Source organism: Hyperolius riggenbachi, chromosome 7 (assembly GCF_040937935.1).
Source record: "Hyperolius riggenbachi isolate aHypRig1 chromosome 7, aHypRig1.pri, whole genome shotgun sequence".
Classification (NCBI taxonomy): domain Eukaryota; kingdom Metazoa; phylum Chordata; class Amphibia; order Anura; family Hyperoliidae; genus Hyperolius; species Hyperolius riggenbachi.
The window spans coordinates 184,424,826-184,569,004 of NC_090652.1; positions in this window are offsets into that span (position 1 = coordinate 184,424,826).

Here is a 144,179-nt window from a genome sequence, read left to right on the forward strand (position 1 = left end):
CTTCATAGTAGAAAATAATCTTATTTCTCAGCATCAACATGGGTTTACTAAAGACAGGTCCTGTTTGACTAACATGCTCAGCTTTTATGAGGTAGTGAATGCTAATATAGATATTGGGAATGCTGTAGATGTGATATACTTTGACTTTGCAAAGGCCTTCGACACTGTTCCCCACAAAAGTCTGGTGCAAAAGTTGAGGATGCAAGGACTGGGGAAGAGTCTGTGTTCATGGATAGGGAACTGGCTAATGGACAGAAAACAAAGAGTTGTGGTCAATGGATCGTACTCAAAATGGGAGACTGTTAGCAGTGGGGTCCCACAGGGGTCTGTTCTGGGTCCAGTGCTCTTCAATTTATTTATTAATGACCTAGTAGATGCAGTAGTGAGCAATGTTGCTATTTTTGCAGATGATACAAAATTGTGCAGAATCATCAACTCTCAGGAAGATAGTGTCATATTGCAACAGGATCTGGATAGGATGGCTATATGGGCACATACATGGCAGATGAAATTTAATGTTGACAAATGTAAGGTCATGCATTTTGGAAGTACTAATGGTCTAGCACCATACAAAATAAATGGGATACAGTTGGGGACATCAAACTTGGAGAAGGACTTAGGAGTACTCATTGATAACAAGTTAAATAATCGTACTCAATGCCAAGCAGCTGCAGCTAAAGCTAACAAAATTTTGGGATGCATTAAAAGGGAAATAAAAACTCGAGATGCTAGCATAATATTGCCCCTGTTTAACTCTCTAGTAAGGCCACATCTGGAATATGGAATTCAGTTCTGGGCACCACATTACAAAAAAGATATTGCAGTTTTAGAGCAGGTGCAGAGACGAGCAACAAAATTGATGAGTGGGATGGAAGGTCTCACTTATCGAGAAAGGTTAGATAAACTGGGTTTATTTAGTCTAGAGAAAAGACGCCTTAGAGGGGATCTAATTAACATGTATAAATACATCAGAGGGCAATATAATACCTTGGCGGATGAGCTTTTTGTCCCTAGGCCTTCTCAAAGGACTAGAGGACATGATCTGCGTATGGAGGAAAAATGTTTTAGCCATTTATTTAGGAAAGGGTTCTTTACAGTTAGAGTGATTAAGATGTGGAATGCATTGCCACAGGAAGTCGTTATGGCAAACTCTATACCTGCATTTAAAGGGGGCTTAGATGCTTTCCTTGCGTTGAAAGACATCCATGGCTACAATTACTAGGTAATGCCTAATGATGTTGATCCAGGGATTTTATCTGATTGCCATCTGGAGTCGGGAAGGAATTTTTCCCTTTAGGGGCTAATTGGACCATGCCTTGTAAGGGTTTTTTCGCCTTCCTCTGGATCAACAGGGATATGTGAGGGAGCAGGCTGGTGTTTTACCTTATACTGGTTGAACTCGATGGACGTATGTCTTTTTTCAACCAAAATAACTATGCAACTATGTAACTATGTAATGGTTTAACATAGAAAACTTACTGTTGGCTCTAGATTCTAATCTATCACTCCTATTTGCAAACGGATTTCACTGAAGCTGTAAATTGCATCCCAGAACATAGTTTAGGGGCCATTACCTCTTCAACTATAGTCATTTTTTTTTCGATTGCAAACGTAACCAGTTTTTCAATGGTGTAATGGTTTAACATAGAAAACATACCGTTGGCTCTAAATTCTAATCTATCACTCCGATTTGCAAACGGATTTCACTGAAGCTGTAACTTTCATCCCAGAACATAGTTTAGGGGCCATTACTTCTTCAACTATAGTCATTTTTCTTTCGATTGCAAACGTAACCAGTTTTTCAATGGTGTAATGGTTTAACATAGAAAACTTACCGTTGGCTCTAGATTCTAATCTATCACTCCTATTTGCAAAAGGATTTCACTGAAGCTGTAAATTACATCCCAGAACATAGTTTAGGAGCCATTACCTCTTCAGCTATAGTCATTTTTCTTTCGATTGCAAACGTAACCAGTTTTTCAATGGTGTAATGGTTTAAAATAGAAAACTTACCGTTGGCTCTAACTTCTAATCTATCACTCCGATTTGCAAACGGATTTCACTGAAGCTGTAACTTTCATCCCAGAACATAGTTTAGGGGCCATTACCTCTTCAACTATAGTCATTTTTCTTTCGATTGCAAACGTACCCAGTTTTTCAATGGTGTAATGGTTTAACATAGAAAACTTACCGTTGGCTCTAGATTCTAATCTATCACTCCTATTAGCAAAAGGATTTCACTGAAGCTGTAAATTGCATCCCAGAACATAGTTTAGGGGCCATTACCTCTTCAACTATAGTCATTTTTCTTTCGATTGCAAACGTAACCAGTATGTCAATGGTGTAATGGTTTAACATAGAAAACTTACCGTTGGCTCTAGATTCTAATCTATCACTCTGATTTGCAAACGGATTTCACTGAAGCTGTATCTTTCATCCCAGAACATAGTTTAGGGGCCATTACCTCTTCAACTATAGTCATTTTTCTTTCGATTGCAAACGTAACCAGTTTTTCAATGGTGTAATGGTTTAACATAGAAAACTTACCGTTGGCTCTAGATTCTAATCTATCACTCCGATTTCCAAACGGATTTCACTGAAGCTGTAACTTTCATCCCAGAACATAGTTTAGGGGCCATTACCTCTTCAACTATAGTCATTTTTCTTTCGATTGCAAACGTAACCAGTTTTTCAATGGTGTAATGTTTAACATAGAAAACTTACCGTTGGCTCTAAATTCTAATCTATCACTCCGATTTGCAAACGGATTTCACTGAAGCTGTATATTGCATCCCAGAACATAGATTAGGGGCCATTACCTCTTCAACTATAGTCATTTTTATTTCGATTGCAAACGTAACCAGTTTTTCAATGGTGTAATGGTTTAACATAGAAAACTTACCGTTGGCTCTAAATTCGAATCTATCACTCTGATTTGCAAACGGATTTCACTGAAGCTGTATCTTTCATCCCAGAAAATAGTTTAGGGGCCATTACCTCTTCAACTATAGTCATTTTTCTTTCGATTGCAAACGTAACCAGTTTTTCAATGGTGTAATGGTTTAACATAGAAAACTTACCGTTGGCTCTAGATTCTAATCTATCACTCCGATTTCCAAACGGATTTCACTGAAGCTGTAACTTTCATCCCAGAACATAGTTTAGGGGCCATTACCTCTTCAACTATAGTCATTTTTCTTTCGATTGCAAACGTAACCAGTTTTTCAATGGTGTAATGGTTTAACATAGAAAACTTACCGTTGGCTCTAGATTCTAATCTATCACTCCGATTTGCAAACGGATTTCACTGAAGCTGTAACTTTCATCCTAGAACATAGTTTAGGGGCCATTACTTCTTCAACTATAGTTATTTTTCTTTCGATTGCAAACGTAACCAGTTTTTCAATGGTGTAATGGTTTAACATAGAAAACTTACCGTTGGCTCTAGATTCTAATCTATCACTCCTATTTGCAAACGGATTTCACTGAAGCTGTAAATTGCATCCCAGAACATAGTTTAGGGGCCATTACCTCTTCAGCTATAGTCATTTTTCTTTCGATTGCAAACGTAACCAGTTTTTCAATGGTGTAATGGTTTAAAATAGAAAACTTACCGTTGGCTCTAACTTCTAATCTATCACTCCGATTTGCAAACGGATTTCACTGAAGCTGTAACTTTCATCCCAGAACATAGTTTAGGGGCCATTACCTCTTCAACTATAGTCATTTTTCTTTCGATTGCAAACGTACCCAGTTTTTCAATGGTGTAATGGTTTAACATAGAAAACTTACCGTTGGCTCTAGATTCTAATCTATCACTCCTATTAGCAAAAGGATTTCACTGAAGATGTAAATTGCATCCCAGAACATAGTTTAGGGGCCATTACCTCTTCAACTATAGTCATTTTTCTTTCGATTGCAAACGTAACCAGTATGTCAATGGTGTAATGGTTTAACATAGAAAACTTACCGTTGGCTCTAGATTCTAATCTATCACTCTGATTTGCAAACGGATTTCACTGAAGCTGTATCTTTCATCCCAGAACATAGTTTAGGGGCCATTACCTCTTCAACTATAGTCATTTTTCTTTCGATTGCAAACGTAACCAGTTTTTCAATGGTGTAATGGTTTAACATAGAAAACTTACCGTTGGCTCTAGATTCTAATCTATCACTCCGATTTCCAAACGGATTTCACTGAAGCTGTAACTTTCATCCCAGAACATAGTTTAGGGGCCATTACCTCTTCAACTATAGTCATTTTTCTTTCGATTGCAAACGTAACCAGTTTTTCAATGGTGTAATGGTTTAACATAGAAAACTTACCGTTGGCTCTAAATTCTAATCTATCACTCCGATTTGCAAACGGATTTCACTGAAGCTGTATATTGCATCCCAGAACATAGATTAGGGGCCATTACCTCTTCAACTATAGTCATTTTTCTTTCGATTGCAAACGTAACCAGTTTTTCAATGGTGTAATGGTTTAACATAGAAAACTTACCGTTGGCTCTAAATTCGAATCTATCACTCTGATTTGCAAACGGATTTCACTGAAGCTGTATCTTTCATCCCAGAAAATAGTTTAGGGGCCATTACCTCTTCAACTATAGTCATTTTTCTTTCGATTGCAAACGTAACCAGTTTTTCAATGGTGTAATGGTTTAACATAGAAAACTTACCGTTGGCTCTAGATTCTAATCTATCACTCCGATTTCCAAACGGATTTCACTGAAGCTGTAACTTTCATCCCAGAACATAGTTTAGGGGCCATTACCTCTTCAACTATAGTCATTTTTCTTTCGATTGCAAACGTAACCAGTTTTTCAATGGTGTAATGGTTTAACATAGAAAACTTACCGTTGGCTCTAAATTCTAATCTATCACTCCGATTTGCAAACGGATTTCACTGAAGCTGTATATTGCATCCCAGAACATAGATTAGGGGCCATTACCTCTTCAACTATAGTCATTTTTCTTTCGATTGCAAACGTAACCAGTTTTTCAATGGTGTAATGGTTTAACATAGAAAACTTACCGTTGGCTCTAAATTCGAATCTATCACTCCGATTTGCAAACGGATTTCACTGAAGCTGTAACTTTCATCCCAGAACATAGTTTAGGGGCCATTACCTCTTCAACTATAGTCATTTTTCTTTTGTTCCAAGGGTGTTTATTCAAAAATAATTCAGTTAACAAACGAGCCAAAATATCAAGAGTTCCCCACATGTGGGGAATATCTCACGGAACAAATAGTCATAGTCATATAAAACATTCCATACCACATTCAGATTGCTCCATACCACATTCAGATTGCTATTATCTACCGCCCGCCCGGTCCAGCCTCTACTTTCATTGATCACTTTTCAGCATGGCTTCTCCAGTTCCTCTCCACTGATATACCCTCTATCATCATTGGAGATTTTAATATACCCATCGATACTAATTGCCCTACTGCCACCAAACTGCTCTCTCTCACCTCCTCGTTTGACCTCGCCCAGTGGTCCTCCACTTCCACCCACAAAGACAGCCACACTCTTGACCTTGTCTTTACCCGCCTCTGTTCTATTTCAAGCTTTCATAACACTCCGCTTCCCCTCTCAGACCACAACCTTCTTACCTTCTCAATCAATTCTTCTCTACCGTCAACTCCTCCAACACTACACCATACAGTCACGCGCAGGAATTACCGCAACCTGGATTTCCCTGACTGAGGCCTTGCAACCTCTAAGTACCCTGTCTTCCTACACTGACCCTGAGGCAGCATCCAGTTACTTATTTAATGTAGTTTCCTCTGCCATGAATTCAGCCGTTCCACTCACCACCACCCGCCCCCGCCAAACTAACCGGCAGCCCTGGCTCACTGAACAAATCAAACAGCTGAAAAGGCACTCCAGGGTGGCAGAAAGATGCTGGAGAAAAAGCGCTGCTGTAGAAGACTTCAATCACTATAAACAAACTATGCAGGAGCTCAGGGATGCCCTCACTTCTGCTAAGCAGTCTTATTTCTCCTCGCTCATTTCCTCACAGTCCCACAACCCAAAACAATTGTTCAACACTTTTAACTCCCTACTTCGTCCCCCACCTCCTCCCCCTACCACATGTCTGTCAGCCGACAACTTTGCATCATACTTTACAAGCAAGATTGATGCAATACGTAATAGCTTCAACGTGCAACCATTTTTACCAGCACAGCCGAAACCTATAAATTCCTTCTGTCCGCCTGCACCCTCACCCACCACTAACTGCCTTCCCCCCGCTCCACAAGACCAGTCTCCCACTCTAACATCTTTCACCACACTAACTGAACAGTGTCTTTCCTCACTAATCTCCAAAGCGCATCTCACTACCTGTGCCCTGGACCCCATTCCCTCTCATCTAATCCCCCAGCTTTCCTCCTCCTTTAATCCCGCTCTAACAACTCTATTCAACCTTTCTATCTCCACTGGCACTTTTCCTTCCTTATTCAAACAAGCTATCATCACACCACTAATCAAAAAACCCTCTCTTGATCCAACTTCTCTATCCAACTACCGTCCTGTCTCGCTCCTCCCCTTTGCTTCTAAACTGCTGGAACGTCACATCCATTCAGAATTGTCTGCCTTTCTCTCTACCAACTCCTTACTTGACCCCTTTCAATCTGGATTCCGCACACACCATTCCACTGAAACTGCCCTCACGAAAGTTGCTAATGACCTACTGGTAGCTAAATCCAAAGGCCAGTTCTCCATTCTAATACTCCTTGACCTTTCCTCTGCCTTTGACACGGTTGATCATGCTCTGCTTCTGCAGACACTGTCATCTTTAGGAATCAAGGGACAAGCACATTCCTGGATCTCCTCTTATCTCTCTGGACGCACTTACACTGTCTCCTTCTCTAACACCAAGTCCTCTCCACACCCACTGTCTGTTGGTGTACCTCAAGGATCTGTTCTTGGGCCACTTCTTTTCTCAATCTACACCCGTGGCCTGGGACAACTAATTAACTCTTTTGGCTTCCAGTATCACCTCTATGCGGATGACACCCAAATCTATCTCTCAGCTCCTGACCTGTCCTCACTACTATCCAGAGTCCCCGACTGTCTACGTGCCATTTCTGCATTCATGTCCTCCCGCTTCCTCAAACTCAACATGACTAAAACGGAAATTGTGATTTTTCCACCATTGCTATCTACACCCCCACCAATTGCAACCATAACGGTAGACAACACCCCAATAACCTCAACCACTAAGGCCCGCTGCTTGGGGGTTATACTTGACTCAGAGCTCTCCTTTAAACCTCACATTGCCTCATTAACCACCACCTGCTATTTCCAGCTCAAAAATATATTCCGTATCCGTCCCTTCCTCACACAAGAGGCCACCAAAATGCTTGTTCATGCCTTAATCATCTCCCGCCTAGACTACTGCAACACCCTGCTCTGTGGCCTACCAAAAAACAGGCTAGCTCCTCTCCAATCCCTTCTAAACGCAGCGGCCCGCCTCATTCACCTTTCCACACGCTCTTCCGATGCAGCCCCACTGTGCCGTTCTCTCCACTGGTTACCCATTACCCAGAGGATCCAGTTCAAACTCCTGACTCTAACATACAAAGCCCTCCACGAGTTGTCTCCTCCATACATCTCCTCACTAATCTCAAGATATTGTCCCTCCCGCAACCTTCGCTCCTCCCAAGAAATTCTCCTGGCCTCTAAGCTGATCACCTCCTCTCATGCTCGCATCCAGGACTTTACACGAGCATCAGCCCTTATCTGGAACTCTCTTCCACAGCCTGTACGTCATGCTCCAAACCTGGACATCTTCAAACGCACTCTTAAAACACACCTTTTCAGACAAGCTTATAACATTCTATAGCCCTTTATTTACTTATTTGTCACAATGTAATCAGAGGCAAAGAATCACTGCCTCATCCATCCTCCACCCCCTTACCTAGTGTGTCCCCCACTACCCATTAGATTGTAAGCTCGCAAGGGCAGGGTCATCCTCCTAATGTTTACTGTCTTTGTAACAATATTTGTGCTGCTTGGAACTCTGCTGTATATTTGTTAGTTGTATCTATGTTCCCCTTGTCATCTTATTGTGCTTTGTAAAGCGCTGCGGAATATGTTGGCGCTATATAAATAAAAAATAATAATAATAATAAAACAGATGTTTGGCTTAAAAGCCTAAAACATAGAAAATTGCATACATGTAATACAAGAAAGTAACCAAAGCATCTTATCATTCTTGCTATAGGACATGGGGAGGAGAGGAAGTAGGAAAAGGTGGGGACAAAGGGGGGAAAAAGGTAGGGGATGAAAGGGTGGACCATGAGTGGGATTTCCACGTCATGCCAATGGTACACCCAGTGGGATGGGGAGGAGAGAGTGGGGTGGGGGGAGAAGAGGAGGGGGTAAGATAGGTCATAGGGGGTGGGGCGTGCACCGATCCAGCTTGTACCTTGATAGGCTTTCATGTTCAGAGCGAGCTATAAGAGACATAGAGTGTGAAAAATCTCACATGCTCAGCTGCCAGGATAGCATGTAGGTCGTTACCCAATGAGTATGTAGTCAGAGACCTGGGAGGTAAAGCTATCCTAGAAGGAGTGTAGGACCTATGCATTGTCCTGCCACTCAATCCATGGATCCCAGACTTTAAAGAAAATTTCAGTTGTATCAAAGATCTTAGCTCTAATGTGCTCAGAAGTCATGGTATCATTAAGGTTGCGAAACACTTCGTCCACTGACAGCTCATTTGATTTCCATTTGGAGGCCAGGTGTCTTCTAGCTTGTGAGAGTGCAAATTGAACCAATTTATGTGTGGCATATTTTACTGATTTAGGGCGGTTACCTAGTAAAATTACAGAGGGATCCATGTCAGATTGTATACCAGTGATTAGTTGAATTTTACTACAGATCCCTGACCAAAATGCATGTGCCTTAGGGCAAGCCCACCAGGTGTGCCATAAGGATCCAATCTGTCCGCAACTCCGGAAACAATATGGAAAGCACGATGAGTTAAAAAGGTGCAGTTTGGCGGGGGTAAGATGTATTCTGTGGAGTAATTTAAACGATGTCTCTATAGGCGAATAAAATAGGGAACCCTAAGTCAGTGATGTGCAACAATGGGTCCATTTGGATTCAGAGATCTCCATCCCGCCATCCCTCTCCCAATCAATCTGGGCTTTAAGCTTACCGTCAATCGTGGGGTAAGAAAGGATTGCATAAAGTTCTGAAATAAAGCCTCTATCCATGGGCCCATTCTTGCACCTGACCTCGAAGGGACAATATGTCAGGACTTCTCTTTTGGGGTCCAGAGTGGACAAATATTCAAATATTAGGTCCAACCTACCCAACTCTTCCTTGGGAACGTTATGGTTCTTGATAAACTGAATGGGGGTGGAAATTTTGAAAGAATGTAAAAATTTTCCCACTGTCTGGAATCCCTTGGTATACCACCATTTAAATTGGTTCATGGATTGGCCTGGTACAAAGTCTGGGTTGCGGAATATTTGGGTCATACACGAGGGTGTGGATTGTAACCGCATAACAAATCTAATTTTTGACCACAGACTGAACGAGTGGGCTGAGACTGGGGAGAGTTTCCTAATTCTGGCAATCGGGATCTTCTTGGCCCACATCAAACCTGCTAGGGATAGGGGAGACACTAGCTGTGATTCCACTTCCACCCAAAGTGGGGCTATCAATGGATTAGCGTTCACTGTTGCTAACTGAGCTATCTGGGCTGCTTTATAGTAGTTGAATAAGAGTGGAGCATTAAGTCCTCCAAGGTCTCTGGGCCTAGCTAACGTAAGTGTAAGGCTTGGTGGTGTAATCTCCACAGTCAGCATGCAACGCATGAGCTGACGTGGAGGAGGTACACACACTAGCACAAGGAAACAGGCTATCCCTAGTATAGTGGAGGGGAGGACTGACTCCAATAGGAGATTGTGGCGCACAGAGCTGGTGCAGATCCGACAGCCACAAACAATACTTTCGCTATAACGTCTCAGCGCAAAGTAGCGCTGAGTGCATAAACCAGAACTGAGGAGATCAGGACAGGTAGACAGAATGAACGCTTGCTTAACTAGCCACTACTTAGTGACAGCAAGCGTCCACAATAACACAGACTGGAATGAGGCAGCCAATGCGTTGCGGCGATGGCGTGCCTCACAAAGACAGGACAGGATAGTCAGGAAATAGCAGGATCAGGATAGATGAACGTAACACAGATACATATACAATAAGTATGTTTTCCTAGCGTATTACAATTACAGCTATCAATGAAACTATTTGTAACGTCTGACTAACATATGTATATATCGGCAATGAACCGATATATGACATAAGCAGGAACGCTGACTAGGACTGGAGTAATACAGGGAACAGGACTCAGAAGGATTCGCTATCTCTTCGCAGAGATGAACGCAATCCACAAACGGTAACAGAACAGATTTCAGAAGGATTCGTTATCTCTTCGCAGAGATGAACGCAATCCACAAACAGTAACAGAACAGGATTCAGAAGGATTCGTTATCTCTTCGCAGAGATGAACGCAATCCACAAACTGTAACAGGACAGGATTCAGAAGGATTCGTTATCTCCTCGCAGAGATGAACGCAATCCACAAACAGTAACAGGACAGGATTCAGAAGGATTCGTTATCTCCTCGCAGAGATGAACGCAATCCACGAACAGGACCAGGAGCAGGATACTAGCTCAGCACGGGTGCTCACGATACGCGCAAACTACCAAAACGTGCTGGAAAGCTGACTAACTGCACACAGGATATAAACAGTTCGTGTACGTATACATCAGCGACACTGATGTATCAACGTAACACGAATACAAGGAAAATAATAAACGTGCTGGTATGCATATATATGGGCAATGAACCAATATATGATGCAAAACCAGCAAAGTATCTTTTAGAACAAGAAACACGATTGGGGGCTGAAACGACAGCAAGACAGGCTTAAACTGAAGCTATGAAAACCCAAGGAAACCCTACAGGAAGCAGATCTTTATACTGAGGTCATCCAATGGGAGCAGACATGCAGATTCCCACACAGGTGAATGATAATCAGTCACAAGCTGACAGCAGGGAAAGGCCGACAAAGCTATGCAGCTTGCATGAAAAGAGATCAGAACTACCTGAGCTGCAGCACTACTACTTCCAGCAATGCCTGCTGCAGCAGCGATCATTACAGTAAGGTATTTTATTCTGGCCTTCCGCTTCCTCCATATAAACTTTTGTATCAACGTTTGTAGGTGTTGAACTGGGCCTTTCGTTACAGCTACGGGAATAGATCGAAATAAATACAGCAACCTAGGTAGGAGCGTCATCCTGACGGCTGATATCCGACCAAGCATGGACAAGGGATAGTCCTCCCAGCTCTCCAGATCATGAATCAATCTAGAGTACATAGGGGGATAATTTAATTTATAGAGGTTAGAGGGGTCCGCGGCTAGCTTGATGCCCAAGTATTGGATATATTGAGATTGAAATTGTAATCTGTATCTCTTGGCCAAAAGTGCCGCGTCTGTCTGGTCCATTTCTGAAATCATAAGTTCAGATTTTTCTAAATTTAAGCGGAACCCAGAGAAGGGCGAGAAATTTTCGATCTCCTCCAACAGCTTTGGGATCGAGTCGTGGGGCGAGGTGAGGGTCAAGAGGACATCGTCAGCAAATAGTGATGTTTTATATTCCCTGGACCCCACCCTCACCCCCACTATTTCAGGGTTCCGTCGGATCTTTTCTGCCAGGGGTTCCATCATTAACGCGAATAATCCCCGCGATAAGGGGCATCCCTGCCGCGTGCCCCTCTGGATTGAGAATGATCGCCTGGTAGTGGAGGGCATCTTCAGAGTGGCAGTAGGTCGTGAATATAATGCCGAGATGGCCTTCAAATAGTTTCCCTGCATCCCATATTTTTGGAGAACCGCCTCCATGTATGGCCATCGTATCAGGTCAAATGCCTTTTCCATATCAAGAGCCAAGATGGCCACACATGTGGCGGTCTGCTTACAATAATGTTGCAGGGTGACAATCTTACGAATGTTGTCTGGGGCTTGCCTTTTTGGCATAAAACCAACCTGGTCTCTGTGGATTAAAGCCGGCAGGATGTTATTAAGTCGCTCCGCCAGTATAGCCGTAAATAACTTATAATCTACCCCCAGAAGAGATATGGGGCGATAATTTTTGGGGAGTAATAAATCTCTTTGGGGCTTGGGTATCATCACAACTGCTGAGGACAGAAAGTCTGTGGGGGGTATATTTCCCTTCATCAAATGATTAAAACATTTTTGAAGGTGGGGGGATAAAAGGGTCTCGTACTTTTTATAGTATATGGGGGAAAAGCCATCGGGTCCAGGGGCTTTAGCCCTTTTAAGCTTCTTAATTGCCAGGTGGATTTCCTCCTGAGTTATATCAGCATTTAACATCTTAACTGTGTCCGCGGTCAGGGTCTTTTTAATAGTGGTGTCTAGAAAATTTTGTCTCCTCTGGGCATGGCTATTATCGTCTTTATCGCTATATAATTCCTTATAATAATCAGAGAATATTTCATATATTTTATCTGGGTTAGAAGTAATGTTTCCATCCTTGCCCCTAATTTTGAGGATTCAATTAACGGTCTGTTGGGCCCGAAGTTTGGCTGCTAGCCATCTTTTAGGTTTATTTAGCTGATCATATGAGGCAGCTGCAGTCCATCTAAGAGCCTTTTCTGTCTCTGAGTTGAGGAGGGCATCAGCCTGCAATTGCAAATCCTGGATTTGTTTTAGAAGGAATCTTGATGGCTGCAACATATTAACCATATGAAGCTTATGCAATTTGAATTCAATATCGGAGATAATCTTATTTCTATCTCTCTTGAATTTGGAGGCCGCCTGGATCAAATCTCCTCTCACTACCGTCTTATGCACAAGCCACACTGTCATCGGGGATGTGTCTCCAGTATCGTTTATACGAAAATATTCAGAGATCTTGTTCTCGATTCTATTACTAATATCTGGATTATACAAAAGGGCCTCATTCAGACGCCAGGGGGCTCTAGATGTTTTGGGGGTCAATGAATTTAGAGCTATAAGTAGTGGGTCGTGATCTGACCACGGACACAGCAGATTTCTGGCATAAATCAAGGAGGGAAGACTGGTAAGTGAAATAAGTATAAAATCAATCCTGGAGTATGAATTATGGGGGGCCGACATATATGTGTAGCCTCTTTGTTTGCCGTTGCTCTCCCTCCAGGAGTCCACCAAAGAGTGAAGCTTAAGAATTTTTTCAAAGAGAGCTTTAGCTCTTTTAGCCTCTGTTGGTCTTTGCGGGTGCATTCTGTCCAAATTATTGTTTGGGGTAATATTGAAATCTCCCGCCCAGACCAAGGTATCAAACTTTAAAGTTAGAAGAATATCCGATACTCCGGAGATAACCTCCACGGTCCGGTCAGGGGGGGCGTAAACGTTTGTAATGCAAAGTATTTTATTTTGATATTGACCAAGGAGAATACAATGTGTTCCCTCGGAATCAGTGAGACAGGAGCTTACCTCAAAAGGAAACGAATTCGCCAAAAGGATAACCACTCCTCTCTTTTTTTGGTGATAATTTGAACAGAAAGCTCTTTTGTATTTAGGATGAAAAAATTTAGGGTATGATTTATTAGTGAAGTGGGACTCCTGGAGGCATATCACGTCTGGGGAAGATCGGGCCAGTTCAACAAGTGCCTTCTTCCGTTTGTGGGGGGAGTTCAGGCCTCTTACATTGTGGGTAACAATGTTGCACGGTTTGTTGCTCATGGTGGAATAAATGGGAAGATTCTCATGAAGTGCTGAAGAGCTAAAAGAACAAATCTGACATGAATTCTTGTCTATTCTGAACATTCTAGGGAGGGGGTTGGTGTTGAAACACACCGCACCCCGTGTGTCATCTAGACCTATCGAGGGGGGGACAGCACAAGCGTGCAATGATGGTGGTTGGAGTCGGGCCCGCGCTAAAAGCGCCCGCCTAACTCCAGGCACCATCTAACAAGGGGGGAACAGCCACAGTGTATCATATCTGACTGCATAGATAGCTGATATGACTAACATCAATTATAACCACACGGATCCAAACACAGCGAACCCACAATATAAACCTTCCTATGCTAAGGACTAAAAAGTCCAGACATATTAACTAAATATCTAACCCAATGGCATATTAACAAGATAACTATAAGACAATCATGGGGCATCCAATGCATCTGGTAGAGGTAAAAGTACTGTGCAATGCACTCAGGTGCCTCTGTTCCCAAAGTCACAGCAGCCGGATGCTGCCCATTCTATAACAGATGTATGGTCTCTACTTTAGACTAGTATGAAGTTATAATCACGGCATCAGCCCAACATCATAAAGGGGCAATGCTGAAGTATTATGCCAGGCCTATTTCAGCCGGCCAGGTTAACTCCAAGCCTGGAGTAGTCCTTGAGTCTTAAAACTTCTTCCAGAAAACTGATGGTGTCTTCACGCCACCCACATCATAAAGGGTAATGGCGCCTGTAGAGGCCACACAAAACTAATGAGTCAATTTAGGAAATTGCTCATGATGACATGTCACCCGCATCATAAAGGGGATTGACATGTTTAGGACACCTGATAGGTGCTATAGACCACTATAGGTCATTCAAATGGAAACTCGAATCAGAGCATCAGGCCGCATCCATATCCAGCTGCCTCGGGCGAAATGAAGAGCCTCCAGCCGTGTTCCATACTCTTCGTGGTTTCCTAGAACGTTGGGTCTTGGGAGGTGGTTGGCCCGGCTTCGGAATGGTGAAAGGAATAGATGCCTCATTGAGGGCCTGAGCCGCCTCCTCCGGACGCTTGCAGTTGAATAGTTTGCCATTAATCTTGAAGGTCAGCAAGAAGGGGAAGCCCCATCGATATTTGATGGAATGCTGTTGCAGAGCCAGCGTGTACGGCCTCATTTCTCGCCGTCTAGCAATGGTAGCTGGTGCCAGGTCGGCATACAATTGGACTGAAGCCGGGACTCCTGGAAGTGCTGTAAGATCCCTTGCGGCCACCAGGATTTTGTCTCGTGCATCCTCTGAAGCCAGCTTGGCTATAATATCACGCGGAAGATCTGGGTTTCTTGGCTTAGTTAAAGCCCGATGGATCCGGATCACCCTCCAATGGGCAGGATCAACATGAGGGAGGAGAGTTGCGAAGAGGTTGTTAGCTATCGCTTCTGGGTCTTCAGAAGACTCAGGTAGTCCTCGAATCCTCACGTTTGCTCCTCGTGAGCATCCAGTCTATCGTCATGGTCGTCGAGCTGTTTTCTGTCTTGATTGATAGCTGTAACTAGGTCATCAGTTTGCTTCTCCAAGACATCAACTCTTTGCCCGATATCATTTATTTGCTGAGACAGCTCATCCACCGCTTTGCGTAGTTCCTCCTTAAAAATACGCCTCATTGTACGCATTAAGTCTTCTGCTGACATGCCCTGCAATGGCGTGGCTTGATGCGTATCGTCATGTGTACCACGCGTATTCTGAGGCGTACGCTCTCGTTCGATTGTACGCGTTCGGGCGTTCCATGCGTATGGCCTGGTGGGGTGTGTTGCGCATGCGCATGCGTATCGCACGCTTGGTGTTGCGTACCGGCATGTCCGCGATGCGTATTTTCACGTGTATTTTCCGCCATAGACTCCAATGGGGCATGCGTACTTTCATGCGTACTATGCGTAGCGGCATGCGTAAGTGGCGGTGGCGGCTGTGACGCAGCAAGTGCTGGATACAGCGATTTAGAGGACTGACCTGGCGGTGATCCTTGTGGGGGTCCAGGGTGCCGGTCCACAGTGTCGGCATGCTCATCTGTAGAGAGCATGGATGCCGCAGGAGGAAGCTGGGCGGCATGTTCAGACAAGGCCCTGTCGGCCATCTTGGAGAAATTTCTCTTGAAGCGAAGAGGAGAAAGCAGGGGTCTTGCTGATTTGCGGCTTCTCAAAGGATATTGTTGAGGGCTCCTGTACATTCCTGGGATCTTTAGCTGCGTTTTAAGGTATCACCCGTCCGGATCCGTGGGGTAGTTCTAATGCAATCTGGATATGAAGCAGGAGCTCACTGAAGGCACATCTTCTCCAGTAAGCGCCTCACTAGCGCCCCCGTCATTTTTCTTTCGATTGCAAACGTACCCAGTTTTTCAATGGTGTAATGGTTTAACATAGAAAACTTATCGTTGGCTCTAGATTCTAATCTATCACTCCGATTTGCAAACGGATTTCACTGAAGCTGTAACTTTCATCCCAGAACATAGTTTAGGGGCCATTACTTCTTCAACTATAGTCATTTTTCTTTCGATTGCAAACGTAACCAGTTTTTCAATGGTGTAATGGTTTAACATAGAAAACTTACCGTTGGCTCTAAATTCTAATCTATCACTCCGATTTGCAAACGGATTTCACTGAAGCTGTAACTTTCATCCCAGAACATAGTTTAGGGGCCATTACCTCTTCAACTATAGTCATTTTTCTTTCAATTGCAAACGTACCCAGTTTTTCAATGGTGTAATGGTTTAACATAGAAAACATACCGTTGGCTCTAGATTCTAATCTATCACTCCGATTTGCAAATGGATTTCACTGAAGCTGTAAATTGCATCCGAGAACATAGTTTAGAGGCCATTACCTCTTCAACTATAGTCATTTTTCTTTCGATTGCAAACGTACCCAGTTTTTCAATGGTGTAATGGTTTAACATAGAAAACTTACCGTTGGATCTAGATTCTAATCTATCACTCCGATTTGCAAACGGATTTCACTGAAGCTGTAACTTTCATCCCAGAACATAGTTTAGGGGCCATTACCTCTTCAACTATAGTCATTTTTCTTTCGATTGCAAACGTAACCAGTTTTTCAATGGTGTAATGGTTTAACATAGAAAACTTACCGTTGGCTCTAGATTGTAATCTATCACTCCTATTTGAAAAAGGATTTCACTGAAGCTGTAAATTACATCCCAGAACATAGTTTAGGGGCCATTACCTCTTCAACTATAGTCATTTTTCTTTCGATTGCAAACGTAACCAGTTTTTCAATGGTGTAATGGTTTAACATAGAAAACTTACCGTTGGCTCTAGATTCTAATCTATCATTCCGATTTGCAAACGGATTTCACTGAAGCTGTAAATTGCATCCCAGAACATAGTTTAGGGGCCATTACCTCTTCAACTATAGTCATTTTTCTTTCGATTGCAAACGTAACCAGTTTTCCAATGGTGTAATGGTTTAACATAGAAAACTTACCGTTGGCTCTAGATTCTAATCTATCACTCCGATTTGCAAACGGATTTCACTGAAGCTGTAACTTTCATCCCAGAACATAGTTTAGGGGCCATTACCTCTTCAACTATAGTCATTTTTCTTTCAATTGCAAACGTAACCAGTTTTTCAATGGTGTAATGGTTTAACATAGAAAACTTACCATTGGCTCTAAATTCGAATCTATCACCCCGATATGCAAACGAATTTCACTGAAGCTGTATATTGCATCCCAGAACATAGTTTAGGGGCCATTACCTCTTCAACTATAGTCATTTTTCTTTCGATTGCAAAACGTAACCAGTTTTTCAATGGTGTAATGGTTTAACATAGAAAACTTACCGTTGGCCCTAAATTCTAATCTATCACTCCTATTTGCAAACGGATTTCACTGAAGCTGTAACTTTCATCCCAGAACATAGTTTAGGGGCCATTACCTCTTCAACTATAGTCATTTTTCTTTCGATTGCAAACGTAACCAGTTTTTCAATGGTGTAATGGTTTAACATAGAAAACTTACCATTGGCTCTAGATTCTAATCTATCACTCCGATTTGCAAACGGATTTCACTGAAGCTGTAACTTTCATCCCAGAACATAGTTTAGGGGCCATTACCTCTTCAACTATAGTCATTTTTCTTTCGATTGCAAACGTAACCAGTTTTTCAATGGTGTAATGGTTTAACATAGAAAACTTACCGTTGGCTCTAGATTCTAATCTATCACTCCGATTTGCAAACGGATTTCACTGAAGCTGAAACTTTCATCTCAGAACATAGTTTAGGGGCCATTACCTCTTCAACTATAGTCATTTTTCTTTCAATTGCAAACGTAACCAGTTTTTCAATGGTGTAATGGTTTAACATAGAAAACTTACTGTTGGCTCTAGATTCTAATCTATCACTCCGATTTGCAAACGGATTTCACTGAAGCTGTAAATTGCATCCCAGAACATAGTTTAGGGGCCATTACCTCTTCAACTATAGTCATTTTTCTTTCGATTGCAAACGTAACCAGTGTTTCAATGGTGTAATGGTTTAACATAGAAAACTTACCGTTGGCTCTAAATTCTAATCTATCACTCCGATTTGTAAACGGATTTCACTGAAGCTGTAACTTTCATCCCAGAACATAGTTTAGGGGCCATTACCTCTTCAACTATAGTCATTTTTCTTGATGATGATGATGATGACCTAAAGGATTATGTCATGGACATCATTAAGGTCACCTGTCCCAACCCACCTAAAAATAAGCTCGTTGTAGATAGAGCCCACAGGCTACCCAAGCCAACCCACATCGCCAAGCACCTGCCCAGAGATGTCATCACTAGGATCCATTTCTTTCACGTAAAGGAAATGCTGCTGGGTGCCACTAGGAAAGGACAGAAGCTCTCTGACCCATATCAGAACTTGGCGTTATATCAGGATCTATCACAGGCTACTCTCTCAACTAGACGTGGATTCTCCCAGATCACTGCCACCTTAAGAAATAAGAAAATTGATTATTCATGGGGATTTCCTCCAAAGCTGATCATAAGAGACAGTGGAGAGACACACGTGATCAGAAACCCAAAAGAAGGACACGATCTCTTATCTAGATGGAACATCCCAATTTTTGTACCCAGAGACTCAGGTAAAGACAAACCTTATCGTCCACCTCTAATGCCTAAACCCTCTGCTATGGACACCTCTCTTCCTATTACACCGGATAAAGCAGCAACAAATGAGGCTTCAGGAAAGGATTGAAACTGGGTGATCAGCCAGATACTTTGTCCCCCTTACACTTGTTCTTTCCCCTTGGGACTGTTTTTTTCTCTCCCTACAGGTGGAAAGACCATTTGAGGTCCACATCGGTGGACCCTGTTGAATTGGTCACCTGAACTGAACTGTAATCTGACCAATCTGTTTTGCCTTTGTTTTCACTATTTGTGTTTCTACTATTCTTTCACCTACCTTTCCTTTCTTCTTTCTTTCTTCAGAGGTACTACTGGGAGGCAGAATCGGATGCCTTTCACTGTACTACTCCTATTGTTACTGCCATATAGGTTGATGTCCCGACTAATCTTGTTTCCCTTCACCAGAGCAGAGATAGAAGGTTTCATCAGAGATGCTTCAGAGCCTGTCTGCAGGAGTCCCATTTGGTGGTATGATACAGATGTGATGCAATATACATGGTATGATGGCTGAGGAATGTAATCTCCTCTCGGTTAATGTGAGAGGCCTCAACTCTTATAGGAAAAGATACCTCTTGCAGAAACTGATAAAGGAGCAGAAGGCAGATATAGTCTGTGTTCAAGAATCTCATTTAAACAAAAATGCAGCAAAAAAGTATAAATTATTTCAGTTTACTAACATATTTCACTCCACACTACAGAGTAATAAGAAAAAAGCTGGGGTTTTTATAGCAGTTAGGGACTCCTTGGGACTAGTGGTAAAAGACACATATGCGAGTGAGGATGGCAGAATGGTAATGCTAACTGGACAATTGAACTCCAAGGATTATACTTTTGTGAATCTTTATGCTCCCAACCAACATCAGACTAAATTTATTAATTCAAAATTCAAAAAAATAACAACTTTTAAGAAAGGATATCTATATATCTCTGGAGACCTGAACTCAATAACAGACCCACAGTTAGATTGTACTTCTAAATTAAGAACAAAGCATTCTATTCTACAACCAACTTTGATCAAAAATGAATTGTTCGACACTTGGAGATGCATTCACCCCAAGGAGAAACAGTTCACATTTTATTCAACCATTCATAAATCCTTCACTCGTATTGATCACTGTCTAACAGACCAATTATCCTTACCGCTGGTCTCAAAGATAGAAATTGGTACCAGAGTGTGGTCAGACCACTCACCTTTATCAGTAAAGTTTCATATCCAGAATTCAACCACACAACAGTATATTTGGAGACTTAACAAATATATCTTACATTCTGAACACACCTCCCCCTTAATCAAAAAAGAACTGACAGAATATTTCAAACTTAATGACACTGGAGACATTTCCAACTCTACTCTCTGGAATGCTCATAAAGCATTTATCAGAGGAGTTTTTATTAAGCTGAGTGCCATCCACAACAAAAAAGTTAAAGAACAAACCAATATCCTACTAGATAAAATTAAATCACTAGAGAAAGAAATTTATAATAGTCATAAGACAGAACTTATACCCCAACTAGAAGAAACCAGACAGACCCTAGCAGATAAAATGTACTATCAGTATGAAAAATGGCAAACCACATTAAAACAAAATTGGTACTATGATAATAACAGAGCAGGGAAGGCCAAGGCCCAAAAAATTAAGGGGAAAAGAATCCACCAGAGAATTATTAAAATCACACATCCCAAAACAAAAGTAGAAGTCCACCACCCCAAAGACATAGTAAATGCCCTAGCAGAGTATTATGAAGCCCTTTATAACCTTGAAAAAGATCCAAACACCCATACTCCATTATTGCAGGAAATTGATTCATATCTTGACAAAGTTAATCTCCCTTCTCTCACTGAATTTGAGCAAAAATATCTAGCTATCCCCTTCACAGAACAAGAAACGATAGTAGCAATAGGATCCCTTAAAAAAGATAAGGCCCCAGGACCAGATGGTTTTATTAATGATTATTTTAAGAAATTTATCTCAATATTAGCAACCCCCCTAACAAACATGTTTAATGAAGCAGTTACCAATGGTAGCTTCCCTAGAGAAACACTTTCTGCCCTAATAACAACAATCCCCAAAGAAGGTAAGGATCCCTCTGACCCCAGTAACTACAGGCCCATTTCCCTACTAAATACTGATATAAAAATATATGCCCGAGTAATAGCAAACAGGTTATCTCCCCTTATGCCCCAAATTATTCATCCGGATCAGGTAGGATTTACAAAAAATAGGTCAACTAGTGATGGCACTCGTAAGGTTTTGTCTCTGGTTCATAGAATTGGGCTCTGTCGGACGCCTACCCTCCTCGTCTCCTTAGACGCGGAGAAGGCGTTCGACAGAGTCAACTGGTTATATTTATCCAGGGCGCTCACTAAATTTGGCATCCCCAATTTTCTACACAGGGCTATTCTAGCCTTATACACTCACCCATCTGCAAGAGTACTATCCTCTGGCACATTATCTCTCTCCTTCGATATAAAGAATGGTACCCGTCAGGGTTGCCCCCTCTCACTCTTAATATTTAACTTAACGATTGAGCCACTTGCACAAAGAATTAGAGACAATTCACAAATTTTTGGTATTAAAAATAAACAATCCATACATAAAATGGGTTTATATGCAGATGATGTGATCCTTCTTCTCCAGAAACCACTTATATCACTGCCAAATGCTCAATTGGAGCTAGAAGAGTTCTCCAAAATCTCATATTATAAACTAAACAAGAAAAAGACAGTTATTCTTCCATGTTTTATCTCACAGAAAGACAGGGACACTTTAAAAAATTCTTGTGAATTTATACCCCATGGTTAAAAAAATTCAAAGAGAAATTGGAAGTCCTTGCAAAGGTAGAGTACTCTTGGCTGGGAAGGAATGCAGCCTTTAAAATGTTTATTCTTCCCCAACTTTTATATCTATTTAGAAATCTGCCCATAAAAGTCCCCCAAACCTTTTTCAACACCCTACAAAAAGTTCTCAATCAATTTATATTATTAAATAAAAAACCCAGATTTTCCAATAGAATACTAACATTGGGCATTGCCAACTTCGGTCTGGGAGTTCCTAACTTGGAATTTTACTATAAGGCCACAATATTGGATCACTCTAGAGCAATCTGGCTTGAGGATAATACAAAACAGTGGTTCTTAATTGAAGAAGATCAGCTCAGTTATGGAGATTACAAATTGTTTCTTGGAGCCAGACTGGCCTGGAAGGTTAGACAGACCATCCAGAACCCACTAACAATTAACACACTCAAAATCTGGAAAGAAATAACCGCCTTATGCAAAAAGGACATATTGTCCATAGAATCTAACACCCCCTTAATCACTCTCCAAACCTTAATAAATAATATAGATCTACAAGCCTGGACAGATTCTGGCATAAACTCCATAGAAGACCTTCTTGATAACTCGGACTTGAGACCATTCGAGTTTTTCACTCAGACCTATGGCCTTCCACTAACAGAACTCCCCACTTATAAGAAATTTAGTAAGTTTCACAAATATCACTCATACAGTCCAGTATCTTTGACCCCACATATTAGCAAAATTATTCATCCTCAGGGTTCACATTATAAAGGAACATCCGTTTTCTATAAAGCATTGCTAAATATGAAAGACTCCACTCCACAATGGCAATTGGATAGCTGGCAGGAATATCTTAAAACTGAGATTGACATGGAAGAATGGGAGAAGGTTTTGAGATCAACAAAGAAGTCTTCACACTGTGTAAGACACCATGAGGGTTTATTGAAGAGCATTTGGCAGTGGTATATGACACCTGAGAGGATCTCTAAATTCGATATGAAGGCATCCCCCCTGTGTTGGAGGGGCTGCAACTTGACGGGTACCATAGGGCATATCTTATGGGATTGTCCCAAATTGAAGAAACTCAGAACTGACATAGATATCTTCCTGGGACAACTACCTATGTCTATACATCCTATTCCCTCTGGTATGGCATTGTTGCATTTGGGAACCATGGATCTGCCACCCCAGGAGAGAGTGATTTATAATCACATCTTCATAACCACTTGGAATCAATTAGCTTTCAACTGGAAATCAAAAGTTATTCCAACAATTGGAGAAATTTTGCGAATTGTTGATTCAAATCTCATTGCAGAGAAATCCTGGGTAATTAGATGTGGAAACCTGGGTGCTTTCCTGGAGGTGGCTGCTCTATGGCCTGGTGCATACAAAGAGTCCAAACTAATGGAATTCTAGATTTTGGTTTCTTTGGTTTCTTTGGTAGAGGTACTCTCATGTGAAACTCGCATGTGTAGGTTCTGTGTGATAATGGGATCCTTGCAGGTAAGGCTCTGTTGCTTATCTTAACATAGGTAGATATCTCTCGCTCTGAAAACACATGTGGGACATTCTAACTGTACATAGTTTGGTTGGTAGTTTAGTTTTAGATGTAGTATATACAATAAAAGTAATTGATCTGACAGTTATTCATCCACAATTGGAGTCATATCAATCATTAGATAGGAATTTCTTTTCTTTTTATCTTATCTCGTTGGATTTACTGCAGCTCTGGTAGACTTATGAGGTTCCTCAGTTGAGGATCCGCTCCCTGGAATCTCAGAAGGGTGGTTAACTCCCCCATTTTCCAGGTTGAGAGGATCCTTGACGGATCTGTTAGATAGTCTTTCTACTGCTGGAGTTGTGGTTGAATTACAGTTATGCTAGGAAATACAAAATTCCAGCCTTAGTAGTATGAAAGTATTTTAAAGCATTACCTTGACAAAACAGTGATGAGTCATTTAAACGTGGTTACGTCAAAATTGAACATTTCTTTTTGACAAAATTAGGAAATATTAAACTCTCAACATAATAGGTCTTGATCTCCTAAAGAGAAGAATACAGATATCAAGAGATCTTTTCTGCTCTTATCTATCTGTAGGTCAAATATAGTATTAATTACCTTAAAATAATATACAGATTATTTAACAAGTTATTTTCTCATCAAATTTCTCATCATCTTTTTTTTTTTATTATTTTTCCTTTAGCTAAATTAGGTTAGAATACATCCACCATCTGGTTAGGAGTCTTCAACTTCAGGTATCTCATTTACTCCTTCATCTGGGTGTACTTAACTACACTCAGGTGGGGAATCCGTAAAATTAGACATGTGTCCGTACGGAAATGCAGTTTCCGCGATTGTATGCGGACTTCCGCGCTGGAACGCGGACTTCCGCATATAATTGTCTACTCAACTTGACACCTTATAATCTGCATTTAACTTTTTGTTACCACTTTTCATACTAGTCTCACACTAATAAGCTACATCTGTGTAATTTTATTTACCCTTTAACTAGATTTTTATTCTTTTCTGTTATACAAATCTCTGCAATACAGATATGTTTGTTAATCTTTATACTGTATTCATATTATGGAGCTGTACAAATATGACTACATAATCACTTTTACCTGTAATGTAATAATCTGTTATGTAAAACTCCAATAAAAATTACTGTACTTGGTTTAACATAAAAAACTTACCGTTGGTTCTAGATTCTAATCTATCACTCCGATTTGCAAACGGATTTCACTGAAGCTGTAACTTTCATCCCAGAACATAGTTTAGGGGACATTACCTCTTCAACTATAGTCATTTTTCTTTTGATTGCAAACGTAACCAGTTTTTCAATGGTGTAATGGTTTAACATAGGAAAACCTACTGTCGGCTCTAGATTCTAATCTATCACTCCGATTTGCAAATGGATTTCACTGAAGCTGTAAATTGCATCCCAGAACATAGTTTAGGGGCCATTACCTCTTCAACTATAGTCATTTTTCTTTTGTTTCAAGGGTTTTTATTGAAAATATAAGAAATACACAGATAACAAAAACAAAGTGACCCCACATATGGGGCAATGCAAGTGATAACATCAAAAGTGATACCATATAACAGTGTGGTCATTCTATCTAAAAATTACAGTACACAAAAACATGAGAATGACCGCATATCTATTATATCTTACTTGGGAAAGGAAATAAGGGGCGGAGAGACCAAGTAAAGGGGAGGGAAAAGGGGATGGGAAAGGGATTTTGGAAGGGTAAAGGATGATTCATGGGTGGACAAAGCCACATCATGCCAATGAATCAATCCTGTGGGATGGCAAGGATAACCAAGGAGAGAGGGACTACGGAAAATGAACGGTGAGAATAATGCTTAAGATCCTACTGTACCACTAATTTGCACTCCTATGAGGAAAGGAAACCACACCCAACCCAGGACACCAGACTTCACTCATAACACATATGGGATTTTCGTTGTCAGGGGAGCTAGAATGTATGAAGAGTATACCGCAGGCCTTGATTATCCTGATATAGGATCCATGGGTCCCATATTTTGAAAAAATGTTCAAGCCTATCAAATATCTTAGCTCTGATATGTTCCAAGAGCATTGTTTTATTTAAATCTCTAAACATATCATTCACAGACAGGAGGTTGTCTCCAATGGGAGGCAAGATGCCTTTTGGCTTGTGCCATCACACATTGGATAAGTTTATGGGTTGTATGCAACACTGACTCAGGTCTGTTCCCTAGGAGAGCTACAGATGGGTCCATAGAAAGTTGATTACCCAACATTAAGGACAGCTTATTCCAAATTGCCTTCCAATAATGTTGTGCAACTGGGCATTCACACCACACGTGCCATTGATGGCAATTTCTAAAGCAAAGATTAGATACATCAGGGTAGAATTTATGCAATCTAGAAGGTGTCAAGTATATTCTATGGAATAATGTTGTGCAACTGGGCATTCACACCACACGTGCCATTGATGGCAATTTCTAAAGCAAAGATTAGATACATCAGGGTAGAATTTATGCAATCTAGAAGGTGTCAAGTATATTCTATGGAATAATTTTAAAGACGTTTCAATTGATGAGAAAAACAAGGAGCCCCTCGTGAGAATTTAACAGCAATGGGCCCACCTGGCATCTGTCAGTGAGATATTGCAATCTCGTTCCCAACTTTCATGGACCTTGAGTTTAGATGTAATATTTGTGTTGCATATAGTCCCATAAAGATCTGAAATAAGTCCTCTGACCATGGCTTGGTTTTTGCACTTCACTTCAAATGGAGTATAGGTCAGTATCTCCTCCCCTCTATCCAGGGATTGGAGATATTTAAATATCAGTGCCATTTTGTCCAACTCTTCATACGGAACGTTATTGTCCTTGCTAAACTGCCTGGGTGAGGCAAGTTTGAAGTGGGACATACATTTGCCTAACGTAGTATAGCCCTTTGTGATCCACCATTTAAACTTCTGAGTGTGAAGACCCTGTGGGAAATCCGGATTTTTGAATATATTTGTCATACAGGAGATTGGTGACTGTAGGGTATGATAAAACCTTAATCTTGCCCACACCCCCAAGGAATGAGCTGCAACAGGGGCCTTTTTCCTTATGGTGTTGGTGTGGATGGACTTGGACCACATTAAGCCTGTGAGAGATGAAGGGCCAAGAAGCTCCGACTCTAACTCTACCCAACTGGGTACATTGAATTTTGAATTTGCTACAGCCAACTGTGCCAGTTGGGCCGCATAGTAGTAATTGACAAGGATCGGAGCGTTTAGGCCACCCATATCCCGTGGCCTCGCAAGAGTTGCATATTTGATGCGTGCTTTACGTTTCCTCCAGATAAACTGCTGAATTTGTTTCTATAGACGTCCCAATGCACCTTTTTTAACAGCAATAGGCAAAACTCTAAATAAATATAAAATACGTGGCAACAATGTCATCCTAACTGAGGTAACCCTTCCTAAAAGAGAAATCGGGTAATTATTCCATGTGTCCAGGTCATTAGATAATTTTCTTATTGTTGATGGATAGTTTTAGTCATACAATTTGGACGGGTCATTAGTCAAATTTATACCCAAATATTTAAGATACCTAGGTTGGTATTGCACACTGAGAGCGAGCCAAAGCTTGTCCCTCCTTCGTACTAGTGTTGGAAAGCATCAATTCTGATTTTTCTAGGTTAAGTTTAAAACCAGAGAAGAGGGAAAATCTATCTATCACTTTTAAAAGGGCTGGGATGGAGAGCTGGGGAGATGTTAGGGTCAGCAGGATGTCATCCGCAAACAGTGATAGTTTGTACTCACGAGAGCCAATAGTGACACCTTTTATATCAAGGGTTCTACGGATCATTTCAGCCAGGGGTTCAATCATCAAAGCAAAGATTGCTGGTGATAAAGGACACCCCTGCCTGGTCCCTCTCTGAATCGGGAATGACACCCTGCTGACCGCTGGCATTTTGAGAGAGGCCGTAGGAACTGAATAAAGAACTCTGATGGCATTAAGATAATTACCTTAGAAGCCATACTTCTGGAGAACCGCTATCATATATGGCCTTTTAATGAGATCGAAGGCCTTCTCCATGTCAAGAGCCAAAATAGCCAGACATGAGGAAGACCTATTTGAAAAGTGCGGTATATCTACTATTTTACGTATATTATCCGAGGCTTGTCGGAAAGGGATGAAACCCTTATGTACCAAGGCAGGTAAAATGTTATTAAGTCTTGCTGCCAGGATGGCCGTGAACAACTTGTAATCTACCCCTAAAAGGGATTTAGGGCGGTAACTTTTTGTTAATAAGGGGTCTCGTTGGGGTTTTGGGATCACTACAATTGAAGATGCTAAAAATTCTTGAGGGGGAGAGTGGCCTCTCATCATGGAGTTGAAAAATTTAAGTAGATGGGGGGCTAAGGTGTGCTCAAACTTCTTATAATATATTGCAGATAGACCATCAGGGCCTGGGGACTTTGCATTTTTTGTTTTTTTGATGGCCTCCCGTAGTTCCTCCATGGTGATATTTTGGTTTAACTGCGTCACAGTGATTGGGGATAAAGTTTTATGCAGTGTATGACTTAAAAATGTATTCCTATCTTCTGCTGCCTTGTCTGGGTGATCATCTTTATAAAATTGTTGGTAATATTTCAGAAAGGTTTCATAAATTTTATCAGGGTTAGATGTTACTTTACCTCTTGTGTCCTGTATCCTGATTATTCTATTTACTGACTGTTGAGTCCTCAACTTCTGTGCTAGCCACCTATTAGGCTTGTTTAATTGATCATATGCTTTAACATTAGTCCAACTAAGGGCCTGCTCACACTCGGAGTTCAAAATGGCCTCCAATTGTATATTTAAGTCCTGAATTTGCTTAACAAGATACCTTGAGGGTTTATTCTGATTTATATGGTGTAGTGTGGCGATCTTATGCTCCAAGTTGGAAATCACAATTCCTCTTTTTCTTTTGTGTTTAGCAGCTATTTTAATAAAATGACCTCTAACAACTGCCTTGTGGGGCATCCAACATATTGCAGGTGTGACTTCTGGTGTAGCATTGTCAGTAAAATAGTTATCCAGTACCTCATCATCCTGGCTACAGATCTCTGGGTTGTGAAAAAACTTTTCATTGAGCCTCCATGGAGCCCGTTGTGTTTTTGGCAATAGAGAGGTCATGGAGGTTAAAACAGGGTCATGATCCGACCAAGAGCATAGTAGGTGTCTTGAGTAAGCCATGCTGGAGGTGCATTGGGAGGATATTAGGATTGTAATAAATCACCTTTAGCTCCGGCACCAGCAACTCATCAGAGCTGCAACTCACAGCGACAGCAGACAGGAGATAGAGCGGAGACAGCCTTCTTCACCTTTCAAAGGGGTTTATTAAGCATCTTGTGTTACAGTTTGATTTCTTCAAAGTATAAATAGTCTTTCCTATGTCCTATGTACATCACATATATTTACAGCATACATACAGGAAGCTAGTATTCTAACTAGGAAGCATAGAGAGCCGGATAGCTGGAAAGTAGAGTGCCCCCCTTTTCCCTCCGTGCTCCCTCTTTATATGAACCAGAAAGAGTTAAATGTGACCTCACTGAGCCATCTATGATTGGTTCAGATCCCTTGTGATGTCAGGACACACACCTACTCGATTAATATTCAATAAGATATTATGCCCTAGTTGCAAGAATGTTGTTTTATAAATATGGCCCATGTTGATTGTTCCCGTAGTCCATTTGTCTGGGGCAGTGTAGGCCTAAGACCTTGGACTAGGAACATCTTCTCAGTATCTGCTTGTATCATTTGCTTCAAGCAGACACTGAGATGCTTCTGCCTGCATCACGAAAACCTCTATTTAAAGGTATATTCTGCGAACAAGCCTTTTACCTAAAACTCAGTCCAAATAACTGAGGCCTACTTAAATTATAACAATCCCCCCTAAAATGGCTTGATCCGCAGATCCCAGCTTCGGAACCCAGCAGTACCTGGTTTCTTTCCTTTGTTTCACTTTTCAATGCTCGTGCTCACACACCTTCTCTGCTCTAGACGGTTACCCCTTGAAGAGAGAGAGAGCACGACCTCTTGGTCTTCCTGTAACCAGGCTCTCTGGGGAGGCCCTACTTCTAAGTCCCTCTATACCACATGCTCAGCATTTGCGTCACTTGCGTATCACTCACAAACTTGCATGACCACAGAAAAGTGAAACTTGTGTGTTTGTTACTCAATGGAGCCGTGCCAGGTGCCTTCTAAAAGAGTGCCTTTATACAATCAGCTCCATCACAGGTACTACTAAACCTATACCCGTAACCCTGTATATCCCTTAATTTGAAAATATCGGTTCAGGAGATTGTTTATGAGGCACCAATCTCTGGACCAGGTTAATTTGTTTTACGTAATTTTAACACGCAACCTCACCTGGATAATGATGCCTAAAGTTGTCATCCCCATCCAGACGACCAGTGGGTGTAGAAAGAACTTTGGAACTGCAGAGGCCCAGTCCGAGTGTCCCTGGAACATCACCGGAAACCTTTTTCACCAGGTCAGACTGGAACTCACCTGATTATTTTTGTGTTCTACCTCGTGAAGATCACCGGGATCATGGTGAAATCTTACCTCTAACTTAGTGTACTGTCTGTTTAACCTTTGTAACAAAATGTGGTCGTCTTGGATCAAAACCTGTTCCCCTTCGTCCCATGTCATGTTCTCTTTCAGGACGGGAACTACCCATGAAACTTTGCACTTTAGAGTTCTCTTAACACTTTGAGAAATAACGTCATCCAACCTGGATGACTGGATCCATATGGGATCTCCGCTCACCCAATATGTTCCCCTTGGAAACTCCCCCTTATCGGAACACTTATGAGAATATACCTTGAATGTATCCTTAGACACTATGTTAAAAAACAAACCTTTCCTTCAGCCACCAGAACTATCGGTTGGGCTTCAGGGTGGATCTTTTGAATGGTAGCCTCGCATTCTGTGTTATTGAGCCAGCAGGCTTCTTCACTAAATTTGACTTGCCCCGGCCAACGCAGGTACTTCTGCAAGAATTGCCCGCATGAGGACAACTCTACTCGTTTCACCTCCCCGTCTAGCACCAAAAAAGGTTGACCTCTCAGGTCCTGGTGTAAGACATGTGTTGAGGTGGGAACTAAGGAAGTGGCGGTGCCTAAAGGAATGTTGCACCGTTTCCATTTGTTCACCCAAACATCTCGAAGCTGCCATGCAAAAGATCCTTCTCCAAAGAAATCGATATACCTCCCCTTGTCCAATCTCAGTTGCACAGGATCTTTAAGCATCTCCCTGACAAAATATGCCCCCAACTGTCCTGATTGGACCTCTTCCCCCCTTATGTCCTGAGGCACAATATGTACCTGAGGTCGGGAAGACTGTACTCTCTGCAATCTTTCAATTAAGAGTACCTCTTCACTTACCCAACTAGCATGAGGATAAGCGGCTGCATATGGACTGGGTAATATCGTCCCATGTTGTGACCCGTGTAATGTGAATGGGGTTCCCTGGGTTGGCTTTCCCTCCCCCGGGACCGCTCTCCCCACCCTCTTTGTCACCTGGAAATGTGGCTTGATCTCGATTTTTACTTCTTGTTTCGAGAACCACCAACCCTCGGCTTTCCAGCCTTTACGTGTGTATAGTTGTTTCAGAGGCACTCTCTGTTGGTAGCTCCAGAGTGTGATGTTGTCCCCTGCGTCTCTCTGGTATGAGAATTGACGCCTCCTGCTCGTTCCTCTCCAATCTGGAACCATCTAACTCTGCATAACCAAGACAAGGTACCCCTGAATCACACACTCCACCTTTTGCATGTACCCATTGTACTGCAATGTACCTTTTAACAACTCTTTGGATTGGTGCATCGATTCTGGGAGTGTGACATTCAATAGCAGATTTACACTGCCGTTCACGTCACCCTTCCAGCACACCTGACCCTTCAGACCTTTCACCCACATTGTGCCATGAAATTTGTTTTCTCCTGGCACAAGTGCTCTTTTCCTCCGTCCCTGCATGGTCCATCTGTGCCAAGCGGAGGGAGGTGTGAAAGGATTAGTACCTTTGTCACCCAACATTAACATGCTTGGGCCTTGCATTCTCATTAACCCCTTATTATACATGAGAATGTCCTCTCTTCGTTCTCCTAGGACGGAATGGCAACCTAGGATCACCATCAGCACGGTACTCTTCATTATAAAAGCACCACCTTGGGAAAGAAAAACATTAGCAATTTGCACTATGCTTTGCTCAGTCAGTTTTTTCAGACGTTTTCCGATATTAGGAATCTCGTGTTTTAGTCTCTTTCCAATTTCAGGAATCTCGTGTTTTAGTCTCTTTCCAATTTCAGGAATCTCGTGTTTCTCCAAACTTAGATTGGCATCTGGAACCTTTCGCTTATCCGACTGACATCTTCATCTTTGCTGCCAGCACTGCAGCTGTCTCAATTCCATATTGCCCAACTCCTTATCAAAACCTCTTGCGGTGTGTGGCCTCTGTACCAGAAACGAGCTCTGAGTCTCCCAGCAATCTTGGCCCAAGTTTTCCTCACAGGCGTCGGATGCGCTGAAGGTCCTAATGGGATCTGGCCAAACCCATTCTCTTGGACTGCCTTCCCCTATGTGTGGCGTACGTCCACTCCAATTAGGGCGCCCACATCGACCCTGCCGCTGGGATTTTCCCGACTCACTCCGCACAGAGCTTATCTCTGCTTGATAAGCTTTGCACTTCTCGTCTCTGGCCTCCGTAGTCCGCTCTTAACTCTTCCAGCTCAGCTCGCTCTGAGCTTCTCCTGTTCTCTTGTGCTTGCCTCACAGAGATCTAAGTCGCTGCTTCGAGAAGTCTCAATTAGACTGACTCTTGTGCCCACCTGGATCACCAATCAACGACCTGGGATTGGCCTAGGGTTTTCACGGCACCAACTGTAAAAAATCACCTTTAGCTCCGGCACCAGCAACTCATCAGAGCTGCAACTCACAGCGACAGCAGACAGGAGATAGAGCGGAGACAGCCTTCTTCACCTTTCAAAGGGGTTTATTAAGCATCTTGTGTTACAGTTTGATTTCTTCAAAGTATAAATAGTCTTTCCTATGTCCTATGTACATCACATATATTTACAGCATACATACAGGAAGCTAGTATTCTAACTAGGAAGCATAGAGAGCCGGATAGCTGGAAAGTAGAGTGCCCCCCTTTTCCCTCCGTGCTCCCTCTTTATATGAACCAGAAAGAGTTAAATGTGACCTCACTGAGCCATCTATGATTGGTTCAGATCCCTTGTGATGTCAGGACACACACCTACTCGATTAATATTCAATAAGATATTATGCCCTAGTTGCAAGAATGTTGTTTTATAAATATGGCCCATGTTGATTGTTCCCGTAGTCCATTTGTCTGGGGCAGTGTAGGCCTAAGACCTTGGACTAGGAACATCTTCTCAGTATCTGCTTGTATCATTTGCTTCAAGCAGACACTGAGATGCTTCTGCCTGCATCATGAAAACCTCTATTTAAAGGTATATTCTGCGAACAAGCCTTTTACCTAAAACTCAGTCCAAATAACTGAGGCCTACTTAAATTATAACAAGGATTAGGTTGATCTGCGAGTAAGAGTTGTGAGGGGCTGAATAAAATGAAAAGCCCTTCCTCCCTCCATTATATTCACACCATGTGTCCACAAGGGAATGTTGTTTTAATATGCCATCAAAATAGTCCCTGTTCTTTTTTGCTTCGGATGGCCGGGCTGGGATTGTCTTATCCAAGGTATCATTTGGAGCCAGATTAAAATCCCCTAGCTATATCAATGAATCATAGCTCAGTGTCAGCAGGATCTCAGAGATCTTGTTAATGGATGTGGTGACTAGGTTTGGTGGAGCATAGAGGTTAACTACACATAGAGTGCCATTTTGAAAATTTCCCAAGATGATATTATATGTTCCTTGATCGTCTGTAATCTGAGTGGTTAATTCAAATGGAAAGGAGTTAGACAAAAAGGTGGCGACTCCCCTTTGTTTTTTATGATAGTTGGACATAAACACTCTACTGTAGTTTTTGTGGAAAAATTTTGGGCATGAGCTCATGGAAAAATGGGTTTCTTGTATTGCTATAATATCGGGTAGGGACTGGGCAAAAAACTTTTTTGTGGAGAGTTAAATCCCCTGACGTTATGGGATATTACGTTAAACGATCTGGTAGCCATATTTCAAACAATTGAGCATAGTAGTGGATATTTCCGGTGTCCGAGGATGCAGACCTTTCCTCATTTCTTTTAAAATTACGCTTAGAAAGTGGTAAAAATACAATTTGTGGACCCTTCTCACCAGGTGGGTCCCTAAATCTCCCAAAATCTTAGAATAAATACTGAGTATAGTGAACTGCACAATGGTGCAAATACAATGCGAGCAAGAGAGTCCAGTACAAGATAGGCTCTCCAACTAGCATTTTGTATTGGGGAACAACTATAATTTTCCAGCCGGACCATAAAGGAAACAAAAAAACCTTTCACTGATAAGGGACTGGTAAAGGGGCACACTAACATAAGTATGATTTACGCAACAGGCCTATCTCATGGAAATCTATCAAAATAAAACAATTGTAGCTTTTCTTAGTTCCAAAGATGTTGCCTTCTAGGCTATCATTTCTCAAATGGTACAACAGTTATTTCACATGCAGTTATCTAATTAAAACATATATAATCAAACAAAGTATGAACTTCAATGTCGAGCCCAATGCTATCAAGTTCGTAGCATGGTAATCAAGGCATACCATACCTGATGGCATGTTCATCTGAATTGCAGTTTACAATGAGCCCAACATCATAAAGGGGCCTATTGTAGTGGAACATAAAGGTCAATTTTTTTAAAGGAGGGGATGGATATGCATCCCAAAAGCAATCCAATGTAAAAGTTGGGACCAACATAATAAAGTGGCCCATCATCCTTAGAACAATTCAGGCTCTAAATGGTAAAAGATCAGCCTCAGGTTCTGATTCAATGGAGCTTTACCCATCAAGTCGGGGGCCCCATTTCAATCGCAAGTGCTCTCGGACGGAACCTCGACCCTCTTGCAGTGTTCCATGTCTTAGAAAGCTTCTGGGATCTCTGCTCCTTCGGTGGTTGTTTCAGGGGGGAGGGCAGGATATACGGAATATCCACCTCAGTTAAAGCAGCTGGAGCCTCCTCCGGTGTCCTGCAGTTATAGAGTTTACCCCCAACCTTAAAAGAAAGAAGAAAGGGGAACCCCCATCTATACCTGATGGATTTCTTCTGAAGGGCCAGCGTATAAGGTCGCATATTTCTTCTCTTTGCGATAGTAGCTGGTGCCAAATCCGTGTAGAGTTGTACTGATGCGGGGATCCCTGGCAGATGATCCATATCTCGGGCCGCGAATAGTAGCTTGTCACGGAAATCCTCAGAGCTTTTCCACATTCTGAGTTCAGAATGGCCTCCAACTGTGTGTTTAAATCATATATTTGTTTGCTAAGGTATCTTGATGGATTGCTCTGATTCTAGGGATGGGACGAATCCACAATTTCTTCGAATCCGAATCCGAATCTAAAAAGGTTCTTGAATATCTCGAACCTTTCGAATCCCGAATCTAACGAATCCTGCACATAAGAATTGTGCGATCCATGGAATAGTTGCCCGCACTATAGGTAGCTAGGTAAAGGTGTCTTCAGTATGGCTAGCTAGGTATGGGTGCCTTCACTATAGGTTGCAAGGTATAGTGGCCTTCAGTATAGGCAGCCGGGTATAGTGGCCTTCAGTATAGGCAGCAGGGTATAGGGGCCTTCACTATAGGTTGCAAGGTATAGTGGCCTTCAGTATAGGCATCAGGGTATAGTGGCCTTCATTATAGGCAGCCGGGTATAGTGGCCTTCAGTATAGGCAGCAGGGTATAGCGGCCTTCACTATAGGTTGCAAGGTATAGTGGCCTTCAGTATAGGTAGCAGAGTATAGTGGCCTTCAGTATAGGCAGCAGGGTATAGGGGCCTTCAGTATAGGCAGCAGGGTATAGGGGCCTTCAGTATAGGCAGCAGGGTATAGGGGCCTTCAGTATAGGTAGCAGAGTATAGGGGGCTTCAGTATAGGCAGCAGGGTATAGGGGCCTTCAGTATAGGCAGCAGGGTATAGGGGCCTTTAGTATAGGTAGCAGAGTATAGGGAGCTTCAGTATAGGCAGCAGGGTATAGGGGCCTTCAGTATAGGCAGCAGGGTATAGGGGCCTTTAGTATAGGTAGCAGAGTATAGGGGCCTTCAGTATAGGTAGCAGGGTATAGGGGCCTTCAGTATAGGTAGCAGGGTATAGGGGCCTTCAGTATAGGTAGCAGGCTATGGGGGTGCTTCAGTATAGGTAACAGGCTATGGGGGGCTTCAGTATAGGTAGCAGGCTATGGGGGTGCTTCAGTATAGGTAACAGGCTATGGGGGGCTTCAGTATAGGTAGCAGGCTATGGGGGGGGGGCTTCAGTATAGGTAGCAGGCTATGGGGGGGCTTCAGTATAGGTAGCAGGCTATGGGGGGCTTCAGTATAGGTAGCAGGCTATGGGGGGCTTCAGTATAGGTAGCAGGCTATGGGGGGCTTCAGTATGGGGGGCTTCAGCATAGTTAGCAGGCTATGGGGGGCTTTAGTATAGGTAGCAGGCTATGGGGGGCTTCAGTATGGGGGGCTTCAGTATAGTTAGCAGGCTATGGGGGCTTTAGTATAGGTAACAGGCTATGGGGGCTTCAGTATAGGTAGCAGGCTATGGGGGGCTTCAGTATAGGTAGCAGGCTATGGGGGGCTTCAGTATGGGGGGCTTCAGCATAGTTAGCAGGCTATGGGGGGCTTTAGTATAGGTAGCAGGCTATGGGGGGCTTCAGTATAGATAGCAGGCTATGGGGGGCTTCAGTATGGGGGGCTTCAGCATAGTTAGCAGGCTATGGGGGGCTTTAGTATAGGTAGCAGGCTATGGGGGGCTTCAGTATAGATAGCAGGCTATGGGGGGCTTCAGTATAGGTAGCAGGCTATGGGGGGCTTCAGTATAGGTAGCAGGCTATGGGGGGCTTTAGTATAGGTAGCAGGCTATGGGGGGCTTCAGTATGGGGGGCTTCAGTATAGATAGCAGGCTATGGGGGGCTTCAGTATAGATAGCAGGCTATGGGGGGCTTCAGTATAGGTAGCAGGCTATGGGGGGCTTCAGTATGGGGGGCTTCAGCATAGTTAGCAGGCTATGGGGGGCTTTAGTATAGGTAGCAGGCTATGGGGGGCTTTAGTATAGATAGCAGGCTATGGGGGCTTTAGTATAGGTAGCAGGCTATGGGGGGCTTTAGTATAGGTAGCAGGCTATGGGGGGGCTTCAGTATGGGGGGCTTCAGTATAGATAGCAGGCTATGGGGGGCTTCAGTATAGGTAGCAGGCTATGGGGGGCTTCAGTATAGGTAGCAGGCTATGGGGGGCTTCAGTATGGGGGGCTTCAGCATAGTTAGCAGGCTATGGGGGGCTTTAGTATAGGTAGCAGGCTATGGGGGGCTTTAGTATAGGTAGCAGGCTATGGGGGGCTTCAGTATAGATAGCAGGCTATGGGGGGCTTCGTATGGGGGCTTCAGTATAGATAGCAGGCTATGGGGGCTTCGTATGGGTGGCACATATCCTCCTCCCTCCCCCCGCAGCCTCCTCCGCTCGTCCCCCTGCATACATAAGGAGAAGCAGCCTCTCACCTCCAGCATCAGCGTGGAGCCCGGAGCAGCAGCCTTCTCCCTTCACTTCCTAGTTCCCCCTAGTGGCCACCTGACCGGCTCTTACTGATGACGCGTAGTAAGAGCCGGTCACTAGGGGGAATAAGGAAGTGTGCAGGAGGTCTGCCGCTCCGGGCTCCACGCTGGAGGTGAGAGGCTGCTTCCTCTTATTTATGTGGCGGGCGAGCGGAGGCGGCTGCGGGGAGCGGGAGGAGGACAATTGCGAGCGGGGGAAGCGGCGGATGCGCGGCGATGCAGCGTCGGGATTCGGCGGATTCGGCGAACAGAAAATGGCATCGGGATTCGAGTCCACGAATCTCGAATATTTCCTAATATTCGAGGGATTCGTGGATTCGCCGGATTCGTCGTCCCACCCCTAAACATAATGCAGAGTGGCAATTTTGTGCTCCAAGTTTGCAATCGCAACTCCCCTCTCTCTTTTATGCTTAGATGCTATTTTAATAAAATGCCCTCTAATTACTGCTTTGTGGGCCATCCAGCATATCGCAGGAGTGACCTCTGGAGTAGTGTTGGGCGAACAGTGTTCGCCACTGTTCGGGGTTCTGCAGAACATCACCCTGTTCGGGTGATGTTCGAGTTCGGCCGAACACCTGGTGGTGTTCGGCCGAACTGTTCGCGTTCGTCCGAACGGCTCAATTCCTGGCCGAACCTGGCCGAACAGGGCCCTGTTCGGCCGAATACGGCCCCCCTATGGGGTCGCAGGCATAAGGGGGGAGCATGATCATCAAGATGGCGCCGTAAGGAGGTTGCCAGGGCACACAGGGCTCCGGCCTTTCTCCCTTGTCTCCCCCTTTCTCCCCGACAGCACTGCCACCTTCTGCGGGGATGGATCCCCGCTGCTTCCAGGGATCCAGGGATGTGGTGCTGTGCTTTTGGGACCCAGGGCACGCTGTGAGATCGGCTGTACGAGCCGGATCGGCGTGGCCAGAGGCCGCATGGCCACCCACATGGAGGGACTAGCGGGCGCCCCCCAGGATCGCCGCTCACCAGCATCGGGGTCGGTTGTGATCTCCTCTCCCACTACAAAGGCCCACCGCCGGCAGCCTTGCAGCTGGTCCCGGGCGGGAGCCGATCACTGCCCACGTGGAGCTGAGATCGCGCAGGATGGGCTGCGCTGTCCAACGGCCGCTTCTGGGGCAGCGTCACATCGTGGGCCTGATCGGCCGAAAGGTCACCACCCGCATGGCTGCTTCGCCCGGCTGCCTCACCACCTCTATCTGCGTGGTGTGATGCAGGAACCACAGGAGTGTGCGGCAGGCTACCATCGGCTGCCCGGGCTGCCGTGGGGACCGACTACAGGAGAGCACCACCAGCTCGCAGGCACTGCAGACCTGGGCGAGAGGAGGGACGCGCGCTGACTCCACCAGCTCGGCCTCCGCATTCCGCGGGATGTGAAGGAGACCACTGTCGGCTTCCTCCACCACTGTCCTGGTCTGCAGCAGGCTGCCTGCCAGCCGGGAAACATCAGAGCCGAACGCCGCTGTCCCTCACGCGACCACCACCCACGTGCTTGCCAGCCTGAGGTCATCGGAGACCGCGGGACCAGGCACTGCGGGGCTCTTTGCCGCTGAGGAGATGCCCTCCTCCCGATGCTGCTGCTCGCAGGAGTTCCCGCACCATCGTCGCTCCTGCACCGTCGGCAGCTGCCACCCACGTGGTCCGGACAAAGAGGGCTATTACCTCAGCATCGGGATCTCCGCCGTCGCCAGGGTTTGGAGCCAATGGAGCTCATTGCAGGGCAGATCACAAGGACTCTACTGCCCAGGTGAGCCACCCATGCTGGCTGCTCTCTCTGCCCTCTGGGCAAGCTGAACTTGCTGCCATTCCCTGCTCCACCACGCTGTTCCCTGCTCCACCAAATCGGCCCGGGCTGCATGGCCCTTTGCAAACATCAGCCTCATGGCAGGGCCCGTGCACCCACCAGCTCCATCTCGCATCACTGCGGCAAGCCAGCCAAACGGGACGCTTTCCAGCCACACCGCACTGCCCAAGGGGCCTCACTTTCATTGTTCTTCTTCCCTTTTCTCTCTCTAGCTATCCCCTCTCTCTTTCTCTATCCCCCCCAGCTTCCTCTCTACTTCCGTGGACAACGGTAGCACCTGTCTAGTTGGGAGCGTGTCGCTGTGTAGCGTCCAGTGCCGAAAATGGCAGCGCTCATATCAGCTCTCCGGCTGCTCCTCCAGTCCCTCTTTTTTTTCTGTTCTTGCTATCAGTGTATGTCTTGCTATGTTTGTATTACGTTAACTGTTTGTGTATGCTGTAATGCTCTCTGTTTTTGCTTTTATTGTTTATACGTATGTACCATGCTTAACTGTATACGACGCTCTGCTTAAGTGTATGCACAAACTGTAATGTTGTCCTATGTATGCTTGTCCCACGTCTACGTATGTACCATGCTTAACCGTGCTTTTCTTGTTTTCAACAACGACCCTGTATGTGCCAAAACCAATTCCGGGTACAATCCACCGTTGTACTTGGCGAAATAAATTCTGATACTGATTCTGATTCTGATGCCCCGATCGCGGGGGGGGGGGGGGGGGGTCGGAAATTCCCCCCACCCCCTCCGCTAGCGCTCCCCCCTCTGCCCGCTTCCCCATACAAAAATTTAAGCAAAGTACCTGTAATAGTGGATGGCCTGGCAGTGGCACTGTGGAGTGAGGAGGAGGAGTCCGGAGAGTGACGCGTTGAGGGAGGCCGGGCAGCGAGCGTGAGGTCAGAGAAAGGGCGGAAGTACCACAAGGGTACTACCGCTGAACCGCCCGCTGCCCAGCCTCCCTCAACGCGTCACTCTCCGGACTCCTCCTCCTCACTCCACAGTGCCACTATGGGGTCGCAGGCATGCTCCCCCCTTATGCCTGCGACCCCATAGGGCCCCCAAAAGCAGGATGTTCGGGAAGTTCGGGGTTCGGCCCGAACATGCCGAACATCTCGGCCATGTTCGGCGAACTTTCCCGAACCCGAACATCCAGGTGTTCGCCCATCACTACTCTGGAGTAGCATTGTCGGCAAAATAGTTATCCAAGGCCTTATCAATTTCCCCACATATCTCTGGATTGTGTAGGAAAGTCTCATTGAGTCTCCATGGGGCTCTCTGAGTCTTTGGTAATATAGAAGCCATGGATGTTAAAACTGGGTCATGATCCGACTAAGAGCATAATAGGTGTCTCGGGTAAGCCATGTTAGAGACACAATGAGAAGATATCAGAACCAAATCAATTCTGGAATATGAGTTGTGAGGTGCTGAGTAAAATGAATAACCCCTCCGTCCTCCATTATACTCCCTCCAGGAGTCCACCAAAGAATATTGTTTCAGTAAGTTATCAAAATAATCCTTATTTTTCCTAGCCTCAGATGGGCGGGCAGGGATTGTTTTATCAAGGGTATCATTGGGGGCAATATTAAAGTCTCCCAACCAAATCAATGAATCATACTTTAATGTTAGTAAAGTCTCAGAGATCTTATTAATGGTTGCATTGACCAAGTTTGGTGGGGCATATATATTAACTATACAAAGAACCCCATTTTGGAAACTTCCCAAGATGATGTTAAATGTTCCGTGGTCATCTACCAAATGGGTGGATACTTCTAAGGGAAAGGAGTTGGACAAAAAAGTGGCCACTCCTCTTTGTTTTTTATGATAATTAGACATAAAAACCCGAATATAGTTTTTGTGGAAGAATTTTGGACAGGATTTAATAGAAAAATGGGTTTCTTGTATAGCTAGGATATCAGGTTGGGATTGGGTATAATAAGTAAATGCCCTGCCTCGTTTTTGCGGGAAATTAAGTCCCCTGACATTATGGGACATTGTGTTAATTGGTCTGGTAGCCATATTCCTTTCAGTTGGCTATAGTATTGAATGGTCCCAGCGCCTGGGGGCGTAGGCTCTCCCTTCAAATTTTTTGTAGGTAGTTTCATGGGGTGGTAAAAAAGCATGTCGAGGACCCTTCTCACCAAGTGGGTCCAGAAAATTCTGAAGTAAATTAAATGAATTCTGAAGGAGATACGCTGCACAATGGTGCAGAATCAATGCAAGCTAGAGAACCCAAAAAAGGATAGGCTCTCCAACTGGCATTTTGTGTGGGGGAACAACTATGATTTCCAGTGCCAGATCATCTTTAAAATAATGCTAATGATGGACTGCTTAAAGGGCAAACTAGTGAACCCATTTTCAAAAATAAGCCTAGCACACAACATTCTATAAGGGTCCTGGCTTGCTCAATGTGATCATTAGTTTGTAATGGACTTAAAGAGGAACTCCAGTGAAAATAATGTAATAAAAAAGTGCTTAATTTTTACAATAATTATGTATAAATGATTTAGTCAGTGTTTGCTCATTGTAAAATCTTTCCTCTCCCAGATTCACATTCTGACATGTATTACATGGTGACATTGTTACTGTGGGCAGGTTATGTAGCTGTTTCTAGCTGTTCTGGCTGTTACAGACAGCTGTAAACAGCCATTTCCTGTCTGTGAACATTGTTACATTGTGGCAGTTTGCCCAGAGTACCGTGGTACTCAGAGCTTCTTGTGGGAGGGGTTTCACCACAATATCAGTCATACAGCGCCCCCTGATGGTCTGTTTGTGAAATGCAATAGATTTGTCATGTAAAAGGGGGTATCAGCTACTGATTGGGATAAAGTTAAATTCTTGGTCGGAGTTTCTCTTTAAGCCCCAAACCCGTATGTTTAATTCCAATGTTATCAGACAATGTCAGGAGAAATAAAACCGGCTTAACATCTATGCCATATATCTGTAATAATTGTCTCACAAGGTGCCTATGGGCCACCCATTAATAAACATATATAAGCAAGCCAAACATTATCCTAAGATTATAGGTAGCATCGTCAGTTTTATATAAAAAGATTAAACAACTCAAACAGTTCCAAACAATTGACTCTCCTTATCCAGAGTTATTTGTGGGCCCAAAATCATAAAGGGGTCCCTTTTATCCGGAAGTATAGCTCCATCAGTGGGTAAGCAAGTCAGAAAAAGTTGACAGCATTGTTAAAGCCACAAAGCAAAACAGTCAGTTCGTCTAATCAGGCGTTGGTAGTGGGCACAACATCATAAAGGGGCCCAATCTACATAAAAGTTATGTCTCCATCTTTAAACGAGCATATCCAGCCTATATAAGGATATTAGTGGGGCCAACATCATAAAGTGGCCCACCATGACCCAACAACAAGTTGCCCTCAGTAAGGCAAGGTCAGATAAAAGAGCAACACCTAGAATAAACATTCAAGTTGGGGGACCCATTTCTATGGCAAGTGCTCTCGGACGAAACCTGGATCCTCTAGCCGTGTTCCAAGTCTTGGCTGGTCTCTGGGACCTCTGGTCCTTAGGAGCCTGTGTTGAGGGAGAAGGCAGAGTGAACGGGATGTTTGCTTCGTTTAACGCTGCTGCTGCCTCTCCTGGGGTCTTGCAGTTGTAGAGTTTACCCCCAATTTTAAATGATAGAAGAAATGGGAATCCCCATCTATACCGGATGGTTTTCTTCTGAAGGGCCTGTGTATAAGGTTGCATATCTCTCCTTTTCGCAATGGTGGTTGGTGCCAAGTCAGCGTACAGCTGTACCGAAGCCAGGACCCCAGGCAGATGATCCATATCTCGGGCCGCCAAAAAATTCTTGTCGCGGAAATCCTCCGCTGACAATTTAGCAATGATGTCTCTCGGCAGGTCCGGATTACGAGGTTTAGCTATTGCCCTGTGGATTTGCACTATCCACAATGATGGCGCTTCTTCTGGGGGCAGGATGGCTTCTAACAGTTTGGTCGCAACCTCCTCAAAATCTGAACAAGATTCAGGCAGACCGCGTATGCGGATATTTGCCCGCCTGCTTCTGTTCTCTAAATCCTCAAGCTTGGCTTCATGGGCATCCAAGCGTTCATCATGTGCATCAATGACAGCTCTATCGTCGTTAAGTGCCCCCACAATCTCATCAGCTTGGGACTCTAGCGTATTCACCCTCTGGCCAATGTCCGCAATCTGTTGGGAAAGTTCCGCAACCGCTTCACGGAGTTCCGTACGGAACACTTGTTTCATTAGCGCTAACAGTTCATCCGCCAACATACCTGTTATAGCCAGCCCAGGAGCGGGTGTCGCTTGTGGGGATGTCAGCCGGGGAGGGTCCGGACTGTGTGGAGCATGTGTTTCCTCATGAAGGGACTGCTGATCCGGCGAGAGGAATGCGGGTGGCGGTGACGCGGATCCATGCTGGGCCTGGTCGGCCTTCTTAGAGAAGTTCCGTCTGAACTTGAGCGGTGAAAGTAAGGATCGCACAGTCACACGGCTTCTCAATGGGTATTGCCGAGGCGATCTGTGCATTGCTGGGGTGCTAAGCTTTCAGGCGAAGTGGTTCATGCCCCCATCAGTCTTCTAAAAATAGCACGATCTGGTTGGAAAGCAGGAGCTCACAGGGAACACGTCTTCTCTCTGCAGCGCCTCATTAGCGCCCCCGTCATTTTTCTTTCAATTGCAAACGTAACTAGTTTTTCAATGGTGTATTGGTTTAACATAGAAAACATACTGTTGGCTCTAGATTCTAATCTATCACTCCGATTTGCAAACGGATTTCACTGAAGCTGTAAATTGCATCCCAGAACATAGTTTAGGGGCCATTACCTCTTCAACTATAGTCATTTTTCTTTCGATTGCAAACGTAACCAGTTTTTCAATGGTGTATTGGCTTAACATAGGAAAACCTACAGTCGGCTCTAGATTCTAATCTATCACTCCGATTTGCAAACGGATTTCACTGAAGCTGTAAATTGCATCCCAGGCCAGAACATAGTTTAGGGGCCATTACCTCTTCAGCTATAGTCATTTTTCTTTCAATTGCAAACGTAACCAGTTTTTTCAATGGTGTATTGGCTTAACATAGGAAAACCTACTGTCGGCTCTAGATTCTAATCTATCACTCCGATTTGCAAACAGATTTCACTGAAGCTGTAAATTGCATCCCAGAACATAGTTTAGGGGCCATTACCTCTTCAACTATAGTCATTTTTTCTTTCAATTGCAAACGTAACCAGTTTTTCAATGGTGTATTGGCTTAACATAGGAAAACCTACTGTCGGCTCTAGATTCTAATCTATCACTCCGATTTGCAAACGGATTTCACTGAAGCTGTAAATTGCATCCCAGAACATAGTTTAGGGGCCATTACCTCTTCAAATATAGTCATTTTTCTTTCAATTGCAAACGTAACCAGTTTTTTCAATGGTGTATTGGTTTAACATAGAAAACTTACTGTTGGCTCTAGATTCTAATCTATCACTCTGATTTGCAAACGGATTTCACTGAAGCTGTAAATTGCATCCAGAACATAGTTTAGGGCATTACCTCTTCAACTATAGTCATTTTTCTTTCGTTTCAAGGGTGTTTATTGGCTGTAAGAAACAAGGTCACAGAGATTGCATACTTGAAATAACATAACTTCCCCCATAGGGGAGTGCTCATTATAGCTTCATGGAACAAGATTATACAGGCATATGAAATCTAAATAAAATCGTGAACTTATTACCCTACTGCCTAATTCCTAGCATAATGATTAAGCTGATGAAGAACATAAAAGGCTCAATTTTTCCTAAATTTTTATACAAAGAAAGAGAAAGGAAGTGAAGAAAAATAGAGAAGAAGAAAAGGAAAGGAGAGGCAGGGAAAAGGAGGGAAGGTACCAGGAGGGACCCATGGGTGGGGATACCACTTCATACCAATGGAACCCTCCGGGGGGGTAAAGAGGGAAAGGGGAGGAAAAGAGAAAGAAAGAAAAGAAAGAAAAAATGCCTACCCCCGTGGAGAAAGTTCTCCTTGGAGGGCAGACATCCTTGTATCTAATGAAACATGTACTGGTCCTGCTGGGTCATCCCCATCCAAATATATCCTACAGCAAATATTCATCCATCATAGAAAATCAAAACATAGACCCAAAACCAATGAGTTAAAGATAATAAACCATTCAAATGTGTGTAAGGTATATTCCAACCCCAGGTTGTCTTGCAATTCAATCCACGGAGACCATGCTGTCAAGAAGACCTCTAGTTTATCATTGACCTTAGCTAGAATGTGTTCAGATAGCATAACCTCATTCAGAGTGTGAAACACCAAGGTTAGCATTAAGAGCCCTTGACTGCCAGTTATGCGCTATATGCCTTCTCGCCAGGGCCATGACATGATGTAATAATTTTTTATTCCTGAGAGATACATTATTGGGTCTATTACCCAACAAAGCCACAGATGGATCAGGAGCAGTGATGCTCAAATACCCCTTTTTAAAATTCGAGTTTTGGTCGAATTCGAATAGTAAATTATTCGAGGTCAGTCGAATATTCGAGTCGAATAATTTTTACTATTCGATTCGACCTCGGACTTCGAGCTGACTATTCGAGTCGGTATTCGAGCTAACTATTCGAGCTGACTATTCGAATTGGCCTTAAATAGCCTTCCAACACTTGTTTTGAGGGTGAATGATGCAAGAAACCTCTTTTTTCCAAGTAACAACAGCAAGTGATTATGTGGGGATGTTCCTTAAAAAAAAATGTGGAAAGAGAAGTTGTGTCCTTAATTTAGTTCAGTAGTGTTACTGTATATACTTGTTCTTCTTCTCTTTATCTTTCTTCTTCTTCTTCTCGATCTTCTTCTTCTATATCTTCTTCTTCTTCTATATCTTCTTCTTCTTCTTCTATATTGTCTTCTTCTTCTTCTTCTTCTTCATCTTCTTCATCTTCTTCTTCTTCTTCTTCTTCTTCTACTTCTTCTTCTTCTTCTTCTTCTTCTTCTTCTTCATCATCATCATCTTTCTTCTTCTTCTTCTTCTTCATCTTCTTCATCTTCTTCATCATCTTCTTCATCTTCTCTTTCTTCTTCTTCTTCTTCTTCTTCATCTTCTTCTTCATCATCTTCTTCATCTTCTTCTTCATCTTCTTCTTCTTCTTCATCTTCATCTTCTCCTTCCTTTTCAATATCGTCTTCTTCTTCTTCACGTATTTCTCTTTTCAATTTTTTTTTTAAAGAAATGCAGCTATTTTTGAGCGTAACAAATAGCTGGTGGGCGCACGCATGTTGGAAGCGCCATTGTATGTGCTCCCTGGCAGTGGAAACACAAAGACAGCAGGAGGTAAATTCAGCAGCAGGAGGAGGAGGATGAGTGTGTGGCAGCAGGCAGTCAATGAGGCAGGCAGCTCGCCGTGACATAATAGCCCTGGTACCTAGCGGTGATACCAGGGCTGTAAATAAACACAACAGGAGGTCCCAGACAGCGGTCGTGCAGCCCACATTGTGTCCAATACACAACTGGGACAACACAGTTTTCAACCCGGGCACCTCAGAAAAATTAAACCTTTTTTTTTTTTTTAATGGTTTGTTTGGTTTTGGTTTTGCAACCAATATAGCTATTGTTTGACGTAATAGCTGGTGGCAGAGTGGCAGCAGAAGGTAAATCATCTGTGTACCCTGGCAGTGGGAAACACAGACAGACAGCAGCAGCAGGAGGAGGAATGGAGGAGTAGGCGAGCAGCTACTGTTTGACGTAATAGCTGGTGGCAGAGTGGCAGCAGAAGGTAAATCATCTGTGTACCCTGGCAGTGGGAAACACAGACAGACAGCAGCAGCAGCAGCAGGAGGAGGTATGGAGGAGCAGTGTGAGTGTGGCAGCAGGTAGGCAGCGTGACATAATAGCCCTGGTACCTAGCGGTGATACCAGGGCTGTAAATAAACACAACAGGAGGTCCCAGACAGCGGTCGTGCAGCCCACATTGTGTCCAATACACAACTGGGACAACACAGTTTTCAACCCGGGCACCTCAGAAAAATTAAACCTTTTTTTTTTTTTTAATGGTTTGTTTGGTTTTTGGTTTTGCAACCAATATAGCTATTGTTTGACGTAATAGCTGGTGGCAGAGTGGCAGCAGAAGGTAAATCATCTGTGTACCCTGGCAGTGGGAAACACAGACAGACAGCAGCAGCAGGAGGAGGAATGGAGGAGTAGGCGAGCAGCTACTGTTTGACGTAATAGCTGGTGGCAGAGTGGCAGCAGAAGGTAAATCATCTGTGTACCCTGGCAGTGGGAAACACAGACAGACAGCAGCAGCAGGAGGAGGAATGGAGGAGTAGGCGAGCAGCTACTGTTTGACGTAATAGCTGGTGGCAGAGTGGCAGCAGAAGGTAAATCATCTGTGTACCCTGGCAGTGGGAAACACAGACAGACAGCAGCAGCAGCAGCAGGAGGAGGTATGGAGGAGCAGTGTGAGTGTGGCAGCAGGTAGGCAGCGTGACATAATAGCCCTGGTACCTAGCGGTGATACCAGGGCTGTAAATAAACACAACAGGAGGTCCCAGACAGCGGTCGTGCAGCCCACATTGTGTCCAATACACAACTGGGACAACACAGTTTTCAACCCGGGCACCTCAGAAAAATTAAACCTTTTTTTTTTTTTTAATGGTTTGTTTGGTTTTTGGTTTTGCAACCAATATAGCTATTGTTTGACGTAATAGCTGGTGGCAGAGTGGCAGCAGAAGGTAAATCATCTGTGTACCCTGGCAGTGGGAAACACAGACAGACAGCAGCAGCAGGAGGAGGAATGGAGGAGTAGGCGAGCAGCTACTGTTTGACATAATAGCTGGTGGCAGAGTGGCAGCAGAAGGTAAATCATCTGTGTACCCTGGCAGTGGGAAACACAGACAGACAGCAGCAGCAGCAGCAGGAGGAGGTATGGAGGAGCAGTGTGAGTGTGGCAGCAGGTAGGCAGCGTGACATAATAGCGCTGGTACCTAGCGGTGATACCAGGGCTGTAAATAAACACAACAGGAGGTCCCAGACAGCGGTCGTGCAGCCCACATTGTGTCCAATACACAACTGGGACAACACAGTTTTCAACCCGGGCACCTCAGAAAAATTAAACCTTTTTTTTTTTTTAATGGTTTGTTTGGTTTTTGGTTTTGCAACCAATATAGCTATTGTTTGACGTAATAGCTGGTGGCAGAGTGGCAGCAGAAGAAGGTAATTCTGTGTACGCTGGCAGTGGGAAACACAGACAGACAGCAGAAGGGCAGTACACAGCAGCCCACTGTAGGTGTAAAATGTGTGGCTGCAGGCGACGTAATAGTCAAAGTGAACCAGGCTGGCTTAGTGAGCAGGAGCCAGGAGGTGGTAAAGGGTGGTAAGGCACATTAACGATGGTTCCGGCAGCCAGTTCATGTCCCCCTCTCGCCGACAACAGGGGCCAGGAACTCGCCTTCCACCCACGCCTGGTTCATCTTGAGAAACGTCAGTCTGTCCACAGACTTGTGAGACAGACGTGAGCGTTTCTCGGTGACCACACCACCAGCTGCACTGAAGCAGCGCTCGGACAGCACGCTGGAAGGGGGGCAGGACAGCACTTCCAGGGCGTACTGCGCCAGCTCGCTCCAGATCTCCATGCGCTTGACCCAATACTCCATGGGATCAACAGGGGCATCGCTGTCAAGCCCGCTGTACGACCCCATGTAGTCAGCCACCATGCGGGTCAGGCGCTGGCTGTGACCGGAGGAGGATGCTGCTGCATGCATCTCCTCTCTAGTCACTGCTGCCGGAGCCTCTACAGTCCTGTAGAGCTCGTGGCTGAGAGACAGCAGGTCTGTGGGGCGCTTGCTGCTGCTGGATGCAGGCACCTGCTGCTGCCTCTGTGCTGGCTGCTGGACAGTGGGGGTGGAAGGCTGGGGGAAGGCTTCCTCCAAGCGCTCAACAAGGGCCTGCTGCAAGCTCCTTATTTGTTGCACTGGGTCTCCTCCTGCAGGCGGCAGGAACTGGCTCAACTTCCCCTTGAGGCGTGGGTCCAACATCATGCTGATCCAGATGTCCTCCCTCTGCTTCATCTGGATCACCCTGGGGTCCCTGCGCAGGCACGTCAGCATGTGCGCTGCCATTGGGAAGAGGCGGGCCACGTCTGCTGGCACATCGACGTCAGTGCTGTCCTCATCCTCCTCCTCTGCCGCCTCATCCTCTCTCCACCCCCGCACCAACTCAGCTGCGCTGTGCTGATCCCCCTCATCAGCAGCCAGGTCAGGGACCTCCACCAAGTCCTCCTCCTCCTCCCCCTCAGAGGTGGACTGCGCAGCCCTCCTCCTCCTCCCCCTCAGAGGTGGACTGCGCAGCTGGTTGCCGCTCCTGCTGGTCCAAGGCTGCCGCTCCCTGTTCCAGCAAAGCATCGAGGGCCCTGTTCAGCAGAGAAACCAGGGGCACCCACTCGCAGACCATAGCATGGTCCCTGCTCACCATGTTTGTGGCCTGCAGGAAGGGAGCCAGCACTAAGCACACCTGCTGCATGTGCCTCCAGTCATCATCGGGGACGATGGACGGGAAGTTGCTGGTCTTGTCCCTTCTCAGAGCTGCGGAAACAGTGGCCAGGGCAAGGTACTGTTTGACAGCGCGCCTCTGTTCAACCAGACGCTCCAACATCGCCAGGGTGGAGTTCCAGCGAGTCGGAACATCAAGGATCAGCCGATGGCGTGGCAGATCCAGCTCCTTTTGCACGTCTTCCAGGCTCGCACAGGCTGCAGCCGAGCGCCGGAAGTGACGCACAACATTCCTTGCCGTTTCCAGCAGTTCGCCCATCCCCTGGTAGGTGCGCAGGAACTTCTGTACCACCAGGTTCAGCACGTGGGCAAGACAGGGGATGTGGGTCAGGTTTCCCCTGTCTATTGCGGCAACCAGATTGGCCCCATTGTCGGCCACCACCTCTCCGACTCTGAGGCCTCTGGGGGTCAGCCAAATCCTCTCCTGCTCCTGGAGTTTGGCCAACACATGGGTTGCCGTCAGCTTGGTCTTCCCAAGGCTGACCAAGTGCAGCAGCGCTTGGCAGTGGCGGGCCTTCACGCTGCTGCTGAGGCGGGGGGTTTGGCCAGGTGTGCCGGAGGATGGCAGAGGATCGGAGGAACCTGCTGCAGTTCCCCTGACCCTGCGGGGTGGCACCACCCACTGTGTTGTTGCTGCTGCTGTGCCCGCTGCTGCTCTCCCATCCTCACCCCCTTCCACCAAGCTGACCCAGTGGACAGTGAAGGACAGGTAGCGGCCTGTCCCGAAGCGGCTGCTCCAGGAGTCCATGGTGACGTGGACCCTTTCACCAACCGCGTGCTCCAGCCCTCGCTCCACATTGGCCATCACAAAGCGGTGCAGTGCAGGAATGGCCTTGCGGGAGAAAAAGTGTCTGCTGGGGAGCTGCCAGTCTGGGGCTGTGCAAGCAAGCAGCGCACGAATGTCGCTCCCCTCCTGCACGAGCGTGTACGGCAGGAGTTGGGAGCACATGGCCCGTGCCAGCAAGCCGTTCAGCTGCCGCACGCGACGGCTGCTGGGAGGCAGAGCCCTAACCACCCCCTGGAAGGACTCGCTCAAAAGGCTCTGGCGTGGCCTTTTGCTGGCACGGGAATCAGCAGACACAGCGGAGGAGGCCACTGAGGACTGGCTGCCAGAACAGGCCTCAGTGTCGGCGGCAGGAGTTGCAGAGGGGGGAGGAGCAGTGCGTTTCCGCACTCCTGCTGGTGCTGCTGGAGGAGCAGGAGGGCGGGTGGCTGCTGTTGCTGCTGCTGCTGCTGCTGAAGGCTGTGCAGTGATGGGTGTGGTGCCACTGCCAGCAGCAGATGCCTTCAGCCTCTGGAACTCCTCATGCTGGTGGAAATGTTTAGCCGCAAGGTGGTTGATGAGCGAGCTGGTGCTGAACTTTAAGGGGTCTGCACCTCTGCTCAACTTCCGCTGACAGTGGTTGCAAGTGGCGTACTTGCTGTACACAGTGGGCATGGTGAAAAACTGCCAGATTGGTGACAGAAACTTCCCCCTACGGCATGGAAGCGCTGCTGCCTGTCTCCCTGTGGTGGTTGGGGGGGGGCTTGGGTGCGGCTGGGGGTGGTACTGGCTGATGCTGCTGCTGCTGCTGCTGAGCCTGAGACACCAGCAGGCTGTGGGACGCTGCCAATGCTTGCAATGATGCGCCTCCTTGCAAGGCCCACAAGCGCATCCTCCTCCTCCTCCTCAGAGCTGCTGAGGACGACATCCCCTGGAGGTGGTGGCACCCAGTCTCTGTCTGTCACCGGGTCATCATCATCCTCCCCCTCCTGAAACATGTCCTGCTGGGATGAGGACCCCCCAAACTCCTCTCCTGATGCATGGATGGGCTGCTTGACTGTCGCCACAGTCTTGCTGTCCAATCCCTCATCCCCCAAAGTGCCCATCAGCATCTCCTCCTCAAGATCGCCAACAACAGCAGACAATTTACTCATGATGCCTGGGGTCAAAAGACTGCTGAATGACAGGTCGGCGAGTGACGGTGAACTGGCCTCCTCCCCAGACCCTGCTGGGCGGCTGCTGCGAACAGGGGTGGTGGTGGTGGTGAGGGTGGAGGCCTCGGATGCAGAGCTGATGGCGGGCTGCTCATCCTCCGTCATGAGTTGCACCACAGTGTCTGCATCCTTTTCCTCAATGGGACGTTTCCGACCCGGCTGGAGGAAAATGGGAGCAGGTGCTACACGCTGCTGCTGCTGTGTCTCTGCAGCGTGAGTTGCAGATGCTCCTGCTGGGCGGCGCCCAAGGCGTCCACGGCCAGTGGCTATGGGAGGAATGTTAGCCACTGACGCTGCTGCTGCTGCTGCGGAACTGTGCATGGTGGCGCGCCCGCGGCCGCGGCTTGCCACAATGCTGCTCCCTCTCCTCCTGATTCCCTTGCTGCCCTTCCCCTTGCCCAAACCGCGCTGGCTGCCACTTCCAGACATCTTAAATGTTTTGGGCGTATAGACAAAAGTTTTGTAAAAGGGCGGGTGAAAAGTGGGGTACTTTAATGGAGTGGGTTGGTTGGTGAGGTGACTGAGTGAGTGTCCCCTAGTACAGTAAGTAAGTAGTAACAGTCAGGAAGTACAACTAGCAGTTACAATAATCAGTAGTAATCACAAGTAAATTTAGTGTGTGTACACTCAGACAGTGAGTGCACGCACGCAGGAGCTAGTAGCCTATGAACACAGTGACTGAGTGTCCTAGACTCCTAGTACAGTAAGAGTAAGTAGTAACAGTAAGTAGAACTAACTAATTACAATAATCAATCAGCGATCAGAAGGAAATGGAGTGTGGGTGTGTGTACACTCAGACAGTGAGTGCACGCACGCAGGAGCTAGTAGCCTATGAACACAGTGACTGAGTGTCCTAGACTCCTAGTACAGTAAGAGTAAGTAGTAACAGTAAGTAGAACTAACTAATTACAATAATCAATCAGCGATCAGAAGGAAATGGAGTGTGGGTGTGTGTACACTCAGACAGTGAGTGCACGCACGCAGGAGCTAGTAGCCTATGAACACAGTGACTGAGTGTCCTAGACTCCTAGTACAGTAAGAGTAAGTAGTAACAGTAAGTAGAACTAACTAATTACAATAATCAATCAGCGATCAGAAGGAAATGGAGTGTGGGTGTGTGTACACTCAGACAGTGAGTGCACGCACGCAGGAGCTAGTAGCCTATGAACACAGTGACTGAGTGTCCTAGACTCCTAGTACAGTAAGAGTAAGTAGTAACAGTAAGTACAACTAACTAATTACAATAATCAATCAGCGATCAGAAGGAAATGGAGTGTGGGTGGTGTGTGTACACTCAGACAGTGAGTGACCGCACGCAGGAGCTAGTAGCCTATGAACACAGTGACTGAGTGTCCTAGACTCCTAGTACAGTAAGAGTAAGTAGTAACAGTAAGTAGAACTAACTAATTACGATAATCAATCAGCGATCAGAAGGAAATGGAGTGTGGGTGTGTGTACACTCAGACAGTGAGTGCACGCACGCAGGAGCTAGTAGCCTATGAACACAGTGACTGAGTGTCCTAGACTCCTAGTACAGTAAGAGTAAGTAGTAACAGTAAGTACAACTAACTAATTACGATAATCAATCAGCGATCAGAAGGAAATAGAGTGTGGGTGGTGTGTGTACACTCAGACAGTGAGTGACCGCACGCAGGAGCTAGTAGCCTATGGACAGTGACTGAGTGTCCTAGACTCCTAGTACAGTAAGAGTAAGTAGTAACAGTAAGTAGAACTAACTAATAACAATAATCAATCAGCGATCAGAAGGAAATGGAGTGTGGGTGTGTGTACACTCAGACAGTGAGTGCACGCACGCAGGAGCTAGTAGCCTATGAACACAGTGACTGAGTGTCCTAGACTCCTAGTACAGTAAGAGTAAGTAGTAACAGTAAGTAGAACTAACTAATTACAATAATCAATCAGCGATCAGAAGGAAATGGAGTGTGGGTGGTGTGTGTACACTCAGACAGTGAGTGACCGCACGCAGGAGCTAGTAGCCTATGGACAGTGACTGAGTGTCCTAGACTCCTAGTACAGTAAGAGTAAGTAGTAACAGTAAGTAGAACTAACTAATTACAATAATCAATCAGCGATCAGAAGGAAATGGAGTGTGGGTGGTGTGTGTACACTCAGACAGTGAGTGACCGCATGCAGGAGCTAGTAGCCTATGGACAGTGACTGAGTGTCCTAGACTCCTAGTACAGTAAGAGTAAGTAGTAACAGTAAGTAGAACTAACTAATTACGATAATCAATCAGCGATCAGAAGGAAATGGAGTGTGGGTGTGTGTACACTCAGACAGTGAGTGCACGCACGCAGGAGCTAGTAGCCTATGGACAGTGACTGAGTGTCCTAGACTCCTAGTACAGTAAGAGTAAGTAGTAACAGTAAGTAGAACTAACTAATTACGATAATCAATCAGCGATCAGAAGGAAATAGAGTGTGTGTTGTGTGTGTACACTCAGACAGTGAGTGCAGTGCGCACACGCAGGAGCTAGTAGCCTATATGAACAGTGACAGTGAGTGTCCCTACGGGTACAGTAAGAGTAAGTAGTAAGTAAGTACAACTAACTAACAATAATCTATCAGTAATCAGAAGGAAATAGAGTGTGTGTACACACAGACAGTGAGTGAGTGCACACACGCAGGAGCTAGCTAGTAGCCTATAAACAGTGACAGTCAGTGAGTGTCCTACTCCTAGTACAGTATAACTACAATACTATTAGTAAAGGACAGCAGAAATACTGGTATAGATGAGAGAAATAAACAGAGGACAGCTGCCCACAGAGGCAAGGCCCCCCTGAGGCCTAAACCTGTAAGCTTGCAGCAGCTGCCTGTCTCTAATGTAACACACAAGCTACTAACTAAAATACAATGTCTATCTAACTAACAACAATATAGGTGTATATGGCAGGTGTAGGTGAGCAAAAACGCTAGGTAAATGATCACAATAGAGCACTTGCTAAGCCAAAGCACAAAGGAGCAACTCTCTCTCTGTACAAGTCTCAGGCAAGCATGGAGAAACGGAACATGGCGGCCGCTATTTATAGGGTAGGGGCTGGCCAGGGTCCCCCTCTGTGATTGGCTGCCGTCAGAGGGCCTGGGAGCCCTCTGATTGGCTCTAAGGACATCAATCTGGGCTATGACGCTATTCGAGCTCGGTACCGAGCTCGAATAGCGCCGGGTTGCTCGAATAGCTCGAATAGTGAATGGGCTATTCGAGTGTACTCGGATAGCCCATTCGAATAGCTACAGCTATTCGGAGCTCGAATACCGAGCTCGAATAGCTGAAAAAGAGCTCGAATATTCGAGCTACTCGAATATTCGAGCTCTGCTGAGCACCACTAATCAGGAGACGGCTGTAATTGTCATTTTTCTTTCAATTGCAAACGTAACCAGTTTTTCAATGGTGTATTGGTTTAACATAGAAAACTTACTGTTGGCTCTAGATTCTAATCTATCACTCCGATTTGCAAACGGATTTCATTGAAGCTGTAAATTCCATCCCAGAACATAGTTTAGGGGCCATTACCTCTTCAACTAAAGTCATGTTTCTTTCAATTGCAAACGTAACCAATTTTTCAATGGTGTATTGGTTTAACAAAGAAAACTTACTGTTGGCTCTAGATTCTAATTTATCACTCCGATTTGCAAACGGATTTCACTGAAGCTGTAAATTGCATACCAGAACATAGTTTAGGGGCCATTACATCTTCAACTAAAGTCATTTTTCTTTCAATTGCAAACGTAACCAGTTTTTCAATGGTGTATTGGTTTAACAAAGAAAACGTACTGTTGGCTCTAGATTCTAATCTATCACTCCGATTTGCAAACGGATTTCACTGAAGCTGTAAATTGCATCCCAGAACATAGTTTAGGGGCCATTACCTCTTCAACTATAGTCATTTTTCTTTCGATTGCAAACGTAACCAGTTTTTCAATGGTGTATTGGTTTAACATAGAAAACTTACTGTTGGCTCTGGATTCTAATCTATCACTCCGATTTGCAAACGGATTTCACTGAAGCTGTAAAATGCATCCCAGAACATAGTTTAGGGGCCATTACCTCTTCAACTATAGTCATTTTTCTTTCAATTGCAAACGTAACCAGTTTTTCAATGGTGTATTGGTTTAACATAGAAAGGGGGCGTGGCTACGCAGCAGAGCTGAATGGAAGCTTGATCCCATAGCTCCCGCTGTCTTCACCCTAAAAAGCGACTTTACAGTGCCCTAAGAAGGCTCATCTCACTGCTATATGATGAGTGAACACCCAGAGGACCCACAGGAGTGGAAATCTGCGAGAAGTAGGCGGAATTACAGAGCTCCTATGCCCCGCAAGCTCTCTAACTTTTTCCAGGATGACATCCAAGATGGCGCCCGCCATTACAGGCCCAGCCCCAGGCATGATCCACAGACGTGTTATGTTTTTACCTTGTCATAGCAATGTTGTATATATACTTATACATATTTTGTCTGCAAAAATGAAGCTGCTTGTCAAAAGTTTAAAGTTTTTGACTGTATGTTATAAAATTTTCCAATAAAAAAATATTGAAACCGGTTTAACATAGAAAACATACTGTTGGCTCTAGATTCTAATCTATCACTCCGATTTGCAAACAGATTTCACTGAAGCTGTAAATTGCATCCCAGAACATAGTTTAGGGGCCATTACCTCTTCAACTATAGTCATTTTTCTTTCAATTGCAAACATAACCAGTTTTTCAATGGTGTATTGGTTTAACATAGAAGAAACCCGATCACCGCAAACACATTAAGGATATGGAGAGAGATATTCAATTTATGTAGAAAAGACATTTTAGCAAAAGAACTCCCAATTCCTTTAGAGACACTATACGCGGTAATTAAAAATAAAGATCTAACCAGCTGGAAAGAAAAAGGCATTAATTATATTGAAGATTTATTAGAAAACTCTCAACCCAAAACGTTCAATGAGCTAAAAAAGCATATATCACATTCCAGAATCAGAGAAAGACATATACTCCAAACTTCATACTTTTTTAGTTAGACACAAATACAGCCCAATAAAACTTGCCCCCAAAATCAAAAAAATTCTTAAATCAGACAACCCAAAATCCAAAAGTACCTCTTCTTTTTACCTAACCCAATAAGAATTAAAAGAAAACTCCCCAAAATGGCAGCTCCAAAGATGGCAGGATATACTCCAGGAAGAAGTTACACAGGAAGACTGGGAAATGGTGTTAAGCTCAATGAGAAAGTCCTCTCATTGTGTGGCACACCAGGAACAACTCCTCAAAAATATATGGTGTTGGTATATGACCCCAGAGAAGATAACACATTTTGACGACTAAATGTCCCCTCTGTGCTGGAGAGAATGCAGCCAAATTGGTACACATTGGGACATTGGTATCTTCTACCAATGTCCCAAAATGCAACCACTATGGATTGAAATAGAAACATTTATGAATTAACTCCCAATGTCATTGAAAAAGTTTCCTCCAGGTATGGTCATGTTTCATCTGAAGACTCTGGATATACCTCATCAAGAAATATTAATAGCAAACCACATTTTCATAGCCACAAGAAACCTGATAGCTCTAAATTGGAAATCCCAAACTATTCCCACTCTTAGAGAAATCCTAAGATAAGTGGAATCTAATTTGTTAGCAGAAAAATCATGGTCAATCAAATGTGGTAACCTGAAATCTTTCTTGAGGAAAGCCACTTTATGGCCCTCGGTATATAAAGAATCCAAATTAATGGAGTTCTAGACCTCTCAACAAGAAGAACTCACCATTGCCCATGTAATAATTCACTTTACAGAGATAAACCAAGTTCCAACTTGATATTCCTTGGTCACACTGACACACAATATGAGACACCAAGAGAGAATTATAAGTTGTTAGTTGTTCTTAGTGGTTTACTTTTTTTTTTCTTTAGTTTTTACTAGAGTAGATAGTTTGGTTATACATACTTCTTGCCTTATAATAATTGCCTCAAAGCAACAATCTCAGCAACAAACATACAAACTTTAGTAATGTATTCATAATACAACCTAAGGAGACTAAGACCTCTCTTAACTCTATCTATAAGCAAACAAACATACAACTTAAATATAATCCACGGTCTGTAGTTCTTTCCAATCATTTGGAACTACTCCCCAGAATCTCACTGGGGAGGTTAAATCCTCCCATTTTCTGGGCTGAGCGGTCCCAATAAGCTCGTTATATAAGGGAACTGCAGCATTAGTGGATAAATAACCAATCAACAAATTGAATCCTATACTCAAGAGAGGCAAATGATTATCCTGTTAATGTTTTTCTTCGGACACCATCTAAACTGTTTAAACTATTAAGACTGTTAAGCTGTTGAAATAATAAACATAATATTAGTTTACAGGCCCAGCCCCAGGCATGATGCGGACTACAGAACACCACCACCATTGGAACAGAGGAACCGATATGCACCTCTACAGACCCCCTTTCACAGGAGGGACAGAGCGGATTATCTGGAGGACCTCAGTGGGGATGATGATACCGCCAGAGATTCCGCTGATGACAGGGACAGGAGTCCCAGGAAGGCCCTGCGCTAACACATGGCGTGCTCGGATCCGAGCTCAGATCCGCGTAAAGATGATCCACAGGGGTCCCAGGTAGGACAGACACCACTATCCTCCCCATATATGCCCGCCTAGCACCCTCATCCATCCATCCCCAGCGATCGCATATTCTGACCCCCTGATGTCATTCTCTGCCACAGACCAGCGTATGATACAAAGCTTTTTTAAATAATTCATGGTGTTCTTCAGTGGCATCATGAGAAAGGACTCGCTGGAAATAAGGGGGGATTTGCAAGCTTTGGTGGGCCATCTCACTGTTTACACTAAAGAGACAGATCACAGGCTTGCCAGATTGGAAAGTAGGATCGTGGAGATGTCTGCAGCTCACAATGTTCTAGTAGATGCTCATAAGGAGCTGCTGAATGAGAACAGACTGATGAGAGAGAAGATAGCGGATGGGGAGGATAGAAACAGGAGAAACAATTTGAAGATCAGAGGGATCCCTGAGACTGTGCAAAATGATGACTTAAAAGAGTATGTCATGGATATCATAAAGGTTACATGTCCAAATATACCCAAACATGAGCTTACTGTGGACAGAGCACATAGACTACCTAAGCCCAGTGGTGCTCAACAGAGCTCGAATATTCGAGTAGCTCGAATATTCGAGCTCTTTTTCAGCTATTCGAGCTCGGTATTCGAGCTCCGAATAGCTGGCGATATTCGAATGGGCTATTCGAGTAAACTCGAATAGCACATTCACTATTCGCGATATTCGAGCTAACAGCGCTATTCGAGCTCGAATACCGAGCTCGAATAGCGTCATAGCCCAGATTGATGTCCTCAGAGCCAATCAGAGGGCTCCCAGGCCTTCTGACGGCAGCCAATCACAGAGGGGGACCCTGGTCAGCCCCTACCCTATAAATAGCGGCCGCCATGTTCCGTTTTTCCGTCCTTGCCTGACTTTGTACAGAGAGAGATCTGCTCCTTTGTGCTTTGGCTTAGCAAGAGCTTTATTGTGGTCATTCACCTAGCGTTTTTGCTCACATACACCTCCTATATACACCTATATTGTTGTTAGTTAGATAGACATTGTATTTTAGTTAGTAGCTTGTGTGTTACTAGAGAGCCAGCTGCTGCAGGCAAGCTTACACAACTTTAGGCCTCAGGGCCTGCCTGTGTGGGCAGCTCAGCTGTTCTCTCCTGTCCTCTGTTAGTTTATTTCTCATCTATACCAGTATTTCTGCTGTCCTTCACTAGTACTGAGTGATTGTATTTTGTATTGTTGTTATATAACTGTACTAGGACACTCACTGCCACTGTTTGTTCATAGCTCCTGCGTGTGACCGTGTGTGTGTGCGTGCACTGTAGTGTACACACACTCTATTTCCTTCTGATTACTGATTATTGTAATTTCTAGTTGTACTTACTGTTACTACTTACTGTACTAGGGAGGGACACTCAGTCACTGTTCATAGGCTAGCTCCTGCGCGTGTGTGCGCGTGCGTGCACTCACTGTCTGTAGTGTACACACACTCTATTTCCTTGTGATTACTACTGATTATTGTAATTTCTAGTTGTACTTCCTGACTGTTACTACTTACTTACTGTACTAGGGACACTCACTCAGTCACTGTTCATAGGCTAGCTCCTGCGCGTGTGTGCGCGTGCGTGCACTCACTGTCTGTAGTGTACACACACTCTATTTCCTTGTGATTACTACTGATGATTGTAATTTCTAGTTGTACTTCCTGACTGTTACTACTGTACTAGGGACACTCACTCAGTCACTGTTCATAGGCTAGCTCTCACTGTCTGTAGTGTACACACACTCTATTTCCTTGTGATTACTACTGATTATTGTAATTTCTTTTTTTTTTTTTTTTTTTTTTTTTTTTAGTTTCAAAGTATTTTATTGGAAAGAAATTTCAAATGAGATCTTACAGCAGTTTAGTATTCCCTTATCAAAGGGCATTACATTTTCATTCATAGTAACATATGTATAACATATACAAACAAAGAACAAAACATGCAGATTATTTCAGCCTTATAGTCAAGAATAGTTAGCGAGAGAGGGGGGGGGGGGCCCTAGAAGGAGAGGGCGCAGGATCTAAGGCCCAATGAGGCTGAAGCTGAAAGCCATGGTTGCCAGGTTCGGGTGAAAGGCAGAGTTGCATCATTTATTATTGCTAATAATCTTTCTGAAATAAGTATTTCCATGATAATGGCATCTGCCATGTCAAATGAGAGAGTAGGTTTCAGCCACTGGCGGGCGAGGTGGAGACGGGCAGCTTTAGCTACATGTTGAGCTAATCTGTGATGTGGGTATTTCCACTTCGGGGGTTTATGGCCTAGTAGGAGTTGGAAGGGGTCAGGAGAGACTGGGACCTCCAGGGCTGTACTTATTGCGGAGGCCACTTGGGCCCAGTATTTTTTTGCTATGGGGCAAAACCACCATATGTGGGCGAGATCACCCAGCTGGCCACATCCCCGAAAGCATAGAGGGGAGTTATTTGTAGATATATTGTGTAGTCTCTGGGGGGTAATGTATGTGCGGTGTAAAATTTTATAATTAGTTTCTATATGCGAATAGTAATTGCTTCCTTTTGCTAGCGAGAGGCAACATCTGGACCATTGTTTAATGGTGAGAGACTGGCCTAGGTCTTCCTCCCAGGCTATCATTGTTATAGTTTTGCTAGCTTCTAAGGGCTGTGAGATAACAGAATATAGATAGGATATTAGTCCTCCCTCCAGAGGTCTCTGAGCACACCAATGTTCGTAGGTGGTGCGGGTCGTGGATATATGGGCTGACTGCGTTAGGATTTTTAAAAAATGGTATATCTGTACTGCTCTGCTCCTGACTGTTACTACTTACTTACTGTACTAGGGACACTCACTCAGTCACTGTTCATAGGCTAGCTCCTGCGCGTGTGTGCGCGTGCGTGCACTCACTGTCTGTAGTGTACACACACTCTATTTCCTTGTGATTACTACTGATTATTGTAATTTCTAGTTGTACTTCCTGACTGTTACTACTTACTTACTGTACTAGGGACACTCACTCAGTCACTGTTCATAGGCTAGTTCCTGCGCGTGTGTGCGCGTGCGTGCACTCACTGTCTGTAGTGTACACACACTCTATTTCCTTGTGATTACTACTGATTATTGTAATTTCTAGTTGTACTTCCTGACTGTTACTACTGTACTAGGGACACTCACTCAGTCACTGTTCATAGGCTAGCTCCTGCGCGTGTGTGCACGTGCGTGCACTCACTGTCTGTAGTGTACACACACTCTATTTCCTTCTACTGAATCTGAGTGATTACTACTGATTATTGTATTTTCTAGTTAGTGTACTAGGGGACACACTCACTGTTCACTGTTCACACTTATTATTATTATTATTATTTAGTATTTATATAGCGCCGACATATTACGCAGCGCTGTACAGTGTATATATATATATATTGTCTTGTCACTAACTGTCCCTTAAAGGAGCTCACAATCTACTCCCTACCATTGCCATATGTCTATATTATATAGTGTAAGTACTGTAGTCTAGGGCCAATTTTTTAGGGGGAGCCAATTAACTTATCTGTATGTTTTTGTAATGTGGGAGGAAACCGGAGTGCCCGGAGGAAACCCACGCAGACACGGAGAGAACATACAAACTCTTTGCAGATAGTGCCCTGGCTGGGATTCGAACCAGGGACCCAGCGCTGCAAGGCGAGAGAGCTAACCACTACGCCACCGTGCTGCCCACCGATTACCGATTATTGTATTTTGTATTTGTACTGTACTAATCAGTTAGCGATCTAATCACTTAGTGAATAGTGTCACCTCACCCACCAACCCACTCCATTAAAGTACCCCACTTTTCACCCGCCCTTTTTAAAAACTTTTGTATTTACGCCCAAAACATCTAAGATGTCTGGAAGTTTCAGCCAGCGCGGTTTGGGCAAGGGGAAGGGCAGCAAGGGAATCAGGAGGAGAGGGAGCAGCATTGTGGCAAGCCGCGGCCGCGCCACCATGCACAGTTCCGCAGCAGCAGCGTCAGTGGCTAACATTCCTCCTATAGCCACTGGCCGTGGACGCCTTGGGCGCCGCCCAGCAGGAGCATCTGCAACTCACGCTGCAGAGACACAGCAGCAGCAGCAGCGTGTAGCACCTGCTCCGATTTTCCTCCAGCCGGGTCGGAAACGTCCCATTGAGGAAAAGGATGCAGACACTGTGGTGCAACTGATGACGGAGGATGAGCAGCTCGCCATCAGCTCTGCATCCGAGGCCTCCACCCTCACCACCACCACCACCCCTGTTCGCAGCAGCCGCCCAGCAGGGCCTGGGGAGGAGGCCAGTTCACCGTCAGTCGCCGACCTGTCACTCAGCAGTCTTTTGACCCCAGGCACCATCAGGTTATTGTCTGCTGTTGTTGGCGATTTTGAGGAGGAGATGCTGATGGGCACTTTGGGGGAGGAGGGATTGGACAGCAAGACTGTGGCGACAGTCAAGCAGCCCATCCATGCATCAGGAGAGGAGTTTGGGGGGTCATCATCCCAGCAGGACATGTTTCAGGAGGGGGAGGATGATGATGATGATGATGACGTGGTGACAGACAAAGACTGGGTGCCGCCACCACCAGCACCTGGGGTCATCATCAGCAGCTCTGAGGAGGAGGAGGAGGATGCGCTTGTGGGCCTTGCAAGGAGGCGCAGCATTGCAAGCTTTGGCAGCAGTAGGCAGGTCCCACAGCCTGCTGGTGTCTCAGGCTCAGCAGCAGCAGCAGCAGCATCTGCCAGTACCACCACCAGCTGCACCCAAGCCCCCGCCCCAACCACCACAGGGAGACAGGCAGCAGCGGCTCCAGGCTGTAGGGGGTTGTTTTTGTCACCAATCTGGCGATTTTTCACCATGCCCACAGTGTACAGCAAGTACGCCACTCGCAACCACTGTCAGCGGAAGTTGAGCAGAGGTGCAGACCCCTTAAAGTTCAGCACCAGCTCGCTCATCAACCACCTTGCTGCGAAACATTTCCACCAGCATGAGGAGTTCCAGAGGCTGAAGGCATCTGGTGCTGGCAGTGGCACCACACCCATCACTGCACAGCCTTCAGCAGCAGCAGCAGCAGCAACAGCAGCCACCCGCCCTCCTGCTCCTCCAGCAGCACCAGCAGGAGTGCGGAAACGCACTGCTCCTCCCCCCTCTGCAACTCCTGCCGCCGACACTGAGGCCTGTTCTGGCAGCCAGTCCTCAGTGGCCTCCTCTGCTGTGTCTGCTGATTCCCGTGCAAGCAAAAGGCCACGCCAGAGCCTTTTGAGCGAGTCCTTCCAGGGGGTGGTTAGGGCTCTGCCTCCCAGCAGCCGTCGCGTGCGTCAGCTGAACGGCTTGCTGGCACGGGCCATGTGCTCCCAACTCCTGCCATACACGCTCGTGCAGGAGGGGAGCGACATGCGTGCGCTGCTTGCTTGTGCAGCCCCAGACTGGCAGCTCCCCAGCAGACACTTCTTCGCCCGCAAGGCCATTCCTGCACTGCACTGCTTTGTGATGGCCAATGTGGAGCGAGGGCTGGAGCACGCGGTTGGTGAAAGGGTCCACGTCACCATGGACTCCTGGAGCAGCCGCTTCGGGACAGGCCGCTACCTGTCCTTCACTGTCCACTGGGTCAGCTTGGTGGAAGGGGGTGAGGATGGGAGAGCAGCAGCGGGCACAGCAGCAGCAGCAACACAGTGGGTGGTGCCACCCCGCAGGGTCAGGGGAACTGCAGCAGGTTCCTCCGATCCTCTGCCATCCTCCGGCACACCTGGCCAAACCCCCCGCCTCAGCAGCAGCGTGAAGGCCCGCCACTGCCAAGCGCTGCTGCACTTGGTCAGCCTTGGGAAGACCAAACTGACGGCAACCCATGTGTTGGCCAAACTCCAGGAGCAGGAGAGGATTTGGCTGACCCCCAGAGGCCTCAGAGTCAGAGAGGTGGTGGCCGACAATGGGGCCAATCTGGTTGCCGCAATAGACAGGGGAAACCTGACCCACATCCCCTGTCTTGCCCACGTGCTGAACCTGGTGGTGCAGAAGTTCTTGCGCACCTACCAGGGGATGGGCAAACTGCTGGAAACGGCAAGGAACATTGTGCGTCACTTCCGGCGCTCGGCTGCAGCCTGTGCGAGCCTGGAAGACGTGCAAAAGGAGTTGGAGCTGCCACGCCATCGGCTGATCCTTGAGGTTCCAACTCGCTGGAACTCCACCCTGGCGATGTTGGAGCATCTGGTTGAACAGAAGCACGCTGTCAACCAGTACCTTGCCCAGGCCACTGTTTCCGCCGCTCAGAGAAGGGACAAGACCAGCAACATCCCGTCCATCGTCCCCGATGATGACTGGAGGCACATGCAGCAGGTGTGCTTAGTGCTGGCTCCCTTTCTGCAGGCCACTAACATGGTGAGCAGGGACCATGCTATGGTCTGCGAGTGGGTGCCCCTGGTTTGTCTGCTGAACAGGGCCCTCGATGCTTTGCTGGAACAGGGAGTGGCAGCCTTGGACCAGCAGGAGCGGCAAGCAGCTGCACAGTCCACCTCTGAGGGGGAGGAGGAGGAGGACTTGGTGGAGGTCCCTGACCTTGCTGCTGATGAGGGGGATCAGCACAGTGCAGCTGAGTTGGTGCGGGGGTGGAGAGAGGATGAGGCGGCAGAGGAGGAGGATGAGGACAGCACTGCCGTCGATGTGCCAGCACACGTGGCCCGCCTCTTCCCAATGGCAGCGCACATGCTGACGTGCCTGCGCAAGGACCCCAGGGGGATCCAGATGAAGCAGAGGGAGGACATCTGGATCAGCATGATGTTGGACCCACGCCTCAAGGGGAAGTTGAGCCAGTTCCTGCCGCCTGCAGGAGGAGACCCAGTGCAACAAATAAGGAGCTTGCAGCAGGCCCTTGTTGAGCGCTTGGAGGAAGCCTTCCCCGAGCCTTCCACCCCACTGTCCAGCCAGCACAGAGGCAGCAGCAGGTGCCTGCATCCAGCAGCAAGCGCCCCACAGACCTGCTGTCTCTCAGCAACGAGCTCTACAGGACTGTAGAGGCTCCGGCAGCAGTGACTAGAGAGGAGGTGCATGCAGCAGCATCCTCCTCCGGTCACAGCCAGCGCCTGACCCGAATGGTGGCTGACTACATGGGGTCCTACAGCGGGCTTGACAGTGATGCCCCTGTTGATCCCATGGAGTATTGGGTCAAGCGCCTGGAGATCTGGAGCGAGCTGGCGCAGTACGCCCTGGAAGTGCTGTCCTGTCCCCCTTCCAGCGTGCTGTCCGAGCGCTGCTTCAGTGCAGCTGGTGGCGTGGTCACCGAGAAACGCTCACGTCTGTCTCACAAGTCTGTGGACAGACTGACGTTTCTCAAGATGAACCAGGCGTGGGTGGAAGGCGAGTTCCTGGCCCCTGTTGTCGGCGAGAGGGGGACATGAACTGGCTGCCGGAAGAACCATCGTTAATGTGCCTAACCACCCTTTACCACCTCCTGGCTCCTGCTCACTAAGCCAGCCTGGTTCACTTTGACTATTACGTCGCCTGCAGCCACACATTTTACATCTACAGTGGGCTGCTGTGTACTGCCCTTCTGCTGTCTGTCTGTGTTTCCCACTGCCAAGGGTACACAGATTTACCTTCTGCTGCCACTCTGCCACCAGCTATTACGTCAAACAATAGCTGCCCCTGCTGCCTGTATTTACCTTTAAAAAAAAAAAAAAGGTTTAATTTTTCTGAGGTGCCCGGGTTGAAAACTGTGTTGTCCCAGTTGTGTATTGGACACGATGTGGGCTGCATGACCGCTGTCTGGGACCTCCTGCTGTGTTTATTTACAGCCCTGGTATCACCGCTAGGTACCAGGGCTATTATGTCACGCTGCCTGCCTGGCCTGCTGCCACACTCACACTACTCCTCCATTCCTCCTGCTGCTGCTGCTGTCTGTCTGTGTTTCCCACTGCCAGGGTACACAGAATTTCCTTTTGCTGCCACTCTGCCACCAGCTATTACGTCAAACAATAGTTGCTCACATTACTCCTCCATTCCTCCTGCTGCTGCTGCTGTCTGACTGTGTTTCCCACTGCCAGGGTACACAGAATTACCTTCTGCTGCCACTCTGCCACCAGCGATTACCTGTCTGTGTAATTTGTTGTAAAAACAAAACAAATAAACCAAAAAAAAATAAATAAAAAGGTTTAATTTTTCTGAGGTGCCCGGGTTGAAAACTGTGTTGTCCCAGTTGTGTATTGGACACGATGTGGGCTGCACGATGGCTGTCTGGGACCTCCTGCTGTGTTTATTTACAGCCCTAGTATCACCGCTAGGTACCAGGGCTATTATGTCACGCTGCCTGCCTCATTGACTGCCTGCTGCCACACACTCATCCTCCTCCTCCTGCTGCTGAATGTACCTCCTGCTGTCTGTGTGTTTCCACTGCCAGGGAGCACATACAATGGCGCTTCCAACATGCGTGCGCCACCAGCTATTTGTTACGCTCAAAAATAGCTGCATTTCTTTAAAAAAACAAAAACAATATATATTCTTTTTATTAATACTGTGTGATATTATTTTTAGAGGTGCCCGGGTTGAAAACTGTGTTGTCCCAGTTGTGTATTGGACATGATGTGGGCTTCACGACTGCTGTCTGGAACCTCATGCTGTGTATTTACGGCCTGGTACCACCGCTAGGTACCACAGCCTATTATGTCTCGTCTCACTGCCTGCCTCATTGACTGCCTGCTGCCACACAATCATCCTCCTCCTCCTGCTGCTGAATTTACCTCCTGCTGTCTGTGTGTTTCCACTGCCAGGGAGCACATACAATGGCGCTTCCAACATGCGTGCGCCACCAGCTATTTATTACGCTTAAAAATAGCTGCATTTCTTAAAAAAAAAATATAAAAGAGAAATAAGTGAAGAAGAAGAAGACGATATAGAAAAAGAAGGAGAAGAAGAAGAAGGAGAAGAAGAAGAAGAAGAAGATGAAGAAGAAGATGAAGAAGATGAAGAAGATGAAGAAGAAGAAGATGAAGAAGATGAAGAAGAAGAAGATGAAGAAGATGAAGAAGATGAAGAAGAAGATGAAGAAGATGAAGAAGATGAAGAAGAAGATGAAGAAGATGAAGAAGATGAAGATGAAGAAGATGAAGAAGAAGAAGATGATGAAGAAGAAGAAGAAGATGAAGAAGATGAAGAAGATGATGAAGAAGATGAAGAAGATGAAGAAGAAGAAGATGAAGAAGATGAAGAAGAAGAAGATGATGAAGAAGAAGAAGAAGATGAAGAAGAAGATGATGATGAAGAAGATGAAGAAGAAGAAGAAGAAGACGATATAGAAGAAGATATAGAAGAAGAAGATATAGAAGAAGAAGATATAGAAGAAGAAGAAGAAGAAGATATAGAAGATAAAGAAGAAGAAGAAGTATATACAGTACTGAACAAAATTTTGGTCACAACTTCTCTTTCCACCTTTTTTTTTTTTAAAGGAACATCCCCACATAATCACTTGCTGTTGTTACTTGGAAAAAAAGATGTTTCTTGCATCATTCACCCTCAAAACAAGTGTTGGAAGCTATTTAAGGCCAATTCGAATGGTCAGCTCGAATAATGAGCTCGAATACCGACTCGAATAGTGAGCTCGAAGTCCGAGGTCGAATCGAATATTAAAAAAAATTCGATTTGAATATTCGACCGAACGCGAATAATTTACTATTCGAATTCGACCGAACTCGAATAATAAAAAGGGGTTTCCGAGCATCACTACCTAAGCCTAACCATATTGCTAGACACCTACTCAGAGACGTCATCACCAGAATTCACTTTTTTCATGTGAAGGAAATGCTGCTTGGAGCCACCAGAAAAGGCCAGAAACTTCCTGACCCTTACCAGAATCGGGCGTTATACCAGGATCTCTCCCAAGCTACACTATCAGCTAGACGTGGGTTCTCACAGATCACTGCTACCTTAAGGAACAAGAAGATAGAATACTCCTGGGGATTCCCACCAAAATTGATCATAAGAGACAGTGGAGAAACACATGTGGTCAGGAGCCCAAAAAAAGGACATGAACTTCTATCTAAGTGGAATATCCCTATTTTTTTCCCAGAGATCCAGGTAAAGATAAACCTTTTCGCCCAACCTTGCCACCTAAACTATCTCCTATGGATACCGCCTTGCCTATAACACCTGACAAAGCACAATCCAATGAGGCTTCGGGAGGAGATTGAAGCTGGGTGACCAGCCATGTACTTTGTCCCCCTTGCTCTTTGTCTTTTTCCCTTGGGACTGTTTTTTCTTCCCACAGGTGGAAAGACCAACTGAAGTCCACATTGGTGGACTCTGTTCTATTGGTCACCTGAACTGAACTTGTCTAGTTTTGTTTTGGTTTGTTCTGTTTTTTTGTTTTTCTGTACTTTCTCCCACTTATCTATCATCTTTTTTCAGTGGTGTTTTGGGAGGTAGAACCGGATACCTTTCATTGCACTATCCTCTTTCTGATGCATTTAATGTTTTTCAGGTTATTGTCCCGTTTAACTATATTTCCTTTTGACAGAGCTGAGATAGCAGGTTTCATCAGAGATGCCTTGGAGCCTGCAGGAGGTCCCTATGGTGGTATGATTTATGTATAACTCATTGTATATTATATGATGCCTAAAGAATGCAATCTCCTCTCAATTAATGTGAGAGGGCTCAATTCTTATAGAAAGAGATACCTCTTACAGAAATTGATCAAGGACCAAAAAGCGGACATAGTGTGTGTACAAAAATCTCACTTGAACAAGAAGGCTGCTAAAAAGTTAAAATTTTTTGAATTTTCTAATATCTTCCACTCAACATTAAAAAACAATAAGAAAAAGGCTGGGGTTTTTATAGCTTTCAGAGATTTCTTGGGACTGGTGGTTAAGGATACCTTTACAAGTCAGGATGGCAGAATGGTGATTTTAACTGGACAAATAAACTCCAAAGATTTTACTTTTGTGAATTGATATGCCCCCAACTCACACCAGATAAAATGTGTAAACTCAAAACTAAAAAAAGTAGCAAGCCTTAAAAAAGGATATTTATTCATAACAGGAGATTTGAATTCCATAGTGGAGCCACAATTAGATTGCACTTCTAAATTAAGAACAAAACATTCTATTCTACAGCCAACCTTGATTAAATGTGAACTTTTTGATACATGGAGATGTATGTATCCAAAGGAAAAACAATTCACCTTTTATTCAACCATTCACAAGTCCTTCACACGTATTGATCACTGTTTGACAGATCAGTTTTCTTTGCCACTGGTCACAAGCATCGAAATAGGCCCTAGAATCTGCCCCTTGTCAGTTAGATTTCACCTTCAGAATACATCTCCACAACAATATATCTGGAGGCTGAATAAATTCATCTTAAACTCTGAACACACCTTTCCTGTAATTAAAAAAGAATTGATGGAATATTTTAAAACTAATGATACTGGGGATGTTTCAGATACTACTCTCTGGAATGCACACAAAGCAGTCATTAGGGGAATTTTCATCAAACTGAGTGCCATCCATAACAAAAAAATTAAGGAGCAAACTAACCTTTTACTGGATAAGATTAAATCTCTGGAGTATGAAATATATAATAACCATAAAATGGATCTTATCCCCCAACTGGAAGAGACTAGGCAATCTTTAGCAGATAAAATGTACTACCAATATGACAAATGGCAGACAATATTGAAGCAAAATTGGTACTATGATAATAAGATACCAGTAAGATAATAGGATGCCAATAAGAGGCCATGGCTCAAAAAATCAAAGGGAAATGAATCCATCAGAGAATTATTAAAATTAAGCACCCCAAGACAAAGATAGACGCACACCACCCCAAATACATAGTACATGCTTTAGCTACTTATTATGAGGCCCTGTATAATTTAGAAAAAGGCTCAAATACACATACTCCACTTCTCCAAGAAATTTATTTGTATCTTGATAAAATAAATCTTCCCTCATTCACTGAATTGGAACAAAAACAGCTAGCTATTCCCTTTTCAGAACAAGAAATTATATCTGCAATAGGATCCCTTAAAAGAGATAAAGCCCCAGGACCAGATGGTTTTATAAACGATTATTTCAAGAAATTTGTATCAATATTAGCAAAACTTCTCACCAATTTATTTAATGAAGCAGTTAATAAAGGTAGTTTTCCCAAAGAGTCACTTTCAGCCCTAATAACAACAATCCCCAAAGAAGATAAAGATCCCTCAGACCCCAGTAACTATAGGCCCATTTCTTTATTGAACACAGATATAAAGATATATGCACGAGTAATAGCAAATAGATTAATTCCTTTAATGCCCCAGATTATCCATTCAGACCAGGTAGGGTTCACAAAAAATAGAACAACTAGTGATGGCACTCAGAAGGTTCTCTCTTTGGTGCGTAGAATCGGGCTCTGTCGGACGCCTACTCTCCTTGTCTCTTTGAATGCGGAGAAGGCGTTCGACAGAGTCAACTGGCTTTACCTATCCAGAGTTCTCATTAAGTTTGGCATTCCTCCTTTTTTACATAGAGCTATTTTAGCCTTGTACACACAACCATCCGCTAAGGTTTTATCCTCTGGTTCACTATCACTCTCTTTTGATATCAACAATGGTACCCGTACTTCCGGTTCCGGCGCCCGCGAGGTGGATGTGAGCGAGTAGAGCTCCGGCAGCCCGCTCTCCACAAAGGCCGCGACAACGGCAATCAGCCCGCCGAAAGATCCGCAGACACCCGCGGTGACCCAGGTGACTCTCCCAACACTACCCCCTACACGAATGGAGCGCTATCTGACGCACTCGGAAACAAAAACTCGCGGAGCCCAGGGGAGACAGTCATCCAAGATGGCGGGCGGAAAGGCAGGCAAAAAATCTGCGAAGGCAGCGGGGGACACAGACTCTCAGTCACAGTACCAATCTTCAGAAGCAGACTCGGGGGATGAGTCCGTGGGAGACACTGAGCAGAGCACACACATCCAAATCAACTACAGAAGGCTGGCAGAGGAGGTGGGCAGAGCGCTGATGCCTGAGCTGCAGGCCACAATCCAGGATGCAATTAAGAAATCCCTTCAGGGCATAAAGCAAGAACTACAGCAACATACTAAACGAATGAGAGAAACCGAGCAGTGGGTAAGCAACTGGGAAGATGATTTGGCTAAGGCCAAAGACCAGATTGACTCTCTTACTAAAGATAACGCCATCTCACATTTCAGAATTGAGGACCTTGAAAATAGATCTCGGCGTAATAATATTCGCCTGGTGGGCCTGTCAGAGGATGTTACAGATAGCCAACTGATGCACATTTGTTCTCCAGAAATACCAGCTGCTCTAGGCATATACTCCCCACTAAAGGTTGAAAGGGCACACAGAGTGGGCCAACTGAAAGCAAAAAGGAATCGAGCACTTCCCAGAATGATTATGATACGCTATCTGGACTTTGCAGATAAGGCAAGGTTGATGAAGGCCTATCGCACACAAGATCATACTATGGAACTCCATAGTTCCAAGATAAGGCTCTTCAATGACTACTCAGCAGAAGTGTCCAAGCGAAGGCAAGCATACACACCAATTTGCAACGCATTGGCAAGCAGAGGCTTTAAGTTTATGCTCCTTTACCCTGCGACTCTTCGCGTTACAGATGCAGACTGAAACCAAGCCTCATTCTTTTCACCTAAAGATGCTCAGAAGTTCCTCCAAAGTGCCACAAGCCCTGCAAGATCCTCGTCCTCTCCAGCTCCATGTCAGGTGTCCCCTTCTCATGCCCCCGGGACGAAGAAGACTGATTGAGTATGTAATACCCTTACTTTGATATATTACAAGTGCCTCAATTTGCACCACAGGCCTAGTGGAGTGGCTATGACGGAGCCCTAAAGGAGGGAGAAGCCACCACCGGGAAAGAAGCGAAGTTCACTTACGGGAAATGTACTGTATTTTTTCCCTAACTATTTAGTTACTGTTACTACACGTCTCCCTGAATTTTGGGGGATTTTTCTTAAGGGAAGGGGGTTAGGGATTTTGGGGGGTGGGAACGAGTCAATCTGGTGCATAGGTTATATTAGACCTAAATGTTCTACATCTATGTGTAAGTTCTTGCCGTGCTCTTCTGCCATGAAGATTAGTCTGTAACATGCGAATTATATCATGGAATGTGAAGGGTCTCCAGTCTCCGGGCAAAAGATCGATAATCCTTAATCATCTAAAAAAGTTAAACCCTGATATTTGTTTTCTACAAGAGACCCATCTAGAACAAAGCCAGTTTAACTATATGAAGAAAAAATGGGTGGGAGAGGTATATGGAGCCCCGGCTATCCATAAAAAGGCTGATTCTCTTGTTTTATGGAATGTATATGCCCTAAACGAGCAAAACCAGAGTTTCTTTGATAGCATACTCTCCAAAGTTTCTAAGATTACCTCTAACAATCTTATACTTGGAGGGGATATGAATTCAGTCATAGAAGTTGTTGAGGACAGGTCTAGCAAGAGAGGTCAAATTAAAGCGCACGATAAGAGAATTGTCCCCTTGATGGAAGCTACCAGTCTCGTGGATCCCTGGAGATTTCTAAACCCCTCACTAAAAGAATACACCTTTTATTCGCACAGACACAAGTCCCATTCTCGCATAGATCTTCTGTTGATCAGGGACAGCCTTTTATCAAGGCTACAAACTGCGACCATAGAAGACATGGTCATATCTGACCATGCACCTATTACTCTAGAGTTGACTGACGTCACCCCGAGAGGTACTGATATAATCTTGAGATTCCCAGCTAAACTATATCATGATGAGAATTTCACTAACATGATGAAGACCTGGTGGCTTGAATTCATGGGCGACAATGCTCAGCACATTGATAACCCTCTCTTGCTTTGGGAAACTTCCAAAGTAGTGCTCAGAGGTAAAATCATTGCTTATTTAAAAGCGAAAAAATCTGAGACAAATAAGCAATATGAGAATGCAGTAAAAATGATAATAGAGGCTTACAAAACTTATAGAGCAAACCCAACGGATATCAATCGCAAGGAATGGGTAAAAACAAAATTAAATAGGGACACTTGGTTTAGGGTGAGGGAAGAATTCTACAGGCCTTACAGCAGCCTTTATTTTTATAAACATGGTGAGAAGATAGGTAGACTTCTGTCCTCTCTGGCAAAAAATACTTCATCCATCAGAAAGCCCATCGCAGTGAAAGATAAGACGGGAACTTTACTACATCACCCTGCTAGGATATGCAAGCTTTTTGCTGACTACTATCAGGACTTATATTCCTCTAAAAATAATCCTCAAACAGATTTAAATATCTTTTTAGACAGGCTTAAATTGAAAGTCCTAACACAAGATGAACGTGATTCTCTAAATGAGAATGTCACCCTAACAGAAGTTAACATGGCTATAACCTCACTAGCTCTAGGAAAAGCCCCGGGTCCCGACGGACTATCAGCCGAGTATTTTAAAATCCTAAAAGGAGACATAGCCCCAACTCTGGTTCAGGTATACAATAATATCTTACAGACCGGAAGTTACCCCTCCACTGGACGCCTGGCTCATATTAAAATTATTCCTAAGGAAGGCAGAGACCCTCATCAACTGGGTTCCTTTCGACCCATTTCGTTAATAGATCTAGATGTTAAGTTGTTATCCAAAATCTTAGCAAACAGATTGGCAGATATTATACCACGCTTGATACATCCAAACCAGGTTGGGCTCACACGATGTAGAGCGGCAGTGACCAACATCCGAAAGTTGCTTGCAGTACAAGAACAGATTAGGGCCTACCCAATAACACACAAATCAGCAGCCTTGTTGAGTATCGATGCCGAAAAGGCGTTCGACCAGGTCGAGTGGGACTGGCTCTTTGGGGTACTATTTTCGCGGACGATATTTTACTGTTTTTGTCTGATCCAGTCACCCAAATTCCTATAGCTCTACGAACCATAGAAGAGGTTGGCAACTTCTCAGGCTTCACTATTAATTGCTCAAAAAGGGAGTTAATGCCCTTATCATCTAAAGCAGATACCACCTCCTGGACTTCCCTAGGCATTAAATTAACCAATACGACGCTAAGATATTTGGGAATCACCTTCTCTAAAGATCCCACCCAATTGTATAACTTAAACTTCACACCTTTAATTAGAAGCATAAAATCCCAATTAGAGAAATGGCATAATCTGCCTCTTGGTTTTGCAGGTAGGGTAGCTTTGATTAAGATGGTCTCCATGGGAAGACTTCTTTATCCATTACAGACAGTCCCACTGCTCCTCAAGCATCAAGATGTGACCCTAATCAATTCCCTATGGTCGAAATTCATTTGGCGAACAGGCAAACCCAGAATGTCAAGAGCCAAACTGTCACTCTCAAAACCACTAGGTGGTCTTAATCTCCCCCTGGTAAGAGAATATAATCTGGCCTCTCTCCTACGGCATGTTCACGATTGGGTCACAGGAAATCAGAATTATTCTAATACAAAATTGGAAGGGGAACAGGCGCTCCCTTGGTCACTCACAGGTCTGCTGCACGCCCAATTCAAAAATTTACCGCTGCGCCTAAAGCAAAATGCAATCTTCAGAGACACGATTGCTACTTGGAAGACAGTACGAAAAAAATGCTCTCTTCCTTTTAAAATCTCTAAGTATCTTCCAATTTGGGGCAACCCTAATTTTCCTGTTAGTATTCAGCAAAAAGAATTTGCAAGATGGGATGAAAAGGGGTTAAAAAATCTGGGTAACATGCTTGACCTACAAAAGGGTGTTTGGCTAACTTTCAGGGAATTGAGGGAAACATTTGGATTGCCCAAAGGTGATTTTTTGCCTTATGCTCAGGTGCGATCCATGGTTTCCCATAATTTATTCTCAACAAAAACAATAATGTCTCCTACTAAATTCGATACGATTTTGAAACCAGGATGTGCGACTCGAACACTGGCAGAATTTTACCAGGCTCTTAAAGACCTAGATAGTAAAATTACAACTGATAATGCCATTAGAGGGTGGGAGGACATCCTACAGAAAGAAGGGATAGGGGAAAATATTTTAGCAGGGAACATGGTAGTAAGGAATGTTATCAAAGATGAGAAATGGAGGTCATCTCACCTGTTGTTTATCCATAGAGGCAAATTTGCCTTTAATATTAAATATAAAAACCCACCTGCTCACTACAATCCCTGGTGTCCTAAATGCAAGTTACAAGATGCGGCCCTATACCACTGTATGTGGGAATGACCTTACATACAGACCTTTTGGGATAGAGTTGCAAAATATGCAAATAAGATGTGCAAAAAAAAGATCGTTAAGGCCAATATGCTGTTCTTGTTCAACTATTCAGATCCTACCCCAGATGATCCCTCAAAAATTCCCTCAGCTTTATATCATATTATCTTGATTGCAGCTTGCCGAGTGATTTTAGGTAAATGGCTGGACTCAACTCCCCCAGATGTTAATCTACTCACTAAAGAAATTTCATGTTTTTCTCATAGAACGGCTAAATACCCTCCAAGCAAAAGAACAACGGACAAAAACTTTTTTCAAAGTTTGGAGGAACTTCATTCTCTATCACTATACCCCACAACAGATTGAAGCCCTAATGAGAGACTTTATATATACCTCATGGTATTGTCTGGAAGATCTAGGAGACAGTCTAGGTGCACTAAAAGTGCCGTCAAGAAGATAGGTCTTAATGGAATTGGAATATTTTTGATTAATATTGCACAGATCTGACTCGTGGGGAGGGGGGAAAGGGGAGTTTAGGAGGGTAAGGGGAGGAGGGAGGGTTTTTTCTTAGGAGGTTACTCGGGGATGAAAATGAGAAATCTATAGTTTGTCTCTTGTACCTCGCTGTTTTTCTCAAATTATGTTTTTGTTATTTCAACTGATGAGCAAACTAAATAAAAATTGTTATAAAAAAAAGAAACAATGGTACCCGTCAGGGTTGCCCCTTATCTCCATTAATTTTCAACTTAACTTTAGAACCACTAGCTCAAAAAATTAGAGATAATCCCCAAATATATGGTATAAAAAACAAACAATCTACTCATAAATTAGGCCTCTATGCTGATGATGTAATTCTATTCCTTCAGAAATCTTTGATATCACTGCCAAATGCTCAACAGGAACTAGATGAGTTTTCCAGAGTTTCTTACTACAAACTAAATCAAAAGAAAACAGTCATTCTTCCATGTTTTATAACTCAGAAAGTAGTAGCAGTAGGGTATTGTACCGTGTTAGCCATCAGTAAAAGCAAGAAGTTTTAAATCAGGATGATACCATTTATTGGCTAACTACAAATGAATAAGAATAAACAAGCTTTCGGCCTTGCAGCCTTCGTCAGGTTTATATTCTGTTAGTTTGCAAGCTGGTGGTACAGACAGCTTATATACATGCAACATCAAAAGGAAAAACAGATATTTTTTTCAAGCATAAATACATCATTAAGATGCCTTAATACAAACAGACCATCTAAATGGGGTAAGATAAGGATCCTTGTTTACTTTATTGCTCACAGACCTGGTATTAGGATTGACCCAGAGGTATCGTAAATTCTTAGTTCACAAGTTCAGCTAGGGTGGCTGAGACAGTTCATATATCATCAATCTCATACCAATATAGAAAGTTGTTGTCCTTATTCAGACCCTTCTGCACAGCTTTGAAACAATTTATAAATTTTGTTTCTGCTATTAATCGGTCATTTGACGTTTTGAAGCCGCCCTTCAGGGCAGTGACACGAAGATCATCCATGCTGTGTCCGTTGGACCGAAAGTGTGTAGCAACTGGGAGTCCAGATTTGGTATCATTAATAGTGTGCCTGTGTCCATTCATACGTTTGCGCAGAGTTTGTCCAGTTTCTCCCACGTACATAACATTGGGGCATTTAGCACACATGATCAGATATACCAGATTGGTGGACCCACAAGAAAATTTACCTTGTATTCTGTACTCCTGTTGTGAACCTGGTATCGTTACCCTGTCAGTGGAGTAAATGTGTCTGCAGGTCCCACATATTTTTTGTCGGCAGGGTGATGTTCCGTTTTGTTGAGGCCTATTCAAAGAGCTCCTGACAATCATCTGTTTTAGATTGTGTGGTTAACCACACAATCTAAAACAGATGATTGTCAGGAGCTCTTTGAATAGGCCTCAACAAAACGGAACATCACCCTGCCGACAAAAAATATGTGGGACCTGCAGACACATTTACTCCACTGACAGGGTAACGATACCAGGTTCACAACAGGAGTACAGAATACAAGGTAAATTTTCTTGTGGGTCCACCAATCTGGTATATCTGATCATGTGTGCTAAATGCCCCAATGTTATGTACGTGGGAGAAACTGGACAAACTCTGCGCAAACGTATGAATGGACACAGGCACACTATTAATGATACCAAATCTGGACTCCCAGTTGCTACACACTTTCGGTCCAACGGACACAGCATGGATGATCTTCGTGTCACTGCCCTGAAGGGCGGCTTCAAAACGTCAAATGACCGATAAATAGCAGAAACAAAATTTATAAATTGTTTCAAAGCTGTGCAGAAGGGTCTGAATAAGGACAACAACTTTCTATATTGGTATGAGATTGATGATATATGAACTGTCTCAGCCACCCTAGCTGAACTTGTGAACTAAGAATTTACGATACCTCTGGGTCAATCCTAATACCAGGTCTGTGAGCAATAAAGTAAACAAGGATCCTTATCTTACCCCATTTAGATGGTCTGTTTGTATTAAGGCATCTTAATGATGTATTTATGCTTGAAAAAAATATCTGTTTTTCCTTTTGATGTTGCATGTATATAAGCTGTCTGTACCACCAGCTTGCAAACTAACAGAATATAAACCTGACGAAGGCTGCAAGGCCGAAAGCTTGTTTATTCTTATTCATTTGTAGTTAGCCAATAAATGGTATCATCCTAATTTAAAACTTCTTGCTATAACTCAGAAAGATAGAGAAATCCTCAAAAACTCTTGTGGCTACTCTTGGAATGACAATTCCATCAAATATTTAGGTATATATATATAACACCAACACTATCCAAATTATACAAAGAAAACTATAATCCTCCTAAAAAATTTAAAGACAAATTGGAAATGCTTGCAAAAGTAGAATACTCATGGTTAGGAAGAACGGCAGCATTTAAGATGATAATCCTCCCTCAACTTTTATATTTGTTTAGAAATCTCCCCATTAAAGTTCCCCAAACCTTTTTCAACACCTTGCAAAAATCCCTTGATCAATTCATCCTAATAAACAAAAAATCCAGGTTCTCCAATAAGATTCTAACATCATGTACCTCTAACCTAGGATTAGGAGTTCCCAATTTGGAACTATACTACAAAGCCACGGTTTTAGACCATTCCAGAGCAATATGGCTGGAAGATAATACCAACCAGTGGTTCTCAATAGAAGAAGAGCAGCTCCCTTACAGGGACTTTAAACTGTTCCTCGGAGCCAGGTTAGCCTGGAAAGTTAGACAGAGTATTCAAAACCCAATAACAGCTAACACCCTCAGGTTATGGAAGGAATTAACAACCCTATGCAAAAAGGACATCTTATCTATAGAATCTAATATTCCTTTGAATTCTTTATACACTGTCATCAATAACATAGATTTGCAGAATTGGATTAACTCTGGTATAACTTTCATAGAGGACTTGTTGGATGAGTCTGAGTTAAGACCCTTTGAATATCTTTCACAGATATACGGCCTACCACTATCAGAAAAAACCATTTATATAAAAATTTGTAAATTTTTCAAATACCACACATATAGTCCAGTCTCCCTAACTCCACAAATTAGTAAAATTATACCTCCTCAGGGAACCCATTCTAAAGGAACATCATTTTTTTATAAAACACTATTACACATGAAAGAATCTACTCCAAAGTGGCAACTGGATAACTGGCAGGAATATTTAGCAACTGACATGGAAGAATGGTAATCTGTGGTTAGATCAGTAAAGAAGTCATCACATTGTGTTAGACACCATGAGGGTTTGTTGAAGAGCATTTGGCAGTGGTACATGACACCTGAAAGGATTTCTAAATTTGATATGAAAACATCCCCTCTTTGTTGGAGAGGTTGTAACCTGACGGGTACCATTGGGCATATTTTATGGGACTGTCCTAAGTTAAGGAAACTTAGAACTGACATAGAAGCTTTTCTTGGGCAACTCCCAATGTCTATAAAATCTATACCTTCTGGCATGGCACTTCTGCATTTGGGGACTATGGACCTGCCACCTCAGGAGAGGCTGATTTATAATCACATCTTTATAACAACCAGGAACCAATTGGCTATGTACTGGAAATCAAATACTATTCCTTCCATTTGAGACATTTTAAGAACTGTAGACTCAAACCTGATAGCAGAAAAAGCCTGGGCAATCAGATGTGGGAATTTGAGGTCCTTTCTGGAGGTGGCGGCTCTATGGCCTAACATTTATGGAGAATCTAAGCTTCTGGAGCTTTAGGTGAGATAAGCTCTCTCTCTCACAGAAACTCTACAGAAGGGAGGCCCTTGTAGGTATGGTTCTAAAGGCTCTCAAAAAGTTAAGATAGATATCTCTTGCTCTGGAAATAGATTCGGGACATTGTAGTAGTAGTTTTTAGTTCTAATAGTGTAGTGTAGTTAGTTTAAAAATAGTATAGTTATTCTGCTGTGTCTTATGGAGTTTATATAATGATCTACTGGGAGTTCTTCATATAGACAAATTGTAACTCTGACAGTTTTTGTAAGATTACTTAGCTGAGGCTCCACTCCTTGGAATCTCAGTAGGGTGGTTTAATTCCCCCATTTTCCAGGTTGAGAGGATCCTTGGTGGACCCAATTCTGATCAGCTGTCTTGAGTTGCATTAGCACTGTAGGAACAACCCCAGATTGATAATGAGACATGTCACTGGAGACTAAACCAGTTAGTAAATAGTGTTATGCTGTACACACCAACTTACGTCAAAAATTCGATTTCTACCTTTTTGACAATTTAAACAGTTATTTAACGAAAAATTCAACAGGTCATGATTTATATGGCTAGAAATACAAATTTTTCAAACATGTTATATTCTTTTAGGACTTCTTATAATTTATGTATAACAAATTTCAATGTTAACCTTGTAATATTTGTTGTAACAGTTTAATGAGGAATTTTCTTTTTCTTAAAGAGACTGGTTATTTAGAATAGATTTTATATGCACAACAACAAGGTTAGTATTTTATACTTAGTGGAATTGTTATCCTCCGCGTTAGGATGCATTTTTACGCATCTAGACGCGGATTTACGTGCGGTTTCCGTGCTTAGGCGCGGATTTCCGAGAATGTTATCGGATTTCTGCTATTAATATAAATCTAAACACGCCAATGCATCATAAAGTAAAATTTCTCTTTCTATTATATTATTACATTTTACATTGGAATGTAACTTTATAACTACCATTGTATTCTGTTATTATTTTCAATAATACAATAATTGTATACTCCAATAAAAATTATTGTACTTGGTTTAACACAGAAAACGTACTGTTGGCTCTAGATTCTAATCTATCACTCCGATTTGCAAACGGATTTCACTGAAGCTGTAAATTGCATGCCAGAACATAGTTTAGGGGCCATTACCTCTTCAACTATAGTCATTTTTCTTTCAATTGCAAACATAACCAGTTTTTCAATGGTGTATTGGTTTAACATAGAAAACATACTGTTGGATCTAGATTCTAATCTATCACTCCGATTTGCAAACGGATTTCACTGAAGCTGTAAATTGTATCCCAGAACATAGTTTAGGGGCTATTACCTCTTCAGCTATAGTCATTTTCTTTCAATTGCAAACGTAACCAGTTTTTCAATGGTGTATTGGTTTAACATAGAAAACAAACTGTTGGCTCTAGATTCTAATCTATCACTCAGATTTGCAAATGGATTTCACTGAAGCTGTAAATTGCATCCCAGAACATAGTTTAGGGGCCATTACCTCTTCAACTATAGTCATTTTTCTTTCAATTGCAAACGTAACCAGTTTTTCAATAGTGTATTGGTTTAACATAGAAAACCACAGCACCTAAAGAGGATTCTGTTTCGGCGAAATCAAGGTGGAACAGCCCAAGACCACAATGGATTACCAAAAAGTGAGTTACAGGAAGAAATATCAATCTCCTAAGCCGAGAAAGTTGTCAGATTTCTTCCAGGAGGAGAACCAAGATGGCCGCCGGGCCCAGCAAGACAGCATGGAAGCCAGCCTGCAGCACACACCTCTCTCACAGAGGAATCGCTTCTCACCCCTCTACACCCCACACCGCAAGTCTGACCCAGCAGATGTGCTTGAAGACAGCGAGGAAGACTCCCCTGACGATCAGCGTTCACGAAGCCCTCTGAAGCCGGTAAAGTGCGCACCGCCGATTACGCATGACAATTTACGTGATACGCATGCGCATGGCCGCGTTACGCATCAGAAAAATACGCATCAAGAGGAATTAACGCGTACAAATTTACGCAATACACAGATAACTATGATTCCACAAGTTCCCTTTTCTGCCCCTTTAGAGCAGGCTTCTTCAGGAATAATAACCCCAGACCCATTACAAGACTTTCCAGTATCCAACGAACCAATTTCACAACAGTTCTTCAAGGACTTTATGTTGTCATTCAGGGGGATTATGCAAGACAGTATGCAAGCAAATATGACTGAAATTAAGTCGGATATGAGACTCCTAGCTGGTCATATGTCGATCTTCGCAAAAGAAGCAGACCAACGTATTACTAAACTGGAAAATAAAATGGCGGAAATGGTGGTAGCTTACAATGAGTTGGTGGTAGCTCATGAAGAAGTAGTGGGGGAAGTCAAGTGGACCAAAGAAAAACAGGCGGATGCGGAAGACAGGAACCGCAGAAATAACATTAAGATCAGGGGAGTTCCTGAATCAATCCACACAGACTCTCTTAAAGATTACGTTAAAGATGTCATAAAGAAAACCTTACCTTCAATACCAGAGAGTGAGTTGATCATAGATCGAGCACACAGACTCCCCAAGCCAGCATTTATCCCAAACCGGCTACCCAGAGACGTTATTACCAGAGTTCATTTTTTCCACGTTAAGGAGCAGTTTCTAGCTTCAACAAGAAGAGGGAATAAACTCCTGGATCCTTACCAGGACTTAACATTGTTCACAGATCTTTCCCAGGCTACCTTATCAGCAAGGAAGAAATTCGCCCAGATAACTGCATCTCTAAGAAACAAAAAAATCCCATACACCTGGGGATTTCCCACAAAATTGCTCATAATGGACCAGGGAACAACCCATGTGATTAAGAATAAGCAGGAAGGCATGGACCTACTTAAAAAGTGGAACATTCCTATCTACATATCCAGAGATGGTAGGCCCTTTACTAAAGAGGCTCCTCCGAGACAACAACCCATGGACTGCTCCCAACCTTTACCTTTACCTGATCCTGGATCAGAAAAGTCTACAGAGCCCTCTGCAGGGGTTTGAAGGAACCATGGCCTTTACCACACACTTTTGCCCCTAACAGACTTTCTCCTGAGAGTTATTTATTCTCTCTCATTTCTGAGGAGAATAGTCATGCCTGGTTCCACTTCAGTGGATTGAGGCCAAATGGCCACGTTGAAGTTTGCTTTACAGATAATTTGTATTTACTTTGTAGTTGATCAATATTTTTCTGTACTGCTTAACCTTTCTCTCTACAGATCCAAAGACATATCAATGTCATTGCAGAGGTCTGTATGGAATGTTTTTCTATCACTGGTTTTGTTTTTGTTAGGATACTTATTATTATTATCGTTACCGTCATTGTTGTCCCGAATGTACCTGTTAAATAGAGCTGACATTTTTCCCCAATATATCCAAAGGGTAAAAATGAGGGTTAATACCAGGGCTGGGTTAAACAATGGAAATGTACACATGTGGTTATTTGTATGCATGATTACTATTATAAAATGACTAAAGATTTTAAGCTACTATCATTGAATACAAGAGGGTTACATTCCCACAGGAAAAGATACCTACTCCAAAAATTTGGCCAGAGAGGAGAAAGTGGATGTTATATTTCTTCAAGAAACCCACTTGAATGAGTCAGGAGCTAAAAAATTTAAACTCCAGCATTATACTAAAATATATCACTCCAACCTTCCACTTAAGAAAAAATCAGGAACTAGTATAGCCATTAAAGACACATTAGGATTTATAGTAGAGGATTCAGAATGGTTATGATTAAAGGAACACTAAATTCACAGTACTACACCTTTGTGAACATTTATGCTCCAAACCTTCATCAAATCAGGTTTTTAAATAAAAAAAAATGAAAAGGATCTCTGATTTCAGGAAAGGATATCTATTTATCTCAGGAGACCTTAACGCTCTAGTGGACCCTAATATGGATAGTACAGCCAAATTTAGAAGATTCCAATCAATACTTCACCCATTACTATTGAAATCAGAATTATATGATACGTGGAGGTGTTACCATCCCAAAGAGAGACAATATACATATTTTTCCCCAATCCACAAATCGTTTACGAGAATAGACTTCTGGTTAACAGATAGATTTTCCCTACCTCTAGTGTCGGAAGTGGAAATTGGATTGAGGACATGGTCTGACCATGCTCCAATCACATTGAGGATAAACATTCAAAACTCATATCAGGGCCCTAAAACTTGGAAGATGAATAAGCGTAATTTACATTCAGAACAAGCCTTTCCTGTAATCAAAAGAGATCTTTTGGAATTTTTAAAAATCAATGATAATGGGGAAGTTTCGAAGACAACCCTTTGGAATGCTCACAAAGCATACATAAGGGGGGTTTTCATGAAACAAACGGCGATTCAGAAGAAAAAAAGTAGAGAGAAAACAGACCAACTGCTCAAGGAAATTAAGACCCTGGAGTACGATATATTCACTAACAACAAAACCAACCTTATTCCAATATTAGAAAAAACAAGGCAGGATCTAGCAGATTGCTTATATCAAAACTATGATAAATGGCTCACGATTCTAAAGGAAACCTGGTATCATCAGAACAATAGAGCAGGGAAAGCGATGGCCAATAAAATAAAAGGGAAAAGAATTCACCAACGTATTATCAAAATCAAACATCCCCAACTTAAAACTGAGGTACATCACCCAAAGGATATTTTGGAAGCTCTGGCTTCATATTATGAAGGTTTATACAACCTAGATAGAGATCCTAAAGTTCATATACCGTCATCAGTAGAAATTGATAAATACCTGGAGAGCGTAAATCTTCCATCTCTAAGCGATTTTGAGAAAAAACAGCTGGGTGTTCCTTTTCGTCAGCAAGAAATAGAGGCTGTTATCACCTCTTTGAAAAGAGATAAAGCTCCTGGCACTGATGGGTTTATAAACGACTATTACAAAAAATGTATTAGCATTTTAGCGAAACCTCTATTGGAAATGTGCAACGAAACTGCAGATCTAGGATCTTTCCCAAGGGAATCATTATCAGCCACCATTATTACTATTCCTAAGGAAGGGAAAGACCCATCAGAGCCAGGAAGCTACAGACCTATCTCTCTACTGAACTCAGATGTGAAGATTTTTGCTAAGGTCATAGCTAACAGAATCGCCCCCCTTATGGGTGACCTCATACACCCAGACCAAGTGGGTTTCATCAGAGGCAGAGCAGCTAATGATGGCACATGCAAGGTTCTTGCTTTGTTGCATAGATTAAGACTCTGTCGGACGCCTTCACTGCTGATATCTCTTGATGCGGAGAAGGCGTTCGACAGAGTCAATTGGTTGTATTTATCTAGGGTCTTATCAAAATTTGGATTCTCGGGATTTATACATAGTGCAATAATGGCTCTCTACTCTCAACCATCTGCAAGAGTCCAGTCTTCAGGTATGTTATCCTCAGATTTTAATATAAAGAATGGAACAAGACAAGGTTGTCCACTGTCCCCACTAATTTTTAATCTTTCCATAGAACCTCTGGCCCAAAAAATTAGGGATAATGACTTGATTCATGGCATAAAATTGGAAAAGGGTTCAACCAAATTAGGATTATACGCGAATGATGTCCTGCTGTATGTACAGAAGCCTTTGATCTCACTCCCAAATATAAATTTAGAGTTAAACAATTTCTCCAAGGTATCCTACTACAAATTAAATCAAAATAAAACCGTAATTCTCCCCTGCTATGTCCCCAAAACCATTATAGGTAAATTAAAACAATCAAACCAATATGCTTGGAATGATAGGAGCATAAAGTACTTGGGTATATCGTTAACAACAACAATAGCTCAGCTCTATAAAGAAAACTTCGCCCCCTGGTTAAATAAAATTAAAACATACTTGAATTCTCGGGCAAAACTAGAATTCTCGTGGATGGGCCGTGCTGCGGCATTTAAGATGATGATCCTCCCTCAACTTTTGTACCTCTTCAGATGTTTACCTATGAGAATCCCCCAAGTATTCTTTAATAATGTTCAAAAAGATCTCAATAAATTTATATTAATAAATAAAAAATCAATATTCTCTAATAAAATTTTAACATTGCATACATCAAATCTAGGATTAGGGGTCCCTAACCTGGAACTCTATTATAAAGCCTCAATATTAGATCAATCAAGAGCCATATGGACCAATGATAGATTAAAACAATGGCTGCTGATTGAAGAAGCTCCCTTATCACTCCTATAGAGCCTTCCTGGAATCAAGACTGATATGGAAGGTTGTTCCAAATATAAAAAACCCCATAACAGCCAATACACTTAAAATCTGGAGAGAAATGATCAAACTTTGCATTAAAGATCCCCTTAATATACAACCTTCTATATCTTTAAACACTTTACAAGCTACCCTGAGAAACTTTGATCTAAGCAACTGGATAGATAGTGGAATGGAAGTAATAGAAGACTTGTATAACAATCTACTCATAAATTAGGCCTCTATGCTGGTGATGTAATTCTATTCCTTCAGAAATCTTTGATATCACTGCCAAATGCTCAACAGGAACTAGATGAGTTTTCCAGAGTTTCTTACTACAAACTAAATCAAAAGAAAACAGTCATTCTTCCATGTTTTATAACTCAGAAAGATAGAGAAATCCTCAAAAACTCTTGTGGCTACTTTTGGAATGACAATTCCATCAAATATTTAGGTATATATATAACACCAACACTATCCAAATTATACAAAGAAAACTATAATCCTTGGCTTAAAAAAATTAAAGACAAATTGGAAATGCTTGCAAAAGTAGAATACTCATGGTTAGGAAGAACGGCAGCATTTAAGATGATAATCCTCCCCCAACTTTTATATTTGTTTAGAAATCTCCCCATTAAAGTTCCCCAAACCTTTTTCAACACCTTGCAAAAATCCCTTGATCAATTCATCCTAATAAACAAAAAATCCAGGTTCTCCAATAAGATTCTAACATCATGTACCTCTAACCTAGGATTAGGAGTTCCCAATTTGGAACTATACTACAAAGCCACGGTTTTAGACCATTCCAGAGCAATATGGCTGGAAGATAATACCAACCAGTGGTTCTCAATAGAAGAAGAGCAGCTCCCTTACAGGGGCTTTAAACTGTTCCTCGGAGCCAGGTTAGCCTGGAAAGTTAGACAGAGTATTCAAAACCCAATAACAACTAACACCCTCAGGTTATGGAAGGAATTAACAACCCTATGCAAAAAGGACATCTTATCTATAGAATCTAATATTCCTTTGAATTCTTTATACACTGTCATCAATAACATAGATTTGCAGAATTGGATTAACTCTGGTATAACTTTCATAGAGGACTTGCTGGATGAGTCTGAGTTAAGACCCTTTGAATATCTTTCACAGATATACGGCCTACCACTATCAGAAAAACCCATTTATATAAAAATGTGTACATTTTTCAAATACCACACATATAGTCCAGTCTCCCTAACTCCACAAATTAGTAAAATTATACCTCCTCAGGGAACCCATTCTAAAGGAACATCATTTTTTTTATAAAACACTATTACACATGAAAGAATCTACTCCAAAGTGGCAACTGGATAACTGGCAGGAATATTTAGCAACTGACATGGAAGAATGGTAATCTGTGGTTAGATCAGTAAAGAAGTCATCTGTGCTTAGATCAGTAAAGAAGTCATCACATTGTGTTAGACACCATGAGGGTTTGTTGAAGAGCATTTGGCAGTGGTACATGACACCTGAAAGGATTTCTAAATTTGATATGAAAACATCCCCTCTTTGTTGGAGAGGCTGTAACCTGACGGGTACCATTGGGCATATTTTATGGGACTGTCCTAAGTTAAGGAAACTTAGAACTGACATAGAAGCTTTTCTTGGGCAACTCCCAATGTCTATAAAATCTATACCTTCTGGCATGGCACTTCTGCATTTGGGGACTATGGACCTGCCACCTCAGGAGAGGCTGATTTATAATCACATCTTTATAACAACCAGGAACCAATTGGCTATGTACTGGAAATCAAATACTATTCCTTCCATTTGAGACATTTTAAGAACTGTAGACTCAAACCTGATAGCAGAAAAAGCCTGGGCAATCAGATGTGGGAATTTGAGGTCCTTTCTGGAGGTGGCGGCTCTATGGCCTAACATTTATGGAGAATCTAAGCTTCTGGAGTTTTAGGTGAGATAAGCTCTTTCTCTCACAGAAACTCTACAGAAGGGAGGCCCTTGTAGGTATGGTTCTAAAGGCTCTCAAAAAGTTAAGATAGATATCTCTTGCTCTGGAAATAGATTCGGGACATTGTAGTAGTAGTTTTTAGTTCTAATAATGTAGTGTAGTTAGTTTAAAAATAGTATAGTTATTCTGCTGTGTCTTATGGAGTTTATATAATGATCTACTGGGAGTTCTTCATATAGACAAATTGTAACTCTGACAGTTTTTGTAAGATTACTTAGCTGAGGCTCCACTCCTTGGAATCTCAGTAGGGTGGTTTAATTCCCCCATTTTCCAGGTTGAGAGGATCCTTGGTGGACCCAATTCTGATCAGCTGTCTTGAGTTGCATTAGCACTGTAGGAACAACCCCAGATTGATAATGAGACATGTCACTGGAGACTAAACCAGTTAGTAAATAGTGTTATGCTGTACACACCAACTTACATCAAAAATTCGATTTCTACCTTTTTGACAATTTAAACAGTTATTTAACGAAAAATTCAACAGGTCATGATTTATATGGCTAGAAATACAAATTTTTCAAACATGTTATATTCTTTTAGGACTTCTTATAATTTATGTATAACAAATTTCAATGTTAACCTTGTAATATTTGTTGTAACAGTTTAATGAGGAATTTTCTTTTTCTTAAAGAGACTGGTTATTTAGAATAGATTTTATATGCACAACAACAAGGTTAGTATTTTATACTTAGTGGAATTGTTATCCTCCGCGTTAGGATGCGTTTTTACGCATCTAGACGCGGATTTACGTGCGGTTTCCGTGCTTAGGCGCGGATTTCCGAGAATGTTATCGGATTTCTGCTATTAATATAAATCTAAACACGCCAATGCATCATAAAGTAAAATTTCTCTTTCTATTATATTATTACATTTTACATTGGAATGTAACTTTATAACTACCATTGTATTCTGTTATTATTTTCAATAATACAATAATTGTATACTCCAATAAAAATTATTGTACTTGGTTTAACACAGAAAACGTACTGTTGGCTCTAGATTCTAATCTATCACTCCGATTTGCAAACAGATTTCACTGAAGCTGTAAATTGCATGCCAGAACATAGTTTAGGGGCCATTACCTCTTCAACTATAGTCATTTTTCTTTCAATTGCAAACATAACCAGGTTTTCAATGGTGTATTGGTTTAACATAGAAAACATACTGTTGGATCTAGATTCTAATCTATCACTCCGATTTGCAAACGGATTTCACTGAAGCTGTAAATTGTATCCCAGAACATAGTTTAGGGGCTATTACCTCTTCAGCTATAGTCATTTTCTTTCAATTGCAAACGTAACCAGTTTTTCAATGGTGTATTGGTTTAACATAGAAAACAAACTGTTGGCTCTAGATTCTAATCTATCACTCAGATTTGCAAATGGATTTCACTGAAGCTGTAAATTGGTGTATTGGTGTATTGGTTTAACATAGAAAACCACAGCACCTAAAGAGGATTCTGTTTCGGCGAAATCAAGGGGGAACAGCCCAAGACCACAATGGATTACCAAAAAGTGAGTTACAGGAAGAAATATCAATCTCCTAAGCCGAGAAAGTTGTCAGATTTCTTCCAAGAGGAGAACCAAGATGGCCGCCGGGCCCAGCAAGACAGCATGGACGCCAGCCTGCAGCACACACCTCTCTCACAGAGGAATCGCTTCTCACCCCTCTACACCCCACACCGCAAGTCTGACCCAGCAGATGTGCTTGAAGACAGCGAGGAAGACTCCCCTGACGATCAGCGTTCACGAAGCCCTCTGAAGCCGGTAAAGTGCGCACCGCCGATTACGCATGACAATTTACGTGATACGCATGCGCATGGCGGCGTTACGCATCAGAAAAATACGCATCAAGAGGAATTAACGCGTACAAATTTACGCAATACACAGATAACTATGATTCCACAAGTTCCCTTTTCTGCCCCTTTAGAGCAGGCTTCTTCAGGAATAATAACCCCAGACCCATTACAAGACTTTCCAGTATCCAACGAACCAATTTCACAACAGTTCTTCAAGGACTTTATGTTGTCATTCAGGGGGATTATGCAAGACAGTATGCAAGCAAATATGACTGAAATTAAGTCGGATATGAGACTCCTAGCTGGTCATATGTCGATCTTCGCAAAAGAAGCAGACCAACGTATTCGACAGGAACTGCAGAAATAACATTAAGATCAGGGGAGTTCCTGAATCAATCCACACAGACTCTCTTAAAGATTACGTTAAAGATGTCATAAAGAAAACCTTACCTTCAATACCAGAGAGTGAGTTGATCATAGATCGCGCACACAGACTCCCCAAGCCAGCATTTATCCCAAACCGGCTACCCAGAGACGTTATTACCAGAGTTCATTTTTTCCACGTTAAGGAGCAGTTTCTAGCTTCAACAAGAAGAGGGAATAAACTCCCGGATCCTTACCAGGACTTAACATTGTTCACAGATCTTTCCCAGGCTACCTTATCAGCAAGGAAGAAATTCGCCCAGATAACTGCATCTCTAAGAAACAAAAAAATCCCATACACCTGGGGATTTCCCACAAAATTGCTCATAATGGACCAGGGAACAACCCATGTGATTAAGAATAAGCAGGAAGGCATGGACCTACTTAAAAAGTGGAACATTCCTATCTACATATCCAGAGATGGTAGGCCCTTTACTAAAGAAGCTCCTCCGAGACAACAACCCATGGACTGCTCCCAACCTTTACCTTTACCTGATCCTGGATCAGAAAAGTCTACAGAGCCCTCTGCAGGGGTTTGAAGGAACCATGGCCTTTACCACACACTTTTGCCCCTAACAGACTTTCTCCTGAGAGTTATTTATTCTCTCTCATTTCTGAGGAGAATAGTCATGCCTGGTTCCACTTCAGTGGATTTAGGCCAAATGGCCACGTTGAAGTTTGCTTTACAGATAATTTGTATTTACTTTGTAGTTGATCAATATTTTTCTGTACTGCTTAACCTTTCTCTCTACAGATCCAAAGACATATCAATGTCATTGCAGAGGTCTGTATGGAATGTTTTTCTATCACTGGTTTTGTTTTTGTTAGGATACTTATTATTATTATCGTTACCGTCACTGTTGTCCCGAATGTACCTGTTAAATAGAGCTGACATTTTTCCCCAATATATCCAAAGGGTAAAAATGAGGATTATTACCAGGGCTGGGTTAAACAATGGAAATGTACACATGTGGTTATTTGTATGCATGATTACTATTATAAAATGACTAAAGATTTTAAGCTACTATCATTGAATACAAGAGGGTTACATTCCCACAGGAAAAGATACCTACTCCAAAATTTGGCCAGAGAGGAGAAAGTGGATGTTATATTTCTTCAAGAAACCCACTTGAATGAGTCAGGAGCTAAAAAATTTAAACTCCAGCATTATACTAAAATATATCACTCCAACCTTCCACTTAAGAAAAAATCAGGAACTAGTATAGCCATTAAAGACACATTAGGATTTATAGTAGAGGATTCAGAATGGTTATGATTAAAGGAACACTAAATTCACAGTACTACACCTTTGTGAACATTTATGCTCCAAACCTTCATCAAATCAGGTTTTTAAATAAAAAAAAATGAAAAGGATCTCTGATTTCAGGAAAGGATATCTATTTATCTCAGGAGACCTTAACGCTCTAGTGGACCCTAATATGGATAGTACAGCCAAATTTAGAAGATTCCAATCAATACTTCACCCATTACTATTGAAATCAGAATTATATGATACGTGGAGGTGTTACCATCCCAAAGAGAGACAATATACATATTTTTCCCCAATCCACAAATCGTTTACGAGAATAGACTTCTGGTTAACAGATAGATTTTCCCTACCTCTAGTGTCGGAAGTGGAAATTGGATTGAGGACATGGTCAGACCATGCTCCAATCACATTGAGGATAAACATTCAAAACTCATATCAGGGCCCTAAAACTTGGAAGATGAATAAGCGTAATTTACATTCAGAACAAGCCTTTCCTGTAATCAAAAGAGATCTTTTGGAATTTTTCAAAATCAATGATAATGGGGAAGTTTTGAAGTGTGTGTTACATCCACGGCTGCTCTTCCTGGATAAGGATTACCACCCACCGCTATAGAGAGCGAGCGTCCTGGTTGTCATAACCACCTATCCTGAAGGAGCCTGGGACGTAACGTCACATCTGCCCCCACACTGAGAGCTCGGTCCCCAGCTCGGCCAAGCGGGACGCAGGCACACCGAGGCTGTGTACGCTGTCACTTGTAAACAGGTGAGACCTGCCTAGTAGACGAGGTCATTGTATTGCACAGAAGACTCAAGCGCCCCTTCCTTTCCTTTAAATAATAATGTTTGACATTTAGTTTGACAAAGTTATTAGCAGAACTAGCATAATGGTATGGAGACTGGTTTAGTCATACTTATTGATTTTACTTAAATCTATGGTCCCATACAAAAATTTCTTCATTATTGAACATTTTCCTCTTATTTTATTAATCTTTTGAGGAAATTTATATGTTATACGTTTCGCGACTTTTCGCACATAAATCTGCGTTAACCGCATAAAAACCGCACAAAAACGCATATTAGCAGTTCTTGGGCGTTAAAGTTGAAGAAATTGCGGTTTTTCTTATGTCAAAAACGCCACCAAAAAATATTTACGCATCAAAGACATATTTGTACGCATTAAGGATATAATTATCCGCATTGGAGACATATATTTGTACGCATGGATATACGCGTATTATACGCGTCTTTATATGCTTTGCTGTCTCTATCTATACACATAGCATATATTTCTAATTTTTTGATGCAACACAAGTTAATATTAATATTAATACATTTCATACGCATACTATGCGTACAATTTACAAATAAAGTTTTACTTTGCTACTCTAATAAAAAAAACATAAGATGTTACTTCATTAATCATATTTATGTAGACTAACTACATAGGTGGACTGTTTGTTTTCCTTCCTTTGTGTGTGCAATTCTGATCTACATTGTAACATTGTAGTATTTGTATACTTACTGTATCTGTATTCATGTTGTATGCAAGTTATTTATGTACCATAGACAATGTCATGCCATACCTTGCTGTTCAATTGTATTGTTAAAACTTTTGAAAACTCCATTAAAAATTATTGATATTGGTTTAACATAGAAAACATACTGTTGGCTCTAGATTCTAATCTATCACTCCGATTTGCAAACTGATTTCACTGAAGCTGTAAATTGCATCCCAGAACATAGTTTAGGGGCCATTACCTCTTCAACTATAGTCATTTTTATTTCAATTGCAAACGTAACCAGTTTTTCAATGGTGTATTGGTTTAACATAGAAAACTTACTGTTGGCTCTAGATTCTAATCTATCATTGCGATTTGTAAACGGATTTCACTGAAGCTGTAAACTGCATCCCAGAAAATAGTTTAGGGGCCATTACCTCTTCAACTATAGTCATTTTTCTTTCAATTGCAAACGTAACCAGTTTTTCAATGGTGTATTGGTTTATCATAGAAAACTTACTGTTGGCTCCAGATTCTAATCTATCACTCCGATTTGCAAACGGATTTCACTGAAGCTGTAAATTGCATCCCAGAACATAGTTTAGGGGCCATTACCTCTTCAACTATAGTCATTTTTCTTTCAATTGCAAACGTAACCAGTTTTTCAATGGTGTATTGGTTTAACATAGAAAACTTACTGTTGGCTCTAGATTCTAATCTATCACTCCGATTTGCAAACGGATTTCCCTGAAGCTGTAAATTGCATCCCAGAACATAGTTTAGGGGCCATTACCTCTTCAACTATAGTCATTTTTCTTTCAATTGCAAACGTAACCAGTTTTTCAATGGTGTATTGGTTTAACATAGAAAACATACTGTTGGCTCTAGATCCTAATCTATCACTCCGAATTGCAAACGGATTTCACTGAAGCTGTAAATTTCATCCCAGAACATAGTTTAGGGGCCATTACCTCTTCAACTATAGTCATTTTTCTTTCGTTTCAAGTGTGTTTATTAAAGAAATAAGAGCAAGAAAAGTTACATTGACATATAAACATACAATACCCCGCTTAGGGGGTCATCATTATAGCATATACCAAGAAGTTTTGCACAATCTAACAATATTAAATTTAAATGTTTAAGTGTATAAAGCTATTACCTTTGCCTTATGTCAACATGGTTTAAAGGGAAAAAGGGGAGAGGATAAAGCAGGAGAGAGTTAAGGGCTGGGATGGGTAGGGTAGGGATAAAATGATGGGGACATGGGTGGGGATTCCACTACATACCAATGTACCCCATCATTAAAATGGGTAAGGATGGTAGGGAAAAAGGGGAAGGATAGAGGGTAAAGGAAAAGGAGATGGGTAAATGTCTTTTTATTGCTTGGTTATCAGATTACATGCCAGGGGTAGCAAACAAAAATAGAATATCTTTAAATCTCACACATATCCATCACAGATCTAGAAAGTATGAAGTGTATATGAAAGGCCTTGATTATCTTGCCACATGATCCAAGGGTCCCAGATTTTAAAGAAATTCTCCATTCTATCTCGAATCTTCGCTAATATGTGCTCCAAAAGCATAGTGTCATTTAGGCTTTGAAATACTTTGTCAGGTGAGAGGGAAGAAGAGCACCAAGTTGAGGCCAAATGCCTCTTGGATTGGGCCATTATAAATTGTAATGATTTATAAGGGGCATGTGGAGGGTTAGATGGCTTATTGCCCAATAATGCTACAGTAGGATCTAGTACAATGGATTTGCCCAAAATTAAACTAGCTTTCTTAAATATGGCCTTCCAGAAGGTCTGCACTCGGGGACATGCCCACCAGATATGCCACATGTCACCCTGTGTCGTGCATCCTCTAAAACAGTTATCTGAATATGTGGGGGAGAACATGTGGAGTTTAGCAGGTGTAAGGTATGCTCTATGAAACAACTTGGTGGATGTTTCTATGGATGAGTAGAATAAACTACTCTTTGTTAATTATGAGCAGCAGTGTGACCATTTAACATCAGAAAGGGTCATGCCACATTCCTGTTCCCAGTCTAGTTGGCATTTTAATTTTGGATCCATATCAAAATTCAAAAATATATTGTATAAATCAGATGTAAGACCTCCTTCTAAGGAACGTCCTTTGCATCGCGATTCGAAGGGAGTGTATACTAAAGTTTCGTTCTTGCTATCTAGTGATCTTAAAAATTGGAAAATTTTCTGGACTCTGTAGCGTTCACTAGTAGGGACGGAAAATTCCTCAAGGAACTGTGAAACATGCATTATTTTAAATGCTCTCATAAACTTGCCTACTGTAACCAGTCCCTTTTATAACCACCATCTAAACAAAGTACCACTTTGGCCCAGTGGAAAATCAGGGCTCCTAAATAAATGTGTCATACATGATATAGGTGCCTGTAGGCCGTAGTGAAACCTGTATTTTGTCCAAAGTCTTAGAGAGTGGGCTGATAATGGAGATTACTTCGCTATAGATTGCAACGGGATATTTTTGGCCCACATGGTGGCTGAAAGTGATAAGGGGCTAATTAGCTGGGACTCAAGAGATACCCATAATGGGGCGGCACCACCTGAGTTAACCACCGCTAGTTGCGACATTTGAGCTGCTAATTAATAATTCCACAATGCAGGGGCTCCCAGCCCTCCTCGATCTTTGGGTCTAGTTAGCGTAGCGTACTTTATTCTAGGTTTGCGCTGTTTCCAGATGAAGGCCTGAATTTGCTTTTGGAGGTTATAAAGAGCACATTTTTTAACCAGCACTGGTAGGACCCTGAATAAATATAATAAACGGGGCAATAAAGTCATCTTTACTGACGTTACTCTGCCCAATAGGAAAATAGGAAACTCGTTCCAAGTCTGTAGGTCATTGATCAACTTCCTGTGTAAAGCTGGATAATTATAATCATATAATTTGGCCGGGTCTAATGTAAGGTTGATGCCCAAATACTTAATGAAATCAGGTTGAATCTGAACTCCTAAAGATTTAGCTATATGTTGAGCTTCCAAAAGGGAAGTTTCAGTTATCATTAATTCAGATTTATCCAGATTAACCTCTTGACGACCAGCTAACGCCGATTGGCGTAAACTGTTCGTCTGCGGGTTACCATGGAAACGGCCGCTCGATCGAGCGGCCTTTCCATGTCAGTTCACGGAGGGTGTCTCCGTGAACAGCCGGAGAGCCGCCGATGGTGGCTCGCCGGCAAAATGTAAACAGGCGGGGAAGAAATCCCCGCTGTTTACATCATACGGCTCGGCTGCGCAGCAGTGCCGTAAGGCAGATCGGCGATCCCCGGCCTCTGATTGGCCGGGGATTGCCGGCATATGATAGGCTGAAGCCTATCCTTCAATGCGCAGGACGGAAATCCGTCCTGCGCAGCACACAGGGGAAAGGAGAGGGAGGGAGCGGGCGAGAGGGCGGAAAGCACTGCGGAGGGGGGCTTTGAAGAGCCCCCCCCTTCCCCCCGCTAAGCAACTGCAGCCGGCGGCGATCAGACCCCCCCAGCAGGACATCCCCTTAGTGGGGAAAAAAGGGGGGTAGTCTGATCGCCCTGCTGCACTCCTGATCGGTGCTGCGGGCTGTAGAGCCCACGCAGCACCGATCAGTGTAAAATCCCCTGGTCGGCAAGTGGTTAAGATGAAGGCCTGAAAAAGAAGAGAAGTTTTGGATAGATTATAGATCTGAATAGATTCGGAATTGTAACTTGAAGGGTTGATTAAGTTAAAAATATATAGTCGGCAAATAAGCTAATCTTATGCTGCCTGTTGCCAATGCGTATCCCCTGAATCTCATCTGCTCTGCGTATGGCACTAGCCAGGGGCTCCATCACCAATGCAAAAATGCCCGGCGATAAAGGGCACCCCTCTCTAGTGCCTCGCTGGATAGGAAATGACGCTACCTCGGGAGACGGCATCTTGAGTGAAGCGACTGGGTATGAATATAGGGCATCTATGGCCTTCATAAAGTTGCCCATAAAGCCAAATACACTCAAGACTCTCTTCATGTATGGCCATTTGATCGTATCAAATGCTTTTTCCATATCAAGTGCTAAAAAAGCAAGTTTGATTTTCATGCGTTTGCAGTGGTGCTGAATTGCTACTATTTTTCTTATATTATCTGAGGCTTGCCTAAATGGTATAAAGCCAGCTTGATCTTTATTTACAAGGGCTGGAAGAACAGTATTGAGTCTTTTGGCCAAAATTGCGGTAAATAGCTTATAGTCTATCCCTAATAATGAGATAGGCCTATCATTTTTGACCAACAAAGGGTCTCTATTAGGTTTTGGAATTACAACTAAGGCAGATGCTAAGAATTCGGGCGGAGGCACAGTGCCCTTCATTATGCTGTTGTAAAATTTAAGGAGATATGGAGATAGAATGTGCTCAAATTTTTTGTAATAAGAGGCCGTGAGGCCGTCTGGGCCAGGGGTTTGGGTCTTTTCAACTTTTTAATAGCCTCATGTAGTTCTTCTGAATTTATGTCATGGTTGAAGGATAGTGCTGTGGGGATTGTTAAGGAGGTAGATATATTACGCAGGAGAAATTCTTCACGTGCCTCTGCGTGGGAGTCCAGGGATTTATCTTTATAAAGATTGTGATAAAATTTGTGAAAAGTATTATAAATTTTGTCGAGGTTGGAAGTAACCTTACCTTCTCCATCTCTTATCTTAATTACTCTATTTAACACTTGTTGAATTCTTAGTCTCTTGGACAACCAGCGATTAGGCTGATTCATTTGTTCGTATGTTATGGCTTTACACCAACGGATTGATTTTTCTGCGTCCGCATTCAAAATTGTATTTAACTGAACTTGCAGATCCTGTATTTGCTTCAATATATACCTAGAAGGGCGAGTTTGATTAGCAAATGTTAGGGATCTAATTTTATGTTCAATGTTAGATCGTATTATAGTTTTAGTTTTCTTGTAATGTGATGAGATCCGAATAAATTCCCCTCTTATAACGGACTTGTGGGCCATCCAACAAATACCTGGGGATACATTTGGGGTGTCATTCTCATTAAAATAAGTGTTAAGGGTTGTATCGATTTTGTCAAAGATTTCAGGGTTTAATAGAAGGGAGTCGTTCAATCTCCATGGGGAGGGCCCAGATCTAGGAATGGGTGAAGACAAAACTGTGAGGACCGGGTCATGATCTGACCATGTCGTCAAGAGATGTCTAGAGTAAATTATGGAAGAGGCACAGGCTGCTGTCAATAAAATTAGGTCAATACGAGAATACCTATTGTGTGGTGTGGAAAGATATGTGTAGCCCTTCCTCGTGCCATTGTGTTCCCGCCATGTGTCTATCAATGAATGTTGGCGAAATAGATTATCAAAATATAGTTTAAATCATTTAGAGTCGGAAGGGCGAAGAGGGTTCGTCCTATCGAGATGATCATTCGGGGTAGCATTAAAATCACCAGACCATATAATTGAGTCAAATTTTACTCCTAAAAGTATGTCTGAGACCTTAGTAATAGTATCTAGGTTTATATCAGGTGGAGCATAAACATTAACAATGCATAAAACTTTTGACTGGTATTCTCCCAATAAAATAATATAAGTGCCATCTGGGTCCTCAATAGAGGTTGTAATCTCAATTGGAAAATTATTACCCAAAAAAATAGCAACTCCTCTCCGTTTAGATGTAAAATTGGCCAGATAAAACCTCTGAAATTTTTTATCAAAGAACTTATGATGAGACTGATTCGTGAAGTGGGTTTCCTGCAAACACAGAATATCAGGGTGGTGTTTAGCATATTCTGAAAAAGCTTTATTTCTTTTTAATGGTGAATTTAGGCCCCGTGGATTATGTGAGATTATATTTATCGTTCTGTTAGCCATTTTCAAATTCTGTGAGCGGAGTTGCTATTTTTGTGTGAGACAAGTCATAGGTGTAAATATATTCTGCTACCAAGAACAAGGCAATCTGAACATATGTATAGTATAATTTGCTAAAGTATAACCACATGAAAAACTGAATATGGGGGGTAATAAAAAGGCAGCACACAAGTGCCGATAGGCTGTCGGAGGACGGGACCATATTAAATCGGGCCCGACTCCCGGCAGACATCAAGGGGGGCAACAATAATTACCGGGGCAGACTATCTGCCCAAAATCAAAAGCAATATAGGGGAATATCTGGACTTTATACCTAATAGAAATTTGCATTCTCAAGAACGAAACTTAAATTATAACAGACAAACTCTATAGTACCATAAAGAAAAACAAGAAAAAGCGACCAGTCTTCTTTATACTAGAACAAGCCCTGTTATAGTATATTGGGTAAAGGGGCTGGAGGATGCCAAAAAATGGTTGCAAAGCCTTATAAATTTTAAAAGTTCTTAAATAACATAAGTAACAGCCAGAATAGAAACTGTGTCTGACCTCACATCATAAAGGAGGCCAGGAAGCTCTAGAAAGCCCCAAAAAAGGAAAAAAAAGTTGGCTTGCTAACGGACAAAAATCTGTGGAGCCTTGTAGAAGCTATGGTCATAGTATATACCAAGTCATTGCCCCCACATCATAAAGGAGGGCAAGAATACCCAGGCTGGTTGGTAAAAAATAAACAAACAGCTTGTCTTGTAAGCAATACCCGACCTGGACGTCCAATTATGGTGGATATTCCAAAGCTCTAGGTTGGGGCCTATTACGGCCTGCCGTGGTCCAGGTTCTTCGTTGTCTTGGGGATCTTTGTTGACGAGGAGTCTGATGTTCTATGACAGGGATTGAGTATGGAATTCCCGCTTCCGACAATGCAGAGGCTGCTTCATCAGTGGTTCTGCAGTTATACTGCTTGCTGTTTGCAGTGAACAATAACATGAAGGGAAAGCGCCATCATTAGCGTATTAATCCTCTTTGGAGTGCCGAGGTATAAGGCCTCATAGCCCTTCTTTTGCAAGTCTTTTTGTAGTAGGCGCTAAGTCAGCATAGATCTGTACTGATTGAGAGACATCTGGCAAGGCTTCTAGGTCTCGTGCAGCTATCAAGATTTTACCTCTGGTGTCTTCAGATGCTAGTTTTGCAATGATGTCCCAAGGAAGTTCAGGGTTCCGAGGTCTAGCTGCGGCTCTATGGATACGTACTATTCACATTAGGGAGGGGTCAATGTTAAGCTGCCAACAGGTTTGAGGCCACCGCATGGACATCCTCAAAGGATTCAGGAAGTCCCCTAATTCGTACGTTAGCCCTCCTACATCTGTTTTCGAGGTCCTCCATTTTATCCTCTACAGTGCAAAGTCTAGTGTCTTGCGAATCAATTTGTGCCTTGTCTATCTGGACCGCGGCTACCAAGTCATCCGATTCCTTTTCAAGTATATCGACTCTCTCCCCTACTTCGTCTATTCTGTTACTAAGTTCGTTGACTGCTTCCCTTAGTTCGGCTCTAAAAATACGCGTTATGGCTCCCAAGAGCTCCTCATTGGACATGCCTCCCTGCGTAGAAGTATACGAAGCAGGTCTTCCCATATGCGGATCTTCATGCGACCTATGCCGGTCCCCATGCGTAATGAGTCTATTAGAATGCGAATCTTCATGCGTCCTAGGCCTGTCCCCATGCGTCTCAGGTCCCTTGCCATGCGGATTTTCATGCGCATCAGATCTATCTTCATGCGGATTTCCATGCGAACCGGCCATATTGCCATCTTGTCAAAAATGTCAGGGTTTAATAGAAGGGAGTCGTTCAATCTCCATGGGGAGGGCCCAGATCTAGGAATGGGTGAAGACAAAACTGTGAGGACCGGGTCATGATCTGACCATGTCGTCAAGAGATGTCTAGAGTAAATTATGGAAGAGGCACAGGCTGCTGTCAATAAAATTAGGTCAATACGAGAATACGTATTGTGTGGTGCGGAAAGATATGTGTAGCCATTCCTCATGCCATTGTGTTCCCGCCATGTGTCTATCAATGAATGTTGGCGAAATAGATTATCAAAGTATAGTTTAAATCATTTAGAGTCGGAAGGGCGAAGAGGGTTCGTCCTATCGAGATGATCATTCGGGGTAGCATTAAAATCACCAGACCATATAATTGAGTCAAATTTTACTCCTAAAAGTATGTCTGAGACCTTAGTAATAGTATCTAGGTTTATATCAGGTGGAGCATAAACATTAACAATGCATAAAACTTTTGACTGGTATTCTCCCAATAAAATAATATAAGTGCCATCTGGGTCCTCAATAGAGGTTGTAATCTCAATTGGAAAATTATTACCCAAAAAAATAGCAACTCCTCTCCGTTTAGATGTAAAATTGGCCAGATAAAACCTCTGAAATTTTTTATGGAAGAACTTATGATGAGACTGATTCGTGAAGTGGGTTTCCTGCAAACACAGAATATCAGGGTGGTGTTTAGCATATTCTGAAAAAGCTTTATTTCTTTTTAATGGTGAATTTAGGCCCCGTGGATTATGTGAGATTATATTTATCGTTCTGTTAGCCATTTTCAAATTCTGTGAGCGGAGTTGCTATTTTTGTGTGAGACAAGTCATAGGTGTAAATATATTCTGCTACCAAGAACAAGGCAATCTGAACATATGTATAGTATAATTTGCTAAAGTATAACCACATGAAAAACTGAATATGGGGGGTAATAAAAAGGCAGCACACAAGTGCCGATAGGCTGTCGGAGGACGGGACCATATTAAATCGGGCCCGACTCCCGGCAGACATCAAGGGGGGCAACAATAATTACCGGGGCAGACTATCTGCCCAAAATCAAAAGCAATATAGGGGAATATCTGGACTTTATACCTAATAGAAATTTGCATTCTCAAGAACGAAACTTAAATTATAACAGACAAACTCTATAGTACCATAAAGAAAAACAAGAAAAAGCGACCAGTCTTCTTTATACTAGAACAAGCCCTGTTATAGTATATTGGGTAAAGGGGCTGGAGGATGCCAAAAAATGGTTGCAAAGCCTTATAAATTTTAAAAGTTCTTAAATAACATAAGTAACAGCCAGAATAGAAACTGTGTCTGACCTCACATCATAAAGGAGGCCAGGAAGCTCTAGAAAGCCCCAAAAAAGGAAAAAAAAGTTGGCTTGCTAACGGACAAAAATCTGTGGAGCCTTGTAGAAGCTATGGTCATAGTATATACCAAGTCATTGCCCCCACATCATAAAGGAGGGCAAGAATACCCAGGCTGGTTGGTAAAAAATAAACAAACAGCTTGTCTTGTAAGCAATACCCGACCTGGACGTCCAATTATGGTGGATATTCCAAAGCTCTAGGTTGGGGCCTATTACGGCCTGCCGTGGTCCAGGTTCTTCGTTGTCTTGGGGATCTTTGTTGACGAGGAGTCTGATGTTCTATGACAGGGATTGAGTATGGAATTCCCGCTTCCGACAATGCAGAGGCTGCTTCATCAGTGGTTCTGCAGTTATACTGCTTGCTGTTTGCAGTGAACAATAACATGAAGGGAAAGCGCCATCATTAGCGTATTAATCCTCTTTGGAGTGCCGAGGTATAAGGCCTCATAGCCCTTCTTTTGCAAGTCTTTTTGTAGTAGGCGCTAAGTCAGCATAGATCTGTACTGATTGAGAGACATCTGGCAAGGCTTCTAGGTCTCGTGCAGCTATCAAGATTTTACCTCTGGTGTCTTCAGATGCTAGTTTTGCAATGATGTCCCAAGGAAGTTCAGGGTTCCGAGGTCTAGCTGCGGCTCTATGGATACGTACTATTCACATTAGGGAGGGGTCAATGTTAAGCTGCCAACAGGTTTGAGGCCACCGCATGGACATCCTCAAAGGATTCAGGAAGTCCCCTAATTCGTACGTTAGCCCTCCTACATCTGTTTTCGAGGTCCTCCATTTTATCCTCTACAGTGCAAAGTCTAGTGTCTTGCGAATCAATTTGTGCCTTGTCTATCTGGACCGCGGCTACCAAGTCATCCGATTCCTTTTCAAGTATATCGACTCTCTCCCCTACTTCGTCTATTCTGTTACTAAGTTCGTTGACTGCTTCCCTTAGTTCGGCTCTAAAAATACGCGTTATGGCTCCCAAGAGCTCCTCATTGGACATGCCTCCCTGCGTAGAAGTATACGAAGCAGGTCTTCCCATATGCGGATCTTCATGCGACCTATGCCGGTCCCCATGCGTAATGAGTCTATTAGAATGCGAATCTTCATGCGTCCTAGGCCTGTCCCCATGCGTCTCAGGTCCCTTGCCATGCGGATTTTCATGCGCATCAGATCTATCTTCATGCGGATTTCCATGCGAACCGGCCATATTGCCATCTTGTCAAAAATGTCAGGGTTTAATAGAAGGGAGTCGTTCAATCTCCATGGGGAGGGCCCAGATCTAGGAATGGGTGAAGACAAAACTGTGAGGACCGGGTCATGATCTGACCATGTCGTCAAGAGATGTCTAGAGTAAATTATGGAAGAGGCACAGGCTGCTGTCAATAAAATTAGGTCAATACGAGAATACGTATTGTGTGGTGCGGAAAGATATGTGTAGCCATTCCTCATGCCATTGTGTTCCCGCCATGTGTCTATCAATGAATGTTGGCGAAATAGATTATCAAAGTATAGTTTAAATCATTTAGAGTCGGAAGGGCGAAGAGGGTTCGTCCTATCGAGATGATCATTCGGGGTAGCATTAAAATCACCAGACCATATAATTGAGTCAAATTTTGCCCCCACATCATAAAGGAGGGCAAGAATACCCAGGCTGGTTGGTAAAGAATAAACAAACAGCTTGTCTTGTAAGCAATACCCGACCTGGACGTCCAATTATGGCGGATATTCCAAAGCTCTAGGTTGGGGCCTATTACGGCCTGCCGTGGTCCAGGTTCTTCGTTGTCTTGGGGATCTCTGTTGACGAGGAGTCTGATGTTCTATGACAGGGATAGAGTATGGAATTCCCGCTTCCGACAATGCAGAGGCTGCTTCATCAGTGGTTCTGCAGTTATACTGCTTGCTGTTTGCAGTGAACAATAACATGAAGGGAAAGCGCCATCGATAGCGTATTAATGCTCTTTGGAGTGCCGAGGTATAAGGCCTCATAGCCCTTCTTTTGCAAGTCTTTTTGTAGTAGGAGCTAAGTCAGCATAGATCTGTACTGATTGAGGGACATCTGGCAAGGCTTCTAGGTCTCGTGCAGCTATCAAGATTTTATCTCTGGTGTCTTCAGATGCTAGTTTTGCAATGATGTCCCAAGGAAGTTCAGGGTTCCGAGGTCTAGCTGTGGCTCTATGGATACGTACTATTCGCATTAGGGAGGGGTCAATGTTAGGTGTTAAAGCTGCAAACAGGTTTGAGGCCACCGCATGAACATCCTCAAAGGATTCAGGAAGTCCCCTAATTCGTACGTTAGCCCTCCTACATCTGTTTTCGAGGTCCTCCATTTTATCCTCTACCTTGCAAAGTCTAGTGTCTTGCGAATCAATTTGTGCCTTGTCTATCTGGACCGCGGCTACCAAGTCATCCGATTGCTTTTCAAGTATATCGACTCTCTCCCCTACTTCGTCTATTCTGTTACTAAGTTCGTTGACTGCTTCCCTTAGTTCGGCTCTAAAAATACGCGTTATGGCTCCCAAGAGTTCCTCATTGGACATGCCTCCCTGCGTAGAAGTATACGAAGCAGGTCTTCCCATATGCGGATCTTCATGCGACCTATGCCCGTCCCCATGCGTAATGAGTCTATTAGAATGCGAATCTTCATGAGACCTAGGCCAGTCCTCATGCGTATCTTCATGCGTCTCAGGTCCCTTGCCATGCGGATTTTCATGCGCATCAGATCTATCTTCATGCGGATTTCCAGGCGTACCGGACATACTGCCATGCGGATGTTCATGCGTACTAAATGTTCCGGCATGCGTATTTTTATGCATACTTGCCCGGACTTCTAAGATCTGGTTCCGCGGCGATTCGGCTTCCTGGGGGCCCGTCACAGCTAGCGGGGTAGAGGTCGAGGATCCAGCTACCTGATGAGCCGAGGATGCAGCGGCGGGGCAGCCGGGGAAAGCCTGTGGAGAGCTGGCCTGGCTGTTGGAAATTCGGGCCTGGTCGGCCATCTTGGAAAATCTTCTCCGGTGCTTTAAAGGAGATAAAAGTGGTCTAACGGTCGGTTTACTCCTCAAGGGGTATCCCGATGGGGAACTCAGCATAGCGGGTGTCCAGGGGTGATGTTTAGGAGTCCTCACATCCAGTTTTCCATGCCAAAATCCGCGATGATCTGCCCCAGTTCACAGAGCTCACAGAGAACACATCCTCCCTGTAGCTCTGCACATGCGCACCCCGTCATTTTTCTTTCAATTGCAAACATAACCAGTTTTTCAATGGTGTATTGCTTTAACATAGAAAACTTACTGTTGGCTCTACATTCTAATCTATCACTCCGATTTGCAAACGGATTTCACTGAAGCTGTAAATTGCATCCCAGAACATAGTTTAGGGGCCATTACCTCTTCAACTATAGTCATTTTTCTTTCAATTGAAAACGTAACCAGTTTTTCAATGGTGTATTGGCTTAACATAGGAAAACCTACTGTCGGCTCTAGATTCTAATCTATCACTCCGATTTGCAAATTTCACTGAAGCTGTAAATTGCATCCCAGAACATAGTTTAGGAGCCATTACCTCTTCAACTATAGTCATTTTTCTTTCAATTGCAAACGTACCCAGTTTTTCAATGGTATATTGGCTTAACATAGGAAAATGTACTGTCGGCTCTAGATTCTAATCTATCACTCCGAAATGCAAACGCATTTCACTGAAGCTGTAAATTGCATCCCAGAACATATTTTCGGGGCCATTACCTCTTCAACTATAGTCATTTTTATTTCAATTGCAAACGTAACCAGTTTATCAATGGTGTATTGGCTTGACATAGAGAAACCTACTGTCGGCTCTAGATTCTAATCTATCACTCCGATTTGCAAACGGATTTCACTGAAGCTGTAAATTGCATCCCAGAACATAGTTTAGGGGCCATTACCTCTTCAACTATAGTCATTTTTCTTTCAACTGCAAACGTAACCAGTTTTTCAATGGTGTATTGGCTTAACATAGGAAAACCTACTGTCAGCTCTAGATTCTAATCTATCACTCCGATTTGCAAACCGATTTCACTGAAGCTGTAAATTGCATCCCAGAACGTAGTTTAGGGGCAATTACCTCTTCAACTGTAGTCATTTTTCTTTCAATTGCAAACGTAACCAGTTTATCAATGGTGTATTGGCTTAACATAGGAAAACCTACTGACGGCTCAAGATTCTAATCTATCACTCTGATTTGCAAACGGATTTCACTGAAGCTGTAAATTGCATCCCAGAACATAGTTTAGGGGCCATTACCTCTTCAACTATAGTCATTTTTATTTTAATTGCAAATGTAACCAGTTTTTCAATGGTGTATTGGCTTAACATCGGAAAACCTACTGTCGGCTCTAGATTCTAATCTATCACTCCGATTTGCAAACGGATTTCACTGAAGCTGTACATTGCATCCCAGAACATAGTTTAGGGGCCATTACCTCTTCAACTATAGTCATTTTTCTTTCAATTGCAAACGTAACCATTTTTTCAATGGTGTATTGGATTACCATAGGAAAACCTACTGTCGGCTCTAGATTCTAATCTATCACTCCAATTTGCAAACGGATTTCACTGAAGCTGTAAATTGCATCCCAGAACATAGTTTAGGGGCAATTACCTCTTCAACTATAGTCATTTTTCTTTCAATTGCAAACGTAACCAGTTTTTCAATGGTGTATTGGCTTAACATAGGAAAACTTACTGTCGGCTCTAGATTCTAATCTATCACTCCGATTTGCAAACGGATTTCACTGAAGCTGTAAATTGCATCCCAGAACATAGTTTAGGGGCCATTACCTCTTCAACTATAGTCATTTTTCTTTCAATTGCAAACGTAACCAGTTTTTCAATGGTGTATTGGTTTATCATAGAAAACTTACTGTTGGCTCTAGATTCTAATCTATCACTCCGATTTGCAAACGGATTTCACTGAAGCTGTAAATTGCATCCCAGAACATAGTTTAGGGGCCATTACCTCTTCAACTATAGTCATTTTTCTTTCAATTGCAAACGTAACCAGTTCTTCAATGGTGTATTGGTTTAACATAGAAAACTTACTGTTGGCTCTAGATTCTAATCTATTACTCCGATTTGCAAACGGATTTCACTGAAGCTGTAAATTGCATCCCAGAACATAGTTTACTGGCCATTACCTCTTCAACTATAGTCATTTTTCTTTCAATTGCACACGTAACTAGTTTTTCAATGGTGTATTGGTTGAACACAGAAAACCTACTGTCGGCTCTAGATTCTAATCTATCACTCCAATTAGCAAACGGATTTCACTGAAGCTGTAAATTGCATCCCAGAACATAGTTTAGGGGCCATTACCTCTTCAACTATAGTCATTTTTCTTTCAATTGCAAACGTAACCAGTTTTTCAATGGTGTATTGGCTTAACATAGGAAAACCTACTGTCGGCTCTAGATTCTAATCTATCACTCCAATTTGCAAACGGATTTCACTGAAGCTGTACATTGCATCCCAGAACATAGTTTAGGGGCCATTACCTCTTCAACTATAGTCATTTTTCTTTCAATTGCAAACGTAACCATTTTTTCAATGGTGTATTGGATTACCATAGGAAAACCTACTGTCGGCTCTAGATTCTAATCTATCACTCCAATTTGCAAACGGATTTCACTGAAGCTGTAAATTGCATCCCAGAACATAGTTTAGGGGCAATTACCTCTTCAACTATAGTCATTTTTCTTTCAATTGCAAACGTAACCAGTTTTTCAATGGTGTATTGGCTTAACATAGGAAAACTTACTGTCGGCTCTAGATTCTAATCTATCACTCCGATTTGCAAACGGATTTCACTGAAGCTGTAAATTGCATCCCAGAACATAGTTTAGGGGCCATTACCTCTTCAACTATAGTCATTTTTCTTTCAATTGCAAACGTAACCAGTTCTTCAATGGTGTATTGGTTTAACATAGAAAACTTACTGTTGGCTCTAGATTCTAATCTATCACTCCGATTTGCAAACGGATTTCACTGAAGCTGTAAATTGCATCCCAGAACATAGTTTACTGGCCATTACCTCTTCAACTATAGTCATTTTTCTTTCAATTGCACACGTAACTAGTTTTTCAATGGTGTATTGGTTGAACACAGAAAACCTACTTTCGGCTCTAGATTCTAATCTATCACTCCAATTTGCAAACGGATTTCACTGAAGCTGTAAATTGCATCCCAGAACATAGTTTAGGGGCCATTACCTCTTCAACTATAGTCATTTTTCTTTCAATTGCAAACGTAACCAGTTTTTCAATGGTGTATTGGCTTAACATAGGAAAACCTACTGTCGGCTCTAGATTCTAATCTATCACTCCAATTTGCAAACGGATTTCACTGAAGCTGTAAATTGCATCCCAGAACATAGTTTAGGGGCCATTACCTCTTCAACTATAGTCACTTTTCTTTCAATTGCAAACGTAACTAGTTTTTTCAATGGTGTATTGGTTGAACACAGAAAACCTACTGTCGGCTCTAGATTCTAATCTATCACTCCGATTTGCAAACGGATTTCACTGAAGCTGTAAATTGCATCCCAGAACATAGTTTAGGGGCCATTACCTCTTCAACTATAGTCATTTTTCTTTCAATTGCAAACGTAACCAGTTTTTCAATGGTGTATTGGCTTAACATAGGAAAACCTACTGTCGGCTCTAGATTCTAATCTATCACTCCAATTTGCAAACGGATTTCACTGAAGCTGTAAATTGCATCCCAGAACATAGTTTAGGGGCCATTACCTCTTCAACTATAGTCACTTTTCTTTCAATTGCAAACGTAACTAGTTTTTTCAATGGTGTATTGGTTGAACACAGAAAACCTACTGTCGGCTCTAGATTCTAATCTATCACTCCGATTTGCAAACGGATTTCACTGAAGCTGTAAATTGCATCCCAGAACATAGTTTAGGGGCCATTACCTCTTCAACTATAGTCATTTTTCTTTCAATTGCAAACGTAACCAGTTCTTCAATGGTGTATTGGTTTAACATAGAAAACTTACTGTTGGCTCTAGATTCTAATCTATCACTCCGATTTGCAAACGGATTTCACTGAAGCTGTAAATTGCATCCCAGAACATAGTTTACTGGCCATTACCTCTTCAACTATAGTCATTTTTCTTTCAATTGCACACGTAACTAGTTTTTCAATGGTGTATTGGTTGAACACAGAAAACCTACTGTCGGCTCTAGATTCTAATCTATCACTCCAATTTGCAAACGGATTTCACTGAAGCTGTAAATTGCATCCCAGAACATAGTTTAGGGGCCATTACCTCTTCAACTATAGTCATTTTTCTTTCAATTGCAAACGTAACCAGTTTTTCAATGGTGTATTGGCTTAACATAGGAAAACCTACTGTCGGCTCTAGATTCTAATCTATCACTCCAATTTGCAAACGGATTTCACTGAAGCTGTAAATTGCATCCCAGAACATAGTTTAGGGGCCATTACCTCTTCAACTATAGTCACTTTTCTTTCAATTGCAAACGTAACTAGTTTTTTCAATGGTGTATTGGTTGAACACAGAAAACCTACTGTCGGCTCTAGATTCTAATCTATCACTCTGATTTGCAAACGGATTTCACTGAAGCTGTAAATTGCATCCCAGAACATAGTTTAGGGGCCATTACCTCTTCAACTATAGTCATTTTTCTTTCAATTGCAAACGTAACCAGTTTTTCAATGGTGTATTGGTTTAACATAGAAAACTTACTGTTGGCTCTAGATTCTAATCTATCACTCCGAATTGCAAACGGATTTCACTGAAGCTGTAAATTGCATCCCAGAACATAGTTTAGGGGCCATTACCTCTTCAACTATAGTCATTTTTCTTTCAATTGCAAACATAACCAGTTTTTCAATGGTGTATTGGTTTATCATAGAAAACTTACTGTTGGCTCTAGATTCTAATCTATCACTCCGATTTGCAAACGGATTTCACTGAAGCTGTAAATTGCATCCCAGAACATAGTTTAGGGGCCATTACCTCTTCAACTATAGTCATTTTTCTTTCAATTGCAAACGTAACCAGTTTTTCAATGGTGTATTGGTTTAACATAGAAAACCTACTGTTGGCTCTAGATTCTAATCTATCACTCCGATTTGCAAACGGATTTCACTGAAGCTGTAAATTGCATCCCAGAACATAGTTTAGGGGCCATTACCTCTTCAACTATAGTCATTTTTCTTTCAATTGCAAACGTAACCAGTTTTTCAATGGTGTATTGGTTTAACATAGAAAACTTACTGTTGGCTCTAGATTCTAATCTATCACTCCGATTTGCAAACGGGTTTCACTGAAGCTGTAAATTGCATCCCAAAACATAGTTTAGGGGCCATTACCTCTTCAACTATAGTCATTTTTCTTTCATTTCAAGGGTGTTTATTGAATCAAAACAGGTTCACAAATAATAGCATACAACATTAGACAGTAAGTTCCCCTTAGGGAAAGGCACATAATATATGCAAAGTGAAGTTAACATACACGCATGAGTATAGCAGTAATAATAGCGAGGATAATTAACCAGTAGTTACTCTCCTTACTATCTAACATAAACTACAATAACAAATCAGTCTTAACTCAATCACCCTTTTTCAACTATTTTCAGATGGGAAGGTATAGATAAAGGGAAGAATAAGGACAAAAAAGGGAGGGAGGGAGGGGGGAGGGTATACAAGGGAAACCTCAAGGGTGGGAATACCACATCATACCATTGGGGAGATCCCAGGGGATAAAGAAGGAAAAATAGGGAGGGGAAGGTAGGGAGGGAAGGAACCAGTACTGGGGTGGGGAAATCCCCTCCCAGATCTGGTTTCTATATTGTGCTAATGAAGCATATTCCAGGCCACTACTTTTCACCTCCTCAAAGATGCAAAGTCCACCACCATAACAGTATAAATAAAACCCTTTGAGCCAGAGGATAATATAGTACCAGGTCAAAAAGAGTGCAATGTATATGACAAACCCAAGTTATCCTGATGTTCGATCCATGGGGTCCAGACTTTTAGGAAATAGTCAAGATTATCGTGTACCTTTGCCAATATATGTTCAGAGAGCATTACCTTATTCAGACTATTGAAAACCACCTCATCATTTAAATTATGGTCCTTCCTGTTATAGGCTATATGCCTCTTTGCTAGTGCTGTAATGTGACGGATTAGCTTATTAATAGCCTGGGTGAATCCATGAGGTCGATTTCCCACTAAAGCCACAGATGGGTCAAATGGGTATTGAGTTCCAAACATGAGAGAGATGCGCCTCCAGATTTTATTCCAGAACGCTCTTACAACCGGGCAATGCCACCACATGTGCCATAAGGTTCCCTTTTGCCCGCATCTCCTAGGACATAAGTCAGACTGAGAAGGATTGAAGGCGTGTACTCGGATAGGGGTGTAGTAAATACGGTGTAGTAGTTTGAGGGATGTTTCTATTGATGAGAAGAAAAGACTATTTTTCAGAAGTGTAGAGCAACAATGGCTCCACTTGCTAGCTGACATAATTTTGCCAATATCATTCTCCCAGTCTAACTGGAATTTAAATTTTTCTTCCGTTTCTTCTCTATGCAACATTGGATAAATGTCTGAGATTAGTCCCTTGTCCAGGGGCCCATTCTTACATCGTATTTCAAAGGGTGTGTATAACATCATATCTTTATTCTGATTTATAGAATTTAGAAATTCAAAAACCTGGAAAACTCTTGAACGTTCCTGTGGGGGGACATCTCTCTCAGCATAAAATTGTTTAATGTCTATTAGCCTAAATGCTGAAGTTAGCTTTCCTAAAGTAAGTAATCCTTTGGACTTCCACCAGCCAAACTGGTGAGGGTGCAAACCAGGGGGGAAATCTGGATTGCCTAATATATGAGACATTAAGCTAATAGGCGATTTCAATCTAAACATATATCTAAATCTGGTCCATAATCTCAGAGAATAGGCCAATATAGGTGAGAGTGTTGATATTCTTTTTAGTGGGATTTTTACCGCCCACATAACCCCTTGCGCAGTAAGAGGATATATAAGGCTAGACTCTAGATCTATAAAATTAATACCTGCGCCAAACTACAGTAAAATACTGAAGTGTTTAATAATAGATTCAGAACATTAAAAACAGTAATACTGCCAAAAAACACTGATAGACAGGACAGAAATAACACTTGCATGTGATCACAGCAACACTCACACCCACACTATATGCTGAGAGATCCAACGCAAGCGCTTCCTATCTAGCTCCTAAGTACTACCCGTGAATCCATTCATTTAATCTGACTCCTTTATCCATTCATATTCTTTGAAATCTTCTTTCCTTAAGATAAAAAGTTCTGTTTAAAAAGTTCCTTAAAATAAGGGGTCCGTAGCAACTCACTTTCCAGGAGAGGGGGAGAGGGCCCGTACTTGCCACAGATATCAGGGTTCCGTTCTTATCAACCAGCAGTGGGTGATGAGCCTCGGCCGAAGGCTCACCTACTCTCACAGTCCACGCCGTTCCCCGTACTGTTGACCCAAATACAAATCGGCAAAACACTCCGGCGTACTCTACCGGATGTTCGGGTGACGTCACCTCTTACAGCCAATCCGCCGACATGTTTCGGTAGACACGCCTACCTTTCTCAGGGCTTTCGAAGGGGATGGGAGTGTAACCCCTTTTATACTGTGCAGCCTTGTTATAAATACGCAGGGCGCTACAACTACAGTTTAACGTTAGACTCTAGATCTACCCATAGAGGAGCAAAGTTTTTAGAGTTCACCATGGCCAATTGGGCCATCCTAGCCGCTCTATAATATGCCATCAGGATCGGGAGGTTAAGTCCCCCTCTATCTTTTGACCTGGCAAGCTTAGTAAATGAAATCCTTGCTCGCCTGTTGGACCTTTCAAAAGCATGTATTTTCTTCTGTAAGTCCAAGAGGTGGGCTGGTTTAATTGGAATTGGCAAGATCCTAAAGAGGTAGAGTAACCTCGGGAAGAGAGTCATTTTAACTGAATGAACCTTGCCTAAAAGGGAGAGAGTAAGCTTCGAACAAGAGTCCAGATCAGAGGACAATTTCCTATAGAGGGCCGGGAAATTAACCTCATATAATTTATCCGGGTTCAGTGGGAGATTAATCCCCAGGTACTTAATATATTTGGGCTGATATTGAACTCCTAGTGAATCCGCGAGAAATGTAACTTCCTTCCTTGGCATTCGAGAGACCATTAATTCTGACTTGTCAATGTTCAATTGAAAGCCTGAGAAGGTCGAGAAGTCTCGAATTATGTTTAGCAAGTTAGGGATAGAGGTGTGAGGGGAGGACAGTGTCAAAAGGACATCATCGGCAAAGAGGTTAAGTTTATATTGCTTTGGGCCAATTTGTATTCCTAACACCTCGGGGGATCTGCAAATTTTGGTTGCTATGGGGTTCCATAACCAGTGTAAATATACCCGGTGACAATGGTGCCCATTGGTGCCCCCCTGCCTAGTGCCTCTCATTATCGGAAATCGCGCTTGGGAGTAAGATGGCAATTTTAAGTAAGCTGACGGGGAGGAGTATAAAATCCCAATGGCATTAAGAAAATCTCCGGCAAATCCAAACTTTTTTAATACAGAGATCATATATGGCCATTTAATTCTGTCAAAGGCCTTCTCCATATCAAGTGAAAGCAATGCAAGGCTTTGGGAGGTCCTTTGACAGAAATATTGAATATCCAGAACTTTCCGGATATTGTCCGGGGCCTGTCTATGTGGTATAAAACCCACCTGATCTCTATGTACTAAAGCCGGAAGTACTTTGTTCAATCTGTTGGCTAATATGGATGTAAAGATCTTATAGTCGACCCCAAGCAAGGAGATGGGTCTGTAGTTTTAGGGGATCTCTGGGGGGTTTATGTATAATACAAATGGCTGAGGCGAGAAATTCCTGTGGAGGAGCCTTTCCTTTCAATAAGGAATTAAAAAAGTTTATAAGGTGATTACTCAAAATATCCTCAAATTTCTTATAATATAGGGATGGGAGGCCATCTGGACCCGGGGCTTTTGCTCTCTTAAGATGTTTTATAGCTTCATGAAGTTCGTCATGATTAACTGGGGCACTTAGTGACTCCGCGGTATCTTGGGTTAATTTAAATCCCACATTTTCTTGTAGGAACTTATCCCTCTCCTCCGCATGGCTTTCAGGGGAATCATCGCTATATAATTTTTCGTAGTAATCCAGAAAAGTCTGGTATATCTTATCAGGATTAGAGGTTACCTTTCCTGTTTTGTCTCTAATTCTAATAATTCTATTAGAAACCTGATTAGATCGGAGTCTTTTGGCCAACCATCTATTAGGTTTGTTCACCTGCTCATATGCCAGAGCACCCGTCCATCTAGAGGCCTTTTCAATTTCCTGACCCAATATAGTATCTAATTGTAATTGTAAGTCGAATATTTGTTTTTGTAGATATCTTGAGGGATTAGTTTGATTTAACATATGTAGGACTGTAATTTTATGTTCTAGGTTGGACCTGATTATTCCTCTCTCCCTTTTGGCTTTTGCCGAAATCTTCATCAGTTCTCCTCTAACAACTGCTTTATGGGCCATCCAGTAAACTCCTTGATTCACATCTCCTGTATCATTCTCTTGAAAATAGTTTCTAAGGCAATTCTCTACATCCGAACAGATTTTGGGGTTGATTAACAGAGACTCGTTCAACCTCCACGGAGACCTAAGCGTCTTTGGTACTGGGGACGTCAACGCAGTAAGCAAAATGTCATGATCTGACCATGGGCAAAGAACCATTCTAGAGAAAGCCAATGAGGGGGCACATAGGGATGGAATCAAGATTAGATCTATCCTAGAATAGGAATTATGGGGGGCTGAAAAACATGAGTAACCTCTCTTGGCTGAATTGTGTTCCCTCCATGAGTCAATCAAGGAGTGTGTTTTAAATAAGTTATTGAACATTTGATGTTTTTTTTTCAAAATGGATGGTTTTGGGGGGTTAGTTCTATCAATTTTGTCATTAGGGGTTGCGTTGAAGTCTCCAGCCCATATAAGACTATCAAACCTCAGAGTAAGTAATAGATCAGAGATCTTAGATATGACTGGGTGCACCTCCTCTGGGGGGGGGGCATAAATATTGACAATACAAAGGGTCTTGTCTTCATGTGTCCCGATTAAGATAATATAGGTCCCTGTGTCATCTTCCAGATGTTTAGTGACTTCCATGGGGAAGGTGTCAGAAAGCAAAGTGATAACGCCTCTACGTCTCTTTTTATACGAGGACAAGAAGAACCTATTATATTTTTTATGAAATTGTTTAGGGGGGGTTTGTGGGGAGAAATGAGATTCTTGGATGCAGAGAATGTCTGGAGAATGTTTAGCATATTCTTCAAAGGCTTTGTTTCTTTTCATGGGTGAGTTCAGACCTCTGGCATTATGGGTGACTATATTAATGGACTTGAATGGTGATGGGTGTAGAAGTATTATGATTCTGGGAGAGAAGGGAGGGATAGCGGCCTTGGAAAGAAATCAGCATAGTAATATGATAGCAGGAGGAGGATGTCCTCCAGTAGAATTTATTGTACTCAGGGTTGGTGACCATCCTATGTGTCACCGGAAAGAGCAAGTGGGTGATCGTCCATAGATAAAAGACAAACCACCAGACACTTCTCATGGGGGTACAACATGTTCTGTAAGCATAACCGCCTAACAAACATAAATGTGTAACATATTGATATACTGACCAACCTGGATCAATGTTAACAGTAGAAATCATAACATAAAAGACTTACCACTGGTCCCAGATAGAATTGTAGGGGACCAGGTTCAAGATATCGTACTACTAACAGTGCAACTTTAAGCCAAAGTTCTGACTTGAGTTAGTCTCTAATAGCACACCTAAAAAAAAAAGGAAAAAAGTGGAGAGAAACCTAACTCCAATTATTAGGCATCTTGATATATCAGGGACATATATCCAGTATTCTCATAAGAGAGAAGTCTATGTTCAACTGTAGAGAAAGAACAAAATGTTATTGCTATGATCCGCAAATTGAATCTTCAGAATCAGGAGGTGAAAGGATCACTCCGCCAAAGTTTCTGGGTCTGAAGAGGTCCTCCTTGGTGCAATATTCCTGGTAGATGTCCAGTTTCTATTTCTCCTCGGTCCTCTTTGTGGCCTAGGTGATAGATCACCCTGTTGCTGGTCAGGCTCCGGAAGGGTAAAGGGTATGTTGGCCTCCGTAAGAGCTCCAGCCGCTGCTTCTAGCGTTTTACAGACATACTCTGTTTGTTGTTTTTCTTAAAGATTAAAGCAAATGGGAAGCCCCACTTATATCGAATAGAGGCCTGTTGAAGAGCGGTCGTGAAAGGTCTCATGGCTCTCCGTTTCTGGATTGTGATTGGAGCTAAGTCCGCAAACAGTTGGACCGATTGTGGAAGATCCGGAAGAGCTTGTAGATCTCTGGCCACCAGTAGGATTTTATCTCTAATATCTCCTGTGCACATTTTAGCGATGATGTCCCTGGGCAAGGCTGAATTACGTGGGCGAACCAGCGCTCTGTGGATCCGTATAACTCTAAGTCGAGAATGGTCAACCTGAGGTAGTAGAGCTTGAAAGAGGTTGGCAGCTAAAGCCTCAAGATCATCAATTGATTCAGGTACTCCCCGAATTCTAATATTTGCTCTCCTGCTCCTGTTCTCCAAATCTTCTAGCTTCTCCTCTACGACGTCCAAGCGATCATCATGTTGCTCGATCGTAGCAGTGTTCGCATTTGAAACCATCACCAGGTAATCCGCTTGCGTTTCTAGAGCAGCTACTCGATCTCCCATATCGCCGATCTGTTCAGATAGCTCCGTCACTGCAATTTTTAATTCGGCTTTCAGTTCGGCACGAAATATATTAGTGATGGTGGTGAGAAGCTGTTCTGCTGACATTCCACCTATTTGAACTCCAAGGCTCTGTTCTGATGCTGCTGAATTTACGCTTGGATATGTGCCTTGAGGATAGCCTGATGCGTCCGATGATGCGATCATTTGTGCGCCTGACATATGGGCTGATGCGGAAAGGCTATGCGGATTTTGCATATAAATCAATGGAGATGATGCAGCCGTTTGTACGAATGGCATAGGCGCTGATGCGGAAAATCCATGCAGACTTTGCATAGAAGTCAATGGAGCTGATGCAGCCGTTTGTACGCATGGTATAGGCGCTGATGCGGAAAATCAATGTGGACTTTGCATAGATGTCAATGGAGCTGATGCGGCTGTTTGTACTGGGAGCGCTTCGGTGGGAGACATACCTCCAGCTGGTGTGTGGGGTGCTGAGAACAAAGGTGGAGGAGGTGTCCTTGTCTCCATATCCTCCCCTGAAGCCTGTGAGGGAGTGAGGCCTGTTCCTTCTGCGGCGGCCATCTTGGAAAACCTTCTTGCAAATCTGAGTGGAGAAAGCAGGGGTGTAAAGCTGGTTCTGCTCCGGATAGGATAAATCCGAGGGGATCTCTGCATAGCCCAGATCTTTATCTTTCTTCTGATATATTATAAGTCCAGATTGGTCCATTCTAGCGGCGGTAATTCGGCTTACAGTGCAGAGCTCACAGATCCTGCATCTGGTCTGTGGCACTGCTCAACAGCGCCCCCCAGTCATTTTTCTTTCAATTGCAAACGTAACCAGTTTTTCAATGGTGTATTGGTTTAACATAGAAAACATACTGTTGACTCTAGATTCTAATCTATCACTCCGATTTGCAAACGGATTTCACTGAAGCTGTAAATTTCATCCCAGAACATAGTTTAGGGGCCATTACCTCTTCAACTATAGTCATTTTTCTTTCAATTGCAAACGTAACCAGTTTTTCAATGGTGTATTGGTTTAACATAGAAAACTTACTGTTGGCTCTAGATTCTAATCTATCACTCCGAATTGTAAACGGATTTCACTGAAGCTGTAAATTGCATCCCAGAACATAGTTTAGGGTCCATTACGTCTTCAACTATAGTCATTTTTCTTTCAATTGCAAATGTAACCAGTTTTTCAATGGTGTATTGGTTTAACATAGAAAACTTACTGTTGGCTCTAGATTCTAATCTATCACTCCGATTTGCAAACGGATTTCACTGAAGCTGTAAATTGCATCCCAGAACATAGTTTATGGGCCATTACCTCTTCAACTATAGTCATTTTTCTTTCAATTGCAAACGTAACCAGTTTTTCAATGGTGTATTGGTTTAACATAGAAAACTTACCGTTGGCTCTGGATTCTAATCTATCACTCCGATTTGCAAACGGATTTCACTGAAGCTGTAAATTGCATCCCAGAACATAGTTTAGGGGCCATTACCTCTTCAACTATAGTCATTTTTCTTTCGTTTCAAGGGTGTTTATTGAAAGAAAGTGTAACATACATGAAAATTACAGTCATAAAAATTACAATGTTCCCCCTTGGGGGATTATTTTGATAGCTTTAACAAAATAGCTTGGGACAATGATAACAATATATTAACAGTCATATGAGTAATGATACTGAAAAATCAACAGATAAACACTTCCTTATCATTTTAAGAGATAGAGGTTGATAGAGGGAGAGTAGTAGGAGGGAAGGGAGGAATGGGTAAAGAAGGAAGGGAAGGGCAGAGGGGATGGGAAAAGGGAAAATTAGGCGACGTCGGCCCTGAGTGGGAGTACCACATCATGCCAAGAGCCGGCATCACCACAAGGGTAGTAAGGGGGAAGAAGAAAAAGTCAAAATAGAATGCTTTAATAGCAAGAAATTAGCAATAAGAAATAGAAAAATGAAAACTCACAATGTCAAATTGTGGAATTTACCCAGTATTAAGTACACACCAGACCTTAATAACTTATTCATGACTCTATAATAAAATAATTCACACAATCCAGACCTTAAAAGCGTGTAAAGTATACGCTAGGCCCTGATTGTCCTGCCATGCAATCCATGGATCCCAGATTTTGTAGAAATTGTTCATTCTATCAAATAGTTTGGCCAATATGTGTTCTGATTGCATTGTATCATTGAGGCCTTGGAAGACTGCATCAACCGACAGAGAGGAGGACCGCCATTTGGAGGCCAAGTGCCTTTTGGCCTGTGCCATTACAAACTGAAGAAACTTGTGAGCCGCATAAGGCAGGGAAGAGGGTTTATTGCCCAAAAGTACTACTGTGGGGTCGAAGGTAATGGTCTTACCCAGTATCAATTCGGACTTCCTCCATATATTTTTCCAGAAGGTTTGTGCAGTAGGGCATGCCCACCATATATGCCAGATATCGCCTTTATCAGAGCAATCTCTAAAACATTGGTCAGAGTATGACGAGGAGAATAGGTTTAGTCTAGCAGGTGTATAATGGGCTCTATGGAGGAGTTTGAATGAAGTTTCGATTGACGAATAAAACAAACTGTTTTTGGTCAATTGAGTACAGCAATGTGCCCATTTTGCTGCTGTCAAGGTAGTTGCGCAATCATTTTCCCAGTCAATCTGACACTTTAGCTTGGGCTCCATTTCATACTCTAATATCAGTGCATAGATCTCCGAAATAAATCCTCTGTCTAATGACCTTCCTCTGCATCGCACTTCGAATGGTGTGTAGACCAACGTATCATTGTTTTTGTCAAGGGACTTTAAAAAACTGAATATCTGATTAGCTCTATATCGTTCAGCTGATGGAACTGCAAATTCCTCAAATAGGTGAGATTGGGGCATAATTTTAAATGCTCTTAAGAATTTGCCTAAAAATACAAGGCCCTTTCCAAACCACCACTGAAATTGTGACGTAGTATGACCTAAAGGAAAGTCAGGATTCCTGAGAATATGGGTCATGCAAGATACAGGTGCTTGCATCCCGTATTTATATCTATATTTATTCCATACTTTAAATGAATGAGCTGAGACAGGAGATAATTTATTGATATGTTGGTACGGAATTTTAGTAGCCCACATAACCGCAGGCATAGACAATGGTTTTAATAGTTGAGATTCTATATCTACCCATAGGGGAGCTATATTACCGGAGTTCACTACAGCAAGCTGGGATAATTGTGCGGCGATATAATAATTCCAAGGTATAGGGGCTCCCAGACCGCCCCTATCCTTAGGCCTAGCTAGTGTTAGATACTTGATTCTGGGTTTACGCTGTCTCCAGATAAACTTTTGTATTTGTTGTTGCAAATTGTGTATTGTTGATTTTTTAATAGAAACGGGGAGTACTCTAAAAAGATAAAGGAGGCGTGGGAGGAGAGTCATTTTGACTGAAATTACTCAACCTAGAAGGGAAATTGGAAACTCATTCCAGGCCTCTAGATCAGACCGGAGTTTCCTAATTAAAGCAGGGTAATTATAATCATATAATTTGGTGGGGTCACGGGTAAGTTTGATTCCTAGTTTGATTCCTTATCATTGTGGGTTGGGATTGTATACCCAGTGATTTGGCTAATATACTAGTATCACGGTACGAGGACTCGGTAAGCATCAATTCAGATTTTTCATAATTTAGCTTTAGTCCAGAAAATTTGGTAAATGTTTGAAGAATCTGAAATAGATTTGGGATGGAGGTATGCGGGGTCGTGAGAGTTAAAAAAATATCATCCGCAAACAGGCTAACCTTCTGCTCTCTATTACCTATGACCATTCCTAGGACTTTTTTAGAGCGACGGATTGCATTGGCCAGGGGTTCCATCATAAGGGCAAATATTGCCGGTGACAACGGGCAGCCCTGTCTCGTCCCGCACTTTATAGGGAATGAAATCCTATGTGTGGTGGGCATTTTTAAGGTTGCGGAAGGGACCGAATAAAGAGCATCAAGGGCTTTCAAGTAATTGCCCGTAAAACCAAACTTTTGGAGGGTAGCTTTCATGTAAGGCCATTTTACAAGATCAAAGGCCTTCTCCATGTCCAGGGCGAGAAGAGCCAAATTGGTGCGGGTTCTCTTGCACCAATATTGGATGTCAATGATCTTTCTTATGTTGTCGGGCGCCTGTCGGAAGGGTACAAAACCCACTTGATCCTTGTTTATGAGCATAGGTAATACTGTATTCATTCTGACTGCTAATATTGAGGTGAGTAATTTATAATCTATGCCTAAGAGCGAGATAGGCCTATAGTTTTTCACTAACAAGGGGTCCCTATTGGGTTTGGGGATAACTACCACATCTGAAGCTAGGAATTCAGGGGGGGGAATAGTCCCTTTCAGTATGGTGTTATAGAATTTTAATAGACAAGGGGCAAGTTTATATTCTAACTTTTTATAGTAAGAGGCTGTCAAGCCGTCCGGGCCTGGGGCCTTAGGCCTCTTTAGCCTTTTTATAGCCTCATGTAACTCTTCCTGTGTAATGTCATGGTTCAGTGACTTGGCCGTAGCTTCGGAAAGGGAACCCAATATGTTTTTGTTTAGAAAGTCCGTTTGAATTGGAACATGGGAGTCATCAGGTTGATCATGATATAAAGACTTATAATACTCTAAGAATGTACTGTAGATCTTATCTGGGTTGGAGGTGATTATACCATCCCCTTTTCAAATCCTAGTAATTCTGTTAAGCACCTGTTGGTTTCTCAATTTCCTAGCTAACCACCGGTTCGGTTTACTGATTTGCTCGTAAGAGATCGCCTTGCACCACCTAAGGCCCCATGTAGCGGAAAGAATTGACAGATTACTGGGTGGGGCTGGGGAAGACCCGGCTGTCATGGTACACATTGGCACCAATGACAAAGTTAGTGGGAGATGGAAGGTCCTCAAAAATGATTTTCAGGTACTTGGAGATAAACTTAAAGCAAGGACCTCCAAGGTGGTGTTTTCTGAAATACTGCCAGTGCCACATGCTACATCTGAGAGACAGAGGGAGCTTAGGGAGTTAAATAAGTGGCTGAGAAATTGGTGTAGGAAGGAAGGGTTTGGGTTCCTGGAGAACTGGGCAGACTTTGCAGTCGGCTACAGGTTCTACAGCAGGGATGGGCTGCACCTTAATGGGGAGGGTGCAGCTGCATTGGGGGAGAAGATGGCTAAACGGTTGGAGGAGATTTTAAACTAGGATCTGGGGGGAGGCGGGAGGATAAAGTCTCAATACATAGACAAGATGAGGTAAAAAGACAGTGGGAACCTATCATTATGGAGGGTGGAGAGGGGGGTGGGGACAGTGTAAAGATTAAGGAGGTTGGTAAAAATTCAAGTAGCCAATTTCATGTAAACAAAATTGGTAAATGTGGTGGTAAAAATATAAAGTGCATGGTAACCAATGCTCGGAGCCTTGCAAATAAAATAGACGAACTAGAGTTCATTCTGAATGACAAAGGCTATGACATTGTGGGAATAACCGAGACATGGATGGATGAAAGCCATGACTGGATAGCTAATTTAAAAGGATACAATGTGTTTAGGAGGGATAGAACAGGGAAAAAAGGTGGAGGGGTTAGTCTCTTTGTTAAGAATTCTCTTACAGCTGTCCTCAACGATGAGATGGAGGAAGATTGCGAAGATGTGGAGTCCGTTTGGGTAAATATTCATGGTGGAAATAAAAGTTGCCAATTGCTTATTTTGGTATGCTACAGGCCACCTCTTATTAATGAAGCTGCAGAACTGTGATTACTACAGCAGATTGAAAAAGCTGCAGGTAAAAATGAGGTCATAATTATGGGCGACTTCAACTTTCCAGACATTGACTGGAGTATTGAGGCTACCCATTCTGGTAAAAGCAGCAGATTTCTGGCAGCACTACAGGACAATTACTTGACTCAAATGGTAACTGAACCAACTAGGGGGAATGCGTTACTGGATCTGATCATTTCTAATAGACCAGATAATGTATCAAATGTGCAGGTTCAAAAACATTTGGGAAATAGTGATCACATGATAACGTTTGAGCTGGTGACTGATAGGCCACGGGGCAGCCGGACCACTAAAACTATGAATTTTAGAAAAGCAAAGTTCACTCAAATTAGGCAGGCACTAAGTTTGGTGAACTGGGATAATGTACTACAAGGGGAAGACACTGAAGGGAAATGACAAGCTTTTAAACTTATACTCAATCAATACTGTAGTATGTATATCCCATATGGAAACAAAATGTCTAGGAATAAAAAAAGGCCTCTATGGATGAATAGAAAGGTTAAAGATAAAATGAAGAGGAAAAAGAATGCCTATAAGGTCTTAAAACAGGAGGGGACCGAGGCTGCACTAAGCAATTATAAGGAGTGCAATAAAAATTGTAAAAAAGAAATTAGGCAGGCAAAGATTGAAGCTGAAAAACAAATCGTTAAGGATATCAAATCTAACCCAAAAAAGTTTTACAAGTACATTAACTCTAAAAAAAGAAAGGTTGACTGTATAGGACTCCTAAACGATGAGGATGGGAACTCAATGGTGGATGACCAAGGTAAGGCAGAGTTATTAAATGCTTTCTTTGCTTCTGTCTTCACAAAAGAAACAGCACTGTTGCAAACTACAGAGGCGGAAGAGTCTCAATCTTCTAACTGTAATATTAAATACTTAACGCAGGAAGAAGTGAAGGCAAGACTAAATAAATTAAAAATAGACAAGGCACCTGGCCCGGATGGCATGCATCCTCGGGTCCTAAGGGAATTAAGTTCAGTTATAAATAAACCCCTTTATCTTATTTTTTGTGACTCTCTTGCAACTGGCAGAGTCCCAGTGGATTGGCGTACAGCCCACGTTTTCCCATTATTTAAGAAGGGCAAAAAATCTGATCCAGGAAATTATAGACCTCTAAGTTTAACATCAGTTGTATGCAAACTATTTGAGGGGTTACTAAGAGATACTATACATGACTTCATAGTAGAAAATAATCTTATTTCTCAGCATCAACATGGGTTTACTAAAGACAGGTCCTGTTTGACTAACATGCTCAGCTTTTATGAGGTAGTGAATGCTAATATGGATATTGGGAATGCTGTAGATGTGATATACTTGGACTTTGCAAAGGCCTTCGACACTGTTCCCCACAAAAGTCTGGTGCAAAAGTTGAGGATGCAAGGACTGGGGAAGAGTCTGTGTTCATGGATAGGGAACTGGCTAATGGACAGAAAACAAAGAGTTGTGGTCAATGGATCGTACTCAAAATGGGAGACTGTTAGCAGTGGGGTCCCACAGGGGTCTGTTCTGGGTCCAGTGCTCTTCAATTTATTTATTAATGACCTAGTAGATGCAGTAGTGAGCAATGTTGCTATTTTTGCAGATGATACAAAATTGTGCAGAATCATCAACTCTCAGGAAGATAGTGTCATATTGCAACAGGATCTGGATAGGATGGCTATATGGGCACATACATGGCAAATTAAATTCAATGTTGACAAATGTAAGGTCATGCATTTTGGACGTACTAATGGTCTAGCACCATACAAAATAAATGGGATACAGTTGGGGACATCAAACTTGGAGAAGGACTTAGGAGTACTCATTGACAACAAGTTAAATAATCGTACTCAATGCCAAGCAGCTGCAGCTAAAGCTAACAAAATTTTGGGATGCATTAAAAGGGAAATAAAAACTCGAGATGCTAGCATAATATTGCCCCTGTTTAACTCTCTAGTAAGGCCACATCTGGAATATGGAATTCTGTTCTGGGCACCACATTACAAAAAAGATATTGCAGTTTTAGAGCAGGTGCAGAGACGAGCAACAAAATTGATGCGTGGGATGGAAGGTCTCACTTATCGAGAAAGGTTAGATAAACTGGGTTTATTTAGTCTAGAGAAAAGACGCCTTAGAGGGGATCTAATTAACATGTATAAATACATCAGAGGGCAATATAATACCTTGGCGGATGAGCTTTTGTCCCTAGGACTTCTCAAAGGACTAGAGGACATGATCTGCGCATGGAGGAAAAACGTTTTATCCATTTATTTAGGAAAGGGTTCTTTACAGTTAGAGTGATTAAGATGTGGAATGCATTGCCACAGGAAGTCGTTATGGCAAACTCTATACCTGCATTTAAAGGGGGCTTAGATGCTTTCCTTGCGTTGAAAGACATCCATGGCTACAATTACTAGGTAATGCCTAATGATGTTGATCCAGGGATTTTATCTGATTGCCATCTGGAGTCGGGAAGGAATTTTTCCCTTTAGGGGCTAATTGGACCATGCCTTGTAAGGGTTTTTTCGCCTTCCTCTGGATCAACAGGGATATGTGAGGGAGCAGGCTGGTGTTGTACTTTATACTGGTTGAACTCGATGGACGTATGTCTTTTTTCAACCAAAATAACTATGTAACTATGTATGCATTGAGGATAATATTCAATTGTAATTGGGTGTCCTGAATCTGTTTCTTCAAGTACCTGGATGGATTAGACTGATTCTTGGCTGATAATAGGCAGATCTTATGCTCCAGATTTGATTGTATTACATTTTTGGTTTTTTTTATAAGTTGAGGCTATTCGAATAAACTCCCCCCTAACTATAGTTTTGTGAGCCATCCAGCAAATACCAGGAGATATTTCTGGTGTCTCGTTTTCTGCAAAATAATTGTTAATGCAAGTGTCTATTTTATCGTAAAACATCGGAATTCAGGAGTAAAGAGTCATTTAATCTCCAAGGTGATGGTTGGGACCTGCTAATTGACGTAGACAAAACCGTTAATACTGGATCATGGTCAGACCATGGCGTTAACAGATGCCTGGAATATACCATAGAGGGGACCCATCCTGCGGACATCAGTATCAAGTTGATCCTCGAGTAGGTATTATGGGAGGCTGAATAAAAGGTATACCCTCTTTTAGATCCATTGTGTTCCCTCCATGAGTCTACTAAAGAGTGGCTCTTAAAAAGGTTGTCAAAATAGGTTTTGTTCTTTTTAATCTCAGAGGGACGGGAAGGGTTGGTCCTATCTATTACATCATTTGGGGTAGTGTTGAAATCCCCAGTCCATATCATGGAATCAAATTTGAGATCCAAAAGTATATCAGAAACTTTAGTTATAGTGTCCAGTGTCTTATCAGGAGGAGCATAGACATTCACAATACAAATAATTCTAGACTGATAGTTGCCAAGCAGTATAATATAAGTTCCATCTGGATCTACAATTTGGTGTTGTACCTCTATGGGAAAATCGTTGGCCAAGAGGATAGCTACTCCTCTACGTTTAGTAGCATAATTAGATAGATAGGACCTCCTAAATTTTCTATGAAAGAAAGATGGGTGGGACTTCGGGGTAAAATGTGTCTCCTGTAGGCACAGGATATTAGGGGCATGCTTTGCGTATTCTCTAAAAGCTTTGTTTCTCTTTTGGGGGGAATTTAGGCCTCTTGGGTTGTGTGAAAGTATATTTATGGTCTTACTAGCCATTATCTAGATGGAGAGGGTCTATGGTTAATTTTAATTTCCGTGTGTAGAAGTCATGAATTAGGTGTGATGTGTTTAGATTAAACTGGAGTGAGTAATAACAGGTAAATTGAACTAGATTCAAGAGCAAGATTTTTGCTAAAAATAGGGTAAGGATAAGGCTTAAGGCCTTAAAGTAACCCCGAGGGGCTAATAACTCATCCAAAGCATAGCCCATAATACAGTCAGGCTAGACTCAGATGACTTATTTGGGGGTAACAATAAACTCCAGGGCTATTCACCGGGTTTAACAGATTACGTCAGGAGTAACCCAACCTAGGACTAAATAAACTATACTTGCAGATAGAACCTTTCCTGCTGTATAGCAGTCTTAAGCAACTATAACATAATGAACCAAAATAATAGTAATTAAGTTTCTAATTTGTAGGAAAAAAAACTATGTTTAGTTTCAAGTATAATAAACAGTAAAACATTGTAAAGTATAATACTCTCCTCTTGAATGATCCATGTTATGGCTCCTATTGTTTTTCTTAGTGAGGGTCCTGAGTACCAAAGATAGTATGGTCGATAGGTCAAAGATAGGTCCAAGATCCTATGTTGATCTCAAGTACTATGTTCCAATAGACCAAGATTCCAACGCCCCCACATCATAAAGAGGGGCTTTGGAGGCATCAAGAGGCTAGCTTAAAGGGACACTTAAGTCAAACAAAAAAAATGAGTTTTACTCACCTAGGGCTTCCAATAGCCCCCTGCAGCTGTCCGGTGCCCTCGCCGTCTCCCTCCGATCCTCCTGGCCCCGCCGGCAGCCACTTCCTGTTTCTGTGACAGGAGCTGACAGGCTGGGGACGCGAGTGATTCTTCGCGTTCCCAGACACATAAGCACCCTCTATGCTGCTATATGGTATATGATGTATGCTATAGCAGCAAAGATGGCGCTATTGTGGCCAGGAACACGGAGAATCACTCGCGTCCCCAGCCTGTCAGCTCCTGTCACAGAAACAGGAAGTGGCTGCCGGCAGGGCCAGGAGGATCGGAGGGAGACGGCGAGGACACCGGACAGCTGCAGGGGGCTATTGGAAGCCCCAGGTGAGTAAAACTCATTTTTTTTTGTTTGACTTAAGTGTCCCTTTAAGATGAAAGCCAAACGTTATCTCATCCCCACATCATAAAGGGGGAGCAAAAACATGACCTAGCTACAGAGTAGTGGGACTTTTCCAGAAACCTGAAGTTAGGTATGAGGAGATATCTTTTTTCCCCGCATCATAAAGGGGAATAGTCCTCTTGTCCTAAGTGATCATGATAGCCCTATAAAGTTTAAGTCTTTAAGACTTTTAAAATATAGATAATATGAAGGATTCCAAGAGGTTCTCAATCATCTTGGGAAGCGCCTCGCGGTTGAAATTCCAATGCCCGAGGTTGAAAACGCAATCTAGATATTGTATCCCAATTTCTTCTCCTCCTAGGGGATCTTTGCTGCTTCGAAGGTTGATTGTTAAGGGTAGGTAATGTGTACGGGATATTTGCTTCATCCAAAGCTTCTGCCATTTGCTCCGGGGTTTTACAGTTGTATTGTTTACTATTGATAGTAAATGAAATCATGAAAGGAAATCTCCAGCGATATCTTATCGATGCCTTTTGAAGAGCTAGAGTATATGGTCTTAGGTCCCGCCTTTTTGCAATGGTAGTAGGGGCCAGGTCTGCAAAAATTTGGACCGATTGTGGAACATCTAGTAAGCAGTCCATATCCCGAGCTGCTAATAAGATCTTATCCCTGGCATCTTCGGATGCTAGTTTAGCAATAACATCCCTGGGGAGATCTGGGTTGCGAGGACGAGCGAAGGCTCTATGAATACGCACTATACGAATCAGGGATGCCTCCATATTTGGGAGCAGCGAGGAAAAAAGGTTTGCTGCTACTAGTTCTAAGTCCTCAATAGATTTGGGTAGGCCTCTGATTCTGACATTAGCACGTCTACACCTATTCTCCAAATCTTCCATTTTCTCTTCAACTGTTGTAATTCTGATGTCTTGGGTATCGATCTGAGCTTTATCAATTTGCACGGCAGATAGTAAATCGTCTGACTGCTCCTCTAGTAGATGAACTCTTTCTCCCAAATCATTGATCTTGTTGTTAAGCTCATTCACCGCTTCCCGTAATTCTGAGCGAAAAATGCGTGTGATTGCCCCCAGAAGCTCCTCATTTGTCATATTACTTTGTGGATTAGGTTGCGGAGCTGCTTGCGTATTTCTGTATTGGTCAGCAGGCGAGCGTCTATGCGGATCATCTTGTATTTGTCCATATACATGCTCCTGCACTCTGCTATGCGTATCATTATGTGTATTGCTATGCGAAGCTCTATGCGTATCTTTGTACGCATCGTCATGCGTAGCTTCATGCATTGCGGATGAGGGATGCGTATGGTCAGGCGTATCAGGACGCGTTGTGTCATGCGTACTAATGGACACGTGTTCCTCCGCCGTACGCATAGCGCCGGTATGCGGTGCATGGGGAGCCAATCTAGTGGCCGCTGATGATGCAAGGCTGGGTGAGGGATGATTTCCTACCTTCGGCGGGGATGATGTGTTGGTCCCCATAGCGGCAGGTGGTGATCCGGAGGCTGGGGGATGTGGAGAAGAGCCTGTCATTTTTCCGGCCGCGCCTTTTGGTGCCTGATAGGCGGCATGAGCCTGCTGGGAAACAGCGCTGGTCCTGTAGGCTTTTGCTTGGGCCTGGTCGGCCATTTTAGAGAATCTCCTCTTAAATTTCAGCAGTGAAAGAAGGGGTCTTGCTTCTGACTTTCTTCTCAGGGGGTACCCAGAAGGCGATCTTTGCATAGCTTAAGAGTTAAGCTATCCAGCGGTGTGCATATGTCCCAGGTTGAGCTAGTATTTTGGCGGTGATAGCCTTTAGAATGCAGAGCTCACAAAGCACACATCTTCACTCTGTGGCACTGCACATGCACCCTGTCATTTTTCTTTCAATTGCAAACGTAACCAGTTTTTCAATGGTGTATTGGTTTAACATAGAAAACTTACTGTTGGCTCTGGATTCTAATCTATCACTCCGATTTGCAAACGGATTTCACTGAAGCTGTAAATTGCATCCCAGAACATAGTTTAGGGGCCATTACCTCTTCAATTATAGTCATTTTTCTTTTAATTGCAAACGTAAACAGTTTTTCAATGGTATATTGGTTTAACATAGAAAACTTACTGTTGGCTCTGGATTCTAATCTATAACTCCGATTTGCAAACGGATTTCACTGAAGCTGTAAATTGCATCCCAGAACATAGTTTAGGGGCCATTACCTCTTCAACTATAGTCATTTTTCTTTCGTTTAAAGGGTGTTTATTAGAGAAATTTCACATGATAGAAATACAAGCAAAGAAAATAATATCCCCACACATGGGGAATGTACACAATATTGCAGATCATGTGAGAACCTTAACAACACAACTGGAAATCATTAATCATAACATATTAACTGCATTTCTCAAGCCAGGTGTTTCTATTGCTTTCCGTTTTATATATGTATATATATATATATATATATATATATATATATATATATATATATATATATATATAGGGGGAGGGAAGGAATGGGGTAGAAGGATGGGACAAGGGTATAGGTAAGGGGTAAAGGGATGTCCCATGGGTGGACAAGTCCACAGCATGCCAATGGGGCAGCCCAGTGGGGAAGACGTAGGAAAGGAAGGGGAAACAGAAAAGGAAAAGAAGAAAGTAAAAATGAAAACGAAGGTAGGCTTCAAGGCATATAGTCCAGGCTAAACTGCATGATATTAAAAGTATTAGATATATCAATCCGTGTCACTCGGTGGAGCTCTTAAGGCAATGTTTAAGGACCTATATAGTTAGTATGTAAAGCTAGTTTGTCAGGGGGGTTAGAACATATGAAGAGTATAGGAGAGGCCTTGATTGTCCTGCCAGTCGATCCAGGGTGTCCATATATTGTAAAATACCTCTGTGTTATCCAATATTTTCGCTCTTATATGCTCAGAAAGCATTGTGTCATTGAGTGCTTTGAAGACTGAGTCTGCATGTAGTGTTTGTTTTTTCCATTGGGCCCCTATATGTCTCCTGGCCTGTGCTGCAGTGAACTGTATTAATCGATGGTGTGGGCGTGGAATACCAGCTGGTCTGTTCCCAAGTAGGAAAGCAAATGGGTCTAAAGGTATGTCAACACCAAGAACTAATTTGAGCTTATTCCATATTGTTTTCCAAAATAATTGTGCTTTGGGGCACGACCACCAGACATGCCAAAGATCCCCCTTTTGGTTACAATTTCTAAAACACATATCAGAATAATTATGATAAAATGTACTCATCTTGGCTGGTGTATAGTAGGTTCTATGTAACAGTTTTATTGATGATTCAATAGACGAGTAGAAGAGTGAATTTTTGGTAAGGGTTGTACAACAATGGGCCCATCTCTCATCTGCGTCCCTTTCCCATTCGTCAATAACCTTTAATTTAGTATCTGAATTGGATTGGGATCAGATATTATAGATTATAGATCAGATATTAAACCTTTGTCTAATGGGGTGTTTTTACATCTGACTTCAAATGAGAGATAAATAAGAACCTCATGATCTTGGTCTAATGTTTGTAGGAATTGAAAAATTTGATACATTCTATTAAGTTCAGTCTGAGGAACTACATGTTCATTCTGAAATTGTCTGGGGGACATGATTTTAAAAGATGACATAAATTTGCTTAAGGTTGTAAAGTTTCTAGATATCCACCATTGGAAATGGTGCGTGTGGTGTCCAGGTGGAAAATCTGGGTTGCCAAATATGTGGGTCATACACGATATTGGTGCCTGAAACTTATATTCATATCTAGTTTTCAGCCAAATTTTCAAAAAGTGTGCTGTTACAGGTGAGGATTTCTTAATTTGTGGAATTGGTATATTCCTGGCCCACATTGTGCCCACCAGTGATAGAGGGGATATTAACTGGGACTCCAGGTCCACCCACAGAGGGGCAGTAGTTCTAGCGTTAATTGCGGCCATTGAGGCTAATTGAGCAGACAAGTAGTAGTTCCATAGAATGGGGGCGTTAAGACCTCCTGAATCTTTTGTCCTGGCAAGAGTCATATACTTGATGCGCGCCTTCCTCCTCCTCCATATAAACTGTTGGATCAAGCGTTGTAGATGCCTAAGGGGTCCTTTTTTAATTGGTATAGGTAATACTCTAAATAAATATAATATTCTAGGGAGCAATGTCATCTTCACAGAGGAAACCCTACCTAAAAGCGAGAGCGGATAATCATTCCATTTCTCCAGATCTTTAATAAGTTTGTTATACATGGGAGGATAATTATGTTCATATAGTTTTGTTGGATCTAAGGATAAATTTATACCCAAGTATTTAATATATTTTGATTGAAACTGTACCCCCAATGATTCTGCCAGATCCTTGCCTTTTTTAGTGGGGATTTGAGAAAGCATCAATTCAGATTTCTCCAGGTTCAATTTAAATCCAGAGAAACCCGAAAAGCTCTGTATAATTTGTAATAGGTTAGGTAGGGAGGTATATGGGGAAGTTAAAGTGGCAAATACGTCATCCGCAAAGAGAGACAATTTGTAATCTATGCGACCTATTTTTACTCCTGTAACTTGTGGGGAGTTCCTAATTTGCGTCGCCAAAGGCTCCATCATTAGGGCAAAAATGCTCGGTGACAAGGGGCAGCCCTGCCTTGTGCCTCTTTGGATGGGAAATGAAGTATAAATAGACGAGGGCAATTTTAAGCAGGCAGTGGGTAAAGAATATAGTGCTTTGATGGCGTTCAAATAGTTTCCAATAAATCCATAGGTCTCAAGTGTGCTAATCATGTAGGGCTATTTTATTAAATCAAATGCCTTTTCCATGTCTAAGGCCAGTAAGGCGAGGGACGTTGAAGTTTTAAGGCAATGATATTGAATATTTATAATTTTGCGAATATTATCTGGAGCTTGTCTGAGGGGTATAAAACCCACCTGATCCTTGTGGACAAGTGCTGGGAGGACCGTATTTAGCCTTTTAGCAAGTATTGATGTGAAGATCTTATAATCAACTCCCAATAATGATATAGGGCGGTAATTTTTGGGCAAAAGATGGTCTCGCTGGGGTTTGGGTATCACTACTATAGAAGATGACAAAAATTCAGGTGGTGGGACATGACCTTTCATAATGGAATTATAAAATTTTAACATAAATGGGGAAAGGATATGCTCAAATTTCTTATAGTAGATGGCCGTTAATCCATCAGGGCCTGGAGCCTTGGATCTTTATGTTTTTTTGATTGCTAGATGCAATTCCTCATAGGTAATATCAGCATTAAGTGACTTAACAGTTTCTTCCGATAGAGTTCTCTTGATATTTTGTTGTAGGAAAGAGACTCGATCAGAAGAATGGGCATTAGGCTCATTATCCGTATACAGTTTCTTATAGAAATCAGAAAAAACTGTATAAATCTTATCTGGGCTAGTGGTGAGTCCTTGATTCGTATAATTTTATTAATATTCTGTTGGCCACGTAACTTTTTAGCCAGCCACCGAAGAGGCTTGTTAATTTGTTCATAGGCCAAGGCTCCAGACCATCTGAGGGCCTTTTCTACATCTGCGTTAAGTAATGTATCTAATTGAAGTTTAAGGTCCTGTATTTGTTTTAGGAGGAAGAGGCTGGGCGCAGCTTGGTTAGCTATATGTAGTGTGGATATTTTATGTTCCAGATTAGTGATAAGGACATTTCTATCCCTCTTGTGCCTAGTAGCTAGTTTAATCAATTCTCCCCTTAATACAGCCTTATGGGCTACCCATCTTATGCCTGGTGAAGTAGATTCATCATCATTTTCTCTGAAATAGTTGTTCAGACAGCCTTCCACTTTATCAACCACCTCAGGATTGTATAACAGAGATTCATTCAAGCGCCACGGGGTTCTTATGGTTTTTAGAATTGGAGATAGAATCGAAGTGAGTACCGGATCGTGGTCAGACCAGGGACACAATAAGTGTCTAGAGTATGCCAAAACATTGGCACACCTAGCTGATATTAAGATTAAATCAATCCTGGCATATGAATTATGAGGAGCTGAAAAGTGTGTATATCCCTTTTTTGCTCCATTATATTCTCTCCATGTGTCAATTAGAGAGAAGTCTTTGAACAGGGTGTCAAAAAATGTTTTAATTTTGCGTGAGTCTGAAATTCTCAATTGATGGGTCCTGTCTATAGAGTCGTTAGGTGCAAGATTGAAATCTCCCGCCCATATTAGGGAGTCATAAGAGAGAGTTGTCAGGATCTCTGATATTATAGTGAGAATTTCCAATGCTTTTTCAGGAGGAGCGTAGGCATTTACAATGCACAATATTTTGTCTAAGATTGTGCCTAATATTATAACATAAGTACCCTCAGTATCAATAAGGGTAGAAGTAATCTCAAGTGGAAAGCTGTCCGAAATCAATGTGGCAACCCCTCTTTTCTTTACCTTATAGTTGGATAGGAACACTCGCTGATAGTTCTTATGAAATGACTTGGGGGCTGAGTTTAGAGAGAAATGAGTCTCTTGTAGACATAGTATATCTGGGGAGTGTTTAAAATAATCTCGAAAAGCTTTGCTTCTCTTCTGGGGAGAATTGAACCCCCTGACATTATGTGATATTACGTTGTAAGGTCTAACTGCCATTTTTTAGCAACAGTATCCAACATAGATAAGGTTGTAACATTACCAGTTGTATCTACTCCAAGGGACACAGGGAGACATATAAACGCCTGGGCTAGTATGAATAACTTAATAATTTCTATAAATGTTTCGAAGCCTGTAAGTTTTATAGATTTCTCTATATATGCTAGTAAACCTGCACAAAGGTGCAGTGATAACGATGGCAAGAGGAGGACCCATATTAGTAATGGTCCGCCGTCTGTCATCCGGGGGGCAGCAAAGAATCTTCTGGACCGAACTACCATGCCTTATTTATGTATAGCTATATTGTGGGATAGGACAGGAGTGGAAGTATTATCTATACTAGGTATTCAGGGTGAGTCGGTGGGTTGCTAAAGGAGGCATGATTCAAGACTATTATACCCCTTTATATGGGTGTCGTCCAAACACAAGAAGATAAATAGCCAAGATGGCATCAACCATAAGTCTCTATACTCTACGCACACTGACTTATAACACAAAACAAAAATTGTTAATTAAGGTCCATGTAAAGCGAACATATCCCATAATAATACAAACTAAAACCTGTGGGAGATGAGCCGTAAGGAAGTAAGTCTGTTTGGTCTTAGTTTAGACCCTAGATCTTTGTAGTGTACATTTTCAAGGTGCCTCATCATAAAGGGCAACCCTCGCTATATTCATAAACTTGCGGTTGCTACTGTAGTAAGAAAAATAAGTTGTAATTGCGAGATGTCTACATTTCGTTACAAGTTTGTAAAAAATAAAGATTTATTCCCGCGATTCCTTTATTGCATATAAGTGAGGTACCTCATCATAAAGGGCAACCCTCTGTAGGTAGCCAATAGGAGGCTCAAAAAAAAGAAAAAGATGTTCTAAAGAACTGAGGGGTACTAAAAAAGAAAACATATGGATACCGTTGGTCATGCAACAATGATATTACAAGAATAGAGACTCTCAGGTGCTTCCTGCATTTTAGAGTTAGTCACCCCTTAAGTCTAACCCAGTTTAAAGAAAAAAACAGATAAAATCGAACCGTAGCAAAAAAGTACAGAAGAGAAAGAAAAAATTTGAGATAGCCGAGGTATATTACCTATAGATGAGATGAAATGATAACAATTAGTCTTGTTGATTCATGTTTAGTCTTCTCGGTCGAAATCTTGTACCCTGTGCAGTATTCCAGGTGTGCCTCAATCTGGGAGAACGTTGAGGGAGCTGGCTTTGCGAGGGTGCAATGCTATCAGGAATTTCAAATGGAATGTTTGCCTCAGTTAAGGCTAGTATTGGGCGAACAGTGTTCGCCACTGTTCGGGTTCTGCAGAACATCACCCTGTTCGGGTGATGTTCGAGTTCGGCCGAACACCATCAGGTGTTCGGCCAAACCGTTCGGCCGCATGGCCGAACTAAGAGCGCATGGCCGAACGTTCCCCGAACGTTCGGCTAGCGCTGTGATTGGCCGAACGGGTCACGTGGTTCGGACCCGAACGCGCTCTGATTGGCCGAACGGTCACGTGGTTCGGGTGAATAAATACCCGAACCACGTCATATCTCCGCCATTTGTCTGTGGGTTTAGCTTTGGGTAGGCAGGCAGGGTAGTTCGCTCTCCAGCCACGCTAGCCAGGGTCCCCCCCAGTCATTGTGTGTCGCTGCTGAGAACAGTAGTACACCGCTCGCTCAGCCACACTATATATAGCATTGTTTACTGCCACTGTGTACCTCGCTCAGCCACACTATATATAGCATTGTGTTTACTGCCACTCTGTGTACACGGCTCAGCCAGACTATATAGCATTGTGTGTACTGCCACTGTGTACCTCGCTCAGCCACGCTATATATAGCATTGTGCTTACTGCCACTCTGTGTACACCGCTCAGCCAGACTATATAGCATTGTGTGTACTGCCACTCTGTGTACACGGCTCAGCCAGACTATATAGCATTGTGTGTACTGCCACTCTGTGTACACCGCTCAGCCAGACTATATAGCATTGTGTGTACTGCCACTCTGTGTACACGGCTAAGCCAGACTATATAGCATTGTGTGTACTGCCACTCTGTGTACACCGCTCAGCCAGACTATATAGCATTGGTTACTGCCACTCTGTGTACACGGCTCAGCCAGACTATATAGCATTGTTTACTGCCACTCTGTGTACACCGCTCAGCCAGACTATATAGCATTGTGTGTACTGCCACTCTGTGTACACCGCTCAGCCAGACTATATAGCATTGCGTACTCTGCCAGTCAGTGTGTATATTGCTGGGATCAGTAATACTCCACTCACCGCCAACCACTATATGAGCTCACCATGAGTTCCTCAGAGACCTCCGCTGTGAGCAGCACTCCCAACAACAGCAACAGCCAACGCCCCACGCAAGCTATAACATCCACCCCAGCAGCCAGTGGTCAGCAGCAGCCCTCCCCGGAGGAGAACGTTGTGTCCATCGGTCCGTCGCCAGAGCGATTAATGAGGGCTGCCATTGAGGAGATGATGGGGCCTGATGTGGAGGAGGAGGTCTGGCTCAGGCCAGCATCCCAAGTTAATGTTGAGGACGATGAGGGGTCTGTGTCTGGGGATGTTGGGGTGGCAGAGGTGGTGGGTGGGTCAGACTCAGGAGAAGAGTTGTATGATGAGGATGATGATTGGGACCATCTGTATGTGCCTCAGAGTCCGACCCCGGAAAACATGTTGTATCGTGTGTTTAGGTACTAAAATCTGCGTTCCCACTTCCCAGTACTGCCCGCAGTGCCCGGGTCCACGGATCCATATAATTTTTTGGGCAGCACTATCAAACTGTGGTACTATGAGTGAGTTGCCATGGTCCTTCTGTGCTGCCTGTCACACTCACCGTCTGTCTGCAGATGGATTGTTCAACACAGCTACGCCATCTGACATGCAGTCCTGGACCTTGACCATCTTCTCCAGGCGATTGGTGTTGGAGGACGTGGAACTGCCCGATTGCTGTTCTGTGGGCTGCTGCATGGGTGTCAGAAAATGTTCCCACTCCAAGGACACTGCCAATACCATTCCCTTTTCGGCACTAGCAGCAGCTTGTGTTCTTTGCTGCCCTCCTGGTCCTCCTGGGTTTGCTGAAGTCAGTCTGTCGGCGTACAACTGGCTAGAGAAGGAGGAGGATGTCAATCTCCTCTCTAAAGTCTCCATCCTCAAGGGCCTGCTGGAATTGTTCCATTTTTGACCTGTCTGACACTTTCTTCAATCAGTTTTTTTAACATTGTGTTTGTATAAACTGGGTATAAACCCAGTAATTGGTGTTGTCCAGATTCCAGAATAATGAATAATAATGAATAGTGAATAATGCGCGGGCCGCGTTCAATGCAGTCTAGCATGAATTGAGCCATGTGTGCCAGAGAGTCCTGCCAGACTCCTCTGTCTTCATGTTCTTGTGAGCGTTGTGATTGTTGTGATGCACCATATTCGTCACCAGCATCACTTTCTTCCTCTTCTGCTGTCCATTCCCGCTAAATTGTGGAAGTCCAACGTGCACCGCTCTGTCCCTCGGCAGTGGGGGCATCCAATTCCTGCTCCAACTCCAGCTGTTCCTCGTCCTCTTCTTTGTCATAGCTGGGACCAGCGTTTCCTGAGGCAGGTTGCCTGATGTTGGTATCATCACGCTGATCGTTTTCATCTTCAGAATCCCCCACTTGCATCATGCCAGCGGTTTCCATCTTCAACATTGATTTCTTCAGTAAACACAGCAGTGGTATTGTAATGCTGACTGTAGAGTTGTCACTGCTCAGTCACACAACGTGTATTGCTCAAAATTTTGGAGGACTTGGCAGAGATACAACATTGTGGCCCAATCCGATCCACAGAAGCTTGGTAGCTAGCTGCTGGAATGCGCCTCGGCACTGCGCAAAAGCGTGCTAGCATGTGCAGCGTAGAATTCCAGCGCGTAGGGAGGGACATCACCCAGCGAGCGATGGTGCGCTAGATTAAAGCACTCCTGCATCTCTTGGTGAGTCCTTCAGAAACGGTACTGGACTTTTAACAATGTTTTTTTTTTCCTTCAACAGAAGATCTGCCACGTTGGAGTGAGGAGGACGCCGCCGACCCCGACACCAAGCTGAACCCCGGCGAACTCCAAGCAGAGGATCTTCAGGAACCCTCAAGGCTTTGAGCAAGCTGAGGAGGATCAGCAGTCCCGACGAGACCTCCCTCATATGCGACTGAGTGCAGTGGAGCTCCCCAGAACAACCTCTCAGTTGTCACTTTGTCACTGGTCACTTTGTCACTTTGTCATTTTGTCACTTGTCACTTTATCACTTGTCACGTTGTCACTTGTCACTTTGTCATTTTGTCACTTTGTCACTTGTCACTTTGTCACTTTGTCATTTTGTCACTTGTCACTTTATCACTTGTCACTTTGTCACTTGTCACTTTGTCATTTTGTCACTTTGTCATTTTGTCACTTTGTCACTTTGTCACTGGTCACTTTGTCACTTTTCACTTGGTCACTTGGTCACTTGTCCAGATGATCTCGGTACACCTCCTGCGATTCAAATTCCTGCACACATTGCTCTGGGATTTGGGTGTGATGAATGATGCATCTAACTGGCCACCGGAGGCAATTAAGGCCTTCAAAACATTGAAAGCAGCTTTCTGTTCCGCCCCCATTTTGCGTCATGTTGAGTTGTTGACGTCATGTTCATCCTCGGCCTCGCCTTGCATTTCAGTGCGACGTGCATTTTCCACAGAAAAAGGTTGTGAATCCGGGCACAACATTTGTGGCTGTTCCATTGACCTTTCACAGGTAGAAGATTGTGGGGGTGGGAATAGCTCCTCCGAATAGCCCATTGTGTCCTGAAAACTACTCATTGCATTGCTTTGCGCACACATTTTTTTGTCCTCATGCAAGGCCTGAGTTGCACCTGAAAGCGTGGCCTTCTCCTCCTGCGCCTCCTCCTGTTCCATCACGTCTGCTGCTGCTGGGTTAGCGTTGACGCCCGGTCCCTGTTTATTGAACCTCTTATCTTTATTACATTTATGACTGCATGGCGGTAAAAAGCATGCTATCCGCACGCTTCTTGTTCTCATGCAAGGCCTGGGTTGTTGTGTCTCAAAAAGCATGGCCTTCTCCTCCTGCGCCTGCTCCTGTTCCATCACGTGTGCTGCTGCTGCTGCTGGGTTAGCGTTACCGGTCCCTTTTCCTGGAACCTCTTCTCTGTATTACATTTATGACTGCATGGCGACAAAAAGCATGTTACCTGTGCAAAGAAACATGACATTTTCCACATTTAAAAGACAGTTTTTCCTTTGAAACTTTACAATCTATTTTCTCAAAAACTATAAGCTCTTTTTCAAATATTTTTTTTTCCTCTTGTACCCACTCCCAAGGTGCACATACCCTGCTAATTTGGGGTATGTAGCATGTAAGCACGGAAGTTCGGGTCCCCATTGACTTCCATTATGTTCGGAGTTCGGCACGAACACCCGAACATCGCGGCGATGTTCGGCGAACGTTCGCGAACCCGAACATCTAGGTGTTCGCCCAACACTAGTTAAGGCGTCTGCCGCATCTTGCGGGGTCTTGCAAATGTAAGGCTTGTTATTAACCTTAAACATCAGCGCAAACGGGAAGTTCCATCTATAACGATAGTTTCTTTTTGTAAAGCTAAAGTATAGGGACGCAAAGCCCGTCTCTTCTGAATAGTTATTGGGGCTAAATCTACAAAAATTTGTACGGAGGCAGGAACCCCAGGTAGGACAGTTAGGTCTCGTGCCGCAGTAAGAATCTTGTCCCTAATGTCCTCAGATGCAAGTTTAGCTATTACGTCCCTAGGCAGCTCAGGGTTCCTTGGTCTAGCAAGTGCCCGATGGATCCTTACTATACGTAATAGCGTGGGATCAACTTGTGACAATAGGGCCCCAAATAAATTGATAGCTGTGGCTTCCACATCAGTTACGGACTCTGGCAGTCCTCTTATGCGCACATTAGCACGCCGGCTCCTATTTTCTAAATCTTCCAACTTATCTTCAACAGTATCTATACGCACCTCCTGGGAATCAATCTGTTTCTTATCTTGGTTAACAGCTATTATAATATCGTCAGTTTGTTTCTCAAGTATGTCAACCCTCTCACCCATGTCCGCAATCTGCCTAGATAATTCCGTAACCACATCACTGATTTCCGTACGGAATATGCGGGTCATGGTGGCGAGAAGCTCCTGGTTTTTATAGGTCACCTTGCTGGGGGAGTTGTGCGGTCTCCGGTGGAGAAGGGGAGGTGATCGGTGTTGTTACCTCGGTTCGATCCGCTCCTGTTGCCTGTTGCGAGGAAGAGGCCTGGTCTTGAGGCTGATCCTTGTCGGCCATCTTTGAAAACTTCCGTGTGAAGCGGAGCGGAGATAAGAGTGGCCTGGACACTGAACGGCTTCTCAAAGGGTAGCTGCCAGGTGATCTCAGCATAGCGGGAGTCACGCTCTTTCTGTCGGTTCTTCTCCTGTCACAATCCCGTCATTTTTCTTTCAATTGCAAACGTAACCAGTTTTTCAATGGTGTATTGGTATAACATAGAAAACATACTGTTGGCTCTGGATTCTAATCTATCACTCCGATTTGCAAACGGATTTCACTGAAGCTGTAAATTGCATCCCAGAACATAGTTTAGGGGCCATTGCCTCTTCAACTATAGTCATTTTTCTTTCAATTGCAAACGTAACCAGTTTTTCAATGGTGTATTGGTTTAACAAAGAAAACTTACTGTTGGCTCTAGATTCTAATCTATCACTCCGATTTGAAAACGGATTTCACTGAACCTGTAAATTGCATCCCAGAACATAGTTTAGGGGCCATAACCTCTTCAACTATAGTCATTTTTTTTTCAATTGCAAAGGTAACCTGTTTTTCAATGGTGTATTGGTTTAACATAGAAAACTTACTGTTGGCTCAAGATTCTAATCTATCACTCCGATTTGCAAACGGATTTCACTGAAGCTGTAAATTGCATCCCAGAACATAGTTTAGGGGCCATTACCTCTTCAACTATAGTCATTTTTCTTTACATAGTTACATAGTTATTTTGGTTTAAAAAAGACATACGTCCATGGAGTTCAACCCCTTTCAATTGCAAACGTAACCAGTTTTTCAATGGTGTATTGTTTTAACATAGAAAACATAATGTTGGCTCTAGATTCTAATCTATCACTCCGATTTGCAAACGGATTTCACTGAAGCTGTAAATTGCATCCCAGAACATAGTTTAGGGGCCATTAACTCTTCAACTATAGTAATTTTTCTTTCAATTGCAAACGTAACCAGTTTTTCAATGGTGTATTGGTTTAACATAGAAAACTTACTGTTGGCTCTAGATCCTAATCTATCTGCATGCCAGGTACGACGGTGTCACGCCATCTTAGACATGTCTTGTCTCAAAGCGGAGAGTCACACTGGAGCAGCTCTCCTGGCTGCTCTTAAGAAACAGGTGGATGAGTGGCTGACCCCGCACCACCTGGAGATAGGCAACGTGGTGTGCCACAACGGCAGCAATCTGCTTGCCGCTTTGCATATGGGGAAGCTGACACACATACCCTGCATGGCACATGTCATGAATCTAGTTGTTCAAAGATTTGTGGCAAAGTACCCTGGCTTAGCGGATGTCCTGAAGCAGGCCAGGAAGTTCTGTGGGCATTTGAGGCGGTCTTACACAGCCATGGCACGCTTTGCGGAAATTCAGCGGAAAAACAACATGCCGGTGAGACGCCTGATTTGCGATAGCCCGACTCGCTGGAATTCGACCCTGCTCATGTTCTCCCGCCTGCTAGAACAGCTCAGAAGTGAGAAGTCTGGATAGGGAAAGACTAATCAGACAGGCTAGCAGAAAGTCTTCAGCTAAGTCTAGTGAGCGGATTCCGTTTGTAACCACCTATTGTCACCAGTCAGAGCAGATTAGGAGTGTTATACGCAAGCATTGGCCAATCTTACAGTTGGATAGTGAGCATGGAGCATTATTTACACAACCACCACTGTTTGCGTATAAGAAAGGTAAGTCAATTCGTGATCTTGTGTGTAACTCGGATATTATTATTGACAGACGCAACATGGCGGCTCCAAATCGACGTGGTACGTTTCCGTGTTTGGAGTGTAACTGTTGTAGTTCAATTATCAGAGGCAATTCGATCTCGCATCCGCGTACAGGTAAAAAAATGTTCATTACTAATCGCTATTATTGTTACACACCATTTGTCGTGTATGGTCTGAAGTGTCCTTGCGGTTTGGTCTACGTCGGGAAGACCAGACGTATGGCTAAATGCAGGATACAGCAGCACCGACAAGCGATCACGAATTTGGCTGCTGGGAAATCGCAGTATGATACACCGGTTGCAAGGCATTTCTTGCAGATGGGCCATTCCGTGACACAGTTGCGATGGTTTATTATGGATGCTATCCCTCCTCTTACGAGGGGTGGGAACAGAGATAAGTTGCTTTTACAGAGGGAAGCAAAATGGATTTGGAGATTTGATTGTATCTCTCCGAATGGTTTGAATGAAAATAATAATTTGGCCTGTTTTCTCTGATTCTCCTTTTTTTCAGGGGGGACTCCACAGAGGAATAATGGACTGAATACATCATATTGATAAGTCACTATTAATTCTCTTTCTGTAATATTTATAAGGAATAAGTGATGTAATGCATAACTGTACTCTAGTGTTTATTCTCAGGTTCAGTCCAGGGTAGACACTGGTGTGTAGTTCCCTGGTGTTGATGTTATTCTGTTTTTGAACATTGTCACTTCCTGGGGGTGGGTATAAATTGCCTGTGTTGATGGGGGGGCGTTACACCTGATGAAGGGCTCCGCCCGAAACATGTAGTGTACTGTCTGCTTCAATACAGCTTGTTGCTGCACACAGCTCCTGAGTGCCGTGTCTTCCTTTCGTGTTTGGCCTGTTGTTTGCAGGTGTGGTGAACCTGCATGACACTGTGCACCAGCTGGCCAACTTATTGTTGGTTTTCCCCGAGGTAGGTGATTTCTTTGTTTCGCCTGCTAGAACAGAAGAAAGCCATCACCCAGTACCTCTACAACTACAGTAGAATGAAGACTATCAGTCCCAGCCACACCAGTACTGTCTTGCAATGTGCTTGCTGACTCATGCGCGGGGTTGGTCACACCGCCATCAGCCCCGGCGGCGGCCTCCCCGCGCTGGGTCAGACTACTCGAAACAGGCCCATGCGCACTAACCGCCGCGTCCGACGCAGCGATTTTTCCGCGGAAAGAGCCGCTTCCCGCTGAATCATGGCGGCGGCTCTTCCGTGTTTCTTCACAGTACCCCCCCCCGAGGAGTGGACTCCGGACAGCTCCTTCCAGGCTTTTCTGGATGTAAAGTGTGGAACTCCTTCTTCAATTTATCAGCATGCATGCGGCCCTCAGGTACCCACCTTATTTCCTCAATACCATACCCCTTCCAGTGCACTAGATATTGTACTGCATTCTGTACTATACGTGAGTCCAAAATTTTCTCTACTTCATGCTCAGGTTGGCTATCCACCATCACAGGAGGAGGAGGAGTGGGACCTACATGGACCGCTGGCTTGAGCAAAGACACGTGAAAGGATCTTACCCCACGCATGCTGGCAGGAAGATCAACGGTATAAGTAACGTTGTTGATCTTCTTGGCTACCGGGAATGGACCCACAAACCTGGGGCCGAGCTTGTCTGAGGGTTGGCTCAGGGTCAAGTGACGCGTGGACACCCAAACCAAGTCTCCTGGCTGGAACCTCCACTCTAACGAGCGTCTCTTCTCAGCTTGACCCTTTTGACTCTGAAATGCTCTTTAAAAATTATCTTTCACCTTCCACCAGATGTCTTTAAATGCCCTCTGCCAGGCCTCCAGAGTCGGAAACGGAGTGGAGGCTACTGATAAAGGGGAGAATTTGGGCGATCTCCCTGTCACTACCTGAAATGGAGAAAAAACAGAAGAAGAACTCTTCAAATTATTCTGTGCAAATTCTGCAAAGGGCAGAAATTTTACCCAGTCATTCTGTGCCTCCGCAACGTAACATCTTAAGAACTGCTCCAATGACTGATTGATCCGTTCAGTCTGCCCATTGGTCTGTGGGTGGTAGCCTGACGAGAATGACAGCTTCATGCCCATTTGGTGGCAAAATGCCCTCCAGAATCTAGAGATGAATTGGACTCCCCGATCTGACACTATGTTTTCCGGAATGCCATGCAGCCGGAAAACATGGACGATGAACAAGTCGGCCAATTCCTGGGCCGAGGGGAGTCCTTTTAAGGGCACGAAATGGGCCATCTTGCTGATGCGGTCGACTACCACCCAAATGACTGACATGCCCTCAGACCCGGGGAGCTCACCCACAAAATCCATGGACAAGTGGGTCCACGGTTCACTCGGGGCGGGCAAAGGCTGCAAGGTACCGACAGGTGCCAGCCGGGAGGGCTTACTTTTTGCACATATTGCACACTCCCTAACAAACTCCTTGCAATCTGCTGACAAGGAAGGCCACCAGGCACACCTGGCCACCAGATCTTGTGTTCTGGCTGCTCCCGGATGTCCAGCATTCTTGTGCGCATGGAACATCTCTAAGATCTGGAGACGGAAAGGCAAAGGAATGAACATAACCCCTTCAGGCTTCCCTTCAGGAATGTCCTGCTGAAAGGGGCTTAAAGTCTCCTTCCAGTCCTCCCAAGTATCAGTTGCAGCCAGCA